The sequence below is a fragment of the Cetorhinus maximus genome, chromosome 10, assembly GCF_964194155.1.
Source record: "Cetorhinus maximus chromosome 10, sCetMax3.hap1.1, whole genome shotgun sequence".
NCBI classification, from domain to species: domain Eukaryota; kingdom Metazoa; phylum Chordata; class Chondrichthyes; order Lamniformes; family Cetorhinidae; genus Cetorhinus; species Cetorhinus maximus.
In genome coordinates, this window is record NC_135888.1 from 122,290,205 (window position 1) to 122,434,383 (window position 144,179).

Genomic DNA, 144,179 nt, shown 5'->3' on the forward strand with positions numbered 1-144,179 from the left:
GTGATATATGTTTAAACTGGCACTGTTGAACTAATTTTGGCTCTGAAATGTTCAAAGTCATAGAACTGCTGAGCTGGCAGGTATATAAGAGGCTTTCAGAAGGGGCATCTGACATGGCATACTGGGATAATTAAAGATAATTGGACATTTCAGCCAGCATTGAGACTGCTGCTGCAAGAATCGTATTAATTTGGATCCAGCAGGCAATATTGGCAAGTTAGGCTAGTAGATTCCATTCAGTGGGGTGATGGGGGAGTATGGAGGAGCTAGTTTTAATTAAAAGCTAACACTGGGAAAAACACAAGCACAGGGTGTTAAACAGGCTGTTAGACAACAACAACAACTTGGATTTATATAGTGTTTTTAATATGATAAAATGTACTTCACTTGAGCGGTGCCAGTCCAAATTTGACACAGATTACACAAAGAGATATTAGGACAGGTGGTCACTCACTTGGTCAAAGAGATAGGTTTTAAGGAGCATCATAAAGGAGGAGAGAGAGTGGGGGAAGCAAGGAGGTTTAGGGAGGGAATTGTAGAACTTAGGAACAAGGCATGAACTGAAAGCATGGTTGCCACTTGTGGAGCAATAAAAATTGGGAATGCTCAAGAGGCCAGAATTGGAGGAATGCAGAGAGTTCAAGGGGTTGTGGGGCTGGAGGATGTTACAGAGATTGAGAAGAGTGAGGTCATGGAGGAATTTAAAACCAAGAGTGAATGTTTTAAATTAAAAGAAGGCTGAGAAAAAAACAGCAGACTGAAAAAAGGAGACTTTCTAGCCTGGGCTGGAGGACAGTCTGTATGGGAGTTATTTTGTTGATGTGAAATAAGGTGGCTGACACAAGTAGGGTAGCATAGTGTGTTCATTATTTTATATTATTACACAAAGGTAAAGTTTGTAAAATTAATAATACCTGATATAAGAGTGGAAACTTTAATCACATGTGGCTCCTTTCAGGCTTAAGTGATGCCAGGTGCCTCTGTCTGTCCAGGAGGCTGGGGTGGGTTGATCTGTCACCGGCTCCAAGATCACCCCCCACCCACTGTACAATCCCTGCTCGACGGTGTCTGTCTTTCAGCCCACCCCTTACTGACTGAATACATTGAATCTGAATTGGTTTCCTGCCTGTTCCCCTTCCTGCGAAATAAGGCAGTTCATCAGTTTGAACCAAGTCCTGCATCATCTAATGTTAATTCTGTTCATCTTTGGAAAGGTTGCAGAAATACATGCAAAGGATCCAGAGATCCTCCTCCAGAGATCCCCAGCATTACAGATGCCAGTCTTCAGCCACGTGATATCAAGAAACGGCTGAAGGCATTGGATATCGCAAAGGCTATGGGCCCTGACAACCTTCCGGCAATAGTACTGAAGATGTGCTCCAGAATTTGCCATGGCACTAGCCAAGCTGCTACAACACTGGCATCTACCTGGCTATGTGGAAAATTGCCCATGCATGCCTTGTACACAAAAAGCAGGACAAAGCCAACTGGGCCAATTACCACCCCATCAGTCTACTCTTCACCGTCAGTAAATGATGGGCAGGGTCATCAACAGTGCTATCAAGTGGCACTTGCTTAGCAATAACCTGCTCACTGGCACTCAGTTTAGGTACTGCCAGTATCATTCCTCAGATACTGAAGCAGTCCATTTCCAAATGCAGCAAGACCTGCACAATATCCAGGCTTGGGCTGACAAGTGGCAAATAACATTCACGCCACACAAGTGTCAGGCAATGATCATGTCCAACAAGACAGAATCTAACTGTCACCCGTTGACATTCAATAGGATTACCATCACTGAATCCCCACTAACAACATTCTGGGGGGTTACCATTGACCAGAAGCTGAACTGGACTAGCCATGCAAATACTGTGGCTACAAGAGTAGGTCAGAGACTAGGAATCCTGTGGTGAGTAACTCCTGACTATCCATCATCCCCAAAGCCTGTCCACCATCCCCAAAGCCTGTCCACCATCTACAAGGCACAGGTCAGGAGCGTGATGGAATACTCCCCACTTGCCTTGATGGGTGCAGCTCCAACAACACTCAAGAAGCTTGACACCATCCAGAACAAAGCAGCCAGCTTGATTGGTACTCCATCCACATTCATTCACTCCCTCCACCACTGGCGCACAGTGGCAGCAGTGTGTACCATCTACAAGATGCACTGCAGTGATTCACCAAGGCTCCTTAGACAGCACCTTCCAAACCCACAACCACTGCCACCTAGAAGGTCAAGGGCAGCAGACACATGGGAACGCCACCACCTGGAAGATACTCTCCAAGCCACTCACCATCCTGACTTGGAAATATATCGCCGTTCCTTCACTGTCACTGGGTCAAAATCCTGGAACTCCTTTCCTAACGGCACTGTGGGTGTACCTACACCACATGGACTGCAGCAGTTCAAGAAGGCAATTCACCACCACCTTCTCAAAGGCAACAGAGATGGGCAATAAATGCTGGCCTAGCCAGCAATGCCCGCATGCCATGAATGAATGAAAAAAAAATCCAGTCCAGATGATGATGCTTTAGTTCCATTTTAACTAGTGGGACCCAGGGTCCCAATATCATACAGATATACCACACAGTACAATGACATGGTAAATATAGGGCAATGTGAGTCAGCTACCATAAAAGTACAAGGTGCTGTCTCAGTACAGGAGCCACCAAACCCAAGAAGAGATCTGCACAGAATATTCAATAATACATTTTGTTTATGTATAGTGAACAATGGATATTTCTGAGTTACAAAGTGTAACCTGATTGTCGAGTTCAGGTAGTTCATACATTGAATATTATATACTTGGGAGTGAAATATACAATGTGACATAATTGAGGAGTCCAAGTAGTTCATCTGTACAATAATAAATGAATGAGTAATGACTTAAAAAGAAAGCATTTTCATTTATGTTGCTCTTTATTGTGTCACCAGCCCAAAGTTGTCTTTATAACCAAAGTATTTCTTTCAAAGTATAGTCACTATATTCACAACCACAAACAGAAATTTAGGCAGAGCAGACCCCCACAAAGAGCAAGAGAATAATTGACCAGATAGCATCTCTTTGGGTGGCGTTGACTAAGGGCTAAATATTGATGAGGACATGGGAGAACTCCCTGCTCTTTGTGCCATAGCATTGTTTATGCCAGCCTGAGAAGGCAAATAGGCCTCAATATCACATAAAGTCACAGAGGTGAGCGACACAAAAGGAGGCTGTCTGGCTTCTTTTCCAAAAGATGAATTACTTAGTTAAAGGAAGATGGATTACTTAGTTAAAGGTTTCAGCCAGTTTTGCAGGAGGAAACAGGCACTTAATAATAAGTTACAAGGTGCAGTATAATCAAGATATACAAAGGATGCCACAAATCATGAGAGCAAAATCCTATAATCTCATTGTAATATAATTTCTCCAGTCGCTATGTGAATCTCTCTTTTCAAAAATGTATTCTAGCATAACCACAGACATTGGTCATCCTAAGTTGCCTTGACAACTAAATAGCTTGCTGAGCAATTTCAGAGCTATTTGGGAGTCAATCAAATAATGTACATTAGAGTTAAGTACAGTTCTCTTAATCAATGCCTTGACACTAGATTCAGTATCCAGCTCCTCTATCACTGACACACTGTGGCTGCACCTACAATCAACTTAATGCACTGTACCAAATTAACAACCTAGCTTTGATAGCATCTCCCTTCCCCTGTAAGCTTGAACACTAAGATGGACAACAGCAGCAATGTAATGGGAACAGCACCATTTCCAAGTTCCCTTCCAAGTCATCCTGGCTTGGAAATATATTGTGTGCTTTCCTTATCATTATGTCAGAATCATAGAATTCCCTACATACAAACCATTGTGGGAGCACTTTCACCATAGAAACTGCAGCAATTCAAGTAGAAGGCTCTCCATCACTTTTTCAAGTCAGCCAACTAGGGATGGAAACTAAGTCCCAAGGACAAATAGTACAATTAGCAGGGTAGTGGCTTCCCTTCTTAGAAGTAAAGTGTTGGAAGGTGTCACCAACAGTGTTATCAAGTGGCACTTACTCAGCAATAACCTGCTCACTGACGCCCAGTTTGGGTTCTGCCAGAGCCACTCAGCTTCTGACCCTGGTCCAAACACGGGCAAAAGCTGAACTCAAGCGGTGAGTTTAGAATAACTGCCCTTGAAATCAAGGCAGCATTTGACCGAATGTGGCATCAAGGAGCCTGAGTAAAACTGAAGTCAATGGGAATCAGGGAAAAAACTTCCCAATGGTTGGAGCCATACCTAGCACAAAGGAAGGTGATTGTGATTGTTGAAGGTCAATCATCTCAGTTCCAGGACATCACCGCAGGAGTTCCTCAGGGTAGTGTCCTCGGCCCAATCATCTTCAGCTGCTTCATCAATTACCTTTCCTCCGTCATAAGGTCAGAAGTGGGGATGTTCACTGATGATTGCACAATGTTCAGCACCATTCATGACTCCTCAGATACTGAAGCAGTCCATGTCCATGTGCAACAAGACCTGGACAATATTCAGGGTTGGGCTGATAACTGGCAAGTAACATTCACACCATACAAGTGCCAGGCAATGACCATCTCCAACAAGAGAGATCCTAACCATCACCCCTTGACATTCAATAGCATTACCATCGCTGAATCCCCCATTATCAACATCCTGGCGGTTACCATTGACTAGAAATTGAACTGGACAAGCCATATAAATACTGTGGCAACAACAGCAGGTCAAAGGCCAGGAATTCTGTTGTGAGTAACTCACTTCCTGACTCCCCAAAGCCTATCCACCATCTACAAGGCTCAAGTCAGGAATGTGATGGAATACTCCCCATTTTCCGGATGAACACAGCTGCAACAACACTCCAGAAGCTGGACACCATCCTGGACAAAGCAGCCCACATGATTGGCACCCCATTCACCACCTTCAACATTCACTCTCTCCAAAGCGGCAGCAGTATGTACCATCTATAAGATGCACTGCTGCAGCTCACCAAGCCTCCTTAGACAGCGCCTTCCAAACCCGCAACCTCAACCACCCAGAAGGGCAAGGGCAGTAGCTGCAAGGCAACACCACCACTCTTCAAGTTCCCTTCCAAGCCACGCACCATCTTGACTTAGAATTATATCACCGTTCATTCACTGTTGCTTGGTCAAAATCTTGGAACACCCTTCCTAACAGCACTGTGGATACACCACATGGCCTGCAGTGGTTTAGGAAGGCAGCTCACCACTATCTTCTCAAGGGCGATGATGGATGGGAAATAAATACTGGCCTAACCAGGGATGCCCACACCCTGTGAATGAATAAATAAACAAAAAGAATACCAGTGAAGCTGTTTGGCATTTGGCCATTTCGCCTGGGTTCAGTCCAAAGATTGTGAAACCTGATGGAATTTGAGTTCAGGGCTTGTGGTTTACTAGTACTAGGGTCACAACTGCACCTTACTTATGTAATGTCGGAAACATATTCTCTTTGATTGTGTTGCTTCACAATTTGACCAGTGCCGTTTTCCTCACCCCACTGTATTTATTATTTTCTACATAAATGATTGGAATGGTTTCTGCTTTTAAATCATTCCCAAGTATTGGCTTATATTCAGTACATAAGTGATCTGGTTGCCATTTATCGAGCTGAATTTTCTGGCAGGCATTGGGGCCCCAGGATCAAGATCATAAACGGGTCCTGACCCAAGGTGTCAAGTCTGACTGCGCAGTTAACAGGTTTCATCCGGAACCCATCTAATTAGGGAAGGCTCATGCGAAAAGCAGGCAGGAAGGCCAATCTGGGCACCCGAGACTGTGGGTGTTCGGCAGACAGACTGGGAGTGATAAGCACTGCCAATATCAGCGGGGACTGCAAGGGCAGCTTAAGACAGCTTGTGGCTGCAGCTATGGCCCATTGATCCAGGCAGATCCAATGGGGGCAGTTTAAATGCGAGCTACCCAATGTTCAGTTCCATTCGCAACTCCTCAGAAACTGAGGTGGCCCAAGCCCGCATCCAGCAAGACCTGGACAACATATCAGGCTTGGACTGATAAGTGGTGGGCAACACTTGAATTTCTGCCCTTTTTCCCCATGTTTGCTCTTCTTCCTGCTCAGAATCTTTTCCGCAATCAGTTCCAGTACCTGCTGCAGATAGAATGGGCCTTTGCTTTCGGAAGCGCTGGCTGGCTTTAGGTGGTGCAGGCTAACTTTAAGCAGTTTTAGCCTTGCACAATCTTGCCCCTCCCCCCCCACCCCAGCTGAGGCACACAACCTCTCAGCAGCACGTTTGGCATTTGGCTGCAGGCTAACATTATTTAAATTTGCAGACAACACAAAATTTGCATGCAGCCTGCCTTGGAACAAATGGGTGCAGATTATTTGTGCATAATGATCCCTCTGCCTGTTTTGAGGCCTTAGTCAATTTTTCCTCTGATTCACATTTCCTCATATTATCTCCATCTGCTGCCACCTTGCCTAATCACTTAATGAGTTCTATATCGCTTTACAGCCTCTTTACACCCTCCTCTCAGCTCACCTTCCCACCTAGCCTGTATCATCAGCAAACTTGGACATATCACACTTGGTCACCTCATTTAAGTCACTGCCGTAGATTGTAAATAGCTGAGAAGAGTCATACGGACTCGAAACGTTAACTGTGTTCCTCTCTGCAGATGCTGTCAGACCTGCTGAGTTTTTCCAGCTATTTTTGTTTTTGTTCCAAACACTGATCCTTGTGGTATTCCATTAGTTATGCCCTGTTATCCTGAAAACAACTCATTTATTTTTACTCTCTGTTTTCTGAGCATTAAGCAATCCTTAACCCATGCTATTATTTTACTCCCAATCCCATGATCCCTAATCTTGTGGAACAATCTACTTTGTGATTGCTTATTGAGTGCCTTCGAAAAATCCATAAATTCACTGGCTCCCCATTATCTGCCAGTTATAGCTTCAAACACAATCTCCCTTCATAAAATCATGCTGACTCTTAAAATCATAGTGTGATTTTTCAATTGTCCTGTTACAATGTCCTTAATAATAGATTCCAGCACTTTTCCCAATATTGATGTCAAGCTAACTGATCTTCAGTTCCTTGGTTTTCTCTCTACTTCCTTTCTTGAACAGCGGGATTATGTCTGCTACCTTCCAATACATAAGGGCCATTCCAGAGCCAGGAAATTCTGGAAGATCAAATCCAATGTATCCACTATCTCCATAGCCACAGCCTTTAAAACCCTAGTATCTAGACCATCAGGTCTAGGGGATTCATTGGCTTTTGCTCTCATTAATTTCTTCAGGACTTGGCCTTTACTAATATTAATTTCTTTAGGTTCCTCACTCTCATTAGATAGTTAGTTTCCCCACAGATAATGATGTGTCCTTTGTGTCTCCTACTGTGAAGATAGGCACAAAATACTTGTTTAGAGTCCCTTATTTCCCATTATCATTTCTCCTGTATCTGCTCCTAATGTTTACTTTTGCTAATCACTTACTTTTTATCTACTGGTAAAAGCTCTTACAATCTCATACCTCCACAATTAACTTTGTTAAACTCAAGACCCTAGTTTCGGACCTAACCACATCAGTTTCAAACTTAATATAAAGTTTTGCCATATTCTGATTCCACCTCTGCAGTGGATCCTTCATTATAAGACTATTAATTAGCCCTGTCTCATTATACAACACTAGGTCTAAAATTTAAAAAAAATAAAGGGGTGTCACCCTTCAACCTTATGTTTATGACATCTTTTGCAATCTCTCCTTTGCCTCCAGCTATCACTGGCCTTCTATCCAGCTTCACCTGTCCTACCCCCCTTAAAGAGTATATATTTCACCATTTTTACTTCTCTTTAATTCTGACGCAGAGTCATACGGACTCGAAACATTTCTCTCCACAGATGTTGTCAGACCTGCTGAGTTTTTCCAGCACTTTTTGTTTCTGTTTCAAATTTCCAGCATCCACAGTATTTTGCCTTTAACTAGGTCTAAAATAGTCTGTTCCTTAATTGGTTTCTCAATATATTGATCAAGAAAGCTGTATTGAATGCATTCCGTGAACTCACCTCCAACGACTTCTGTCAATTTGGTTTGCCCAGTCTACGTGAAGATTAAAGTCCGCCAGGATTATCACATTATCCTTGTTACATGCTCCTCTAACGTCCTGATTTATGCTCTGTCCAACACTATGTTTACTGTTAGGAGGCCTATAAATTACTCCCACTGAACTGCCCATTGTTATTTCTTAGCTCCATTCATACTGATCCTACATCCTGATTTTCTGAGATAAATCTCGTTACTGCCTTTGTCTCATCTTTTATTATAAGGGCTCCCCCTCTTCCTTTTCCAATTTGCCCATCTTTTCTAAAAGTCAAGCGCCCTGAAATATTTGGTTCCCAACTTTGGTCATTCTGCACCGGGTCTCAATAATTGCTACTAGATCAAACCCATTTATCTCCATTTGTGTCATTGATTGACCTGTATTTTTATGAATGTTTTGTGCACTCAGGTATATCACCTTTAAATTGAACTTCTTGTGATTTTTCCCTCATGTGGCCTTAGTCACAAGTGTCTGATTGCCAATGTTAAACTTCCTGTCCCTAAAAGAATCGGTTTGATTTCACCCAAATTACTATATTGCTCGACAGACTTGACTTTTTCTTTCAGACATATAAGGCTGAATTTATGGAGAGGGCAGAGCTCCCACCATAGAAGCCAATCAGAGAGCCGGCAGTTCAGCAGCCTCACCAAGCCACACTTAGCAATGTCATTGTTGATGCTGCAGTTGCAGGGAGAGGGCGCCTCAATGGTCAGGCACCCTCGAAGACAGCAAAGTGGGATTGGGGGAAGTCGGGGCCAAGCAGGCAGGCCTCAGCAATCAGGTGGGGGATGTCGCTTAGCACCAGTGGTGCCGTTGCCGCGAAGGTGGCCAATGCTACTGGGGAGCCCCTCTGTAGACTATGTAGTGCCTAATAAATGTGCACTCACCAAACCTCCCCCCCACCCCCACCCCCACCACCACCTTCCACAACCCCTGGAACCCAGGGAGGACATCTGTTTTCACCCACCAGTTTCATTTCTCCACACAGCACTCCCAATGTGGGCAAAATGCCCATGGAGTTGAGAAGTGGCCCTTAATTGACTACTTAATTGATTCAGTTGGCTTCTAGTGGGCAGCTGATCTGTCACCTTTCCCACCCCCGGCAAAACACAATGGCGACAGGAAGATGTTGGATACAACTCTGATGCCTGCCCGCCTCCTAGCCTGTCCCCAAAGGGCCCATAAAATTCCGACCATTGATTTACCCATTACCAGAATCCTCCCTCTCCTTTAATAGTCTAAATCCCTGTGAATTGAAATGACAATTTTACCTTCCATTTATTCTGGAGAAGGTTCCTTTTAACTTTACTATAATTTTATTTTGTTTTCCAGTCATGTCTTTCTTTCTACATTGAACGTAAGTATATTGTCAAAACAGGTCAATCCCAAAGGATTCTGTTTGGACCACATAAGAAATAGGAGCAGGAGTAGGCCATTCGGCCCCTCAAGCCTGCCCCGCCATTCAATAAGATCATGGCTGATCTGCCCCAGGCCTCAACTCCTCTTTCGTGCCAGCTCCTCATAGCCCTCATCTCCCCAATTTCAAAAATCTATCTACCTCCTCTTTAAATACTTTCAGTGGATCTAGCCTCCATAAGTCCCTGGGGTAGAGAATTCCAGACATTCACTACCCTCTGAGAGAAGAAATTCCTTCACATCTCAGTTTAAATGAGTACCTCCTTATTCTGTAACTATGTCCCCTTGTTCGAGATTCCCCCACAAGTGAAAACATCTTCTCAACATCTACCCTGTCAAGCCCCCTCAGCATCTTGTATATTTCACTAAGATCATCCCTCATTCTTCTAAACTCTAATGAATAAGGGCGTAACCTGTTTAGCTGTTCTTGATAAGTCAACCCCTTCATCCCAGGAATTAGCCTGGTGAATCTCTTTTGAACTGCCTCCAATGCCAGTATATCTTTCCTTAAATATAGGGACCAAAACTATACACAGTACTCCAGGTATGGCCTCACCAACATCCTGTACAGTTGCAACAAGACTTCCCTATCTTTAAACTCCAACCCCCTAGCAATACAGGCCAAAGTTCCATTTGCCTTCTTAATTACTTACTGCACCTGCATGCTAACTTTTTGTGTTTTATGCATGAGAACACCCAGTATTCCTCCCTCTGTGCTGCACTTTTTGGTACCTCTCTCCATTTAAATAATAGTCTGCCTTTTGATTCTTCCTACCAAAGTGCATGACCTCACAATTTCCTCCATTAAACTCCATCTTCCAAATTTTTGCCCACTCATTCAACCTATCTATATCCCCTTGCAGATTCCTTATGTCTTCATCACAGCATGTCCTCCCACCTATTTTAGTATCATCAGCAAATTTGGATACATTACACTCTGCCCCCAAGTCATGAATATAGATAGTAAATAATTGAGGCCCTAGGGCTGATCCTTGTGGCACTCCACCAGTTACGTCTTTCCAACCTGAAAAAGACTCATTAATCCCGACACCCTGTCTTCAATCCATGGCAATACGTTACCCCCAATACCGTAAGCTCTTAGCTTGTGCAATAACCTTTTAGTGGCACCTTATCGAATGCCTTCTGGAAATCCGAATACACTATATCTACTGGTTCCCCTTTATCAACTGTGCTTGTTATATCCTCAAAGAACTCTAGCAAATTTGTCAAACATGATTTCCCTTTCACAAAACCATGTTGACTGTTTGATTACGTTACACTTTTCTAAATGTGCTGCTATTTCTTCCTTAATAATGGACTCTAGCATTTTCCCAATGATAGGTGTTAGGTTGACTGGCCTATAGTTTCCTGATTTTTGTCTCCCTCCCTTCTTGAACAGGGACATCACATTAGTGGTTTTCCAATCCACTGGGACCCTCCCAGAATCTAGTGAGTTCTGGAATATTTCAACCAATGCCATTACTATCTCTGCAGCCACTTCTTTATGTAAATCCAAATGCTTTGATGCTATTTCCTCTAATTAATACCGTTCCACAAATTGCTCATTTCTTGTCCTTCCTAAATATCTTAAATTCAAAAGTTTTATGATAGCTAGCTATGCTGGTATGCAATTATTATTATTATAGCAGGATTTTCAATTTTAATCAATTCACTATCATTGTCCAGGTTTATATGCAAAAAACAAATTCTTGATTGAGGTACTGAAGGACAGATGATGTGTCAGGGTCAGTGCGACCAAGTGAGCAGAGAGAAGATTTATAAGGGTTAAAAAGAAAATAAGATCAATTATAGGACCGATTATTGTCTTTCTTAATCAAATAACTAAATTATGGTGAAGGAGAGCGCTTCACGTTTTGAGTGCTGATGTGAGTTGTTACAATCTCCTTTCCTGAGAGAAATTACTTCAGTGGCACAGCTCATCAGTGTACCAGCACATTGTGCATGTGATTTGTGTCTAATATTAAATCCCTGATCTGAGCCAAACTATAATAGGCAGTTCAAAGCAGCGAGCAGTGGCCAAGAACTTCTCCGGAGAAAGGAGAGAGAAGGTAGGATCATGCTGGGCCAGCCATCATTCTCCATGCAACAGGTCAAAAGGTGACATTGCCATAGGGTGGCAAGAAAATCACCTGCCCACCCACTCAGCTGAAGATCGTGTGACAGGATTGGGAAGGAGGAGAAAATAACAAACCCCAGCTGTGACAACATCGAAAGCATGTTATAAGTGGAAGGCTCAGAAATTGGTAACCTCAGCAGAAAAGGAACCAAAGGGCCTTGGCTTTGTTACTGCAACTGCTTGCGTTATATGGGTTTCTGTGCTACAGGCATGTGTTATTTATGCATTTATTTATTTTTAAGTCTTGGGATTCCGCTGGAATAAACTGTAATTGTCAGCCACCTAGTGGTAACATACATATGATTGAAACAGGATGGTTGATGGTGATAAGAAAACTGCCACTTAATGGGGGATTCATACCATGTAACAAGAATGCTTGTGTGTTAAGTTTGCAAAGCAAGACTTCGGATTAGACTACAAACGTGACATTTTCCTTCCTTTCAGTTGTTATTATTTATTGTTTTAGAGGCTGTGTTCAGTTAAACTGTTCCATTTTTCCACACTAACTTCTTCATTTGTGGAATTGAAGTTTGGAAGTTGTGATGAAATTTCACAACAGAAACTGGCAGCCATTTTTCTCAGGTAATGTCACAGTTTTAATGTTATTAAAGAAAATGTACTACACTCCTTGTAACAGGAATAACTCTATTGCCTGGGTAGCCACATGAAGAATGGTATAGGGCAGCTTCTTAGAAACAGGTAAAAAGAGAAACTCAGGGAATATCTTTCACAAAGGACAGTAATGGTGCAAACTTAAAAAGAAAACACTGACTTACAGACTTGAATTTTAGCAACCTGTACCTGCACCAGAAATACGTGGGGGCTCAATGCAGAGTTGGAAATAGACATTTAAATGAGGTTGGCAGGACCCTCAACTGTATTTTTATTTCAACCCATGCTGCCATCTCTCCTTCCTCAACCTGTCCACAACCCATGGATTGGGAGATGGCTGATTCTAGCAATGTTCTCTTTACTGTAGTCGGAGAAATGTTACAAATAGGTAATTTTCCCCCTCTGGTTTCTTGTGCATTTTGAGCCTTAAAGACTTCTTTTCTTTTGCTTTGTTCTTAGTATGAGGGCCTGGCTGAAAAGGCCAGCATTTATTGCCCATCCCTAATTATCCTTGAGAAGGTGGTGGTGAGCTGCCTTCTTGAACCGCTGCAGTCCATGAGGTGTAGGTACACCCACAGTGCTGTTAGGAAGGGAGTTCCTGGATTTTGACCCAGCGACAGTGAAGGAACAGTGATATATTTCCAAGTCAGGGTGGTGACTGACTTGGAGGGGAACTTGTAGATGGTGGTGTTCCCATGCATCTGCTGCCCTTGTCCTTCTAGGTGATAAAGATCCCAGGTTTGGAAGATGTTTTGCAAGAAGCCTTGGCAAGTTGCTGCAGAGCATCCTGTAGATAGCATTCCATTATTTAATCTTGCTGCTGTGGGAATTTCCCTGCTTTGGAAAACCATTGGCATGCCTCACTCCCAACATTTCCTCCCCTGCTCCTTCGAGGTTGTGCAGCATCCATTGGGATTCCTGTCCACCCAAACAGCAAGTTGCCTGTAAGTGACACGGTTAGTCCTGGCAGCTTGTCTAATGCACTTAAGGGATATCTGACCACTAAAATCGACAGTGTCTCCTGATAAAATCATCGGACTGGACAAGGGACGGTTCTGTTTATTCTTTATCCAATATGTGGCAGAGATGAAAATTGCCCCCAATGAGCAGGATAATTATCACCTGTTACCACTGTTCTATTTAGAAACATGCTACATTGTGGGTGAATCTTATTAGTGATGATTAGTGGGTGAGCCTTAGTAGTGATGAATGCATTAATGCGTCCATATAAAATTCCTATATCCAACTTTTCTAACAAAGAGTTAAGGTGTGAACTAAAATAGTGGGGAAAATAATTTAGCACGAACACTTTATTTATATCACTCAGCACCTGTCATTGAGACTTGATTCCAAGATATACAATCATCATTATTTTGGAGTTTTGGAATTCAAAAATGACGTTTTCCTCTGGGAATTCTTTATATTATAGCACAATAGGAATAGATTTGATTGTCACCAAACACGGGCAAAAAAAAAAATCACAGGTTAATGTTTTAGGCAGAGACCATCGAATTGGAGTTCACTCAGATTTGGGCTAGATTTTTTCTTAACCTACGGGTGTCTCCGGCGGAACCGCCCTCCTGGCGCAAATGAAAATCGGGCGCTTCCTACGGGCAGGAAATCCAACCCAGAGGGTTGAGAGGAAGGGGGTCTCAAGCACAAATGTTAGCACACACCCCACCACACCACCCCCCCCCCCCGAGCTATTACAACATTTTGCTTCCGCCACCCACCACCCAACTCTCACACCAGGTTTTGAGGCCATTTGAAAATAGCAACAGCATCGAGAGCCAGATGAGGGGCTGAATGGCCTACTGCTGTCCTGCTGCTCCTGATTTGCCAACACTGGGAATGTAGCAGGCGTTGAAAGGGTTAACGTAGGCGTGCAAGTCAGTCGGCGAGCGAACGGCAGGATCATGTTTCTTTTTTTGTGTGTGCAATAACATGCTTTGACATATTTTTGATCGGGGAAGTATGTTGACAGGCAATGAGGTAAGAGCGCAGGCAGCCCGCCCCCAGACATCAACCACCTTCTTATTCAGTGTTTTATTGCACTTCCAGCCTCTGACGCTGCGACCACTTTCATCCTTAGATAAGCAGCTCCACATTAAAAAGACGCAGGGTTTTTGTTTTTAAAAGCTTAGGAGCGGAAAGCGCGCTGCCTATTAAATACCGTTTAAAAAAAATATCAAAAAGGACGTTTTGCTGTGTTCAACTATTCTCTTTTTTTTATATTTCAAGAAACAACATTGCAGGCTTTGGAAAGAAAAAGGTTATTTTTTCCGGCTCCCTAAAGATTTTTTGATTGCAGACGTTCGTGCAACTTTAAAAAACGTTATTAGAGAGAAGAGAGAGAAAAAAAAAACCCCAGAAACTATGTACGTTTGCTTAAGCGAGTTGCTTCTTCGGAGCTGTCTGAAGTCTGGACGAGTTTGGAGCGTGTCAGGGCTGCTGGTGTCTCTGTGCTTCACGCAGGTCCTGCTGTGGGGACCCAGCTCTGCCTACGAGTCCAGCCAGGATTACTATGACCAGTATCAGGAGGAAGAGGAAGGCGAGGTAAAGGTGAAACGTCTCACATTTTAACCGTCCATCTTTCCAGCTGGCTAGAAGCGTTTACTCTGTGCTCGTTTTGTATTTGGAATATACTAATGTTTTAATGTATTTATTGAGGACGGTGCCTGTACAAAACGGTTTGATCAGTCCACATTGCTGGTGACACAAAAAATACTTCTTGCATTAGGGCAGGGTTTTAAAGTGCACAAGTAATTGCTGTTGAAGAGTCAATTTCGTTAAAAGATACATCTTGATTCAGAGAGTGTGCGGCTGCTTTCACCGGCACTGTCACCATCTGTGCGTTTGTATTGGAGGACTGACTGTCACAGTTAAATACCTGCGTCACATTCTCCATCCTTTCTCGGACATAGAACCGTACAGCACAGAAGAGACCTTTCAACTCGTTGTGCCTGTGCCTGTGCCCGCTCTTCAATAGACTTATTCAGTTGGTCCCTATTCTTTCCCCAAAATCCTGCAGAGGTTTCCTCTTCAAATATATACCCAATTCCCTCCATGGACAGAGAATTCTCAATAGACCGACCTCAAGAAGGAATTGCTTTCCTTTTTCTCTGACTGCCCTCCTGACGAGTAGCCGAGGGCAAAACTGGCTCCAATTGCTGGATATCTGATTGTGTGGGGGCTGCACTACAGGTTGCATACTTAAAAATCAGAATGATATTTAGGCCAGACTGTGTGGTTGTCTTGGAACAAGTGTCGCATCACTAGCGTGTGTACAGATTCTCGGCTGGCTCATTTCGTGAACTGTCATAATTATCGGTAGTTCCAGACAGAAACTATTACCTCTATTCCACAAACTAGTTAGTAACTTTCCTTTCGATTTGATACTTTTATAGGGCGTATGGGAAATGTGAAAAGTCCGTAATGGCGACACTTATTTTAATAAATTGGGATTGTGATGTCTTAACCAAAAGATTGGAGAAAATCCTAATGTTTTCCATTTGTCATTTGATGGCTGGGGCCTCTGGTTTACAACAACTACTACTTGCATTTATAATGCACCTTTAGTGTTGTAAAATATCCCAAACTGCTTCAGAGAAGGTTTAGGATGAGTCAGTCAAATCCTGTGTTAATGACATGAGATTCCAGGATTTTCGTCAGCGTTATTTAGTTCACATTCAATTGATATTTTTTTGTAAAAACTAAAGGTGCTGCCATTCCCTAATAGTGAGTGAGCAAATTAGATACTTTTTTTTCTGGGATTGTTGTCAGTGGTAGAGTCAATTTACCAAGGTGCCACACAATAGACCATTTAATCAAATTAAAATTCTGTTGGATTAGGGTAAAATTTTAGGTTGGAGTAGGAATTGGTCGCATTCTTTTAGAAGATTGTTATTAATGGCAGTGACTCTGTGGGGTTGAGGGGAGACGGTGGGGACCCATGGACTCTTGCAGGAATCAGTGTTAGGGCTGTAGCTCTTCACAAACTGTTTAATGATCTGGATAAAGGCTTTGGAGGAACTGTCTGCAAAGCTCACGAATGATACAAAGATTTGTGTGGGCGTCAGGACCTGCTGTGAGAAAAATAAATTATAACCAGATCAAGATGAGGAAATCAGGCCGTGTTTAACAGATGTAATTTAATGTAACTAAATGTGGTGTTATGCATGTGAGTAGGACTAATGCCAAGAATGTGTAGAACATGCAGGATTTTGAATTTAAGGTGAAAGAGTGGGATAACAGTTGGGTGTTCATGGATCATGAAGGTTTATGGCCAGTGCCATGAACAAAAGCTAATAGAATATTATTAGGACAATACAATATGAAACAAAATATTGTCCTTGTAGGTACTGATCTTGGTTAGGCCTCAACTAGAATATTGAGCTTAGTTTTGTTCCACTCACGTGATAAGTAGCAGAGTTGATCTGACGAAAGTCATCAACCTGAAATGTTTGCTCTGTTTTTCTCCACAGTTGCTGACAGACCTGCTGAGTATTTCCAGCATTCTTTGCCTTTATTAAGTGATAAAGAGGCCTGGTAAAGGAGGGTACTAGACTGATACCTAATTCAAAAACCCTTAGTTACCTGATTGAGATTAGAGAGCTGGGCGTTTTTACTCTTGGAAAGTTCAGGCATGAAGGAAATTATGTTGAAACTTTTAAAATATTGAACAGATTAACTTCGATCCATATGGCTAGACTGTTTGAATTAGGCAGATTAGGGAGGACCAGGGGGCATTGGTAAAAGTTACCTAAGCCAAAAACTCTGCTTTTCTATTTACAGAAAGCTATTGAATTTTATGACAAGTTTTAAACTTGTCAGTCAATGTAGATTTACTTTAAGCATTCAGAAATTCCTAACAGTGGCTTGAATCATAATGAAGGTGGATATGGTAATGGATGCCTTCCGGTCTCTATGAGGGTCAGAGGGGAATCTTCTAGATTGTCCCTAACTTGGCCAAGGGGTTTTTTTGTCCTCTGTTTTTTGTCTTTCCTAGGAGATTATATGGGAGATTATTAAGATTCATCGTGACAGGTACAAACTCAAGGGACCAATTGGTCTTTTCCTATATATGATCTTTGTACATTTAAAAATTCTTATCACACTCTGCAATTCTGTTAATTTTTTCCATGAAAACCTCAACCAAGCAGCCTTAATGTTCGCACATGTGCTGGACTTTGAGAGATTATCTCTTGCTCAGTGTGAATGAGTGGTCTGATTATGTGCACTTAATGTACAAGGCAGATTTGTGGAGCCTGAATCTGTGTATGAAATTTAATACTTTCACATTGCTATTTTTCTCAAGTAGCATTTTAGTTGGTTTGCAGGAGGCAAGTGCAAGATTTTTTTCTGAACAGGGAAACGTGTTGGCAGAGGTTCAGTGGCATCAGAAGGTTATCAACTTGTTTTGAACAAGAAATAGTGCACAGCATGCAGGGGATAGAGGGCGAGGGTATAGAGGCAGAGACATTTCAAACATATAAAAGTATAATTTGAAACAATTCAAATTCAGATCAATTTGATGTTCCCAACTTTCCCCCAGTTCATTGGCCATTGGACCAAATGAACTGTTATTGTCTCATAACATTTAAGAAGTACTTGGATGTGCACTTGCGATGCCATGACATACAAGGCTATGGGCCTAGTGCTGGAAAATGGGATTAGAATAGTTAGGTACTTGTTTGACTGGCGGAGACCTGATGGGCCGAAGGGTCTTTTTCTGTGCTGTAGACCTCAATGACTCTGTGACTGTATAAGTACAGAGTTAGCAATTTAACTTAACAGCACTTGCAGTTCAAATTGTCTGGATGGACTGAAGGGTTTGGGGCTAAACAAATTGTAGAATGTCTATGTTTGGAATTAGTAAATGTTCTCATTTTATCTAACATCAGCAAGAGAAGTTGATGCTGGAGAATCTCTGCTGAGTAATATCTTTGTTGTCGGCTATTTTTGCCGCTCCCCATTTGAATCTAGTTCTCACTATTTCCTTTGCTCTCTCTATTTCCATTTGAATGAATTTTCATTCTTTTATGAGCTGTAAGTTTTGATGGAGCGGTAAATGAGTCGGATTGCCATTCTGCACAAAAGTACTTACCTGGAAATCCAGGCGATCGTATCTTGCCTGACCTTCCAACTCAGGCCGGGTGAGACCTGTGCCGTGCAGCTCAATCCCGGGGCCTACTGTCAGAGAGTAGCTCAGTCGCAGGTAAGCAAGCCACACCCCCTTTTTTATGGCACTAGCTGCCATAAACCAGGTAACTTTGAAGGTGCAGCCAGGTTTAAAGGTCTTTGACAAGCCAGCGAGAAGGTAAGTGTATAAGGTAGGTGGGTAGGATTTGGTGGGGGTTGCGGTTAGATCAGATTGGGTTGGATCTGGGTAGTGATGGGGAGGGTGGCTGTTGTGCCTTGGTGGGGGCACAGGAGTCAGGTCTGGCCAGGGTTGGGGTGAGAGAGGATTTGAGTCTGGCCGGAGGGAGGGGACAGGCCTGGCCAAGGGGAGGGGACGGGCCTGGCTGGTGGGTGGTGTGGTGGGGTAGGGGGTGGATGTTTCCGAGGCCTGGGGGGTGGGGTGGGAGGGAGTCAAAGGTCCGGGGGTGTTGTGGGGTCAGAGGTCTGTGGGGAGTGGGGAGTGGGGAGGTCCGAGGCCCAAGGGGTTGGGGGGGTGTCAGAGGTCGGGCGTGGGGGGGATTGGAGGTCAAGGGGTGGGGAATCGGGAGTGGGGGTTGTCGGGGGAATGGGGGCATTAGAGGTCGGGTGTGGGGGTTCGGAGATCAGCGGGTAGGGCATGTTGAGGAGGTTGTGGGATCAGAGGTCGGGCCATGGAGTTGTCAGAGGTCGGGTCTTTGGGGGATCGGAGGTAGTGGGGGATGGGGGTTTGGAGGTCGGGGGATGTGGGACTGTGGGTTGGGGGATCAGGGAGTGCTGGGTGGGTGGGTTGGGAGGTGGAGGGGTGGATGGGGTGGGAGTCCCGTGGAGCGGGGTCAGGGGTGTGGGGGGAGGGTGTCGGGAGTGTGGGGGTAATGCCATGGGGTCGGTCTGGGGTCTGGGTATTTACAATAGTTACCCAGAAGTTAGAAGAGGTTTTAATTTTTCTAACTTTTTCTGAGTAACTATTGGTGTAACCCTGGAGGAACCATCCAAGTTTGCGATTTAACTCACATTTTCAGATGGTTCCCAATGCAGTGCAATTGTCCAGAGTAAGTGTGCACTTCTGGGCAATTGCCGTGCAAACCCTTACCTGGGAGCTTTCCAGAGGGATTCCCCAGCTCATCTTTGAGGTGCCCCCAAATCCGACACACGGGAGCACGGAAGTTATGGCCCAATGTTTTCCACATTGCAGCGGTAACTGCATAATAGTACTTCATTGACTGTAAAGCATTTTGGGATATCCTGAGATCATTATTTTTGGGGGGTCATTTTCTCTTACATTGAGTGACATTTTTCTATTTCAGGAGCTATTGTATACTTTTTTATTTGCATTTTCTACTTGGGCTATGTTATTTGGATATTTGATAAAGTGATTCAGCATAGGTTATAGCAAAAAATAAAAGCTCATAGTCGAAGGGGTAACATATTGGTATGGATAGAAGATTGGTTGGCTAACAGGAAGCAGAGAGGAGGCATAAATGGATCTTTTTCAGGTTGTCAAGATGTAACGAGTAGTGTGCCACAGGGATCAGTGCTGAGACCTCAACTGTTTACGATTTATATAAACGACTTAGATGAAGGAATAGATGGGATGGTTGCCAAATTTGTTGATGACATAAAGATAGTTAGGAAGGTAAGTTGTGAAGAGGACATAAGGAGGCTACAAAAAGATATAGATACGTTAAGTGAGTGGACAAAGATCTGGCAAATGGAGTAGAATGTCAGAAAATGTGAAATTATCCATTTTGGCAGGAAGAAAAAAAGATAAACATATTATCTAAATGGTGAGAGTTTGCAGAGCTCTGAGGTGCAGAGGGATCTGGGTGTCCTAGTGCATGAATCACAAAAGGCTAGTATGCAGGCACAGCAAGTAATTCGGAAGGCTAATAGAATGTTATCATTTATTGCAAGGGGAATTGAATACAAAAGTAGGGAGGTTATGCTCCAGTTATACAGGGCACTAGTGAGACCACATTTGGAGTACTGTGTACAGTATTGATCACCTTATTTAAGGAGGGATGTAAACGTATTGGAAGGTTTACCAGACTAACACCTGGAATGGATGGGTTGTCTTATGAGGAAAGGTTGGACAGACTAAGCTTGTATCTGCTGGAGTTTAGAAGGATAAGAGGTGACTTGATTGAAACAAACAACATCCTGACGGGTCTTGACAGGGTGGATGTGGAGAGGATGTTTCCTCTTGTGGGAGAATCTAGAACTGGGGGTCACCCATTTAAAACAGAGATGAGGCGAAATTTTTTCACCCAGAGGGTTTGTGAGTCTTTGGAACTCTCTTCCTGAAAAGGTGGTGGAAGCAGAGGGAAGAATTTTCCCCCCGTTGGGGGGGAAGTTCAGGAGCGGGCGCGTGCGGGCTCGCCTCCAATTGGCGCCCCCAATTGGGGGCGCGGCATCATTATACGTGAGCGGGCCAATTAAGGCGCTTGCTCCCTGTGCGGGTGGGAGGGGATCCCCTAAGCCGAGAGTGCACTCTTTCGCGCATGCGCATGAAAGAGTGCACTCATCTCCCTGAGGCTAAGTGGTGCCTCAGGGAGATCGGTGCCAAATTCAAAAACGTGAAATATAGGAAAGTAAAATTTCCCTGACATGTACACTCTTGCGACACTGTCACATCAGTTGGGACATGTCCATCACTTTTAATTAAACTTTTATTAAATTTTTAAAAACTTACATGAAACCTCATCCCGCCCGTGGATGAGGTTTCATGCTTTTTCTGAAGCCCGCCAGGGCTCCCGGCCTGCCCGCCAACCTTAAGGTTGGACAGGCAGGTCCATTAACTACTTCAATTAGTTTTTAAATGGCCTCAATTGGCCGTTGACAGCTCGGCGGGCGCACAGCTGATTCGGCTGCGCCCCCGCCAACCTGAAAATTTAAATGACGCAGGGCAACGTCGGAAGTTCCACCCGACGTCATCCCGCGTCGGCAAGCGGGCCCCGCCACCCCACCCCCCTCCACTCGCTGAATTCAATATCCTGCCCAGAGTCTTTGAACATTTTTAAGGCAGTGGTGGATAGGTTCTTGGTAAGCAAGGGTTATCGGTGGTAGGTGGGATGCAGATGTCAGGTTACCATCAGATCAGCTGTGATCTTATTAAACAGTGGAGCAGACTCGAGGGGCTGACTGGTCTACTTCTGCTCCTTGTTCGTATGTTCGTATTATTTCTCCTTTATGTACGTGTTCGCAAACATTAGGGCTTTAGACTCTGAAGTGTGATTGAATACAAGATGTTTCTTGTCCATACATGTAGCTTTAGTACAGTGGTGTGTCGTTCTTGTTTGTGGCAAATCTTTCATTCCCTATGTCTGTTGGTTAATTCTGACATTAAATTATTTCTGTCATTCTCCTATTTACAAGGTGCTGGAGTTGATCATGTAAGCAAAAAATTGGAAGAGAATATTTATTCAGGACTTTTTACTGTATCAGAGGTTGGGCCATTTCTTACATGGAAAGAAAGACTTGAACCTATCGAGAACCTTTCACAACCTCAGGATGTCTAAAAGCATTTCACAACTAATGAAGTACTTTTGATGTATAATTACTGATAGGAAATGCAGCAGCCAATTTGCACGCAGCATGGTCCCACAACTAGTAGCACGATAATGACCAGATAATCTGTATTTTATAAGTGATGTTGGTTGAGGGATAACTACTGGCCAGTACTTCAAATTATTACATCCACCTGAGAGGACAGTTGGAGCATCGATTTAATGCCCCATTTGAGAGAGAGCGTTGCAATCCCTCTTACAGCACTGGAGTGTCAGCCTAAATTTCGTGCTCAAATATCTGGAGTGTGATTTGAACCCATAGCCTTCTGGCTCCAAGGCATGAGTGCTACTGAACATTGGCTGACATATGGGTTCCATCCACATCCCTCTTAAAATCTTGGTAAAAGTTTCACTGACACCTGTATGTGGGGTACATGTGCATTTAACATTTGTTTCTTCCTTACCACCACACATCCACTGTGAAACCAGATGTCGAGGTTATGTGCTAGAAATTAATACCTCATTACCCAAGAATGCTACTACAAAAGGAAAGACTGCTAACTGAATAAGTCTGTCTGTCAGTGTCCATAAAAAGCAGAAAGATTCAAGATAGCAAGGGAAATGGCCCACAGCAATGGAAAATTAAGTGGTAAATTATGTGACAAAAATGTCTGTTGGCTATATATTTCTAATATTTAATAAGGTACTAAATATAACTCATATATAGTGTTATTTTCCTGGCCCCTGATCTCCCACAGACAACAAGACAAAGATCAAAAACTCAACATGTAGGGAATTTGTATGAATTGCAGGACAGATGGGTGTTTTATAAGCCAGAAAAGCCATTACTAAAAACTTTAAATTCTAAACTTGCCCTGCATCCAACCAACTATTGCAAGTAGAAGGTGTCGTAGTTAATTGCACTTTGTTGCACATACAAGTGATTATAATGATCTTAGTTGGTGTCTTTTGGTCTCTAATCAATGAAAAAATGAAATTAGTGTGGGAATAAAATACATTGAATCATACTTTAGAATGCAAAGAGGGACCATTATCAAGAAGTCCAATTAGAATGTACACTAACAATTATTTTCATTACAATCTGTCAGTAGCTTCATTAGCATTGAATATGTGTTAAGCAGAAACTCTGCTATCTTTGATACTTTTTTTATTTTCAGTTATCTACTCTATTTTATGCTGATGTTGATGAGTGATGTTTGAATATTCTCTAATTTTTGCATGTACCGTTAGCATCAAGCATAGTTTTATTATGGAGTAAAGATCTCCTTGGAACTTTAATCTTTTCTGAAAAAAAATGTTTGTAAGTCACAGACAATTGTCATGGATAAAGCCTTGTGTTCTAGCAGCTTAATAAATGTTGTAGCATGCTCATGAATTAACCAGAACACTGTCTAAACTTAATTCAGCTATTGGTTTTATCACATCTTACTCTTTGGAAGGCAGCAGCACTGGACTTTGACTCAGATTTTCATTAATGAAAAGTAGATGAAACATAAGATATTTTTACAGTGATTGTGAAGCTTAGCTAGCTTGTGTAGTAGAAAATAATACATAGTACACAACTGCTATGCTGAATTGTAAGTAATATTATCACATAATGGTTCTTTTCCTTTTCTCACAGTCTGTGCAAGCTCCTTGTCCTGACTATATTTCGACAAAGGCTCCAAGCAGACTTATAAATTTGAACAAGACAGATTATCGTTATGTGAATGAAGCTGTATTTCAACTTATGTACAGTGACAAAATGAAAAAGCCATGCTAAATCTGAGAAAATAAATGTTTTATTTTTGTCATAGATTCATCATTTTGTCCCGATCAGTGCAACCCTTCTAATTAATGCATACCCATTTCTCAAATTAACCATTGACTTCCCTGGTTGCTTCTGTGCATTCCGTCACCAAATGGTAGAAAATGGCAATTTTGGTGATTGTTTCTTAAGCTTGTGTTTCAAATTCCTTTCTTTCTTGTCTTATCAGATCCACTAGCCTAATGGTTAACATTGCCTTAAAAATAGTGCAGAGAGGAATTAGATTAAAGTATGTTATGTGTCAATAAAATAATGCCACATGGCAACTTCAAGGCTTATATTCATGTCAATAATTTTAGTGGGAGTAGCTCTGCAGAATTATTCTTGAGGTTGGTTTCCACATTTCTATGAGAGATATCAAATGCCCGGGAATCCATTTTTGAAGGAATACTTATTTTACATTGACATCTTCAAAAAATATATTAATACTACAGACTCTTCGTATGTTCTTGTGTGATTTTTTTTGTCACAGTTGGTAGTATCTCATACCTGGATCAGCAGCTTGTGAGTTTGAGCTCTGGATCTTGGTTCAAGATACTGGGAGAAGCTTCTGGTCACCTGCTCTAAAATATCTTCTTATGCTGCTTGGCACCAAATTTTGCTTGATGGGCTCCCAAAAAACCCCTTCAGATACAGTAGTACTATATGGTGCTATATAAATGCAAGCTGCTGTTGTTGCTGTCTAACTGACTGTTCCCCTGTGTCCCAACATTACTATCATGGTTGTCCTGTGGATTAGATGTTGGATCAAAGCTCTGCCTGCCAAAGAGGAGCAGAAAGCTTCCTACATGTTTTGACTAACTTTCCTCCCTCAATCGGTACCACCAGAAAACAATTAAATTAGGCATTTTACTTTTGAATGGATTGAGGGGGTTGTGAATCATTCTGGAGCTGGAATAAGCCTGCTAGAGTTTAGCATTATCTTTGTCGAAATGTCACACATAAATTTTGCAATAATTGTTTCATAATGATAAGTATGTGATGGAGTGAGATGAAATAATTGCTTTTTGCGTTGACTGGACCATGAGATACATTACTGGTTACATCTGTCCAATGTCATAGCTGTTATTACTGGTCGTTATTCTTTCTTTTCCATTGTGTAATCATAGTTCACTATTAAGTTTACATCTTCATTTTTTACCCTATGGGTTTTTACATTCACCTTATTGCCTTCTCAAGGTGGAGATAGATAACACCCGCTCAATTCTATTGCTTTGTCAAAATATTCTGATCAATTTGTTTGGCATAGCTTGTTTTTCAGGAACCTATAGTGCCTGGGATTTATTGCATGTACTTTCTTTAAATGAACTTGAATTGTTTGCTTCATAACTCCAATGTCAAGTTAACTAACCTATTATTCCTTGGAGCATACTCATGACCTTTCTCTTAAAATAAATTGGAATAACTTTAACTCCTGTCCAATCTTGCAGTGCTATCTCTGGGTTTAACAAGTTAAAAAAATGTTTTTAGCTAAAGATATTTTTCCCTCTCATTTTCTAAAGTATTCTTGGATGTACTTTGCTTGGCCCATTTGCCTGATTGATATTCCAGCACTCTCGTTTTTGAGTGACCATTTCATGACTGCCCTTCATTTTCTACATGAAATCAAAGCATCTGGTTTCCCTCAGTTACCAGAAAGAGCACTGACTGTTTTCTACTATGAAAACTAGAGAAGAAAATCATAACATTTTTAACATATCATTTCCTTTTCTCACTCCTTTAATATTTCATCGACATTAAATTGCCCCAATAACTCTCGATTGTTCCCAATATTCCCTGAATTGTTTTCATCTGTGCTTTCTTTTTCTCATTTCAAATCACCAATTTAGTTTCCAATTGAGTTTGGTTTGCTTTCTAATTTTTTTTTCTGTTACTGATGATTTATATTTTAAAGTTAGCTGTTTGCTTTAATTGCTTCAGATAATTTTAAGTCTATTTTTATTTAATTATTGGAAACGGACCTCCTGTTATAAATTACCCTTTCAACTCAGGTTATTATGATTTTCTTGACCCAACTTCCATTTTCTCTTTTGTGGTTAAGGTATGTTTTTTTGTTCCTTTATAAATCATAACTATATATTTTTTTGGTGGCAAACAACCACAAACTCCTTGGATTCAGTCAGCTTCTTGTTAATTACCCTTGAAATTCAGAACTTAAGAATCTGTAGAACAAAAAGAGGCTGTTCATCTCATCAAGCTGACTCCACCAAAACCTTTTACTTATAATGAACTCTAATCAATCCTTCAGCTGCCTAGGCAATAAGTTCTAGATTTCTCTTCCCAAACCTCTGCCCTTTTAACTAATTCCCCATATCCTTTAAAATACTCCTTAAAAACCAAGCCATATGAGCAACATTCTGGTCACTGGTCTTTATATGTGGCTTGGTGTCACAGTTTGCTTAATAATGCTCCTCTAAAGTCCCTTGGGATGTTTAGCTATGTTAAAGATGCTATGTAAATGCAAGTCATTATTGCTGCTGTCTAACTGCCTGCAGCACATCGTGCTTCTGTTTTTCTCCCAAGCCTGCTGTTAATTTAAATAGCCACCTAAGGGAAAGGTCTTTTTGAAATTTCTTCCTGACCCAAAAGACAGCAAAACAAGGTGTCACCTGCCAGTTTGCTTTCTGTTAATGACATTTTCATGCAACACAGGAATTACGATGTTCCCTAATCATTCCCTCTGCGTGCACTCAACTCCATAGCATTGAATTCCATTTGTAACCCAAATGTTTATCCTGTTCTTTCTGAAGGACCTAAGCTACACAGCAGTAACAGAAAGTTTGTTCCACATATCCACTACCTTAACTTCTAGTCTCAAATCTTGTTTCAGGTTGCTAATGTTGTAGATGTCTCTATCAGCTCCACACTTAATAACACAGGTCAAATAGCCTGCTTTCTTCAGTGTTGCTATGTGTCGTTCTGGATTTCTCAGGTTCCTTCACAATCTTCTTCTCCAATAGAAACAAGTTAAAATCTGCAAACCTTTTTGAATAATATACAGCACTAGGTTTCAAAATCGTGACAATTGCTCTTCTCAGAATCATTTTTTATTGAAGCACAGTCCACAGTGTATTCGAATGTAGCCCCAATAATGATTTTGCTAGTCTTGGCTCAGTGGTAGCCCTCTCACCTGGGTCAGAAAGCTGTGTGCTCAAAATCTACTCTGGAGATTCAAATTCATAATCTGGGCTAACAATTTGTGCAGTCCTGGGGGAGTGCTACATTCTTAGGATTCCTGTCTTTCTGTTAAGATATTAAACCAATGCTTCGTTTGTCCGCTGCGGTGAATGCAAAAGATCCCATTGCACACTTTGAAGTTAGATCAGGGAGTTCTTCCGATGTCTGAGCTAACATTTATCTCTCAACTAACATTGCCAAGAATGGATTTTCTGGTCATTTATCTCATTGATATTTGAAACCCTGCATGTGTATAAAGTACCTGCTGTGATTCCCTACTATAACAATATTTACACTTCAATATTACGTCATTGTGTTTAGGATGTCTTGAGGTTGTGAAAAATGCAAGATCTTTCTTCCATTAGTGACCATTATGTTTGAGCCTGTGTCCCTGTACTTTGTTAATCAAGTTAAAATGTTTTCACAATGACATGAAACTTTCAATGAATGGTTTAGATCCTTAGGTAATGGACATCCAGCCGGTGTGTGGTTATCTCGGACCAAATGTTCCAAATTATTTTATTAGCTTTGACCTTTAAAACAGTTTCAGCAGGTCAGGCTGCCCCTAAAGAAATATTATTGCTGTCCTTTTAAGGGAAGACACTTGCATGAACCCCAGTGGGTTTAGGCTTGCCTGGTTGCCCAGCTCCAGTGGCCTACTTAAAATCATGTTTGCTATTTCAGCATGTTCATTTTCATTCATGTATGTTAAAATCAACCTATCTTTTATAATATTACTGAAAGATTATACCATCATATTTTTAATAATGTGATCAGCAGAAGACTCAGAAAAGCATGAGAAAAGCAGAGCATGACTGGTGGTTTTTTTCATTGACTGTCACCTTTAGCACTCTATTCCCAAATCAGTTTTCAATCCGACTATTTATTCAATGGACTTTGTTTATAAGTCTCGCATGTAGAATGTTATCAAATGTCTTCAGAAAATTATGCCCAATGCACAACACTTGACCACATTTGCATGTTCCAGTAATTCTGGTGGAGTAGTGATCTATGACATGTTGCTACTATATTAAGGCTGATTACTCTTTATGGATTTGACGAGTTTTCTTATAAACAAATGTTGCCATCATCACATTCAATTCTGTTAAGCATCCTCATTATTGTGGTTAGGCTAACCTATCTATAATTCCCTGCTTCATACCTCACTATGCTTTTGAATGTTGGGATATCATTTGCTATCCTCCAGTCTGCAAGAATGGAGCTTCTTAAATGTCATCAATTCACTAATTTCCTTAAGGATTCTTGAATTACTCCCTTCTAGTCCAAATTCCTTCTACACAGCCAATTACTAGAGTTTCCTTATAATCTAAATTTTGCTAATGATAATAAATGTTACAGCTTCCCAGAAATCTGTCTAGACTTCATGAGCTAATCAATTAGTAATGATAGTGTTAATAGAAGAATGCAAAATGCCTTACACCAATAATGACTAAGCTACACATTGCCTTCCTACACTCTTGCACTCCTACATTAACAATGTCACTGTGCTGGGTACTGATGAATCCATCTGGAGAATTGGGTCAATAACTTTCCAATGAGGATAATCTTCCTTTAAACCAAAGATAAGTCACACAAGTCAGAACAAAACACTGGACTACTTTTTTTCCCATTTATAATCAAGGTAGGGAAATCTAGGCCAGTACTACTAAATTAGTCTTCTACTAATTAACTTCTATTAACTAAGAGGCAACTTCCCTGACTTGGGCAGGATGGAAGATGGACAAATACCCAATAATTTTCTGTACGGTGAGGTAGCCAGAGCCAGATGACCAATAGGATGCCCAAAGCTCCGCTTCAAGGATGTTTGCAAGTGTGACATGAAGGACAAAAACATCAATTTTTGCACCTGGGAGACACTAGCCAACTACAAAGGGAAATGACAACATCACCTGCGGGCTGACAATGCACCACCATGATGGTCAATGGCTATGGGAGCTTAGCAACAGGTGCCAACACTGAAAACAACAACCCACATGGTAGCTGATAATCACTTCATATGTGGCACTTGTGGCAGAACCTGCCTCTTACAGGTTGGTCTCTTCAGCCATCAGCAAAAGTGCACCTATATGAAGCTACCCCATCCCCAGTGTATTTGATTTGCTGCATGTCCAGCATCTTATGTAGACGGAAGGATGCTGCCACTGCCAAACTTTACTGCTAATCCTTACCTTTAAATATAATTAATATAGTAAAATAAAAGAAAGAAGAAAACACATTTATCCAGTGCCTTTCACAGCCTCAGTATGTCCCAAAGCACTTTACCACCAATCAATTACTTTTACAGTCACTGTTGTAATGTAGGAATTGACACACAGCAAGGTTCCACAAATAGCAATATGATCTTTGCCATCTTTTTGTTTAGTGATGTTTAATGATCGATATTTGCCAGGGCATCGAGGGAGAACTCCCCTGCCTTTCTTCAAAATCGTGTCATGGAATCTAACATGTCCACATTCGAGGGCAGGGAGAGCCTCAGTTTAATGTCTGTTCGGAATCACACCGCTTCTGTCAGTGCAGAATTAAACTGTTAGCCTAGATTTTGTACACAAACCTCTGGAGTAGGACTGGAACCCGTAATCTTCTGAGTCACAGGCAAGACTGCAATCACTGAGCCAGGACCGACACTTGCATAGATATATATTATGGATTTGGGACTGCCTCTTCACCAGATCAGTGCATAGTATGATAGTGCAAAGATATTATGTGAGATGTACAGCAACATCCTTTGACCTATGACTGTGGAGCAAGGTGCAGGGTCTGGATTTGGGAGGTGGAAACAATCATATAGGAATGCTGAGAGGTTGGATCTTCAGGGAAGTCCTGGCCCTAAGTGGTCTGAAGGCGGGCCTGCTGCCATGGAAACGGAGGCTGGCCTGCGACAGGAGTGGAGATGGGCCAAGTCTTGAGCAGGCAGGTTAAAAGTCTCACCTCCATTCCCAAAAAGCCTCAGCCCTGTGCTCCCAAGGCAATCAGCAGCTCATCTGTATGTAGTTGAACCTTCTGACCACTTTAAGTCCTCTCTTCATCCCATTAACCCCTCACCCTGACACCCCCACACCCTCATCCTGACCCCCACCACTTATCCCCCTCACCCCATCCTCACCGTTAGCTTCTCACTCCCTCACCCTCACCCCCTCATCACCCATGCCCCCCTTACCTCACCCTCATGCCCTCAGCCCCTTACCCTCGCCCCAACACCCTCACACCATCACCCCCCTCACCCTACACCCCCATCCCTTTCACCCATTATCCACCTTATGAACAGAACTCACAAGCCCTATTATAACTACTGGAAGCTGTTAAACAGCCCATAAAACTCTGTGAGAAAACCAACAGGCTCTTCAAAGTAGCTGTAAAAACAATGTTAAGCACTTGTAAAAGGATTAGGTAGTTGGATTGCAGCCAAGAGCCCATAAAACTCCCTGAACAAGCAAACAGACTTCAGAACTGCTATTGCAATGAATGTTTATTCCGAATATGTAAAAGCAATGGGAACAGATTAATAATTTAATCATACTAGGCTACTCTTTTGATATGTGAAATGTATTCTTTTTTTAATCTCTTAGATGAACCTTTTAACTTATTTGAAGGCTTTTCCACATTTACAATGTTGATCCTATACTTGACATCTTGCAATTGACAGAAATAACTGGCAGACACATTAGGCGGAATCGTCCCACAATTGCACTAAGTGCGGCAGCGGGCGGGTAAAGCACGGGTTTTCACACCATATTGTCCCAAACCCACCCCATTAGTTATGCATTCCTGGGAAACACGCTGTTTCAATGGCGGGTGGGCTCTCATTAACCCCACGCCATCACCTCACTGCATCATCAAGCTGGATACCATATTTAAAGTCCAAACACGTGTACATATCTCAGTGCTTCCAGCCCATGACTGTTGCAGGGAAGATGTCCATGAAAGGCAAAAAGACTGCAGCCCCCAAGTTTAGTGACACAACACCTTTGGAACACCTTTTGAACGCCATGGAAGCCCACCGTGATGCTCTCTACCCCCACTCTGGCCGCAGGATGGGCAGCAGCGTGACCAACCAGGCTTGGGAGGCGGTGGCAGTAGTGATCAGTGCCAATGCTGCACAGAAGAGGTTGGCCATCCAATGCAGATAGTGGATGAATGATCTCATCCGTACAGCCAGGGTAAGGCAACCATCTCATCACTCTAAACTCACACACTCAAGCCCATCACACATTCACTGGCATCTCAATCATTGCCAGTTCAAGAGAGATCACCATCCATTCTTTCATACATCACATGTCCATCTGGCCTCATCTCCTCCGGAGACTGTCTCCTCATCCCTCACCCTCTTGAGACCACTTGCACAGATCAACATGTGCCCCCACATACAGCCCTTGTCCAGGAGCCTCTTCTCTTGCCAAGCAAGACCTAGCCCTGCAGCCATTGAGAAGCCACCCACATATGGCTGATCTGGTAGGCAGAGCCCTGCCATGAGCCCCCCTAAAAGTGATGTGGTGCTGTCTGTGAAGCCTGGCGCTGATGATTGCGAGTGCTGACTGAAGCAAGGTAGGCAAACAAACCTTGACGTCCCTTGTGAAGTGCAACCCGCCAGGTTCACGTCACTTATGTGCTGTTGTGAAACACGTCGGTGTGCTTTCCTGCGGACGTGGGCAGACGATCCAGGGGGTTGACAATTCCGGCGGGCAGGCTTAATAATATGCTGATGTATTACGATGAGCTTTCCAGCGTCCGATTGTGGAGAACGCGGCCTGTAATTGGCAGACTGAGCGGATGATCGCGAGCTGGATTCACACCATTGTGTAACTAATTGCGCCATATTGTTCGCTCACATCACCGAACATGCCCGACGCCAGCGGGCATGGAAAATCCCGGCCATTGTTTACTAGGTAGTAACATCTTGCAATCACAGCGCTGTGAAAACTCACCTTGCTGAACATAGATACAACTCATGCTACAGCATTTAATGGTAGACTGTAAAGGAGGCAAAACCATTTTACTTGCGTTCTAAACTCTTTTCGCACCTCCAATCCATGGGTCATACTTCCATACAGCTGGTGTAAACCCCAACATCTGCTAAAGTCACTCGCCTCCTTGAATATTAAAAAACCTACCTGGGGCAGGCTCTCAATGAGCTCACAATGCTGACACTTGCCTCCTTAATAGGAGCGGGCAGGTTCTAGGGCCTCCTCCCTCCCCCACCCTTGTGAAAATGTAAGCACCACAAACTCGCACTATGAAAGCTTGGGATTGGGGTGTAGTGTGGGGATATGGTGGCATGGATGTTGTTGTCGTGACTGACAACCCAGATACTGGCCCAACCAATAATTCCCACTCAAAAGTGCTTACGTTGGTTGACGTGAGAGACCTCCTCACAGCTTGAAATAATCATGTCATGTTCTGGCTGGGTTCAAATTGTCAATCATTTGAGTTACTAGGCAATAAAAAATTAAGCACAAGAAACCAGTGGAATCTGAATGCTGCTCTTTCACATCTGGGTTCAAAGTCAGAACAGACTGACAGCATGCGAATTCCTCCCAAACTGCTGGATATAAGGATCCTATGTTAAATGTATTTCAATTAATCAATTGACAGAACCCAGTGGGAAAGGTTTAAATTTGTACAAGCTCTTCCAAACTTTGAAGAAAGAGATGTTGAAGCATTCTTTATTTCATTTGAGAAGATAACTAAACCGATGAACTAGCTAAAGAAAAACTGGACATTGCCCATGCAGAGCAAATTGACAGGAAAAGCACAGGAAATTTACAGTTCACTGTCAGAGGAGGTTTCTACGGATTATGATGTGGTGAAAAGGGCCATTTTGAGTGCATATGAGCTGGCCCCTGAAGCATACAGACAAAAGTTTCAAAATTTAAGGAAACAGCCTGGACAAACTTACAATGAATTTGAAAGGGTTAAGCAAAGTAGTTTTGACAGGTGGATACGAGCATTGGGAGTTGAAACTAACTATGAAGTTCTCAGAGAGACCATTCTCTTGGAAGAATTTAAAAACTCCCCACCTTCTGTAATAAGAACCCATGTTGAAGACCAAAGGATTGCAACTGCTAGACAGGCAGCAGTAATGGCTGATGATTATGAGCTGACCCATAAAACTAAACCTTTTTTACATCACCCCCATAAATTAGAAAAGGATAGAAAGTGGGAGAGTGAAAGGAAGTCAAGTAGCCAGGGTAAAGAATAAATAGATGGGAATACCTTGAGATCTCCTCCCCAGATCGGGAAGGAAGGTACTGAGGGTGGAGGTGAAACTTGAAGGCCTAAGTGTTTCCATTGTAATAAAGTGGGACACATTTGTCCAGAATGCTGGAAGTTGCAAGGGAAGGCCATAGGACTTATTAGAGTTCTTAACAGTGAGTCCAAAAAGGGAACTCGAAAAGAAAATGCCACGGATCAAATTGTAGCTTTAACTACAAATAAGGGTCTGGAGGTAAACACTGCTGTGAATGCAGGTGAAGTGAATAAGGTAGATGAGAGATATAAAGGGTTTTTGTCTAAAGGAAAGTTAACCCCTTTTTCATCAAATGATGCAGCTAAACCCATAACTATATTAAGGGACACAGGAGCTCCTCAAACTCTTTTGCTGGAGAAGGACCTAGTTTTCCCTCCAGAGAGTTTAATGAAAGCTTAAGTATTGGTAAACGGGTAAGTAGAGAGTATATCCCGGTTCCATTGTACAGAGTGCAATTGGAGTGTGATTTGTTGCCTGGATCGGTTGTAGGAGTGGTTAAGAAATTACCCATGGATGGAGTTGATTTACTCCTGGGGAATGATTTGGCAGGACTGAAGGTTATAGCTTCGCCCATAATCACAGAAAGTCTGAGAGAGGCTAAAGAGATAGAGCAGTTACAAGAACAAGTTCCTGGTATTTTTCCATTGTGTGTGGTGACCAGAGCAATAGCTAAACAAAGTCCATCACCAGAGGTCCAAGTAATACCACAAGCTGATGCAAGAGTAGCCAAAGCTTTCGTTATGGATGAGGATAATTCAAAGGAAGTATTTGGCAGGTCTTCATTAATTAAGGCTCAGGAAGCAGATCCAGAGTTAAACAAGTTAGCACAGTCAGCTCACATTGAAGCTGAGGCTGAAGGAGTTCTGGAGTGCTATTACATTAAAAACGGGGTTCTGATGAGGAAGTGGAGTCACCCTCACAGATCTGCGGATGACAGAGACAGTAAGGGCAAGGTAGAAGGAGAAGTAGACGGTGCCCAAAGCGAACCTCATACAATTCGACTAGCCAATACAACAATACTGGGACAGTTAGACACTGTGTTCTCACATTTAGAGGAAGGAGAATGGAAATAAGTCTCATGTTTTGTTGTTCAAGTGTCACATACCTTGTGATGAAACGCATTTTGAAATGGCGTTTCATCTCTTTTAAGGGTGGAGGCATGTAAGGAACATATCGTTTTATTGATTTTGGACTGTTGTAAAGAACATACCTTTTTATTTTCTTTTGGACTGTGGGTTTGAAAGACATGTCCACTGGAACAGGATGAGATATATATATAATGTTGCAGACCTAGAGCAGAGTGTGCAATGAAAGAGAGTATGGTGCCGGAAAGGAGTCCTGGACCAAGGGAGCTGCCTGGCAACAATGTTTTAATTGGCTCCTGACCAGGTGACCAGGTTTTGTGTGAGAGCAGTGCAGCTGAATAGCTCCTAGGCTGAAAGGAAAAAGACCTAAGACCTTTCTCTCCGGTGTGTGAAAATTCCAGTAATTCCACAATAATAGCAAGCTGGCTTTTTCTCCTCAGATCTCTATAATGTGCTCTCTCTCTGAAAACCCCTATCAAGAGGCAAAGGGGAAAATCACTGTTAGAGACATTGAAAGGCAAGTGCTCAACCAGTGAACTAAATATTGAAAGTGCTGGAAGACCATCTCATGTAATCAACAAAGAACTGAAAGGAATTTGGAAGACATCGATCAAAATCAATCCATCGAAGCCTGTACTCTGGAATTGGTGCTATTGAACTGTTTTATCCCACCCTTAAAATCCATGTTTTTGTGTGTCTTATGTGTCTTGTATGTGTGTATATAGGGATTTAAGAAGGGGTAGAGTTTAGGTTATAGAGTTATAAATTAGCAGTTCATATTTCTTTCTTTTTCCACTGGTTAAAGACAATTTGTTCAATAAACAGCTATTTACTAATTAGGTTTACAAACCTGTGCTCGTATTCTGTTAACCTAAATAAAACAGTTAGGTGGAATTGGGGCAATCTGGTGCTTTGATCAAACTTTTTCACATTTGTTGCGGCTCGGAAGCAGTGGGGCTTGATATTACAGCACATTATCCCCAGTGAGTCATGACAATATGGCTAGTCTGGTAACTTCCACGATGTTGATAGTGGGGGATTCAGTGATGGTAATGCCATTGAACATCAAGGGGTGTTGGTTGGATTCTCTCTTGTTGGAGATGGTCATTGCCTGGCACTTGTGTGGTGTGACTGTTACTTGCCACTTGTCAGCCCAAGCCTGAATATTGGCCAAGCCTTGCTGCATTTGCACATGGACTGCTTCAGTATCTGAGGAGTTGCGAATGGTGCTGAACATTGTATAATCATCAGCGAACATCCTCACTTCTGACCTTATGATGGAAGGGAGGTCAATGATGAAGTAGCTGAAGATGGTTGGGCCGAGGACACTACCCTGAGGAACTCCTGCAGTGATGTCCTGGGGTTGAGATGACTGACCTCCAACGAACACAACCATGTTCCTTTGTGCTAGGTACGACTCCAACCAGCAGAGGGTTTTCCCCCTGATTCCCACTGACTCCAGTTTTGCTAAGGCTCCTTGATGTCACACTCGGTAAAATGTGGCCTTGATGTCAAGGGCAGTCGCTCTCACCTCACCTCGAGATTTCAGCATTTTTGTCCATGTTTGAGCCAAGGCTGTAATGAGGTCAATAGCTGAGTGGCCTGGCGGAACCCAAACTAAGTGTCAGTGAGCAGGTTATTGCTAAGCAAGTGCCGTTTGATAGCACTGTTGGTGTCCCCTTCCATTACTTTACTGTTGATTGAGAGTAGAGTGATGGCGAGTAATTGGCTGGGTTGGAGTTGTCCTGCTTTTTGTGTACAGGACATACCTAGGCAATTTTCCACATAGCCGGGTAGATGCCAACGTTGTAGCTGTACTGGAACAGCTTGGCTAGGGGCACAGCAGGTTCTGGAGCATAAGTGTTCAGTATTATTGCCGGAATATTGTCAGGGCCCATAGCCTTCGCACTATCCAGTGCCTTCACCTGTTTCTTGATGTCACGTGGAGTGAACTGAATTGGCTGATGACTGGCATCTGTGATGCTGGGGACCTGAGATGGATTATCCACTCGGCACTTCAGACTGAAGATTGTATCAAATGCTTCAGCCTTATCTTTTGCGGTGATGTGCTGGGCTCCCCCATAATTGAGGATGGGAATATTTGTGGAACCTCCTCCTCCAGTGAGTTGTTTAATTGTCCACCACCATCCACGACTGGATGTGGCAGGACTGCAGAGCTTAGATCTGATCTGTTGGTTGTGGGATCACTTATGCTTGTTCCTTGGTGGGTGCAATGGGTGCACCTTGCAAAATTAGGTACTCTCAGTCCATTTTTATCTATTACCGTTACTGGGTAGAAAATTGTGTGCTGGGAGTACACAATCAGCCCTTTGACTTTTAAATTGGTTGCTCCACTCAACAGAGAAACAAATGGAAAGACTATTTAAGACATCTGGCTGCTCTGGAGCCATAGAGGGTCCTATTGTAAAGGTGGAGTGGAACAAACTTCATTCTGTATCAAACCTGTGCTGCGTCTGACCTAGATGTACTTGCTGTTAAATTTGTAAAAATATTCAATTTCTCACAGTAATTGCTTCCCTGGAGAAGTATAAAATTCAACCCAAGTTTAAAAGGATTTTTTTTTAAATCACGAAAGGAACAAACTAGATCACCATCTATAACCCAATGGCCAACATCTCAGATTAAATCAAATTACAGTTAAAAAAGAAAAAATCTATGACACAAGTAGCCTGGCGACTGTTAGAGAGCACTGTCTAAACAATTTTCTCTTTAAATAAAATAATCAGCAGGCATCTGTTACTGTAACCTTGAGAGGGAGAGATCGAGAGATCAACTAATCGAGAGATTTGTTTTGCATTTCAGATTTTGAAGCAATCCAAAAAATTCTGCCTCCCATAGAGACCTAAAAGCTTGTGTCTTCAACATTTCTTGGATATTGTGTGATGTTGTATCTGACACTTCCATTTCCCTCTCTGGCTGTGTTTCAAGTAATTTTAGTTTTTCGTGCACTCTTTCGTTTCGTGTGTGCCATATGCCATTTCCTATTTAACAAAGGAGGCAGAGAAGATACTCCTGGATCTTTCTGCCAAAGTTGATCTTGGGAATGCAGTTATGGTGACTTGATCTCCCTTTGCTCCCTTCCACTTCGGAGGGGGGAACACTTGGCTTTCACAGTTACTAAAACTGAAGATTAACTAAATAATCACTAGTGAGCATTTCCTTTGTCTCATTCATCGTCAGACCTTCCCTCAGTATGCTGAGACTGATGGTACTCATTGAGTGGACATCTACTTTGGGTTCAGTCCCTTTGACATACGAATTAGTTCTGGTCAAAAGGACTTACAGGCCATACTCCTTGAAGAATAAATTGTTGCCAAGGAGAGAGACAGAAATCAGTTCAACCCTTGACAGCCTCATCTGCTGCTCTGAACTGTAAGAAAGGCATGAGTTTCAGTTTTCTACTTGGACAGCTGACCTCCAAAGTACAGAACTAACTGCCCTTACTGTTTGTAAATTAACTTCTTGTGATTTTTAGATCAGTTTAAACTTCGACTTAATCCACTACCATTTTGCTAGGATTTTGAATGACAGTAAATGATGGTCATGCTGAAAACATAATGACAGAAATGAAATTTAATTCCATAATTTCACTTAATGCTTTTGATATGGAAACGTTTGAGGACTCTGGGTCTATACTCGATGGAGTTTAGAAGGATGAGGGGGGATCTGATTGAAACTTACAGAATACTGAAAGGCCTGGATAGATTGGACGTGGGGAAGATGTTTCCATTAGTAGGAGAGACTAGGACCCGAGGGCACAGCCTCAGAGTAAAGGGAAGACCTTTTAGAACAGAGATGAGGAGAAACTTCTTTAGCCAGAGAGTGGTGAATCTATGGAATTTATTGCCACAGAAGGCTGTGGAGGCCAGGTCATCGAGTGTATTTAAAACCGAGATAGATAGGGTCTTGATTGGTAAGGGGATAAAAGGTTACGGGGAGAAGGCGGGAGAATGGGGTTGAGAAACTTATCAGCCATGATTGAATGGCGGAGCAGACTCGATGGGCCGAATGGCCTAATTTCTGCTCCTATGTCTTATGGTCTAAACTGGAATCATTACCGATCCTTCTTGCATTGCTGTGCCCAGAGCAGGGATTGTGTTATTTCTTAATAAGAGACAGCTCTTAATTGTTACCAGGCTTGAGTCTGCTCACGACAGGTTAAAGTTCCTAAATGTCATTGGATGATTTTTTCTATAAATGCGCCATGAAAAGTTGGTCCACCAGCTTCATTTGAGCATCACCAGTGATCAGCAGGCACTAGTCACAGCCCCAAGGGAGCTCACTTGTAGGGGGTGGTGAAGGGAGAGGGAACCGGCTGGTTAAACAATTGAAAATTTCAATGTGGACCACCTAGGAGGATTGTCTTTGGTGGCAGATGACCATAGTGTACATGGCACATATTATGGTCAGTTATTGTCCTATTTGGCAAAGGGCCCTGAAAGAGATGCTGGGTCCTAAATTTGCATAGGCAATGGACCAAATGTTTGTTTCAGGTGAATTCCGTATATGACTACAGGGCACCTTCACCAATATGACTTCTACTGCAAGCCATGTTGACTCTTTAGTGCTTATTTTTAACCTGATACGCAGGTTCTGTACAATTAAATTTCTAGGCCATTAATGTCTTTTTTGTATTCATTCAAGGGATGTGGGCTTCGCTGGCTAAGCCAGCATTTATTGTCCATCCCTAGTTGCCCTTGAGAAGGTGGTGGTGAACTGTCTGACTGAACTGCTGCAGTCCACCTGGTGTAGGTACACCCACAGTGATGTTAGGGAGCGAGTTCCAGGGTTTTGACCCAGCGACAGTGAAGGAACGGCAATATATTTCCAAGTCAGGATGGTGATCGGCTTGGAGGGGAACTTCCAGGTGGTGGTGTTTCCATCTGTCTGCTGCCCTTGTCCTCCTAGATGGTAGAGGTCGGGAGTTTGGAGGGTGCTGTCTGAGGAGCCTTGGTGAGTTTCTGCAGTGCATCTTATAGATAGTTTACACACTGCGGCTACTGTGCGTCAGTGGTGAAGGGAGTGAATGTTAGTGGATGTGGTGCCAATCAAGTGGGCTGCTTTGTCCTGGATGGTGTCAAGCTTCTTGAGTGTTGTTGGAGCTGCACTCATCCAGGGAAGTGGAGAGTATTCCATCACCTGACTTGTGTCTTGTAGGTGGTGGACAGGCTATGGGGAGTCAGGAGATGAGTTACTCGCCACGGGGTTCCTAACCTCTGACCTGCCCTTCTAGCCATAGTATTTATATGGCTAGTCCAGTTCAGTTTCTGGTCAATAGTAACCCCCAGGATGTTGAAAGTGGGGAACTCAGCAAAGGTAATGCCATTGAATATCAAGGAACGATGGATAGATTCTCTCTTGTTGGAGATGGCCATTGCCCGGCCTTTGTATGGCATGAATGTTACTTGCTGCTTGTCAGCCCAAGCTTGAATATTGTCCAGGTCTTGCTGCATATGGACATGGACTGCTTCAGTATCTGAAGAGTTGCGAATGGTGCTGAACATTGTGTAATCATCAGTGAACATCCCCACCTTCTGACCTTATGATGGAAGGAAGGTCCTTGATGAAGCTGCTGAAGGTGGTTGGGCATAAGACTTACACAAACAAACTTACAGGAGAAAATAAAATAATTGACCGTTAGTCGGTAGGTTAGGTTAGGGAAATTTGCTTATGCTCAGGTTTCTGATGGCTAAAAAGAAACCCCCTGCTTGCATGTGGATGCCAGGCCTTTGGAGATCAGACGTTCCTTCGCTGTCACTGAGTCAAAATCCTGGAACTCCTTTCCTAACAGCACTGTGGATGTACCTATACCACTTGGACTGCAGCGGTTCAAGAAGGCAGCTCACCACCACCTTCTCAAGAGCAACACCGGGTGGGCAATTAATGCTGGCCTAGCCAACGATGCTCACATCCCATGAATGAATAAAAAAAAACCTTTATATCTCCTCCCACAAGAAAAACACAATTTCTCAAATTTCTTTTTCTCTCTCCAAAAACTATGCCAGACAACCATAATCCTGCCCACATGGTGAATGCCCTGTTTAAATTTGTCAGTCAGAATCTGCCAGCATGTTCTGTATGGACCTGTGACCTGTCAATCATTCACCAGAAGTAATGGGCGCAGATGAACTTTGACCCCTGGGCAAATCAAGTCCTCCCAGCCCTTCCATTGTCATCCAATTTAATAGGCAATGATGATAGATCTGACTTGTCCTTAAGACAATTACCCTTTTCAGTGCTTTCATTATTAGCGGCTGCATTGTCTCTCTGAGGAGATGGGTGGATATGTGGTGATTGACAGCTTTAAGGGCCAATCACAAAGGACCAGGTGGAGCACAGCGCCATGACAAACAGCTAGGCAACCAATGAGATTCAAGAATCAAGGGGCACATTCAACCAATGGTTAATAGGGCTGCTAACTCTGGCTGGACATTTCCAGGAGATGTCATCACTGACCTCCTATCTTAAGTTGCCCCTCCCTCAGACTCCTGCCATTGGTCACCCAACATGTGTGTCATCACAGAGCCCCGCCTTCCCAAAGCGTCCCAGTTTTAACTTATGAAAATCTGGTCACCCTAACCAGGCTAGAATGGAATGAGCTCATCTATAGCGCCCTCCACAAATGGATACCACAGCAACATTCAGTGTTAAGGCTTAAGATTAATGGCCATTTGGGCGAGGAACTGAAGGACAATAACATCCCTGGAACTATACTCCAGGAAGAATTGAATGTGTTCAAGGGAGAACAGCAAAGGAGAGAATAAAAATATCAAAATTTACTGCTCCAGTTGCCACACTGCCATTGCAATTTTCAAGCGTAAAACAAAGGAGTGAGGGAGATGGATCTACATAAATAGCTGCACACATATCTTTGCAACATCCTGATTAGCATTTGTATTGGATACAGTTCACGTTTTAAGAGCCAACATCGACACTTGTATTACAAACAAAACCACATATTTACAAAATGTAAAGATAATGCCAAGTGGCAGGGTGGAGATCTTGCTAATGATTAAGAGCATGCTGGTAACTGCTCCAATGCTGTGCTGAACTTAGTTGTGTTATTCCTAGCAAGACCTTAGAAGGGGCCAATTTATATCTCATTACTACCCTATTTATGCTAAAAAAAAAAATGAGGCAGACATGGGACCAGAATTGCTAAAGAAAATAAGTCACTAACTGTTCCAACTTTCAGACAGGCTTCAATTTAGACAGCCTGACCAGAAACCTACCACCAGAAACTTATCTCATAAATGTATTGAAATCAGGGACAAATTATAATTATTCTTATACCTACCCAAGTTGCTAGCACTACTTCTTCAGTCTGTCACAAACTGATGGTACAAATCAGCAGGCAGCCATTTCCAGTGATATATAACTTGCTACAAAGATTTGTGAGATGATTTTCCTGTAGTAGAGTGTGTTTTTTTCAGATGATTTCAAAATGATGCTCGTGGCTATGCAATGTTCTGAACAATTAAGCTTCTCTGTTAGCACGCTTTTCTTTCTTCATGAGATCCTTCTGGCAGCTCTGCTTTGTCACTATAATAGTAAGGACAGGGAGCATCAATGGGAGAAAGAAGCAAACTAAGGTGTGCTTGCTTAATCCTTATCCTCCCACCAGAGTGTATAGGCCCTGGACAATACCTGCAGTTCTCGGAGAAGTGCTGTGTGAGGAGAATGAGCTTTTCTCTGGAGCTCAACGGAGAATCTTGTCACCTCTCCTACACCAAGATCTGCAATAGTTAGCACTGCATTGACTGTTGCATTTAAGCCCTCCTCCAGGTCGCGAGGGTTTTGGGGATTGCACACTGCAGACCTCCCCAAATCCAGGATCTCATTGGTTGCATGCACATCATACTGAGGCTACTTCATACAGTCTCACTTTTTTTTTTGTAAAAATATACTTTATTCATAAAAAATCTTCAATCACATTCAAAACCATTTCAAAAACAACATTACAAGGGTACAATCCAGGTTAAACTTTTACAAAATGTATCACCAGGTGCATCAGTACAAACAATATTACAATCATTTACAGCCTTTCATTTTGATCTGTACAGCCCGAGGGGCTCTAAACAGTTCCCAGTCTCTCGGTGCGCTGTGGTAGAAAGGTCTTAGACAGCGACCCTTCCCCATTGCGCCTTTGCGGCAGCTGCCCCAAGCTTTAGTGCGTCCCTCAGCACGTAGTCCTGGACTTTGGATTGTGCCAGTCCGCAACAATCGGTCGGGGACAACTCTTTGTGCTGGAAGACCAACAAGTTTCGGGCAGACCAAAGCGCGTCTTTCACCGAGTTGATGATCCTCCAGCTGCAGTTGATGTTTGTCTCGGTGTGTGTCCCTGGGAACAGCCCGTAGAGCACAGAGTCCTGTGTCACAGAACTGCTCGGGATGAACCTCGACAGCAACCACTGCATCTCTCTCCAGACTTTCTTTGCAAAGGCACAATCCACAAGGAGGTGAACAACGGTCTCTTCCCCACCACAGCCACCTCGAGGGCATCGTGCAGAGGGGGTGAGACTCCTGGCGTGTAGGAAGGATCTGACGGGGAGGGCCTTTCTCACCACCAGCCAAGCTACGTCTTGGTGCTTGTTGGAAAGTTCTGGCGATGAGGCATTCTGCCAAATGACTTTGACAGTCTGCTCGGGGAACCATCCCACAGGGTCCACCCTCTCCTTATCCCTCAGGGCCTCTAGGACGTTACGTGCTGACCACTGCCTGATGGACTTGTGGTCAAAGGTGTTTTTCTGCATAAATTTTTCCACCAGGGACAGGTGGTACGGCACGGTCCAACTACTTGGAGCGTTCCGCGGCAGCGTGGCCAGACCCATCCTTCGCAACACCGGGGACAGGTAGAACCTCAGCACGTAGTGACACTTGGTGTTTGCGTACTGAGGGTCTACGCACCGCTTGATGCAGCCACACACAAAGGTGGCCATCAGTATGAGGGCGGTGTTGGGCACGTTTTTTCCCCCTTTATCTAGAGGCTTGTACATCGCGTCCCTGCAGACACGATCCATTTTCGACCTCCAGATAAAGCGGAAGATGGCTCGAGTGATCGCCATCGCGCAGGAGTGTGGAATGGGCCAGACCTGCGCCACGTACAGCAACAGCGAGAGTACCTCACACCTGATGACCAGGTTCTTACCCGCAATGGAGAGGGAGCGTCGCTCCCACATGCCCAGTTTCCTTTTCACCATAGCCACTCGCTCCTTCCAGTTTCTAACGCATGCCCCGGTCCCTCCGAACCATATCCCCAGCACCTTCAGGCCGTCAGCCCTGACAGTGAAGGGGACAAAGGATCGGTCAGCCCAGTTCCCAAAGAACATGGCCTCGCTCTTCCCACGATTTACCTTGGCTCCCGAGGCCAGTTCGAACTGGTCGCAGACGTGCATCAGTCTGCGCACCGACAGCGGATCCGAGCAGAAGACGGCGACGTCGTCCATGTACAGGGAGGCTTTTACCTGAGTGCCTCCACTGCCTGGGATCGTCACTCCTCTTATGCCCGGATCCTTCCTGATGGACTCGGCAAAGGGTTCTATGCAGCACACGAAAAGGACAGGCGAGAGAGGACAGCCCTGCCTGACTCCAGATTTAATCGGAAAGCTATCTGTTTCCCACCCATTGATTGAGACTGCGCTACTGATGTTAGTGTAGAGCAGTTGGATCCAATTTCGAATTCCCTCCCCAAACCCCATTTTGGAGAGCACATCCCCCATGTAGGTGTGCGATATTCTGTCAAAGGCCTTCTCCTGATCCAAGCTGATGAGGCAGGTATCCACACCCCTGTCCTGTACATAGGCAATCGTATCCCTGAGCAGCGCCAGGCTGTCAGAGATCTTCCTGCCTGGCACAGAGCAGGTCTGGTCAGGGTGAATCACCAATTCCAGAGCGGATTTGACCCGGTTGGCGATGACCTTGGACAGAATCTTATAGTCCACATTCAACAGTGAAATGGGTCGCCAATTTCTAATTTCCTCCCTTTCCCCCTTGTGCTTGTAGATGAGGGTGATGATGCCTTTCCTCATGGATTCTGACATGCTGCCGGCCAGGAGCATACTCTCGTACACTTCTAGCAGGTCTGGGCCGATCAAGTCCCACAGAGCCGAATACAACTCCGCCGGCAGGCCGTCGCTTCCGGGGGTTTTACTCTTCTCGAAGGACTCGAGGGCCTTAGTCAGTTCGTCAGGAGTTAGCGGTTTGTCTAGGCTCTCCCGCGTACTGTGGTCTAAGACCTCCGTGATAGAGGACAGGAAGGACTGGGAGGCCGTGCTGTCCGTGGGCTTCACGTCATACAGTCCGGCATAAAAGGATTTGCTGATCCTCAGAATGTCGGACCGTGATGACTTTACTGAGCCGTCTTCTTCCTTCAGGCTGCTGATCACAGAGCGTTCTCTGTGTACCTTTTGGAAGAAGAAACGTGAGCACGTCTCATCCTGCTCCACGGAGCGGACTCTGGAACGGAAGATGATCTTGGAGGCCTCCGAGGCAAAGTGCGAGGCTTGCTGGCCCTTCACCTCTTGGAGCTCCTCCTTGACATTCATACAGTCTCACTGCCTTGATGACACTCCACTTCATTAATATGCAAATGAGGTGAGACTAGTCACTGCATCATGCAGACTGACAGTTGTCATGACACTTTTACATTGCTGCAACTCTCATTTCCCTACTCGTTGACCCTGCACAGCAAGTGAGAGGTTGGTTATTTGGGGCAAGGTCTGCTCCTTGCACACTTGGCTCACGACTCCTCTCAGAAACTCTTGGTTATGCTGAACTGTGCTGCACTGAGATCCACAGTTCAGTTAGAACTTACATTAAGCAGTTCCTCAAGCAACCAGTCCACTTCCTGCAATACAATCACTGAAGTGTGTCCTGTCTGTAGCGGTTTACTGTATGCTGCAAAACTATGGTGTGCAACACATGGAATCACCACTGGATGATAACCTTCAATAGTTAAGGGTGCCAACACCAACAATATAGAAGATGTTGAAGAAGTGGGAGAGCTCCAACACGTGCCTATATTGGAGCACTTGGTAACAGCTCATTAAAGAGCACTTTGGCTCAACATTTCCTATTCCCCTGCAATAACAATCCTATCCATCATCTGTTCCAGTTCTTTCACTCATGAATGAATTATATGCGCCCAAAGACTGACATTATATTCACATTAACTAATGTTGCAGGGTAACCAGCAACTACAGGAATACTTTCTACACACAAAGATTTCAAAAAGGTTTATCCTTTTACTTATTTTCATAAATGTCACCGCACTAATTACCACTCGAATGTGAGCCCATAGTGTCTGCCTTAGGTGCTCATTACCTACTCCATTGCTCTGAGAAGTGCTCCTCAAGTGGCTTCAGTGTGGCAGGTAGATGATTGCTGTAGTCCACTCGGCCCTTGAGATGTAGACTGAAGCAGCTCATTGGTTTCCAGGGCAATCTGGACCAGCTAACTTTCTGGCAATATGAAGAGCATTGGTTTACTGTGGGGTAAGTGTCTAGATATATTGACATTATAGGAAAGGCAATATTGCAATTGCACAATGGTTCCTGATATTGCGCTGTCTCAGCACTCACTCTGATCTGAGGAAAAGCAGACTGTCGCATATCGGTCCCAACCTGTTCAAGCCAAAGGAGAAGGTGATGCAAAGAGTCAGAGGAAAGGAAGATTTATTTCCTGTTCCTCACTTGCTCCATGAACACCCCTATGGTTTTGTGTTGGAGAAGTGGGAAGCCCTAGATGACATCATGGTGTCTAGAGATTTAATAATTTGCTCTCTACTGACAATTTTAAGGAGCTGCAGTCTGCATTTAGGTGGCAACCATTCTACCAGATTTCCTGTGCCCTCAATCGGTAAGCTGCCTATGATGTATGTGACTAGTCCACCCGTTGTTTTTAAATTGGGCCCCAAACACAAAGATTGATTGGGTCTCCCACCGACATCATCGGGCAGCTGGAGTGGACTCTCCACCCACAGACTTCCTGATATATGTTTCACATGAAAATTGACCCCATGGAGAGAGGACTGGTCAAGAGAAGAGTCACACTTACTTACATTTGTGTCTTTTCCACTGCCCGAGCATAGACCAACACAGGCGAAAGTCAGAACCTCCCATTGATTTAGGATAGTACTGGGAGAAATTTAAAAAGAATCATGCTCAAATCACTCTTACATTTATTTTTCTTTAAACAGTTATGTGCTGATGGTATCACTGGGGTAAATTTACTTGGTAACATTCTTGAGGCTGATAACATGAGAAAAAAGTGGAGTTCAAACAGTTTTTAATCCAGATTGTTGCATCAGCTGCATTATACTCAACTCTCACACCTCTGAACTCCTCCGTCCAGTTGCTTCCAGTAATGTTCAGATAATATTCAATTTACCTAATAATGGATATCTAGGAATAATTACAAGACTGTAATCTACTTGAGGCATTCAGATGGTTTAAATATTGGGGAAGGGTTGCTTGGTGGCCATTACAATGTGTAATCCAATTGAGACTTGTTTATAGTTTTAAGAATATAAGAAATGAAATAAAAGCTGTTTAAACAATTAAGGTCTGTCTTTTTAACAGATTGCATGCCACTGATACTATTGTGGATTCAGTATCGAAGAGTTGATTCTGTAATTGTGTTCAAAATGAAAGTCATAGGCTGCTCCTCATCCTCCAATCATAAATTGGTCCCTTAATTTCCTCCTAAGGGAGGAAGCCTCTTAAGAAGTTGAAACACTGACTATCTCCTTGATTCCTGTGAAAGCTGCAGAGTGTCCGTCTAACATTACAATCTACTTTATTCAGCCCCAGTTTATTGCATTCCTCTGTTGGAATTCCCATATTTTCAACAGAATGAGACCATAATATTTCCTGGAAGTATTTGGCCGTATAGATTTGTGCTTTATCACCTTTAATGCCATTCGAAACCAGATACGTTCAATTAACTGCTTTCAAAGAATTTAAATAAATAATTGCATTTGGTGGGTGGCCATTGTATGTAACTAACATTCAGCTGATAGGAATTTATTTGGGGCATTCATCTTGCTGCAGCTTTTGCTAATTGTGTGTTCTTGGCTTCATTCAAAGCCTCACAGTGGCTCTCATGTATATCCTATATGTGTACAAACAGTTTCAATATTATATGCTTTTAATATTCTGTTTGTCCTTTACTTATGCTGGAAATCATTCAGCGTTTACACTGTGGGCCAGATTTTAAAAGGACAATGGGGTTGGGACCCAGTGCGAGCGCGATTTCAAAATTGTGGCCCTGGAGGTCATCTCGGGACCCCTACACCTCTGGGTCAGTTTGAGTTTCAAAGGACCGGCAGATGGGCTGGGAACGGGAAACCCAGTTGTCGCCAACTAAAGGTCAGTTAATCTCCTTAAAGTGCTTGTTAAGGGCCCTGACCCATGGGGAATGGAATTTTAAGCTTTATTTCGGTGAACCCGAACAGTTTGGTGCATGTTAGTGCACAGTTGTTAGGTTTGGCTTGGGACCAATAAGCTTATCTGTCCGTGTTTCTTACCTGTTTTTTCCAGGCCATATCTGTGCCAGTGTTGAGTGCAGGATTTCATTTTTCCTTCGTACCCTGTCAGGGCTGTTGGCCCTCTGAGAAGCTGCCTGCACTTTGGCAAGGCAGCAGCAGCCCCCAATATGGCTGCCGTCTGCCTTTGGTGCTGGTGCCACACAGGCAACTCCTTTTTCCTGGAGGCACGTGGTGCCACGAATTGGATGCCGAGCTCGCTTCCTGCCCAATGAGGGCACTTACATTTCAAAAAAGCTTCACGAGAGCAACACAATTGAGGCGTGGGGTCGGGACCTGAAATTCATTTAGGTGCCGGGTTCCCGACCCTGCTCTGACAATCCGGCCCCACATGCTATTTCAGCAGCCAGTTGTCAGTACAGCTGTTGAGTGTGAGTGCATCCTCTAGCTGGAATTCTCCGCCCCTGTTGGCATGGGTGTCAAGGCAGGTGTGAGTGGGCAATATGGCGAGAAGGCCAAAAATTGGTTTTACGCCATCATGAAACCAGTTTGCAATCATCTGCTCCGCCCATCAGTGGCGAGCCACCTTTCCCACTGTCCAATGTCAGGAACTCAATTTCAATGTATTTGCTTCTCATTATCTTGCCTGCCCACCAGAATCATCCCCCCACGCTGGATCATCTGGCCACGCCGACGTGTTTCACAACTGAACATAAGCGATGTGCACCTGGCGAGCTGCACTTCACTCAAGACTTTGAGGTTTGTTTGCCTACCTTTCTTTGGGCAGCACTCACAGTCCTCAGCACCAGGCTTCACAGGCAGAACCGCATCACCTTTCAGAGGACTCACGGGCAGTTCTCTACCTAACAGACCAGCTGTAAGGTGGGGGTGGCTTTTCAATGGCTCTAGGGCCAGGGCTTGCTTGGGGAAGGGGGAGAAGTGGCCTCAGGTAAGGGAAGAGGTTGCAGGGCTAGTGCAGTACTGGGTAAGGAGGGTATCCCAGTGTGTGTGTGGGGACACATGGTGATCTGTGCAAGTGACCTCAAGAGGTTGAGGGCTGAGGAGGCAGTCTCCAGAGGAGATGAGGCCAGATGGAGATGTGAGGGTGTGTGTGAGAGAGTGAGTGGTGATGTCTCTTGAGCTGGCAGTAAGTGAGATGCCAGTGAATGTGTGATGGCCTTGTGAGTGTGAGAATTTAGAGTGATGAGACGGTTGCCTCACCCTGGCGGCATGGATGAGATCATTCATCCTCTTTTGCACTGGATGGTGAACCTCTTCTGTGCAACATTGGCACAGACTACCATTGCCATCGCCTCCCAAGCTGGAGTGGTGACACTGATGGGCCTCCTGCAGCCAGAGTGGAGGTAGAGGACATCACGGCGGCCCTCCAAGGCATCCAAAAGGCAGTCCAGGGACACATCAGTAAAATGGTGGGCTGCAGTCTTCTTGCCTTTCGGGGCCATGTCTTCTGTGCAGCAGTCCTGGGCTGCAAGCATTGAGAGCTGTGCTCGTGGCTGCAGTTCAAATACGGCGTCCGTGTGAGGAAGCGGTGAGGTGACTGCATGGTGGGCAAATCGGAGGAAGCCGACTAGCGAAACAACATGCTTCCCATGACTGCATAAACAAGGATGCAGAAAGGGGATGAAAACCTGCCATTACGGCCAGTGGGCAAAATGTTGTTGTACACGCCCGCTATCGCATTTAGTGCAATTCTGGGATAATTCCACCCTCTGTCCTTGGTGAGCAATGCTCAGCCAAGATGATTAATGATTGTAATGTTACTAGTGCAGATTACTGACAAATCATGTGCAGCCAGTGACTGGGACATTTGGATATACTGTTTTTCACTGGTGGTCTGGGGAATATTTATCCCTCACTCAACATTACATAAAAAGCTATTTTTGATCATCATCACATTGCTGTTTGTGGGACCATGCTATATGCAAAGTTGGCTGCAGCATTTCTTACATTACAATATTACAGCATGTCAAAAGTAGTTCCTTGACTACAAAGCACTTTGAAACATTTTGAGGTCATGAAAGGTGCACCTTTTTTATTGTAGCTACTGATACATGGTGTCTAGTTTTTAGATCTAATTCATTCTCAGATATTTCGAAAGTCATGTTGCGAGGCATGATCTTAAAGTCTTCGTATCTGAATGTACAGTTAGACTGCTGTATCAGATTAAACCTAGTGTGAAAGGTGACTTGGAAGAGATTCAAAATGTTGAATTCCAAGAGGCAATAGTAAGCTAAAATGGTCTGTTTATCCAGGCATTCCTCTCTGTGGATCCCCTGTCCCTTTTATCCTTCAACAGTAAGCTGTAGTGAATAAGCAGAGCTGTGGTTGTTTCCTCTAATTCAATACAGCAGTGCTTTGTACGGCTAGTCAATACACACATGGCACACCACACTGCACTGGGGGATGCTTCCAATTACACTGCATCCCATTGAAGCATTGATGTCTTATAGTCAAAATATTTGAAGTTGCAGAGATATGAGAAGAAGATTTTATTGTCGATTGTGGCCAATTAAAGGTCACTCAATTAATCATCCTTGATTAAGAGAGCAATGCCAATGCCATGGGAAGTATCTGTTAGGTTTGTAACAGTTTGGGGAACAATACAATGAAAAACCTAGATCAAATGTAGACGGGTCAACAATGTTATGGTTTTTAATATCACTCATATTTCTGAACGATGTTGACACCTCATCAGAAAGAGTGAGACAGATCGCAAACCCATTTAAAGGCACAGATCTGATTTCTTTTAAGAGCGAGATACATCTATGATCATTAGATAAGGCGCAAGAACTGTTCAAGACTGCTCCATCATTCATTAAGATCATGGCTGATGTTCTACCTCAACTCCGCTGTCCCCAATTTCCTTGATTTGCTTAGTATGCAAAAAATCAATCAACCTCTATACGTCACGACTGAGCATCCACAGCTCTCAGGGGTAGTGAATTCCAAAGATTCCTTTGAGGGAAGAAATTTCTACTCTTCTCAGTCCTAAATGGCCAACCCCTTAATTCTGAGACTGTGAATCTCTGGTTCTTGACTTTCCCACCATGGGACACATCCTCTCATCTACCCTGTCAAGTTGTTTAAGAATTTTATATTTTTCAATGAGATCATCTCTTATTCTTTTGCACTGTAGGGATTAAAGGCCAAATCTGCTCTATCTCCTCTCATACGGCAATCCTCTTATTCCAGAGATCAATCTAGTGTACCTCCACTGCACCTTGTCTAAGGCTAAGATTTCATTCCTTTGGCAAGAAAACCAAAACTATACATGCTACTCCAATTGCGGTATCGTAAAGGCCCTATGCACAATTGTAGTCTTTTATTATGATCTGGATGGAGAACGTTAATGTTTAAATAGAAATCCAAACATCTTGATTTAACCAATAGAACTATGCCACAGGGATTCACATTTTTTAAAACAAGACAAACTTTATTGTATATAAAAGACTTTTAACAAAACAAGCATTATTAACTTAACAATATGGTTTATACCAATGCATGTTATGCCTTCAGATTTACTATTTATTTCCCCCAAGTATTCTCTTATAAAACACATCAATCTTTACGTTATGTACGTCTCTTCTCACCATCCATAAGTATGCCACAGTCCTCTGGAGAATTTTCCTCAGCTCCAGCTATCCTCAGAGGTAAACTTTCACTCACCTTCTTGTGACTGTAGAGGCCTCAGGCCCCTGTACTGGTTACTTTTCCAATAACTTCCGAGCTAATCAGCTGGTTACTTTCTTTTGCAATGAGACATGGTGAGGCCTACTGTTGATTCTCCCACTAGCTTCAAACTAGGCAATTTTCAAGCTTCTGTTATTCACCAGGTTCAAACTGAAGTTAACCCTCACCTGCCTTCCATGCTGCCAAGGAAAGTGTTTTACCCTGCTTACAGTGCAAGCCTATCTAACTGTCATTTATTTTGGCTAACTTCCCTCTGTGAGCTGCAAACCACACAAGAACCAAACTGCAACTAAAAACCTCTCCCAGCAAACTCCCAGGTGAATTAAAACTGGAAAGCCTTCCTAAGCTCCACTCATCTCCATGACAACGTAGCCTGCTCTGGGCTATTCTCAAACTGACCTTTACGTTAACTTTCCCTGATCTACGATTTTTTTTTTCTGATGAAGTAAATGGGTTTTTCAACCTTTCAGGGTTTACTGAATATCTTTTAAACTAATTTAGCTCTATCGCCCAAAGCAAAAGCATCTCCCTGGACTGCATTACTGCAACCTTTGCAGGTATCATGTCTCCAGCTCTCCTGCTGTTTTATGATCTTACCTTTCTAGCTGTTAACCTCTTAAAGCAACATGGCCACAAACTTTTAAGTATAATAGACTCCCAGCTGCTTTAATTGTATTTATCCCATTTTCTACAGTTGAACGTTAATTCCTAAAACCATAAGTTACATTCTAAAACTAGAACACATGAATCATGAACTAGATTTTCGCAACACTTTCATAAATCTACATTGACTCTGCCCAGTCATATTATGTTTAAGTGCCCTGTTATCAAACCTCCAGTCATAGATTTTTAGCATTTCCCTACTGCTGATATAACAATAAGTAACCTATAGTTCCCCATTTTCTCCCTCAAGTGATAGGAGCAGGAGTAGGCCAAATGGCCCATTTTATACGATCATTGTGTATCTTGGGTTTCAACTCCACTTTCCCGCCCGTTCCCCCAGACCCTTGATTACCTCAGAATTGCCTATTTCTGTAGCTACCTCTTGTTAAAACCCCAGGATGTAGGCCATGGGGTCAAGGAGGTTTGATGGCTTTTAGTCCCATTAATATTCTGATACTATTTCTTTACTGATACTAATTTATCTAAGTTCCTAGGTTCCTCTAGACCCTTGGTTCTCCACAATTTCTGGCACGTTTTTTGTGTCTTCTGCCATGAAGTCAGATCCAAAGTATTTGTTTAATGTGTATTGATCCCTGACCAGACACCCAAATTTTGTTTGATCCGGTTATGGGCCAGTAACATTTTGTTTAAAGTAGAAAAAGTTTGACATCCAAAGTACTCATGAAGAAAATAAAGTCAAAGATTCCAAGGTTTTAAACAAACCAAAATAAACTTTATTCTATGAAGTCAGAAAAGTAAAACAATTTACAATATCTATCTTATACTCTAACACTCAGAATTAACATGAGGTACATGTGAATTAACAGGAAAACTGTGGTCGAACATGCTGCACTGCACCATTAATGGCAGATGCAACCAAGACAGATCCCAAGGATTCCTCAGTAACCCACTCAGACGTCAGTATCCATTGGGAGTTACACAATCTCATTAAAACTCTGTCTCCCTCATAAGGGATTCCAAACTTTTCACTTTCGAGGATCTGGTCTCTGAATTACCTCAAAAGTCATTCCGAGTCAGACTGCCTCAAAGGTTGCTCACCTCCCAAGGTTTCAATCTCATCTCCCGAGACTACGTTCCCCTGAATTCCCAAGTTTGGACTGATGCACAAATGCACAGGCAAATTCTAGCTCTTCAGACATGCCGAACAGAACATCGCTGCTCCAAAGGGTCACTTTCGCCCCACGGCCCTGCAGCAGAGTCACCGACCTTCTGCTGCCTTTCCAGGTCTCCAGGGTTTCTCAGCAGTCCTCACTGCCTGGATCCTGCCAACAGCAAAACTTTTGCTGCTTGGAGCTGCTTTCTTTGCTTCTCCCCCCAGTGGTTTCTCTCTCTGCTGGTTCCTACTGGTGGTTTCCTCGCAGTGGTCTCCTTCTCCTGGTGGTCTCTTCCCCCGGTGGTCTCCTCCTGGTGGCTTCTTCTCTGGTGGCCTCTCTCTCTCTCTGGGACATCTCCCAGTTCCCTCTCTCTGGATTCCCTCTCTGGGTTCCCTCTATCTTTCTCCAGTGGTTCCTTTCCCAGTGGTTTTCTCAGGATCCACCATACAAACTGCTCTGAGGTAGGTACTTCTTTCTTGGATTCTAGGTGTGGGACTTGCTTATGAAAGAGACTGTAGACATACTCTTGTAGTACTAATAAACAAGCTTTAAGCAGACACATCTAAACAGGTTACAGAGTAGGCATGGCGCTCCTAGGCATAATTCCAACTTCTCTCTCTCTCTCTCTCTCGAGACTAACACATGACTGACAATGTCGTTGGTACATCATCTACATCATACAATAGCATATCAGTTAACCCTTTATATTACACCTCCCCCAAGAACGCTATCCTACTTTTTAACAACAACATGAAACTATGCCTTTAACTATTTACATTACATTTCTGTAACTTTTTTTTACAACTACAGATCCTATCCAACTCCTACTCTTCCCCTCCCCAAGTCACAGTCCTTGAGTATTCAATTTCCCACAGTATTCTTGCTCTAGGGAGACATGAGAACTTTCTTCTGCATCGTGCAGGACATCATCACCTGCAGAATTGGACAACACTTTAGCAGTACCATTGTCAGCATTGCTGGGAATTAAATGAAAGGCTGATCCATAGGAGAACACTGTAGAGAATTGACCTTTGGACCCTCTGGGACTAGAAGGGAAGAACTCAGGACACTCTGAGGAACTTGTAGCTCCCTAGAAGGACTCTGGGAAGAAGCTTCATAAGAGGAATGATCTTCAACTTCAGGGAAGATTGTCACAGCTGTATCCTTCAATGCTGGATCAAAGACTGAAAAGGCATTGAAGATCTGAGATTTCAATGAATTTAGATGTTGAAGGATAAAACAGCCAACTGCAAGACTGTCAGGAAAAGAAGAAGAGATGATTTCCTAATGATATTTTGGGAGGACCATTTACTTTCTGTAGGCAGTGGTAAGACAGCCGCACTTCTCTCTGTACGAGGTTGCTACACTCGGGGCAACAGGAAGAATTGCTGGGGATATGGAGGCAAGACAGCCTCATCTCCTGTAATGAGAGGAATTTCCTGTAGGCAATGAACTCTGGGGCAAGACTTCTGTATAGGATTCTGCGGCTTCAGAAGTGCTGAAGATTCTGCCACAGCTTCTGTGCTGACCTCCACTTTTGAAGAGAAGGAGACTTTCAGCTGGGAATGAAGTATGGGCGCCAATTGACTTTCACCCTGGGAAGGTTCCAGCTCCTGAGCAGTGTGATTCTCTATGGACTCTGACTTGGACTTTGGCAAGGCATTCTCTGTGGAAGACTCTTTGTGAACAAAAGCAGATAAAGTAGGCATTGGTCGGTTCGGTGGAGCTAAGATCTGAATGCTGTTCAGCCACTTAAAGCACAGCTGACTCCTCTGAAAAGACGAAAGAGAATTCGTAGAGTGCATCCATCAACGGGAGAGACGAATCATTCTCTAGGACCTCAACCTCCAAGTGATCACTCAGTACTGCAAGGGATTCTTTCTTGTCACTCTCTAGGAAGATCCAATTTGGGTCCAGCAGGTGTCCATGGAGATGGTCACCATCTGCTGCAGTGCCTTATGTATCCGCTACCTCTGGCCTTGCTTCACGAAGAACTAAGAGATTCATAACGTCCATGTCTGCCCTGGGTCTAGTGGATGGCGTCTCTGTGAAAGAAAGGAACTTATTACTGAGTGTATAAATTTCCTCAGTTTCTGAAGGCTGAGTTTCCACTGCTTCTAAGTGAAAGGTTGAAGTTTGTGGCATGAAAGATAGTGAATCGTTCAAATGATGAGGATCATCTGTTTTTTCTAGGATTGCACAAAGTATGCCAATATTGACACTTAATAGGGATGTACATAGATTGTGAAGAACATAGAGAGAATCAACGATCTATCTCCCCTTGTAGCTAAGAGGAGCAATAATCCTGCCTTTGATTGGAAAGCCTATGCTGCTGGGATCTTGTAACTTGATGTCTGCTAGATAAACGGTCAATCAAGGTAATTTGCTAATATGTTAACAGCTGCTCCAGTGTCAATTTTAAAAGTAGTATCGAAGCCTTGGACTTGGACCGTAACTGACCAATAGTCTGAATTAAGACTATCTACTTCCCCATGGAACTCGGTAATTACATCTTTTCCTTGATTTTCCATTTCTTGAAAGGAATGTGTTTCATAATTACCTTCTGGTCTTCAACTTCAATTAAAATTACTGGATTTGCAGAAACACTTGAAATACCCATTTATGCCACACTGGAAGCATTCTGTGGCCCCTGCTAGGAGGTCTTGGTGTCCATGCTGGGTTTTCACGCCCCAAAGCAAGCATCTTAAAATGGCTGCTAGCGTGGAGTTTCGCACCCTTTTGCTTGCCCCAGGCTTTCTTGGGGTGGGGCCGTTGTGCATGGGCCTAAACAATTTACAGAGTCATGTGAAGCCTCAGAGTCACCCCGAATTATAGCCCGATTATATGCTCTAAGCTAGGCCTGCTTTTCATACAGGATCGCTTGATCCAAAGTAAGATCATCTGTGGTCTGCAGAAAGTCAGAGAGTTTTTCATCCTGGACACCCACGATCATGGAGTAACTCATCCTTCCCAAATCTGGAAGAACTATCTAGGTGGCGTAGGTTGGTTAGAAATTATTCAATCGATTCCCCAGATCATTGTAAGCTTTGGTTAAAATGTGTTCATCCAATTACTAAATTTTGCTTTGGGCTAAAATAGGTGTCAAAGGCTTTAGTAATGGAATCAAAGTCCACGGTAGACTCCTGCACAGCCTGTCTTCGGAGAACGTCGTCTGCTATTGGATCTACTGCATAAAGATAGGAATTATCTTGAAGCTTTTGCTCTTTTTCGTGAAGACCTGATGCTGTTTGGTACCAGAGAAAATGGCGTTTCCATAACTACCACTACGGGCCCTCGAGGCAGTCAAATGGGTGGAGCAAAGGCAGAGACTGTTGACCAGGTGCGGTCATTATTACCTCTCTCCTTCACCTGTTGAAATTCTTTACAAGCTGCTTTCAAAAATTTCTTCACCCTGTGGTTCCTTCGATAAAACCAATGTGTTTTTTACATCGATGTGTCCGCAGCTGCCACCATGTTCTGAGGTGTGTCCTTCCATCTTGGATTCTAGGCCTGGGATTTGGTTTCGAGCTAGACTGCAGACATTCTCTGGTATCTGCTTAACACTTGTTTATTAGATCTATATCTAAACAGGTTACAGTGTAGGCACGTTGCTCCTAGGCATGATTCCAACCTCTCTCTTGAGGGTCTAACACATGGCTGACTGATATTAGTAGTACATCATCATCTACGTCATACATTAGCATATCCCATCTGTTAACCCTTTATACTACACAAAAATGGTGGATATCGACCTCTGGGATACCATGAGGATTATTTCTGGGACATTGAGACCAACACAGCTTGAGTGGCTTCCTGTGCTAGCAGACATTAAACCTTCTAATGTCTGCAGGGAAAACATCCTCCTCAAAGAGGCTGACAGCTAACAAAGCACTGCTATTGACACAGGATCTAAAAAAAAAACCCCACGCACTCGTCTGAAACCCTGTAGTCCCCACGGGAACACACTCCACACCCTACAAACTGACGGCAGCCCCATCTTTTGATGGCGCACCTCCTAGTTGACTGCAAACATCACCAACTGCAAACTGATAACTGACCCGAGTGGTGAAGTCCCAAGTTTCAATCTTCCGCAGAAAATCCGGACAACCCTCAATTGCTTGAGGGCGGCCCAGGGATGATGTGGCCACTTGCTCCACAAGTAGAACATGAGGTTTAGCTCAAACTGCGACTCTGGCCATCCAAGTCAGACCATCGGGCACATAACTGAACTTGTGCCCTGAGAGATCCATTTCTGGTGGTATCACAACCAGTCTCACTGCATCAGCTGAAGCTGTTGAATGGATTGTTAACCTTGATATTGAACTGTAACTCCTTCCCCAGCTATACGAGTAAAAAAAATAGGATTAAAGGGACGCTTGGGCTATGCTTCAGTGCAGTACCAAGGGAATACTGCACTGTTATATGAGAAGTTAAATTGCAGACCATATGCTGTTTTAGGTGGATTTAAAAGATCCCATGAGATTATTCAAAGGACAATAGGGGAGTACTTTGGTGTTGTACCCACAATTTGCCACACTACTGATTCCTAGTTTTCAGCTGCACCATCGGGAGGGAACATGAAGCAGGTGCCGGGAGACTCCCTGAGGGGAAGGAGGGAATGTCAGAAGGGCAGGCACCTAAGTTGCACATTGCACGCTTCTTTTATTTTCTTTTTCTCTTGTAAAATTGAAAAAAAATGCTCTGATGGAAATAAATCGGAAGCAGTTCACGAATGAATAAATCATTAGAACAATACTGCAGATAGAACACTCAAAACAGACATGAAACAAGTGACACACATCAGCCATTGGCATGTTACACATACGTATGTATGAATATATTTAAAAATTTGTTGGTGCTAATTGTGTTCATTGCTATTTGAAGTACAGGGAGGGGTACATTATACAGTGTTACAAATTGTAACATTTATGAAAAAAACTACTGCAAAGAAGTGAGCAGCTTATCCAAGAATGCAACATTCAGCACAGAGGAGGTCTTTCAGTCCATCATTTCTGTTCTGGCTCTTTGAAAGAGCTATCCAATTAGTCCCGCTCCCCTGTTCTTTCCCCATGTAAACTTCCCCTTTTCAAGTATAAATCCATTCTCTATTACTATTGAACTCACTATTGAGTTACTATTGAAACCTGGCTCTACTACCTTTCAGGCAGGACATTCCAGATCATAAAACTCACTATGTAAAATAAAAACTCCTCCGCTCCCCACTGCTTCCTTCGCCAATTATATCAAGAATTTCACTAAAATAAATGGGCTCAGAGTTGGCACCTACAGAGAGAATTAGTTAAATACATTAAACACACAGAGTCACTTAAAACAATTGTTCAACAGATACGAAAGCTGTAACTGTGCAGCCACATATTTACATCAAAATCCTGTTGACTCTATAAAAACAAGTCATTCCCCGTTACCAGGAATGCCTAGTCTTGGCCATATTATCAGGGAGACCAGATGCCAGGCAGTGGTTAAGCACTTCCCCAAAGGGCAGGAGAGACAAAGGGGTGGAACTTAATCTTTTGGAAGCACAACAAAGTGACACAGTGTTACTGCTCTGTGAAGACTGTCAAGGCCAGGAAGCAGCTAACTTGCATGTTCTGACCAAGGAGTGGAAGATCTGATCATGGAAGTTCATGTACAAATGTTTATGAGGCTTATGCTGCACTTCTGTTTAACTCTTGAGTGCATTAACTTTATCTGGATAATTAACAATAGGTTAAATATGCACAAACTAAACTTTGCTGACTGGAAGTTCTTCCCTAGTGTGACACAAGCCAATGTAAAAATCAAAGGAGAGATTATTTTACATTGAAAAGATCAAACATATACCAGACCTAAACAGAGCATCGATCAGTGTAGTGAATTGTAGCAGATTAATCATTTCTCATTCACTTTAACTATACAATGTTCAAATAGACTATACCTCATTCTGTCTCACTCCCTGGAAAGCATAGCCAATAGTAACACTTCGGTGATATTCTGATTTATTTTTGAAATGCTACCCAGAATATTTGCTTTTATTTTTTACTCAGTACGATCAATGCAATGCTATGTTTCCCCAAGGGGTAACCGCACATCTGATCCCTTATTATAAAGTCTGTATTTACCTTTGGATTGAATTGCTGGCTGGCTGGAGAGGTAAAATTCGGTTGTCTGGCTTAAAAATTGGATCATACTGTACCAGTTCTACAGATATGCAATGGACACCCACGGGTCCAATATGATGGACAGCACATGCTCGCCCTCATTCTACATGAAAATTGCGTGCACGCCACATTGGTTTCAAATTAGGTTTTCTTTGGAAAACGTGATGTAGAATTTACAATTGCCCTTCAGCTATCTGAGTGTGTCTGATGCTTCATGCTGCTGTAAAAGGATAATCAGTTCAATATATATGGTTTAAGGGATGATTCAGAGCTTCCCCTCATCAACTACATATGTGATACTCGTAGTGCTTTTTAATTGTATTATTGAACCCTTTGGGACTATACTGCTTAGATTGTGCACGCTGCATTTTACAGAGAAGTGTTCTTCACTTTATAATCAATTAACCATAGGTTTTGTATTCTATGGTTGGGTCAGCTACAACTATTTGCTTTAGGCTTGAGGTGTTTCCTGTGCTATAAATCTACTTAAGTACTCCAGGGTGACTATTCTAGGTTGCTATCACATGGCCTAAAATACTGAGAGTCACCTGGAATGCACACAGACATTTTAATGTGATACTATACTGCATCTTCAATGCACAAAATTAAGACTTTGGTCTATTTGAGTTAACTCAAAAGTCAGCAGACAGCTTCAGAGATCCAGCAACCCTTCAGGCCTGTTAAGCTTCAATAGCTGTTTTGCAATAAAGATTGAAACCAAGACAGACTCCTTCGGATAGAGTTTTATTTCTGGTGCATAAAACTCTCTCTACAGAGAGAACGTGTCTCATTTTTTATGCCTTTTACTCTTTTGAGTAACCAAATAAACTAAATTAAAGAAAACGAGGGATAAAGTAAGAAGCAGCCCCTTAAAGGGGTACTGCAAAAGAAAAAAAAAACTAATCTCAAAGGAAACTTTTAACATCAAATTAAAATGTGATTCGAGGGGTCAATAAAGCACCCCAGTCCCCATGGTGCCCACTGGGCATGGAAGTCCTCGATGGTGCCAACGAACCTTTTATACAGCCAAAATGGGTACTTAGATTGTTAACTAATAATTAGCAATTGAACCCCTTTAACTGTTTCCTTCCCCAACAAGGCCAATTCTGGGACATCCTGCAACTCTCTGAAGCTGTTGTAAGACAATTGGTGACTGTGGAGCTGCTGTGGACAGTCAGTGACTCTGGAGCTGTTGAAGGCCCGTTAGTTACTCTGCAACACTGTCATGAGACTAGTGACTCTGCATCATTGTGAGACTCAGGGTGATATCTAAAGTTCCTTCCTTTGCATTTTCTGCCTTTTCTGTGTTCAACAAGACTAAAGGTGCTGATGCTGGAAATTTTTGCCCTTCATTTTTTTTGGTTCAAACACTCCCAGCTCAGATACACCATAGGTTGAATCCAGAGTAAAGCTCCCTGAAGTCTGACCAAAAATGTCTCGAGTCCGGCTTTAGAAGTGCAATCCACATTGCATCTCAGGTATTTCTGTTGCCTGCATTGGCCATTCGTGTGTGCAAGAATTTTGTTCCTGTATTCTTAACAAAATAAGCTGCATGATGAATCAAAAGTCTGCATCTAGTTAGTGTTACTGGATCTGTTGGCAATTAGAACTGGAAGTGGGGCTGTTCAGCAGTGATTTGTTCCAATAGTGACACAGACAGACCTCCTGCTTTAAATTAAACTGAGGACTAAGTGGCGTGTGCTCATTCTCTCGCATTCTTTATAAGACTCCTGTACAAAGAGGTACAAAGAGAGACCAGATGTTGGTTGCTGTGATATGTTTCCAAAGGTAATTTTTGGTGAAAGATAACCTACTCTCATTAGCTACTGAAAGTCCGCTCATAATCTGTAAAATAAATTGTGGAACACACTTTACTTGATTACAACTGTGGCTACTGGGAATCAATGGAGATTCAGCAAGATGACTAGCACCAGTCTGTGCACTGTGCCATTGAATGATAAGCTACACCTACCAAATACATGATTTTGGCACATGCCGAGCCACTGACATGGGCTCTGCTCAAAAGATTTTGCCGAACAGGAATGAAGTTGCTTTCTGCACAGAATTTCGGCAGGGGAAATCCTCAGACAAGACAGCTCGGGACACACCACCTCACTGTTGAGAGGTGGGGTGAAGCAGCATTGGCAGGAGCTCATTTGATCAGCTCTGCCACTCCATCATTACACTGAGTGGAAATTGGATAGGAGGTGGGGTGTGTTGGGTAGGGGATAGGGTTGCAAAATAGGAGGGAAAACATACTCTGAACAGCTCTACTATGGTGTCCTCTTGTCCAAAACAGTTTATGGAAATTTACAATAGAAACTGCAAATGAAGGTGGCATATGGTGAACAGACATTGGGAGGAGTATGGCTGAGTTTCAACCCATGGGACAGTCCATTCATAGCAAGGGAAAGCAACATAAATTTAACAAGAAAAAGATGAAAGGACATATCTAGGAATTTAAACCCCTGAACATTGGAATTTCACAAAGGAGCCATTACTTAATAAGTTAAAAGCATTTGCTGATAGTGTTTCCTATATTATAGCAGTGACTACACTTTAAAAGTACCTCATTGGCTGTAAAGTGCTTTGGGATGCCCTGAGGTTGTGGACAACTGTACGAATGTAAGTCTAGCTTTTTTTTCGAGATCGATGATATGCAATTTAATTGAAGGCACTATACCAGCATCGGCTCCAAAATAGAGTCTGCAGACAGTTTTTGGATATAATCCTGTTTACAGGTGGGAACTGATTTTTTTTCCCCCTGTGGCAGGTCTAGTGGTTAGAGCCAAGGAGTTGACTGATATCTTGCCGCTGTGAACTCTTTGCTATTCACATTGTTGGTCACCTTGCTCCCTGTTTAAGGTGGAGATACAGTCAATTAAAAAGGAGAGGTGTCATGGCAACCACCAGGCACACAAAATTTAATTTAGCAAAATTAAATTTGGTGATCGCGTTGACAGAGCTAGTTCAGCATTTCATCTGCAACCAACTAAACTTCTCAGTTAAAGCCAAAATTGCCTTGACTGCAGTTTCCCCACTTTAACAAGGCCAGGTTTAATTAAGCAGCAAGTTTGGGCTTGACAGAGAAAGAAAGGAAGAAATTGCATTTATATAGCACCTTAGGACATCTCAAAGTTTCACATCCAATTAGTACATTTGAGGTGTAGTCATTGTTGTAATGTCGGAGGCTCAGCAGCCAATTTGAACACAGCAAGCTTCAACTAACAGGAATGGAATAAATGCCTTTTTTTAAATGATGTTAGTTGATAGGTTGGTTTAACTGTGTGACAGCACATCTGTTAATGCAGCACTCTGGTGTGAGAATCATACCCATTACCTTCTGATTCAGAGCTGAGAGTGCTTAACTGAGTCAAACTGATCCGCAATCTGTGATAATGCGATCCTTTCATGACAGTACCACCTTCTCTTTCAGTTACAGTTTTCAAAAGCATCCTAAACAACATAAAACTGTCATGGAGTCAGTTAGCCAAATAATAATAGGGCTGAAACACACTAGAAAGTATTAGTCACACTGTAATATGCTGCACCATTCTGGTATTAGTTGTCCAACAGAAGTAGGACTGTATCAATCTGGTATTAGTCAGTCACACAGTAATATGACTACACATTCTGCTATCAGTCAGATATGCATTAAAGGATTGCACCATCATATGGTCAATCAGCCACATGGGGAGTGTGCTGCAGCAGTGTAGAGAAAATTAGTCACATACTAAGACGACAACATCACAATTGGATAATCAACTAGTCTTTGGGCACCACTATCATGGGGACAGTCAATCATAATAATAGGGCTGCATTGTCATCGAACAGTCATTCATTAAACAGGAGAGCTGCCCCATCGTGGTGTCTGTCAGCCACACAGCTTTAGAGGTACACCAGTAGGGAGACAGTTAATCACGAAGTAATGTTGTGCCTCCATGGGAGTGGTGTGTCTCACTATAATTGGGCTGCACTCTCATAGGGACTATAAAATCTGAAGGGAAATTTTGTTCCCTGATCTCAGGAAAATAAATGACCATTAAAAATACTGCAGGCGAGCAATCAAAGAATCGTAGAATTTTACAGCAGAGAAGGAGCCCATTTGGCCCATTCTGCCTGTGCCAGCTCTTGAGAAGAATTATCCAATTAGTGCCGCTTCAAGTGCTCTTTCCCCATAGACTCTCATATATCAGCTGCTCGAGGTTTGTCACTGGAGAGCTTTCTGAGACAGAAAAAACAGTGCTATACTTGTTAAAGTTTCTCTTGCTATGGCTCTTATTGTTGCATGCTAATATCCTGCTGCCATGTGCTCTCCACTTAATCATTTTACATTTTATTCTATTCCTCTGAGTGTAATTGTTTTTTTTCCCTTCATCCTTCTCTTAGCTCTGTTCCTTTTTAAATACTGTTCCTCAGTAATATCTGAGGAAGAGTCCATACTCAGATCATCTGGTCTCTTATCCCTATAGATGCTGCCTGACCCTGTTTTTTGTTTGCTTTAAGTAAAATGCTTCTTGTGTAATAAAAGCAAAATACTGCCGATGCTGGAAATCTGAAGTAAAAACAGATTTTTTCATAAATTCATAAACCCAGGGTACAGAAGAAGCAGTTCTGGCAGCACCCGTGGAGAGTGAAACAGAGTTAACGTTTCGAGTCTTTATGACTCTTCTTCAGGTCTCCGAAGACAAGTCATATGGACTTGAAACATTAACTCTGTTTCTCTCTCCACAGATGCTGTCAGACCTGCTTCTTCTGTACCCTGGGTTATGAATTTGTTTGGGTAATCAGCAATGGGAGATTGAAAAGCATGAGCTGAGCAAGAAGGGATAAGCTAACAACAGCAGCTTTATCACAAGCTTAAAAACAAAAAACTACTGCGGATGCTGGAACTCCAAAACAAAAACAGAATTACCTGGAAAAACTCAGCAGGTCTGGCAGCATCGGCGGAGAAGAAAAGAGTTGACGTTTCGAGTCCTCATGACCCTTCAACAGAACTGAGTAAAGTTAGGAGATGGGTGAAATATAAGCTGGTTTAAGGTGGGGGGGGTGGGGGGGAGAGAAGTTGTGGGTGGGGGGGGTGGTTGTAGGGACAAGCAAGCAGTGATAGGAGCAGATAATCAAAAGATGTTACAGACAAATGAACAGGGAGGTGTTAAAGGTGGTGATATTATCTAAGAGAATGTGCTAATTAAGAATGGATGGCAGGACACTCAAAGTACAGCTGTAGTGGGGGTGGGTTAGAAAGACTGACAGGGTATTATAGTTATAGATTTAAAAATAATGGAAATAGGTGGGAAAAGAAAAATCTATATAAATTATTGGAAAAAACAAAAGGGAGGGGGAAGAAACGGAAATGGGGGTGGGGATGGGGGAGGGAGTTTAAGATCTAAAGTTGTTGAATTCAATATCCAGCCCGGAAGGCTGTAAAGTGCCTAGTCGGAAGATGAGGTGCTGTTCCTCCAGTTTGCGTTGGGCTTCACTGGAACAATGCAGCAAGCCAAGGACAGACATGTGGGCAAGAGAGCAGGGTGGAGTGTTAAAATGGAAAGCGACAGGGAGGTTTGGGTCTTTCTTGCGGACAGACCGCAGTTCGGGTCTGTCCGCAAGAAAGACCCAAACCTCCATGTCTCTTGCCATTTTAACACTCCACCCTGCTCTCTTGCCCACATGTCTGTCCTTGGCTTGCTGCATTGTTCCAGTGAAGCCCAACGCAAACTGGAGGAACAGCACCTCATCTTCCGACTAGGCACTTTACAGCCTTCCGGGCTGAATATTGAATTCAACAACTTTAGATCTTAAACTCCCTCCCCCATCCCCACCCCCATTTCTGTTTCTTCCCCCTCCCTTTTGTTTTTTCCAATAATTTATATAGATTTTTCTTTTCCCACCTATTTCCATTATTTCTAAATCTATAACTATAATACCCTGTCAGTCTTTCTAACCCACCCCAACTAGAGCTGTACTTTGAGTGTCCTGCCATCCATTCTTAATTAGCACATTCTCTTAGATAATATCACCACCTTTAACACCTCCCTGTTCCTTTGTCTGTAACATCTTTTGATTATCTGCTCCTATCACTGCTTGCTTGTCCCTACAACCACCCCCCCACCCAACTTCTCTCCCCCCCTCCCCTCCCCCCCCCACCCGACCTTAAACCAGCTTATATTTCACCCCTCTCCTAACTTCACTCAGTTCTGCTGAAGGGTCATGAGGACTCGAAACGTCAACTCTTATCACAAGCTTGTTTAGCTGATCCTTCAGTATGACAGGCTGCTCACTAGGTGCCACCCATTTGCTGCATTAGATTCACTGTATGCTCCTTGTTCCAGATCCAGGCCAGCAGCGAATTGGAAGACCAGCTGAGGTCTGCGTCAAGCGTCACAGAGTTGATGGACATTTTCTATCCAGAATACAGGAGGATCCATGAATGTCTGCAGAAGAAAATCCACATAGTGCAGCGTGCAATGACAGAGGCTGAAGAAAAGGAATGGGAGGAGGCAGCAGCTTTTACATTGTCATGGGAAGACGAAGATATAAAAAGTGAGGAACACTAATGCTTCATTTGTTAGGAAGTGAACAAGAAACCTGAGCAAATTTTTTTTACATATTTTACACATCAGGATCTTCCAACTGAGCTATGCAGACAATGAAATACTTTTGCAGGTGGTCACTGTTGTAGGGAAATGATGCATCCAGTTTGCACACAAGATCCCAGAAACTGCAATGTAATAAGGACCAGATCATTTGATTTTAGGTGTTAGTTGAGGAATAAATATTGGGCAAGACACTGGGGACAATCCCCTGCTCTCCTTCCAAATAGTGCCCCGTGTCCTTCCATGCCACCTAAGAGGAGGTCATAGCCTCATTTTAATGTTTCATCTGAAAGGCGACATGTCCGACAGTGAGATATCATCATTGACCAGTACATTTTTGTGTCCAGAGGCAGAAAAGACTGGCCAAAGGGAAACTGATAGGATAGATGAGAGAAACTATTTCCACCGATTGGGGAAAATCTAGGACCAGGGGACACAGCCTCAAAACTAGAGCCAAGCCTTTCAGAAATGATGTTAGAAAACACTCCACACACTAAAGGTGATAGAAGTTTGAACTTTTCTTCTGCAAAGGGCAATTTATATTAGGTCAATTGTTAATTTTAAATCTGAGATTGATAGATTTTTGTTAACCAAAAGTATTAAATGTTATCAAGCAAACACAGTATATGGAATAAGGCTGCAGATCAATTGTCTCTCATTGTGATCTCATTGAATGGCAAAACAGGCTCAAAAGCTAAGTGGCCAACTCCTGTTCCTGTACTGTACTGGGTAGGTGCTTCTACACAATATGAAATTGAATACTATTACTCAGGCTCATGTCCTTCTGTCTGCTCTCAGTTCCCCGTGGAGTAGGCTACGTAATAGGTTATGCTGGCAGAGGGAGGAGCTCTATAAACACAAGTTGCATTCTCTGAAATCATCAGCTTTGTTATTTTCTAGGACAATTCTAATAGATGAACAAAGATCCAAAGCACGTCCCCATCCTTGAAGATGGGAATGGTGCCTGGTATCAAGATATAAAAATAGAAATAAATGTCAATAGTGAGAAGGCAGTATTTTGGAATCAACAGATATGGAGATAGTGCAGGAATGTGGCATTCAGGTAGATGATCAGCCATGATCTAACTGAATGGCGGAATAGGCTCGATAGGCTGAATGACCTACTCCTGTTTCAATATTCCTCCATGTTTCTGTGTAATGCTGTTGGAGATGAGACCCAAAGAGTTGACTCAATGCGTTAAATTATGTGAGAGTTGATAAATGATCACTGGAAGATTTTTAAACAAAAGCAACAACTTTAAACAACTAGTTTTTTTCCTATTTATTCATTTATGGGATGAGGGCTGGCTAGGCCAGCATTTATTGCCCATCCTTAATTGCCCTTGTTCAGGGGGCATTTTAAGAGTCAACCACATTGCTGTGGGTCTGGAGTCACATGTAGGCCAGACCAGGTAAGGATGGCAGATTAGTGAATCGGATGGGTTTTTACGACAATGGTTCCATGGTCATTATTAGACTTTTAATTCCAGAAGTTTTTATTGAATTCAAATTTCACCATCTGCCCTGATGGGATTCGAACCCAGAATACCAGTCCAGTGACAATATCACTATGCCACTGCCTTCTCCATGAATAGCAGTTTCAAGGTGCATCACAGAGATGTAATGAGATAAAATATGTCATTAAAGTACATCAAATCTGCTGCGAGACTGTCAAGATCAGCCATTTTGGAAGATATTTTAAAACCCAATTGAAGTATAACTTGGCAAGACATTTTTTTTCAATAGCCTTTGCCTTTCTCCATGAAAGATCTAACTCTTGCAAACTATCTGCTGTTGTAAGTATCCTTTATTTAAATGCATGTTTCATAATAAGCAACTAATAACTAAACCAAATCATTTGACAGATGTTGAACTTGAATGGGAAAAGACTCAGTGTAAGCCTAGAGAAGTGTGCTTGGATGTGGGGAAAGAGCTTGGGACTGCAACAAACAAGTTCTACAAACCTCCCTGTGTGTCTATCCACAGATGTGGAGGCTGCTGCAATAGCGAGGGACTACAGTGTGTTAACATCAGTACCTCATATGTGAGTAAGACGGTAAGTAACTCTTCCTATCAATTGACTTTGAAATCTTGTGTAGCTCGAGTTGCCTGTCTAAAATATTTGCTCATTTATTGTTGACCTGCAAGGGACAGTGCAGCCAAATAAGTGATGTAGGCATCATCAGTCATGTGTATGCTTTTTAAAATTTGTTCTTGGAATTTGAGTGTCACTGGTGGGACAAGAGGAGGGACAGAGGATAGAGGAGAAAGATAGAAAAAAAAGACATTGCAGGAGTTGCTGAGCTGAGGAGAAAGGGTTGAGGAGTTCACATCTCTTACATTATTAGTCTGCTTTCTTTTTTCAAGTTTTTGGGGATAATTCTGAGTTTGGGCAACAATGTAAAATGAACTATGTTGGGCAGGATTTTCCTTGCCCACTGGTGTTGGGTGTATTCAGTGGTGTGAGCGGACAATATGGTGAGAAGGCCAAAAATCGGTTTCATGACGTTGTGAAACCAGTTTGCGATTGTCCGCTCAGCCCGTCGATGACAGGCCGTGTTTCCCATCATCGGACATGGGAAACCTCATTGTAATACATCTACATATCATTATAAGGTCAGCCCGCCGGAATCATTCCCCCACACTGGATCGTCCGCCCATGTCGACAGGAAAACACACTGGTGCAGAACACACCTTGGCAAGTGTGACGTGCAGAAGTTGGGACTTACCACCAGGGCCTTGCTCACATCGCAGACATCCGAGGAGCAGAAGATGCTGGAGCCCTACAGCTAACGGACCCTGGAGGAACATCCATGGCATGCTGGGCGGACTCTCATGTACAGAGCTGTGCTGCAAAGCAGCTTATGGAAGCTGAAAAGTCACTGTTGAAGGTCTGCTCACAATGGCTGATGGTCGAGGGGGTGGAGATGAAGGTTCAGCTGTGTTCAGATGTACCTGGGGCTGGGAGAGGGAGGTCTGGGATCAACTAGGAGAGGAAGAGGTGCCAGGGGGAGGTGAGGTTGGGAGGGGGCAACGGGTGAGAAGACAACAACAACTGGGGAGCTAAGTGTAAGGGGGATGGAAGGTGTAAGGGAAGAAGTTTGGAGGGCCGAAGGAGTGCGGAGAGTGGAGGGAGTCCGGGGGGGAAGAAGGAGTCCGGGGGCGAAGAAGGAGTACAGAGAGGGGAGGGAGTCAGTGGGGAAGAAGGAGTGCAGAGAGGGGAGGGAGTAAGACTGGAAGAAGAAGGGTGTCTGAAGGAGTCAGGCAGGGGGAAGAAGTAAGGCTGGAGGAAAGAGTCAGGAAGGACTAAGGGTGGTGGAAGGAGTCAGGAAAGGGGAAGGACTAAGTGGAGGAGTCCTGCTGTGGGGGATGATGAAGGGGGTGGGGAAGGCATCGCGAGGGGGGCTTCCAAGGTGGGGGAAGTTCAGGTGAAGGTGCAAAGGAGTGCATTAATGAGTACATGACTGCCTCCTGGGGAGAGTACTGAGGGTGGGCGTGATATGAGGAAATGGTGAGAATGGCCAAGGGCAGAGTGAGGCGGTAGGGTGGGAGGACGAGGGTTCGACGGTAGCGGTAGAAGAGACAGCGAGGGTGGTTGGTGGGGATTCGGAGGCAGACACAGACCCTGGGGGTGGGAAGGAGGTGGTCAGGGAGGTTAATGTGGATATGGGTGGGATTTTTGGGAAGGAAAGGAATGTGCATGTTCACCTAGACATCCCCGAAAGAAAAGGGTTGTGGCTGATAGGTCATGGAGGGGAGGTGGAAGGTGATGCGGGGGTGTCAACAGTGATGGGGGAAAGGAAATGGGTGACTGGTGGGGGGGGAAGGATGGGAGAATGAATGAAGAACTGAATCACCACCATGCTGTCTAAATTGTAAGTAATGAGAGTCACGGTGGGTGAGATCAGGTGCTGCATGGGACTGTGATCAATGGGTGGGCGGAGATGCAGGTCAGCTCAAATGGGCAACTGAAAGCGAACCCCAGCAGGCAGAATTGAAAATGCTCAGGACATTGAGTTGAGTGTGATATGGGAAGGATCCGCGTGTGTGGGAGAGTGCTTGCACGAGGCTCCAAAAGGCCCTGCCATGCACACACTTCTCCCTTCAGAATCACTCATTGACCAGCTGCTCCCTCTGAGGCGGCAGAGGAAGAAGTTGTGGGGCTCAAAGGAAAAGGGGACTCAGAAGGAGCAGGCAGCCTCTGAGATTACTGAGTGGATGACCCAGGAGTGTTCAGCTGCCTCTTCTCCTCTCTTCGGGGGCCCCAGCCTGACTCCTTGAGGGGAAGGAGTGCCTGGAGCAATGTCAAGGTGCCCCGTTTTCCTCTCACGTTGCCATTGCAGGAACTCACCCATGGCTCCCGCGATGGAGTGCAGGTCTGCACACATCTCCGCGTCCTGCTGGACCAAGGTCTCCATGGCATCAGTCATCCTCCCCATGGAGGCCTCTATACATGCATGTGGGCACCATTTCATCAGAAGACAGGCAGATGCACTCCTCTGACTCGTGAGCCACCCTGTTGAGGGCTTCCAACAGCTCTGCATGATGTTCCCACACTTTCTGCTGACTCTCCAGGATGAGTTGGAAGGACAATTCCAGGGGTTCATCATCTGACTCAGACCTCACAGATGCCTCCTCCCCAGCAGTCCCCCGTGTGCCAGGGAGCTCGGCTAAACTTGCCCCCTCCTGCCACGGACATGAGTCTGTGCGGTGACCACCAGGTTGTGAACCCGAGCCTGCTCTACATCTAGGTCCCATCGAGGTGCAGAGTGTGGGTAAGCGCTTGACAGGTCTTCCAGGCTGTTTATTTTCAGCTCTTCAGTGGAGGAGGAGGAGGAGGAGGTGTCCTCTTGGCTGGAGGTGAGGACCTGGATGGAGTTGGGGGACTGGCTAGCTGAGGGTGTCAGTCACTTGGCAGGGCTCCCTGTGAACCAAAATAGAGATAATTAGTGTGAGGCAGCAGAGTCAAAAGCAGGAGAGAGAGCACTCAGCATTTGCGCTGAGGAAGGGATGATGTGGTGCACGATCCTCGCATGGGTGTTCGCCGCTGACCTCACCATCACCGCTGACACGGTCCATGTCTTCACCAGTTAGCGTGATGGCACACTCCTCAAAGTGAGTGAAGGGCTTAATGTGGGTTCCGGTCTGGGACCTCTCCCTGCTGATGTGAGCCAGCTTCTCCTGCATGAAAACAGATGGAGAGAGTGTGAGCAGTTCACATGGCACTGTGTGGAATGTTTGTGTGGTGAGCGGAGCCATGGGTGGGATGAGGACGTGAGCTCGAGAGGATATGAGCCTGAGGGAGATGTGAGGGTGTGTGTGAGAGTTTGTGGTGTTGTCCCTTGAGGTGTAACGTCCCTGTGGTTGTGTGATGGGTTTGTGAGAGTGATGAGAAGAGTGACCTACCCTTGCGGAATGGATAAGACCATTCATTTTGTGGCGGCACTGGTAGCTGTCCTCTTTTGAAGGGCATTGGCACTGACCACTGTTGCCACCGCCTCCCATGCTGGATAGGTGATGCCGCTGCCCCCCATATGGCCAGAGCGGGGTTAGAGGACATCATGGTGGGCCTCCACGGCATCAAAAAGGCACTTGAGGGACAAGTCACTAAACCGGGGGGGCTGCAGTCTTTTTGCCTTTCAGGAGCCATGCTGTCTTCTGTGCAGCAGTCCTGGGCTGGAAGCACTGAGAGGTGTGCATGAGGCTACAGTTTAAATGTGGTGCCCAGCGTGATGAAGCGGCGAGGTGATGGCGTGGCAGGTAAATATGGCACCCGCCATTGAAACAGCGTGTTTCCTGGGAATGCATAACTAATACGGTGGGTTTAGGACAATATGGCATGAGAAGCCGCCATGGCGGCCAGCGGGGAAAACGTGCTACCGCACTTAGTGCAAATCTGGGACGATTCTACCCATTGATTCAGTAGCTCATTATACATCTCCCTCCATTGAAGTCAATAGAATTTAAAACCGGGAGGGATGAATGACAGATCTAATATCGTCCAGTGAAAATTAGACCTTTTAATGTTTTGTTCTTACATTTTTTTTGGGGGGGTAGGGCAGTGGTTGAGTGGGTTCTTCACCACTCCTCCTTGGCTCCTTGTACCTTGGAGCATCCACAGTGAAAAAGGTGGACCAGCAACTTTCTCACAGGCCTCAATGGTGGCTCCTCAATCTGGAAGGCTAGGTGTGGGTGAGGGTGCCTCTGGCTAAGTTACACTTAATGCCTCCTCACATATTGATTGGAATTTCAGACCCCAGACCCACATAATGTAATTGACTCTTAAGTGCCCTCTGAAAAGGGCAAGTAGGTCACTCAGTTATATCAAACCACTGCATAAAAGTTAAATGGAAATAAAACCAGACAGGCCACACAGCTTTGACCTAGACACCAGAAATGACAAAGGCACACCCTGCCCAGTTGAATCTGCAAAATCCTCCTCACTAACATTTGGGAACTTGTGCCAAAATTGGGAGAGCTGTCTTAGAGGCTAGTCAAGCAACAGCCTAACATTCGCTTAATACTCACCGAATCATACCTTACAGCCAGTGTCCCAGACTCCCCCATTACCATCCCTGGGTTATGTCCTGTTCCACAGGCAGAGCTGACCCAATAGAAGTGGTGACACAATGGTGTACAGTCAGAAGGGAGCCTTCAATACTGACTCCGGACCCTATGGGAGTCTACTGGCATCAGGTCAAAAATGGGAAAGAAAGCTTCCTGTTGATTACCCACCCACATACTGCCCTCCCTCAGCTGGTGAATCAGTGCTCATCCATTATGAACAACACTTGGAAGAAGCACTGAGGGTAGCAAGGGCATAGAACTCTAGGTGGGGACTGCAATGTCCTTCACCTAGAGTAGCTCAGTAGCACCACTATGCTGCTGTGTTGGCCAAGTCCTGAAGGACATACTTGCCAGACTGGCCCTGCAACTGCTAGTGAGGGAACCAATAAGAAGGAAAAACTTACTTGAACTTGTTCTCACAAATCTATCTGTCGTAGATGCATCTGTCTATGACGGTATTGGTAAGAATTACCACCATTCTTGAGGAGACCAAGTTCCATCTTCACACTGAGGACACCCTCCATTGTTTTGTGTGAGACTACCACTATGCTAAATGGGATAGATTCAGAACAGATCTAGCAACTCCAAACTGGGCACCCATGAGGTGCTGTGAGTCAGCCACAATCTGCAACCTCATGGCCTGGCAAATCATTCACTCAACAGTTACCATCAAGCCATGAGACCAAACCTGGTTCAATAAGGGGAGCAGGAGAACATGCCAGGAGGAACATCGGGCATACTTAAAATAGAGGTGCCAACTCAGCAACAACCTGCTCACTGATTCTCAGTTTGGGTTCTGCCTGAGCCACTCAGCTCTAGATTTCATTACATCTTTGCTCCAGACATAATTGAATTCCAGAGGTGAAGTTGACATCAAGGCAACACTTGTCCAGATGTGACATCAAGGAGCCTTAGCAAAATTGAAGTCAATGGGAATCAGAGGAAAACTCTCCATTCGTAGTCATAACTAGCACAAAGAAAGATGGTTGTGGTCATTGGAGGCCAATCATCTCAGTCCTGGGACATCACTGCAGGAGTTCCTACTTGGCCCAACCATCTTCAGCTGCTTCATCAATGACCTTCCCTCCATCATAAGGTCAGAAGTGGGTATCTTCGCTGATGATTACACAATGTTCAGCACCATTTGCGACTCCTCAGATACTGAAAAAGTCCATATGCAGAAAAACCTGGACAACATTCAGGCTTGGGCTTAAAACTGGCAAGTAACATTTGCGCCTCACAAGTGCCAGGCAATGACAATCATCAAGGCGGCAAAATCTAACCATCTCCCCTTGACATGCAATGGCATTACCATCACTGAATCCCCCACCATCAACATCCTGGGGGTTACCATTGGGCAGAAACTGAACTGGACTAGCCATATAAATACTGTGGCTACTAGAGCAGGTCAGTTCAGGGAATTGTATTGAGAAACTCACTTCCTGACTCCCAAAGCCTGTCCGTCATCTACAAGGCACAAATCAGCAGTGTGATGGAATAATTCCTGCTTATCTGTATGAGTGCAGCTCCAAGGACACTCAAGAAGCTCAACACCATTCAAGACAAAGTAGTACGCTTGATTGGCACCCCATCCACCACTGACACACAGTGGCAGCAGTATGTACCATCTACAAGATGCACTACAGCGCCTTCCAAACCTGCGACCTCTACCATCTCGAAGGACAAGGGAAGCAGATGCATGGGAACACCACCACCTGCAAGTTCCCCTCCAAGCCACACACCATCCTGACTTGGAACTATTTTGCCATCCTTCACTATCACTGGATCAAAATCCTAGAATTTCCTTCCTAACAGGTGTACCAACACCACATGGACTGCAGCGGTTCAAAAAGGCGGCTCACCACCACCTTCACAAGTACAGTTAGTGACGGGCAATAAATGCTGGCCTTGCCAATGATGCACACATTCCATGAATGAATAAAGAAAAAAGGCCTTTGCACCTACTCAATGCTGCTATCCTGGATGTACGATTTGTTTTTTAGCCTTTCCAGTGTGCCCAACCTGCACCTGCGGAAAGATTGCACTTGCTGGGAAGAGTTTGAGCGATTTTTTTGTTTTTATTCATGGATGTGCTAGGCCAGCATTTATTGCCCATCGTGATTGCCTTTGTTCATTGCCGTGGGTCTGGAATCACATGTAGGCCAGAGCAGGTAAGGACAGCAGATTTCCTTCCCTAAAGGTCACTAGTGAGTCAGGTGGGTTTTTACAGCAATTGACAATGATTTCATGGTCATCATTAGACTTTTTATTCCAGATTTTTATTGAATTCAAGTTCAGATTCAAACCCAGGCCTCTGGATTGCTAGTTCAGTGACAATACCACTACACCAACACCTCCCCTTTGGAAGGCAGATGACTGAGGAGAGAGATTGGCCTGTGAGGGAGCAGCAGACATGTTTAGCCAGTGGAAGCATTTTATAACCTAACCATTGAGATTGAGATAACGCAAGTGATATAGGTTAAAAACAGGCATGATACAGACAAATGCACATAAAATAGAAGAGCAAGAGAGATTACGAGCCAGATGCTACACAGACTTATTCCAAGTGTTACACATGGTGGTAAAAATGAACATTAAAGGTACAGGACAGCTAGACTGAAGGCAAACACATCAAAGTGGTTGCAGGAATTGAAAGACATGGGATTGAAGCAAACAAAGAGAGATGCAAGAGACAAATATTGTTTTCTACATTACAGCAGTGACTACACTTCAAAAATTTCTTTATTGGCTGTAAACAGCTTTGAAATGTCTGGTGGCCATGAAAAGAGCGATATAAATGCAAGTCTTTTTTAAAGAAAAAAATTGACCCATGTAAATCATGGGACAAAAAGGAAATTTGAGAGCAAAGAAAGACATGTCAGGAGAGTGAGAAAGAAAGGGGGAGAGAGAGAAAACCACAGATCAATACAAAGATCAGGATGTATTCAACTCACCTGGAACAATGCCACAGGAGGCAACTAGCATTTACAGCAAGTGCCTTCACTTTATACCAAAGCAAACACTATTGCTTGCTTATTGTTATTGACTGGCTGTTTTCTGGGTTAATTTTGCTTTCATCATTCTAGAAGGAGTTTCTGTTTTATTCCTCTAGTTGATCGAGATCACGCTACCAAGAGTCGGCTTCTCCAAGCTAGTCATGATCAGTTTCATCAATCATACTGCCTGCACCTGTCAGCCCAAGCGAGATATCTTCGGACGGTCCCACTCGATTATCAGACGTTCTTTTCACATTTCCCAAACAGGGTAAGGATTTGTGTGATCGTATCCTGTCAGGGTCAGGTACCAGTATCTCAGGCTCTCAAGGCGATAACTATATTGGGCTGGAGTGCACTTCAGGTGTAACCACTCAGTTGGTTGCAATAGAATCACAGACAGTGGGAGTGAAACTCAAACCATGTGATGCTCTTCATCGGCATCAACTTGTATACGTGAAAGAAGTCAATTAGTGCTGTGGTTGGGAGAGTTTGTGGAGGTGAAGTTAGGAGGAGGAAGGGAAATGTTAAATCTCATCCTCAGCCATTTTTTGTTTCTGGTGCCAGCTAACATTGGACATAGTAACAAACAGCAGACTCCATCACTAGTGATTCTGCTACAAAAGGCTAGGGAGGGGGAGAAGTTAAACAGTGAGTGGGAGAATTACCCACTGGCCTGCTGTTCCAAATACAGGTGGCAAGGACTCCCACCAGAAACTGGTGGAATTCTTCTTTAAATATGCAGATTCAGACTAAATGACATCATCGGGTAGCCGACTGTCATTTTAACCTGAGTTGGTCCGAGTGGGGACGTGGCTGCAAGCTTTCTCGACAGGCTGAAGCCAGCAGGAGTGCTCCTCCAGGCCCCACATGGAAAGTGCAGGCCACTGCTACCTGGATGTACTAACCATTGCCTCCCCTTCTACAAAAACATTGACCACTCCAGAAAGCCATCCTTACACCTGCCTGTGAAGTAAAGGGTTAACATCAGGAGTACCTAGTACTGATGTAACTGCTGATATAACTATGGTGCAATGTCAGATGATTAAGTAACTGTGATCTAGTGCGAAGCAGAAGTATAACCGCATGTAAAATACTGAGATGTATATAGATCTGTAAATAAACAAGAATACTTTTTTACAAATAACAGTCCATAACAGCTTTCTTAGGGTAACAGGCAAAGTCTAAAGAAACCTCATCTAGACCCCAAACCCAAGACAAAACACTGCCTTTGGCCTGTTTGGTGGCCTTTGAGACACCCGATTTTAGCAGCTGGCCACTTGCTGTCCGTTGTGATCAGGACATCGTGCATGTGTTATGATCCCACCTGATGTTACTACTGGACAAGCCAGAACCCAGGGTGGAACCCGGTTTGATAGATCCTAAGTTTTATCTTTTGTTTAGATACGTGGGGAATAGCTACTGAACAGAGTCACAGGAGTCAGCTGATGAATTTTTAACAAAAGAATAAAACATTTATTAAACAAGGAAAGATGAACTATATTACAATACTCCTTCACCCACAACTACCCCTACAGGTATATACAGATTTGTAAGGATAGCACCAGTTACAAAAGCTATCTTGTAATCTAATGTTCACAGCAAATACACAGTCTATATAAACCAATAGGTGACCTGTGCTCAGGCACACCACACTGAAACCAAGTGACAGATGCCGCCCCAAACAGATGCTATGGATCCCTCATCAACTTCCCGCAGACACTTGTCACACTGTGAGCCAAACAGTCCCACTGAACTCCATTTTTCACACGAGGGTTTCCAATCTGCTTTCTCGAAGAACTCGCTTTGGAATCTTCTCCCAAACCAACGCTTTCTCTCAGATGTTTTCCACAAGGGTCCACTTCTGGGGTTTTGAACTCTCCTTTCGATGTTCCTCTCCCCTGTATTGCTACGTGCATTCAAACTTCCTTCCATGCACTCCCTCTCAAATGCTCAGCCGTGCCAACAGTATACCACTGCTTCACATGTCCAGAGTAAAGGGTTACAGACCTTTGGCTGTCCCCTTGGATCTTCCATTTTCTTGCTTTAAATCTGCTTCCTGCAGGTTTCTTCTCTTTAAACCTGAAGCTTGGAGCCTTCCTCGCTGCTCCTTACATTCACTTCTAGAGAACAGAACCTTTTCCAGATTCCTGTCCTTGTCCTTTTACTAAAACATCCTCTTGGATCTTCCCTGTTCCACTCCCCTTGATTTTGGGGCTTTCTTCTTTAGTTTCTGGAACCTGCTTCTGCAGTTTCCTCTCCTGTCCAGCCTCTCTTGGCAGCTGGCTCCAACTTTAGTTTGAGACTTTCTATCTGTCCCTCTGCTGTCCAGCCTGTCTGGGATTCTGGCTTCAACTGAATTCAAACTGAGCTAAATCAGCTTTTCTACTTTTCTGTGTATATGTGTGTATGTGTGTGTGTGTCTCTGTCTGTTGGGGGTGGGGTTCTCCCTCTCTGAACCCCTGTTGCTAGGCAAAAGCACAGTCTTTTTAAGCCTTGTTTTAAGTTTCCTTTACCACTGCCCTCTCCACTTCAAGGGTCACAAAACTCATTAGAAATGCAGGTATACAAACAGCTTTAGATTTGCTGTCTCCACTCAAAAATGAAACTAGATCCCAGGTTTCACCTTTTAAGCACCAAAAGAAAAAAGTATAAATTAAAGATATACCTTATTCCTAACACATCCAAATATACATATAACTTACTTAAACTATCTCTATTTCCTAACACATTACTGAGGTCCAGCCTCTAAAATTGGCAGGGCCACTTGCTGATGCTCTCAGACAGGCTGGCTGTGTGTTAGGTCGCTTTACTTCCCAGGAGATAAAAGCTCACTAAATATTGAGTTAAGGTGATAATAGGCCGTATTTCACCCTGAATTTTAGGACAATGGCATATGCTGTATGTGTTGCGGGATGTGTTCTTCTATCTTGGACTCTAGGCGTAGGACTTGATTCTTAAACAGGCTGTAGGCATACTCTGGTATCTTCTTAACACTTGTTTATTGGTGCTACACTAAACAGATTAGAGTAGGCACGTTGCACCTCAGCATGATTCCAACCTTTCTCTCTCTCTCTCTCTCTCTCTCTCGAGTTTAACGCATGATTGACGAGTGTTAGTGGTACATCATAATCTATGTTATATATTAGCATATTCCATCTGTTTACCCTTACAATACACATCTCCCCCCAAGTATGTTATCTACATTTTAACATTAACATGGAATTATGTCTTTAAATATTTACATTGCATTTCTGTAACTTCCATTTTTATAATTACAAATTCTAGCCAACTCCAATTCCTACTCTTCCCCTTCCCGAGTCTCAATCCTGGGAGATTCAACCTCCCACGGTATTCTCGTCCCTTAAGGAAGGTGATCTGGAGACATGACAGCTTTCTTCTGGATCTGGTAGGACATCATCATCTGCAGAATAGGACAACACTTTGTCAGCATAGCTGGGAAACAGAGTGTAGGTTTCAGGATGACTGATCTGCAAGGACAACAAAGATTTTTCAATGAAAGATGATCCAAAGGAGAAGACTTGGAAGAGACTTTGGGCCCTCTGGGACTAGAAGAGAGTCCCAGGTGAGTTAAGGTGATTATGGGGCATATTTCACCCTGAATTTTAGGAGGAACTGAGGAACTTGTTGCTCCCTTGAAGGACTCTGGGGAGAAGGTTCATAAGAGGAATGATCTTCAACTTTGGGAAGGCTGTCACAGTTGTATCCTCCGCTGCTGTGTCAAAGATTGTAAAGGCATTGAAGATCTGAGATTTTAATGAACTTAGACGACAAAGGAAAATACAACCAACTTCCTGTAAGACTGTCAGGAAAAAAAGAGATGATTTCCCAATTATATTTCTGGAGGACTGTCTACTTTCTGTAGGCATTGGTAAGAGCACCACACTTCTCTCTGTGTAATGTTGCTCCACTATGGGCAATGGCAAGAATTGCTGAGTATACGGAGACAATCTTCTGTGATGAGACAAATTTCCTGTAGGCAATCAACTCAGGGAAAAGGCTGCTGTAGAGGATTCTGCAGCTTTAGAAGTGCTAAAGATTCTGCCATAGCTTCTGTGCTCACCTCCAGATCTGGAGAGAAGACTTTCAGTTGGGACTGAAGTATGGGTGTCAATTGATTTTCACCCTGGGAAGGTCCCAGCTCTTTAGCAGTGTGATCCTCTGTAGAGTCTGACCTGGATTCAGGCAAAGCATCCTCTGTGGAATATTCTTCACGGACAACAGGAAAAAAACTAGGCAATATATTGGTAGATTCAGCCGAACTAAGATCTGAATGTTGCTCATCCATTGAAAGTAACATTGACTCTTTAAAAAGGATACCAGGGACTTCATGTGATGCATCCATCAACAAGAAAGATGAATCATTCTCTAGGACCTCAACATCCAAGAAATCACACAGTCCTACAAGGGATTCTTCCTCATCACTCTCTGGGAAGAGCAAATTCAGGACCAGCAGGTCTTCATGGGGATGGTCACCATCTGCTGCAGTGCCTTCTCTATCCTCCACCTCTGGCCTTATTTTGCGATTAACTGAGAGATTCATAACTTCAATTTCTGCCCTGGGTGTAATGGATGGTGTGTCTGTGAAAGAGAGGAACTTACTGCTGAGTGTATAAACTTCCTCAGCTTCTGAAGTCTGAATTTCCACTGCTTCTAAAGAAAAGGATAAAGACTATTGCATGAAAGACAATGATTTGTTCGAATGATAAGAATCTCTGCTTTTTCGATGACTGCTACAAGTATGGCAACCTCGCCGCTCAACAGAGATGTACGTTGATTATGAAGAACATAGAGAGAATCAACGATCTGTCACTCCTTGTAGCTGATAGCAGCAACAATCCTGCCTTTGGTTGGAAGGTCTTTGCCACTTGGACCTTGTAACTTGATATCTGGTGGGTCATTGCTGAAGTCAGTTGAGCTCATCTGTTAATACATTAACACCAACTCTGGTATCAATTTTAAAAGAAATAACGAAGCCTTGAATTTGAATTGTAACTGACCAGTAATCTGGATAAAGTTTAACTACTTCCCCAGGACAGATTTGTCTTGTTCTTGACTTTCCATTTCCTGGAAGGAAGAAATATGTTTCATAAATGTTTTCTGGTCTTCAGCTTGGATTAAAACCGTTGGATTTACAGAAATGCTTGAAATGTCCAGTTTTGTCATACTGGAAGCATTACTTGGCAGTCTTGGTGCCAATGCTGGAATTTTGCACCACAACACAAGCATCTCAAAATAGCTGCCGGCGTGGAGCTTTGCGCCCTTTTGGTTTGTTTAATAGGCTTTCATATGGGTGGGGCCACTGCCTGTTGTCCTACCCAATCTACAGAGTCAGGTGAAGTTTCCAGGTCATCACAAATTATAGCCTGATTAAATGCTCAAAGCTTGGCCTGCCTCGCGTAGTAAGATCATCTTTGGTCTCAGAAAGTCGGACACATACAACTATGTGATCACGGATTAGCTCATTCTTCCGCTCCCCATATCCGCAAGAACTAACTAGGGGTAGATTGGTTAGGGAGAAATCAATTAACTCCCCAGGTCACTGCAGTTGCTGGTTAAACCGTACTTGAAATTCATCTGCTATTGGACCTACTGCATAAAGAAAGGAACTAACTTAAGCTTTGGCTCCTTTTCATGAAGACCTGATGCTGCCCAGTACTAGAGAAAATGTCATTTCCATATCTCCCACTGCTGGTCTTACTGCGGGCCATCCAGGCAGTCAAACGGGTGGGGCAAGGGCAAGACTGCTGTCTAGGTACGGTCATCGTTACCTCTCTCCAGTGTACCTCTTTCTGCTGCAACTTTCTTTGAGATACTTTCAAAGATAGTTCCTTCTGTGGTTCCTTCTTTAACACTGATGTGTTATTTTACATCAAGGTCTCCATTGCTACCACCATGTTGCGAGATGGAGATATCTTGGACTCTAGGCGTAGGACTTGGTTCTTCGACAGATTGTAGACATACGTTGGTATCTGCTTAACACTGGTTTATTAGTACTACACTAAACAGGTTACAGAGTAGGCACGTTGCACCTTGGCATGATTCCAACCTCTCTCTCTAGTGTCTAACGCATGACCGACTAGTTTCAGTGATACATCATCATCTGTGTCATAAGTTAGCATATCATCTGTGAATCCTTACACTATAGTATGTATAACACTGCCTCTGCTATACTACATGCTCAGTAACTCCCAGTTACAATAATCACCAGCCTCAACTTTAACTCAACTTTGTGTGGGCAAAGGCCAAGTCAGGGGGGATGAACTGACCCCACCTCAGCATTGAGAGCACCCGGGCCTCATCAGAATACACCGTTAGTCTCCTGTCCGAAACTAGGGGGAAGTTGCTCGGAGGGGCTTCAGGAGGGCCTCCCAATCTGGGGAGGGCCAAGTTAGGTGATTTTTGGGTTGAGGGGACAGCCCAGGGCAGGGAAGGCCTGATCTCATAAGGGAATTTAGAGAAAAGAAGACCGCTTTCCATTCTTTACACTTCTAGCCCTGACCCCTCTTCCTGCTAGGCTGGCCTGTCAGGAGAGCCACAACACTTCCGTGTGGGCCTCTGTTTAAAAGCAGTGGAGTCCCAGTGATGTTACTGGAGTCTAACCTGCATATTTAAAAACTGATTACATCACTTTCTGGCAGGTGAATCTCTCACCTGCACAGACTAGGTTAAAATTGGAACCTTCAAAAAGACCGTGGGACTTTAAGGATTAAATCTTGCATGCGATGCCAAGTGAGCAGAGTTCAAATGGTCCCTTCTCTGTTAAATCCCAATTCTCTATTATGACTCTAACTTCAGTATGACTCTTGGCTGTAGCAATGACTGTCACTTGTTCATTGTCACGGGATTCTATACTTCCTTACTTTTTACATTATTTGATTTTCCTTGGTGGAAAAAAAGACCTGCAGTTCACTTCCCTTAGGGATTATATTAGCTGTAAATATGTTAGAACATTCAGGGGCCAGTGGCTGCTGTGGCTCTGAGCCAACCTGTTATAAATGCCTTCTGCTAAAAGTCTGTTTGCTAGATATACAGATTTTCCAAGTTATTTTAATTGGACCGAATCCCTGATAGGAATGGTCATGAAGTATAACAATGGAAAACAGTAACGTTCTGCTCTGTAAATCCAATAATCTGAATGAACTTTGAGAATTCTGCTCATTCAATGGAGTGTGCCCAAATTTCTAAGCCATAGAATTTTACAGCACGGAAGAAGCTGCTTGGGCTATTGTGTCTCAGCCTGCTTCCTGAAAGAACTATTAATTTCGTCCTTTCCTCCAGCTTTTTCACTCAATTTTCTTTTTTCAAATATTTGTTGACTTTCCTTTAAAAAGCTGTTTTGAATTCTGCTTCCATCAGTGCTTCTGAGAGGCCAGATTTTTTTCTAAATCTCCCTTTGTTCTTTGGTCATGATTTTAATGGTATATTTAGGTACTGGTGCAGAACTGATGGAGTTAGTTTTACCCAATTTAATTCATCAAAACCTCTGGGTTTCCATGCACCCATTAGATCACCTCTAAAACTTATTTATTCCTGTGAAAAGAGCCCCAGTTTCTCCACTGGGGTGTAAAGGATTTAATTATGAGGATAAATTGCATAGGCTAGGCTTCTGTTCTTTTGAATATTGAAGATTAAGGGGTGATTTAATTGAAGTGTTTAAAATGATTAAAGAATTTTATAGGGTGGATAGTGAGAAACCATCTCCCCTGATGGAAGAGCCCAGAACAAGGGTGCATAACCTTACAATTTGAGCTCGGCCATTCAGGGGGATGTCAGAAAGCACTTCTTCACACAAAGAATAGTGGAAATCTGAAATTTTCTGTTTCAAAAAACTGCTGAGATTAGGTGTACTGAAAATTTGTTCACACTGAAATTGATAGATTTTTGTTAGGCAAGTGTCAAGGGGCTGAATGGTCTACTCCCGTTCCTATTTCTAGCCTCTCCTCATAACAAAGCTTCTCATCTTTGGTATGATCTCATTGAACCTATTCTACACCTTCTCTAAACATTAATGTTCTTCCTAAAGTAAAGTTGTTTGACATTAATACAAAATTTTCTCCAACTGAACATCAAGAAGATCTAAACTACTGCTTCCTGCACCTGCCAAAAACTCCATCACACCCTTTATTAAATGCACCGTATCTCTTAATGCTCACTTATATTGAATGAGACTGCATATACCTTTTGTGTTCTGGTAAATGAGTTCCAAATCCCATATCCTACTGATGACCAAAACAGCTTATTTTCCATCACTAGCACACCAAACCTTAAACCACTGCTGCCAAAGCTATTATTCACACCTCCATCGTCTCTAGACTTGATTCCACCAATACCTTCTGTTACGGCCTTCCAATCTCTACTGTTTGAATCCCTTTATTCTGGTTCTTACCTTAGCCACAGCAGTGAAACCATGGCCTGAATTTTTAAGATGGTGGGGGCCGAGCCCCCGCCATCCAAAGAGTTGGCAGGGAACACATCCCCGCCGACAGCGGTTGCCCCGCAGGTATTTACACTCAAACAAGCATTGATTGGCAGTAGGCAGGACATCAATCCTTCACTCAGGAGGAAATACCACCTTGGAGAGCTGCCAGCCAATCTGATTGGCCAGCAGCTCTCCAGCCCCTGCAGCAACAGCGCTGCAGTGGCTAGAAGAGGAACTGCATGGAGCTGCCTGAGACTACGTCCCAGGAACCAGAGACCCAGGTAAGTGTCAGGGGTCCAGGGCGGGGAGGGTAGGGAAGGCCTGGCGGGTTGCGAGGTCTGGAGGTCACTGGGCCTTAAGGGGAGGGGCCCCTTAGTCAGAAGGGGGCTTCTGATAGAGACACACACCCCCTTCCCACCCAAGACCTAACCTTCTTTATTTCCGGGTTTCCCCCACAGATGTTCAATCCGCCTACCTGCCTAAAAATTGAGGCTGGGCAAGAAATGGCCCTTAAGTGGCCATTAGTTGGCCAATTCAGGGCCTCAATTGGGGCAAGGGTGGGTTTCCTGTCCAAGGCGTAAAACTGCTGCAAGGTTGGGGAGGGTGGGAACCCGGTCCCTGTAATTTCACGCTCCACCATGCCTAAAAACTTGCCGGGGAAGGTGGAGTGGGATTGGGAGCATAAAATTCTGACCTATGTTGATCAAAGGCACCAATGGCATCACAAATAATCAAAAACACCACTGCCAATAGCCTGTCCCATTTTCCCATCATTCCCATCCCCCTGGCTACATTGGTTCTTTATGCCCTGATGGATTATCATTGTCCACAAGTTGCTACATAGCCTCACCCTCTGCAGCTTTCTCCATTCTTACATTCTTATTCCATCCTCCGGTCTGGTAAAGGCCTCCTGCACTTCCATCCGCTCTGGTTAGCTCAACCTTATTCAACAAGAACCTGTTACCAAAGAACACCCTCTACATCTCTTAACTTTTATAAACCAGTGCAAAGTACATGACTTTTACTAAGGTTTCAGTCAAGTTTCCATGCCCTTCAGAAAGAACTTGCTACCTGTTCCTTTTCTCCTCTGCAAATCCTCTTGGGATGTTTTTCCCAAGTTCAAAGTTCCATCTAATTGCAAATTGTTGCTGCAAAAGTACATTTGATGACATTTTGCTCCCAGTCAGGAGTCTCTTCTGCCAAGTGTACAAATTGCTAAATATGATGCTTAGAATAGTTTTCACTCTCACCAGGTGAAGCCCCATGTTGTTGAAGTGCAAGCTTCAAATATTACTCTTATTGACCCTACAGTTTCTTTTCAATGAAGATTAGTATTTCTCAACAATTGGCAGAGAGTAACTAATGACAAAAACTTTTAGTTACTCCCAATGGACAGATGTCTATGTACTCCTAACCTAGCAGATTTTGCTGCAGTTTTTACAGCATGACCATGCTGAGCTTTATAGATTTCTTCATTTAAAGGATGTTAACATCAATTCGTAATAGTGGGTCACTGAATGTTTGATTTGATCCATTACTGTATATGTAAAAAAAATTCTTTCCTGAGATACTGAACTTACTCTTTTATTGGGATGATTGGTAGAGTGAATATTAAGTTCAGAACCTTAGATGTGTTCCAAGTTACCAGTTAATGGCTATCATCTTAACAGCTCCTCAAAACCCATTAACTGCAATAAAGTGGGATACATTAAAGTGACGGGAACTGGCTGAGGACATTCCTTTCAAATGAAACCCGAGTATTGCTGAAGAAAGAGCATGCTGTCGAAGCTTTTTGTCTTGCACACATCAGGATTTGCAAGAACACGCAACAACAATCTATACTGCATGAGAAGAGGGTGCTGATTGGTTGGCAAATGGGCTCTGATTGGTTAGAGGTGTTGCGATGGAGAATGCACCAGGAAACAGTTAACTGCCAAACTTTTGTTTAAATTCAAACCAGGCAAAACAAAATCTTGGCAGTTAACTGTTTCCTGGTGCATCCTCCATGGCAAGGACTCGACCAGAGTCCACTTGCCAACCAAATCAGTGCACTCCTTTCAAGCAATATAAATATTTGCTCCCTTTGAGATTTTGTATTCTTATGAAACTGTCCTGATGAATGCAAGACAAAAAGCTTTGGCAGCATGTCCCTTTTTTCAGCAATACTCAAGTTCTGTACTACCAAGCGACTATCAAATGAAACCATATCCAAATCACATTTTTTATTGCGTTGCCCCTGAAGCATGAGTCATTTTAACCTGGCCTGCCCAATGGGAACCTGACAGGATTTGATGGCCACCTGTTTCACAGTCTGTTTGATCCTCTCAGTTTCCCACCAGGTGATCCAGCATAAATAGTAAAGGGTGTATGAAAACTTAAAGAAAGTCACTGGCTGGTGAGTTTTCCAAAAGGCTACTTGTAAGCCCACCACTTAGTGTAGTCCTAAACTATACTGAATGCCTGCACTCCTTGAACTCACTGACCTACATGGGATCCCAGTTAAGCCTCACCTTGATTTTAAAATTCTCATCCTTGTTTTAAATCCCTCCATGGCCTAAATCTGTAATCTCTTCCAGCCAATTACAAGCCTCTTTGATATCTGTGTTCAACAACTACTGACCCCTTGCACATGCAGATTTTAATTGCTTCACCATTGGTAGGCCATGCTTTCAGCTGCCTGGGCCCTAATCTCTAGAATTCCTTCCTTAAATCAGTTTACCTCACTTTTCTCCTTGAAGACACTCTTTAGAATCTACCTCCTTGACCAAGCTTTTGGCCATCTGACCTAATATCTCTATACATGGCTCATTGTCAAACTTTATAATGGTCTTGTGAAATACCTTGGGAAGTTTTATTACATTAAGAATGCTATATAAATACAAGTTATTGTTGTTGAGTTAGCTGATATTATCCAGCATGGAGGTGACGCTGTACAATTTGTTTCTGTCAGGGCTTAATAAAAAAACTTAACCAGGGTTCCAGCTCCTCCCTGTTGTCCAGAGACACCTCTGCAAAAAGTATTTGTGGATTTGGCGAAAGGACAGGATCAGCTTTGGCTGCAATGTATCCAGAGATGAACAGTTAACCAATATTCCTGACCTAGTTCCACTTAGAAAGAATGACCACTTGAGTAAGTTCTGTGCCAGTGCCTGGGGAACTGTTCTCCTGCAGTGGGACAGAATGTAACCTCCCACAGTTGACAAATGTAATCAAGATCAGACACATTACTAGATGGACCTGACAGCTAATTTCCAAATGTTTCTCCCCATAGGTGCGTTATGGAGAACAAAACATGTCCGCATGGTCTCACCTGGAATCCCCATTACTGCAGATGTGTCACTGACCATGAGGTCTTCAACTTAGTTGCTGGCAATTCAGAACCAGGTTATCAATTTGCTTGTCTACACTTGTAATTTTGGTCAGAAAGCATTTCTAAGGACACTTTTGTTAGACCGTAGCCAAGGGAGGAAGACCTGCGCTCATTCTGTAGGCTGTGTTCCACAGTGTAAATAAGCCCAGTCATATTACTGACCCATTAAAATGGGAGACAACAACTTTGCCTTCAGGGAAGGGAACCAGTGTTAGTTATGTAAATATATGAGTGGAGGGAGTCTTTAACCTTCAGCTACAATGGGGTTGCAAAATGGATGTTAGCTGATCGGCCACCTGTACTTCAAGGATCAGAAATGGGTAGCACATGTACGAGTTTACAATTGCTCATTTTGCATACCCTCCGAAGTTGATTATCACCCCATGGAGTCGGGGTATTGTAATGTTAGCTGTCCCGTAGCCAATCTATAAAAGTGGAAACTGAGTTTCTATAAAAGCGGAACCCATTTGCAGACTCCACAATTTGTGCAAAAATAGCAGAGCAACACACTGACATCACTCTTCCAAAACTAAATGAAAATGTACATCAATACATTTGATCAGTGCAGTGTTACCTGGATACTATTCCAGCAGACTTTATAAAAGCGCAGCACTAATTAGAAGAAACTTCATATCAGCAGAATATGGTTTATGATATTAATTACAATTATTATGCTTTAAAACTATAAAAAATTTCCATATTCAAAATAGCTAACAGTTTCAAATATCTTTGCAATTTATACAGTAGCCTCAAAATAACTGCAGTGATAACATTTGAGTGATGTTAAAATTATGGTAGTCTTCTGCTCACGGAGGTGATGAGCTTGGAGGCGGGAAGGGCACTTAATTGGGGGGGGTGGTGGCGGAATTAAGTTCTGGGCGGGAAGGCCCATGATCAACCTTCCTGCCCCGCCATCAGTTAAGATCCTTCAAGTGGCCAATTAATGTCCACTTAAAGACCTCTTTCCTCCGCTGCTGGGATTAACGCAGCTCCAAATGGGCCTGCCAACATTTGGCCTGCACAACCGGTAAAAGAGTGCAGGCCATCTGTCACCTCGTTTAGGGGGGTGGGGGGATGCGGGTTGTCCCTTGATCAAAGATGCTTAGTGCCTGATCGAGGACACGGGCATTGGGTAGAGAGTAGCCGCTGAGAACCACCTCCTGTCTTTGCTCGCGACCATCATCCCCCCCCACCCCTTATTATTTACCTTTCTCTTGGGTCCTCGGACTTCGGGGGCTGCTGTTCCATCGGCAGCCACAGCCTCCTTCGTGGTGCTATCGACCACAGGAGCTGCCGGCCTCCAATTGGGCAGCAGATCTAGGCAGGCGGGACTTCCACCTCAAGGACGAAGGCTCGCTGATGTCCCTGGATCTACCCGATTGACATAAAATCTGGCGGGCCTCCCAAAATAGAGGCAGCACGGGTCTCTTGCCTGCTCTCCAGCTGGCAGGCGAGACCCTCGCTGCCAATGAAGGTTGTGCCCAATGAGCCCAATATCGTAACATCCACACCATATGTTGATGCTGCCTTAAGTGAGGGAAACACTTTGTATGCATGGTGCAGAATTATTGGGAAATGAAAAGATCAGTAGAAGTTATCTAGTAAAATGTCTTTCTACTTGAATCCTGCTTGCTCACTTAAAGCAATGTGTGAGGTGCTATCTAATAGAGTGATATGAGGAGGAGACCTGATTGCATTGTTCTTGTGAGTTGCCAAACTTACACATTCTGCCAGGTAGAATCACTGAAAAGAAGTGAGAGGAGAAAGAGAAAAGGAGCAGAGGCTCTGAGCTCTTCCTGCACACAGACCCATAAAGGAGATGTTTTCAAAAATCTGGGAGCAGACTATTATCTGCCCTCAGATGGATTGTTTGGAAGGGGAAAGTAAAAGAAAGAGTGAAGAAAAGTTAAATTAAAAAAGAAGAAAAAAGAAATAATGGTGGCTGTAATAATATTGGATGTTGCTGACATTTCTTCCACATTCTTGTCAGATGATAGCGAAAGTGAGATGGATGACTTTTGCGGGCCCTACATGATATTCGATGAAGATACGTGCAGCTGCATGTGCATGAACAGACTTTCCATATCAAGCTGTGGCCCCAATAAAGAATTTGATGAGAATACCTGCAAATGTGTTTGTAGCAACATGGAGCATCATGGCTTTTGTGAACCGCAGAAGGAATGGGATGCAGATGCTTGTGAGTGTGTGTGCAGGAAGAACTGCCCAAAGAATCAACCTTTGAACAAAAGTAAATGCACCTGTGAATGCACAGAGTCAGTGTATTCATGCTTTCGCAAAGGGAAGAAATTTGATCCACAGACATGCAGGTGATCAAACTTTTACAAACCATTTGTCAATATCACATCAATTCTAATCTGTACAACTTTCTTTGAAATTATTGAAAGATTTATGGAACAGGGAGGACGGTGGATCTTAGGTCAACTGACACCTTAATACAGGAGCTGAATGGATTTGTTCTAGGAAGGCACTGTTCATTTTAATGTTTTTTTAATTTATCCTTTTACAGGATGTGGGCATCACTGGTAAGTTTGTTGCCATCCTTAATTGCCCTTGAGAAGGTGGTGGTGAGCTGCCTTCTTGAACTGCTGCAGTCCATGTGATGTAGGTACACCCAGAGTGCTGTTAGGGAGAGAGTTCCAGGATTTTGAGCCTGTGACAATGGAGGAATGGTGATTTGGTTCCAAGTCAGGATGGTGTGTGGCTTGGAGGGGAATTTGCGGGTGGGAGTGAAGGAGAAATCAACAGTTAATGGTGTGTGAGAAGTCTCTGAATGGAGCAAACTTAATGGGCTGATTATAACTTATTATTCCACATTCATTAATGAAACAATCATCACTGTCTAAAAATATATTTATATTTTGTTTCCTTACCACGTTCCTTCCCATTCTCTAAGAGAATACATCCTGAGTGTCACTGATTTACAAATTTCAAGTCTGGTGCAGATACCTCCTTGGATTCAGTGGCATCAGTCACTGCTATAAACAAATCTCACATCTTTTATGTTCTAGAGTTGACTGGTACTGCTCAAAATCTAGCTATACAATTGCTTAACCCAGGGGTTGCAAACAATATGTGCCTGTTGACATACAAATTTAACATTTGTGGAACTCTGCTGTGCTTAAAATGGCTGCTACATTTGCCGGCAAACAAGTGACCATTCTCATTGGCTAAGAAATGCTTGGGATGTTTCGAGGATGAGGAATGCACTATATTGATGCACTTTTGATTGTACTTTAAACTCTCATCTTCTCCAAACTTTCAATAGCCAGAATTAATGAACATTCTGATGGTAATGGCTGGATAATAAATCAAGGTTTATTCTGCAGAATTTGCATGACAGAATGTGTGTAATGATTACAGTACTCTATAAAAAAAAACTTCTCCTACAACCCTTCCCACAACATAAAAGACGTTAAACTGCTGCAAATAGCAGATGGAAATTTCATTTATTGTTTTATTTTCCTTTTGCGTGAGCTCTAACTTGGAAAACCAACCTGATACGTGTTAACTCATAATAGACCAGACCCTGCTTTCACAACCTTTGTCAGTCCCAACTGATGCTGAACATAATTTTTCTCTCCTTTGTTTTCTTCTGAACTCAGGAGATGGAATTTTTACCAGACTGTCCTTGCTGTGCTCAAATGGATCAAGTCAACTTGAACAGAGTACAAAAAACTTTAATTTATATAGTGCCTTTCACAATCTCCAAACATTTCAAAGCACTTTACAGCCAGGAAGTGTAATGTAGGAAACTTGGCAGCTAATTTGTGTGTAGCAAGCTCCACAAACAGCAATGTGATGATGACCAGATAGCCTGTTTTTGTAAAATTGAGTGAGAACTTCAGCACAAAAATCAAGGCTGACACCCCAGTGCAGTATTGAGGGAGTGCTGCACTGTTAGAAGTGCATCTTTCAGAAGAGATGTTAAACTTAGGCCCAACTCAGGTGGACGTAAAAGATCCCATGGCACTATTTCAAGGAAGAGGGAGAAATATTGGCCAGGGCACTGCAGGGGGATAACTCCCCTGATCTTCTTTGGAATAGTGCCATGGGATCATTTAAGTCCCTGAGTGAGGCCTCAGTTTAAGGTCTCTTCCGAAAGACGACAGACGAAAGTACTGCACTGGAGTGGAGTGTCAGCCTTGATTTTATGCCCAAGTCATGGAGTGGAACTTGAACCCACAATGTTCTGACTCAAAGACACTAATGCTACCAACTGAGCCACATGTTGTAAGTATGAACACTCAATGAAATGTCCAAACTAACTTAAGTAGCCTGGTTAAGTAAGATATCTCATCCTAATCCACATCTCACAACTCCAGTGTCATATGAAATTAACCCTCAAGAACTAGGTTCAACTCAGTGGTAGCATTTTTAAGGCACATTAATTGCACCTAGTTAACCCCCTTGCCTCCTCCCCCACCGCCACCACTCCCCACCCCAATCCACCATTGCAGCATAGTCAGAAATCTTAAAACATGACTATTATTCATTAAGGGAGATAATGGTGTATGTCACTATTTCTTGCATTGTCTCCCCAGCTTCTCTCAATGTCGACAGTGTACCAAAGACAGTTGCGTCACACATTATATCACTTCCAAGTTTCGCCCGAGTAGTCCTGGGTTTAATTGCCCTCTGGTCTTTGCACATGCCCTCTAGTTGATACCACTGTCCTAGCATAGCCAGCATCTTGAAAAGGTGCCCGAAGTGTTAGACAGCCCTAAATTCTTCCGTAAGATGTACGTGAGTATGTTAATTCCAAAGTCAGATTAAAAATGCAGCACTAGAATGATAGCTGATTTGCAAGGATATATTTGTAGTGTCTCGCATTCACACATCCATCCAGATCTGGATTTTCCAGATCATTTAGCTGCACAGATACAAGACTACTGCAACGCAGGTGGATAAGGTAGTCAGGAACGCATATGGCATGCTTGCCTTCATTAGCAGGGGTATTGAGTATAAAAGCTGGGAAGTCATGCTGCAGCTTTATAGAACCTTGGTTAGGCCACACTTGGAATATTGCATGTAATTCTGGTCACCACATTACCAGAAGGATATGGAGGCGTTGGAGAGGGTGCAGAGGAGGTTTACCAGGATGCTGCCTGGTCTGGAGGTTATTAGCTATGAGGAGAGGTTGGAGAAACTCGGATTTAAGTTCTCACTAGAGCGACGGAGATTGAGGGGTGACTTGATAGAAGTTTACAAAATTATGAGTGGCATGGACAGAGTAGATAGTCAGAAGCTTTTTCCCAGGGTGGAAGAGTCAATTACTAGGGGACATAGATTTAAGGTGAGAGGAGAAAAATATAGAGGAGATGTGCAGGGCAAGTCTTTTACGCAGAGGGTAGTGAGTGTCTGGAATTCGCTGCCAGAGGAGGTGGTGGAAGCAGGTACGTTAGTGGTGTTTAAGAGGCAGCTTGACAAATACATGAATAGGATGGGAATAGAGGGATACGGACCCCGGAAGTGCAAAATGTTTTAGTTGACGGGCAATATGATCGGCGCAGGCTTGGAGGGCCGAAGGGCTTGTTCCTGTGCTGTACTTTTCTTTGTTCTTTGTACTCTTTCATGGAATCTAGTCAATCAGCTGTATTCTTATGAGGTGACTAAGTATAATATTGCACTGTCAAGGCTGAACAATCATGGAATAAGTCAGACAACAGACCATGGGTATGCATACTAATGATGTCAGTTCACAAGTTACCCAAAATATGGCTGCACTCTTGTGCAGAATCTTAAACAAAACAAAATTATAGGCAATAATAATTGAAATGAAATTTAGTTTCCAAATACGAAGGCTAATTGATAAAGACCACAGGTGATGATGAAGATGGCAAAGGCGAATAATCTAGAAACATGACTGAAGCAGGTCACATGTGCGGTCATATATTTTAAAATAAATCTGATGATCAGATTTAACTTGCGACTAAAAAATATTTGATCCCGATAATATTCATCGGGAGAGTGGCCTGAACAACATGATTCCTTCTGTCAATGGCTTGTATAAAACATGTAATTTTTTTCTTTCTTTCCTTCCCTTTTGCAAAAAAAACCCAGGTGCTACAGGTTGCCTTGCAGAATTCAAGTGAAGCAGTGCCAGTCAGGCTTTTACTTCAGTCATTATGTTTGCAGCTGCCTTCCATTATACATGAAGGAATACCAAACTGAAGAGTGATACACAAACTGCTTTCTACTTTGCCTTGCTTCATTAATGAAGAATTTAACTTTTCAGCCTGCAGCACTCACAAAAGAACTTTTCTATTGGGATTCTACACAATCTAGTAGGTACGCTGGGCACTGAAAACATACATGATATACCAATGAGACGTCCCAGAGAAAGTGGTTTATGGTTCATGTCTTACATGTTTCACCTATTTTTTTAAATATAAAAAAAGGATTGAATCCATGATCACAACAGAATATTGTAAACAACTCTCCAAAATCTAATATTACTTCAGAACTGACTCAGCTGTGGGGCGAAAAATTAAATAGTATTGACCAGGTTTTGTGTGGGATGTATTGTTTTGCACAAAGCAATGCTTTTATTGACACAGGAAGACTATGCGACTGGAAATGAGTTCTGATGCTTCAGAATGGATATGTTTGTTTTGTAAATCTTGTACCGCTTTTATGCTGCTAATGTAGCAGTCAAGATGTGCAAAATAGGTTAAGCAATATGAGAATTTACCAGTTGAAAGTCAAAAAAGTTGTAGTAATTTGTCTTTCACCAAACACGTTTATAATCTGAGTTACAACTACTGACTGAGCTTTCTGCTCACAGTAATTAGCACTTATTCAAACAATAATTTACAGCTGATAAACACTTAGCTACTACCAGGTTTCTGTTAAATTGAAGTTTCCTTCACAGCTTTTAAAGTTCTAAGTTAAATTCAAGAAGTTGAACTAAAAACTTATACTAAATTTCAGTTAAATACTACACAACCACTACTTACCAGAGTTCCAGTTGCACCAAATTCCCAACTTCTGTATTCAACGCACTCTGTTCTGCAACCCCTCTGTGCTGACAACTGACTATGTTTGAGATAGCGATGACATCAAGAGACCATATTGGCGTCTGCAATTAGAAGTTATTTATGAACTGATGAATCCATCACCTGGAGTTGAAAATCTTCAGTCATTAAATAATTTCCATGTCACCTTGAAAAATTTGAGTCAATCAATTTCTCAGCATGAAAATAGATAACCCATGCTAACAAATATACTATATGAAACAAAAATAATTAGATATTAGGAAATAAAGTCTATGGCTGTGAATTTCACGTTTAAACTTGCATAATTACTGTAACTGTCAGATTTTTTCTAATCAACTTCTTGAAGGGTGAGACTGCTGTTTTGAAGTGTATTTTTCCCCTATCCATTTTGAGTCACTCTGGGTGAGAGGCAGGCAAGTAGGCTGAAAATCAGCTCTATCTGCTGCATACAAGTTCCCCAGCTCCATCCTGCCTCTAGTCTATTTTTGCAGAGATGAGATTGAGGCTACTATCCACCCACATATGGCAGGTAGATGATCAGGATCATTAAGTGTCTACTTGACACTGTTTAAAAGATGACTGGGTGCAGGAACAGATATAAGCTGCCTTTTAGAGGGGCACTTCCCCTACCTCTACTCTGACCCGCACAGTGGTGGCCCGCCTGCTGAATCTATTTTTTAATTAAAGATTTAAAAAGGTGGAGCTGTTTTGAAGTACCCTCTCTCTTACCTTCCATTACAGCCTGCTGCTCATCTCAAGCTGGAAGACCTCTGATTGGTCCAATGCGTGACTGTTCTCTGCCCCACCCTCCCAGAGTTGGTTTGGGACTTGGAATCCAATCCCACCTTCTGTTTCCTGTCTCCAGGGGGAAAATCCAGCTCCTTATCTCTAACCTGCTTTGAAGTCTCTCCTAATATCTATGAAACAATTGGCGAGGAAATATATAACAGGCAGCCAGTTGCTTCTTCATGATTTTCCCTTTCCCCTGGAGAAGTATTTGGCCTTTGGTCAACAGTTCCGTGCTATGATGATGTCCACGCATGGGAAATCAAGGATGAAAATTCAAATCAGGTGATATTGGAACATAAAGCCTGGAACAGTCAGTCACAATGTCCTCCCATAAAATGCCAATAACCTTTTTTGTCAGGGTAGTCTGGCAATAAACTCCTGAACTTTAACTAAATGGCATATAGTCAGCACACAGGTCATTTACTGTTTCACACACTTCTGATTTGCAAGTTCATCATTTAAATGAATTCCATTTATGCTTTCCTCTTGTGCATTAAAGCCAGTCCTCCCAGCCATGACCAAACTGGGGTATGAATTTGATTTTTTAGCTTATTATTCTTTTTATTATCTCACCAATCTTTCTGGCTGCCCACTTTCTCCAGTACCTTTGCCTTAAGAACAGAAAACGCTGCTAAAGTACACACAACTGAAACATTGTAAGTTGTCTTCCCTTTCAGATGCTGACTCACTGCTGTAGTACATATAGCATAGGTCATTTTCCCATCATGCCTGTGCCAATTCTTTGAAAGAGCCATCTGGTCCACCTTTTTGCTCTTTTCCCACAGCCCTGCAAAATTTTGCCTTTTCAGGTATTAATTGGCAACTTAAAGGCCTCAATAGGCCTAAGGGTGGGCACCTTACCCACTCCTTGTATTATGGGGGTGGGGTCAGGGCTGAGCGGGAAGGCTGTAGGCTACTCATCCATAATATGTAACTTCACCACCCTACTGCCAAAAACATGCGGGGGGTGGGGGGCAGCGCATAAAATCTAGCCCATGGCATTAAACAAAACTCTCTTGGTTCTTTTGCCAATTATCTTAAATCTGTGCCCTCTGATCACAAATCCTCCTGCATTTCCTGTATATTTCCAGCATTTCCCATTTGCATTTTGTATATTCAGCATTTGCAGTTTTTTCTATGCCAGTCAACTTCTTCAGTTAATTTCCCAAGAGAAGTACAAGAGATACCCATATAGAAGGCGGCTATTCATCTCACTTTTCACATCTGGGCTGAACCATTCAAGTAAGAGCTGTTGTTCTGGATTGCCATGCTATGGTGGAGCATTGTGTTGAAAACATTAGGGTGAATCTGGATAAGAAAAAGAATGATATTGGCCATAATATTTTCAGTGATGTTTGCGACCAGCAGTAATTTGATTTTGCTACTGACAATAATATAAAGAGCTTAATTAATTTAACTCATTTACAAACTTCTGGTAACATTATTGTTCATATGTCAATGGATGGGTAGGTACGACTACTTAGGGGAGGCTGAATAACATTAAAATTATGCATTTTCTGATGCTGGGGTCCCATTCAACTTAGGAGTCAATATTTTATATTGTTTGAAAAATTAGTGTACTTGTTGATTATATCCTTCAACTAAATTTTTGCTCACTTTTAAAACAAAATTTTGAAAATAAGAACATTGCCTCCTTTGATAATTCATTTTACAGTGAGTGGCTGTACCCTACAGATCAAGATGGACCCAAGTTCAATTTCCGATCTATGCAGTTAGCTAATCTTAGCTTGGGCAGTGATGGGTCTGCCACCAAAGGACTCAGCCCTTCTAGGTTATGAAGAGGGTGCGGGATCTGGCTAGGTTTGCTATTCCCCAATTCAGCCAACCTTGTTGCAAGGACATAAATCCGGACTTTGAGTGATGATAATACTGATCTTGGTCATTGTCAGATCACTTTAGGAGTTCAATCATGTGCCAACACATCATCAAAGTTTGTGCATCAATAATAATTACTTGCGGAAGGTACAGGAGGGCAACCAATGCCAGGGGGACTGTAACTCAGCAAAGTCAAATTAGGAAAGATGGGGGAAAATGTTGTCCAGGGGAGAAAGAAAATCTTTTTATCCATTTTACAAATAGTGTGCCATGATGGTCAGTGGTTATTACTCTCCATTATTTTACCTTCTGGCATCGTTCTAGGAACTAATAAGCAACAGTGGAAACTATTTTCTAATGCATCTATTCAGCCAATTCCTTGGTATCTCAATCCAGGGATATGTAATAATTAACAATGAATGTGGTTAGGTTGGTGTTATTAATGCCACATTAAAAGCGAGCACAAATTATTAGCTGTTTCACTCCATACATAGTCACACAGGAAAAATACTTTCTGTGAAATGTTTTTGGTTACACTATGGGTAATTTTCTATACAGAAGCTGTGAACATATGTATTAAACACAAATTTACTTTATCAAAGACAAATTAATTGTATATTTATTGCTGGCTCAATGTAATACTGTGTTTTAAGATGTGTACTAGATTTTTTTAACCACGGAACTTTTTTAAAATAAAAAAATTATATTTGTAAACTAGTTTGTATGTGTTCAGCATCTCTCATGGGTTTGGGAGGGGCGAGGGACGGGGTGTGGCAGGGACATTTCACCTTTAAAACACTTCTCACTTGCAAAATATAAAAAGTGTTTTGCATCTCTAGATCAGTGATGTAATATTCCTCATTGATTTCGCCTGTGCTGTTGGGAGCATCAGTTAGAAGAAAGAGAAGTGTAACTATGATTGAAATGATTTGTGGAAGGTGCTAACTTGATAGGCTGACTGGCCTGGTGTTCTAAGCTTTATGTTCCCTAGCCAGATGACACTACTTCATGGGCAAGTCTGGGGATCCATTAGAGAGCATTAGGCATTTTGTTGAGCAGATTCTAATCCTCAATATTGACTCAAAGTAATTAGGTACATTCAGTGCTGTCTGGGCTACATACTTATACAGACACATGCAAAAAGATATGATATTAAAGAGTAATATACAAAAAGAATTTTCCCCCCGTTGGGGGGGGAAGTTCAGGAATGGGCACAGGCAGCTGCCATTTTACGTGGGCAGGCCAATTATGGCCTGCCCAGCGTGACGTCCGCCAGGAAGCGCTATGCGCTCCCTGTGTGGGCAGGGGGAGGGCGGGGGATTTCCCTCAGCCGTGCCTCAGGGAGATTGGTGCCAAATTTAAAAATGGTAAAAATGCAGAAACAAAACTTCCTTGAGATGTCCCCTCAGGTGACACTGTCACGAGTTGGGACATGTTTATCACTTTAAATCAAACATTACATTTTTAAAAACCCTCATGAAACCTCATCCCGCCCGTGGATGAGGTTTCATGCTTTTTCTGAAGCCCGCCAGGGCTCCCAGCCTGCCCGCCAACCTTAAGGTTGGGCGGGCAGGTCCATTAATTATGTCAATTACTTTTTAAATGGCCTGAATAGGCCATTGACGGGAGCACAGCTGATTTAGCTGCGCCCCCATCGACCTGAAAATTGAAATGACGCGGGGTGACGTCGGGAGTTCCGCCCAGTGTCATCCTGCGTTATTTTACACTTCGGTGAGCGGGCCCCGCCCCCCCCTCGACCTAAAGATCCTGGCCAATGTACCATCAATATCTAGACCAGCAACTGATGATGCAACACTATAAGCTACCAAAAATAAAACCTACAGTCCTCCAATCAACATGATGAATACTTCAGACTCTTGCCATAAGTGTCGCACATTTCAGCAACTAATTGTAGCATTACCTATCTTTTTTGGCCTTTACTATTTTCGGAGGAGTACAACTGATATGCTGAAGATAAAGACTGGCTAACATTTCATTATGCATGAGAACATGTCATGCAGGTATCCCCAATGAGATTCCGTACATCCTAAATTGAGTTTGCACATACAACATAAAGATAACTGTAATGCTATATAACCCACACTGTGATCAAACAGCATAAGCTTGGCTGGGAAGAGGAAGTGCTATTAAAACTTCTTTTGGTCAGATGACTCCAAAAACCTAGATACTTAATGTAAGGATCAATATTCTTTCCAGTGTGTATATTAACTTACAGGTCAGGCTTTGCATTTACAGAGGGAAATGCAATCTAACTCAACTTGCTACTTTTTGCAATTCAAACCACCGGTAATGCTTAATCAACAAAAATCCTAAGAGCAAAATTACCAAAACATTTAAAATTAACAGTCTTTTAAGGATTTCCATAACTCACTGAATAAATCATCCTTCACAGATCATAGAAGTCCATTTTACTATGTGGAAAATCACCAAGAGCAGTCATTTAAAGATTTGGACACTGTCGTCAGGACATGGGACAGCACTCCTGTGGATCTCCTGTCCGTTCCTGTTGCAAAGGCATGTCACCTGAACCCAGGCTTCAGTTCTTTCCAGAGGCAGTTACGTAGAATAAAATACATATATTTATGAACAATGAATCTTTAGAGGGGCTATATAGCTGAATCTTGACACATGAAAGATGCTATATTCCAAAATTGAAGAGGAAGGTCATCTTATTATTCTGAAAGCAGGATGCTGAGTTAGACAGAGTCTGACCTACTAATAAGAAGCTCAAAATCATTCAAAGCATTTTAAACGAGCAAAATAACTGTGGTGAGAAACTGTCAAAGTATAAATCAATATTTACCATCTTTAAGCAGTATTTTCTAAAAGTGAGAGGACTGGTCTTAGTAGTTGTGCGGACATCAAAGTGGTTGAAAGAAATAGTTCAGAATATAATTTACAGACATAAAGAAATAAGTTACATTTATATTGGACTTTTTAAGACCTCAGTATGTCCCAAATTCCTTCACAGGCAATGAAGTAGTTTTGAACTGTTGTTGTTAAGGAATAGAAGAAAATGTCACACTGATATGTCTGGAGTGCTTTTCTGATGTTTGGGCTGAGATGCGAGGGCTCTTTACTCTGCATCAGGTTGTTCTATTACCTGAGAGCACTTGATGCTCACACTAGATACACAAAAAGGAAATACTTCCATTCACCAGCATTATCAACGCTCATCTTGATGAGCATTAAAACAATAACAAATATAAACAGCCACTTGGTATTTCAGGACTTGAATACTGCTGAAAAGGGAGACATAGTACAAGATGAAAAGCTTTGGCAATATCAGGACAAATGCAAGAATGCTAAATTTCAAATGATCAAGACAGTTTATACCCCCGGAGAAAGGGATGTTGGTTGATTGGCAACTAGACTCTGACTGGCTGAGGCGTTGCCATGGAGAAAGCAACAGGGAACTATAGGCTCTCCATGCTTCCAAGTAATTCAAAAAATGTACAAGGCTTGAACATATTCTTTTTGTTTGCAGAGAACGGAACCCATGTATGAATGTATGTTGCTCCTAGCAAGCCTAAATGAGCCATTTTACAAGCTTGAATATTATCTCAAATTGGTTGCTAGTGTAGCTATTAGTGCACTGAGGATTGTTCAGCAAGTGCTTCCTAATCACAGAATCACATCTAACAGTAGACATTTGGTTTTGGGTTTTGCAAACACGGACTGGTTGAGTACAGTAGGTACTCTGCCTATTACAAACTGCCGGAGGAACATGTTGTTTGATTCGGTCAGCCAGTTGTTGGGGTAATACGGTCCAGGCACCTGGCATCACACCAGCACTGAAATTCGTACATGACGTTGCTCAACTGTGTAGTCAGCAGAACATCTTTTTGGACATTCTATTAGTGAAAAATACTTTTTGTGTCGCCACTGCATAGTAGCAGCATGAAATGGCTTGCTTAACCTGTTCAAATTTTTGAGATACCTTGCCTTTCCAGGTAGACCGGGCACTTTACAGATCTGAAAATGTGGCCTTTGGCCCATTTGTGAGTTTGCGTGACACACAGCGAACAATGATCTGATCAGGGTAGTCATTGCCTGCAGGATGGCTTTTATGCGCTCTATTTCTGCATTGAGCTTGAAAGGTGAGTAAATGACAAGGGTCCTATTCACACGATGGCTGGTAAGGCCAATCTTATAGCATGTGGAGCTATGCAAACCGAAAACATATATTGACCGGTGAATGCAGCTTTGTGGTGGACAATAGTTAAGAAACCATTAGTGGATTTCTCAACTAACACATTGAAGAAAGGGAATGAGTTACACTGCTGCATCTCAAAAGGGAACTGGAGCACAGGATGGAGCGTATTAAGGTGTGTAAGATAATCTTTATATACAGCTGCAGATTCAAAGATTGTGAATATATCACTTTTTTTTAATCAGAAATATGCATGGGGTAGGAGGTTAGGGCTTGTCCATCAAAAACACGTTTCTCATGGAAATTTATGAAAATGTTCAGCAAATCTTCAGAGAAAGCTTTGGCAAGATAGCTCTCTTTTCACCAGTAACAAATATTGACTGCCAAAGTGTTCTCTGTGGTAGTATAATTTCAGGTAGAACCCACATCAAAGCTTCTTCAGCCCATGACCACTATTAGGTTTTTTAAAAATGAGGATAAGAAATCACAAACACACAATATTTTTAATTAAATAGAAGTTGTGAATAAATACATTACTTGACAAATCATTTTCCTTAACTAATATTAAGGATCAGTAATGTTATGCCAGCTCCTCAGTTTCACTCTCTGTGTTAAGGTGTGCTATCCCCAGTCTGTACAAACTATCCCGTATCACCACCTCTCCAGGTTGACAGCTCTGCAAGACTTCATTGATTTGTTGGTTTACAATGTCTCTGCTGCTGAGGAAGTCAACCAAACGATTGTATAAAAAATAGTAAGTAGCATTTTCAAAAGTGATGGACTTTTGCCGCACATCATGCACTTTGCTGTCTGGAATAGCTTTGAGGAGATTGCTGTATGGTTCAAGTTCACTGCAAAGACTGGTAGAATGGTGTCTTGCTGTTGTGTTATTTTCTGCACTCTGGTCTGTATCATGGTATACAATTCTGCGGGCATTAGACTTGGTTATAGGATGTTGAATGTTGCTCTCCGTTACAGCCACATCCATAGTGTAATGTTGATCAAGTAGCTCTGGACAGGATACATGCTGAAAGAAGAATCCAATTTTAAATCCACCAGCAAAATATCCACCATTGGGCTCTGAAATGCCTACTTTATTACCTATTATTGTACAAAACCAGAAACTCAGATATGTAGCTTGTTAATGGAACATATCTAGTGACATATTTGTTTCCACTGAAAGGTTTCAGGACTCCTTGAGATTCTCACAGACAAAAAGGTGGGGGGGGGGAGGCACGGAGGAGGGTGCTGTTGATTGTGCATAATATAGCGCATGGAACCATTCATGGGGTTATTCAGGAAATATTCCCATTTCCCATTTGTTCAGTTCAATCCCTGGGCACATGCAAGATTAGCAGCTTTAATTTTCAATACTGCTTTGGTGTTCCAAGTTGTGTCCTTGCAAAGGATAGAAAGAGAGAGAAAAGCAATGGTGCTGCAATCTGCTCAATGTCTATGGCAATCAGGACCAAAAATGGAATAAAGAGAGAAAAAAGCCTATATTTACATAGTAATTCTCACATCCTCAGGAGATCCCAAAGCAAATAGGCTTTGAAAATATAGTCACTGTTGCGTAGGCAAATGTGTCAATCAATTAAAGTGTCAGCCTTGGTTAAGTGGTACTACTCTTGCATCCGAGTCAAAGGTTCAACTCACACTCGAGACTTGAGCACAAAATCTAGACTGACAACATCAATGTAGGACTGAGGGAGCGCTGCACTGTCGGAGAGGGTGTCTTTCAAATGAGACATTAAACCAAAGCCCCATCTGCCCTTTAGTAAAAAGATCTCACTGCACAAAGGAGTAATTAGAAGGGATGACCAAAAGTTTCATCGAGGACGCGAGTTTTATGAGGGATTAGAGGAGAGAAAAGTGTAAAGCTGGAGGGGTTTTGTGTGAAAATTCCAGAGTATCCAGCTCAAGTGGGGTTGCTAATAGCGGGGCAAAGAAAGGACTCATTCACAAGAGGCCAGATGGAGAGTGGGTTGGAGTTGTGAAGAGAAATTAAACAGATGGAATAGATTAGAGATGGAAAGGAAATCCATGGAAAAATTTAAAGCCATGACAATATATATGAAAAGTTGAAAAATCATAGTTCATACAAATAGTTAACAGGCTAATGAACGTGAAGCAGAAACCATGTCACACTCCCAGGTTAGAAGCTGCTTAAACATAGATAAGGATTATATTTAAACAAACATAATTCACTGGTTCTCAGGCCATGTGTTATAAAATGCATTAACTTTCAGCTAACTACAGTAAAAAGCAGATGCAGTACAAACCTTTGGTGGCTCCAGCGGATCTGAAAAACAGCCTTGTTTATGTCCCCATATTTGTCCAGCAATTTCAGGGTACCGCACATCTGCATTTAATGCAACATGTGGAGCCATGTCAACCACATATACAGGGGGCCAGTAGCGTGAAGATACCAGGAGGTCAACATGATCACGTGCAGATTCTCTTCTCACAAGATACTTTGATCCACAAACAACCTGGTCACAAAATTTGGGAACTTTATTTTGCAGCAAATGATAATCAGCAATGCTAAATTCACCAATTTGAAAAATGGAATGAAAAGAACTTGCAGTGACAGCACCTTTCACAACCTTAAGATATCCCAAAGCACTTCACAATGAAGTTCTATTGAATTGCAGTCACTGATGCAGAGAAATGCAGCAGCCTATTTTCAAACGGTAATAAGATAAATGGTCACATAATCTGTTTTAGTAATATTGGTTGAGGGGTAAATGTTGGCCAGTATACCAGGAAACTAAAATCATAAGATCATGAGTTCTAAGCTCCACTGCAGGTCAATCCAAATTGACCCCTTACAGCAATAGTGAGTTGAAAGCACGTTCTTTATACGAGGTGTTAAACCAAGCCCTATTGGCCTAAGCAAATGGACGTTAATAAAAAGCCCTTGGCTCTACTTGCAGAACAGCAAGGAGTTCTCCCAGTGCCCTGGTCAACATTTATCCTTCAATGCACACCATCAAAGTACTGACTCTAACGTCACTATTTTTGAGAGCTAGCTGTGTGCAAATTAACTGTCATGTTAGTCTACAAGTAATTATAAGGTGCTGGCTGTGAAGAGTTTGAAGGCATCCTATGGATGTGAAAGGCACTTTATAAACACAAATTTGTTATTTTTTAAGTTTTCCAATCAATTTAGGTTAAAAGTTACAGGTATTCCATTAAAAGAAAGGAATTCTACACAAGTATTCTGACAATTAGCTTTGTATTTGAACAAAGGGCCTTGATGGGAACATAAGGCTTATGAGGGGTCGGCCATATAGCCCTTTAAGCCTACTCTACCATTTGATAAGATCACAGCTGATCTGATTGTGGTCTCAACTCCACTTTCCTGTCTGCATCCCCATAACCCTTGGCTCACCTATCTATCAAAAAATCTATCTAACTGAGCCTCCACTGCTTTCTGGGGAAAATAATTCTATAAATTAATGGCCGTCTGAGAAAAAAAAAAATCTCTTCATCTCTGTCACAAAAGGGAGACTTTAATTGTAAACTGTGTCCCCTAGCTCTAGTCTCCCTTACAAGATGAAACTTCCACCCAGTATCCACCCTATCAAGTCCCCTCAGGATTTTATATGGTTCAATAAGATCATCTCTCATTCTTCTAAATTCCAGTGGTTATAAGTCCAACTTGTTCACCCTTTCTTCATAAGATAAGCCCTTCATCCCAGAAATGAGTCGAGTAAACCTTCTCTGAACTGCTACTAACACATTTATATCCTTTTTCAAATAAGTCTACCAAAAGTGTACACAGTACTCCAGATGTGGTCTCATCTAGACCCTGTACAGCTGCAATAAAACTTCCCTACTTTTATATTCCATTCCCCTTGCAATAAACATCAACATTCCATTTGCCTTCCTAGGCACTTGCTGTATCTGCGTACTAACTTTTTGTGATTCATGTACCAGGACACCTAAATCCCTCTGTACCACCGAGTTCTGCAATCTGTTTCCATTTAAATAGTATACTGCTTTTTTATACTTTCTGCCAAAATGGACAAGTTCCCATTTTCCCACATTATACTCCATCTGCCAAATTTTTGCCCACTCGCTTCACCTGTCTATATCCCTTTGTAGGCTCTCTACCTCCTTTTGACAACTTACTTTCTTACCTACCTTGGGTGTCATTGGCAAATTTATACATTCCGTCTCCTCATCCAAGTCATTGATATAGGTTGTAAATAGCCGAGGCCCCAACACTAATCCCTGTGGCATTCCATTAGCTACAGCTAAACCCAAAAATGACACTATTACTCTGACTCGTTGCTTCCTGTTAGCTAACCAATCCCTATCCATACTAATATGTTACTTTCTACGCCATGAGCTCTTAATTTGTGTAGCAACCTACGATGTGACACCTTATCAAATGCCTTTTGGAAATTCAAATATACCACATCTACAGGTTCCCTATTATGCTTGTTACTTCCTCAAAGAACTCTAATAAATTAGTTAAACACTATTTCCCTTTTGTAAAACCATGTTGATTCTGCCTGATCCCACTAAGTATCCTGCTATAACCTTCTTAATAATGGATTCAAGCAATTTCCCTATGACAGGTGTTAGGCTAAGTGGTCTATAGTTTCCTGCTTTCGGTCTTCCTCCTTTCCTGAATAAAGAAATACATTTGCTATTTTCCAATCCACTGGGGCCCTCCCAGAATCTAAGTAATTTTGGAAGTTTAGAACCAAATGCCTCTACCATCTCTGTAGCCAGTTATTTTAATACCCTAGGATGCAGGCCATCAGGTCCTGGGGACCTGTCAGGCTTTAGGTGTAATAGTTTTGCAAGTACTTTTTCCCTGGTGATTGTAATTATTTTAAGTTCCTCTCTCCCCTTCACCTCTTGGTTTTCAAGTAAATTTGGGAAGTTTTCCAAGTCCCTTAACATTCCCTTATTGTAAATGCTTGAACCCAATTCCATTTCTATGGTATAAACTGGATAGGATGTCCACTGTGTTTTAAAAGGGAACTTACTACCAGAACTCACTAAAATCACCAAAAACAAGAGAACTGTTAATTAATCCCTTTGTAATTACAGGACTGAAATGTGGATCCCCATGGCACTTATTCCAAAGAAGTTAATATGGTGGAAAATGTTCTAAACAAAGTGGCCCAGGTCTCAAGAAAGTGAGTTTACTGAGTCATTCTTCCACCTGTAAGGGCTTTTTAAAATTCAGATTCTGGGAGCTCAGCATCCAAAAAGTGACTCCTGATGCATAATCTACTCAAATTGATTTCTATAGGGTGTCAGCAGACTTGTAGAATTGGTTTTACTAACTCCAGTAAGGCAAGAACACACCAGGGGGGGCTTAGTGAAAAATAGGTCTTCCTCACTGCTGGTTTATATTGATGCAACCTCTGTTGCCTTGATAGGAACAGGAGCAGGCCATTCAGCTCCTCAACTTGACCTGTCATTCAGATGATGGCTGTCTGTACCTCAAATCCAGTTACCGGTCCCTGCCTTTTCTCCATATCTCTTGATACCCTTACCCAACAAAATCTGTCTGTCTTAGTGTAAAAGGCTGTGTCAATTGAAATTTCTACCATTTGTACAACTGAACCAATCATCTTCACTTTTGAATTCCAACTTCCAAGAGTTAACAGTCAACAGTCCATTAAAATTTGCTTTATTATTGTGCAATAGGTTTTAATAATTTGTATAAATAAAACCTAAATCCCTTTGCTCCTCCGCAGCTGAGTCTCCCAACATTAAGAAAATATTCTAACTTTTCTAAAGAATATGAAAGCACCAAAGTGACGTACAACAAGGAGATCCCCTTATAGTGCACTCACTCCTTAAGACTGCTGATCAATGGGACTGGTCTGTTTAAAGACTGAGAACCTTTCCTCTGTTCCATTCCCCAAAGAACTCTTCCAGGGCTTTGTCATGTTTTTAGCAAATTCTAAAAGACAGAAAAGAGCCTACAATAATCCTCTGCTGCCCATTCATAATTTCTAAACATATTTCTGTAAAAGTGGACAAGGTTATGTTCTCATTGATCATTACTGTGAAACAGGGTAACATTCAACTTCATTAACCATGCATTTCCTTTGACCTAAATGGTGTGCACTACTGTCAAAGAAACCATTGTGATTTCGCTTAAATTCAACAGTACTATGCACATTTTTTGCATTTGTATTTTAAATGCTAAAATTATAATCCTAGAAGAAAACAAGTGAAGGTCTTTTCATAAAAGCAAATTCCCACAGAATGCAGAGTCACATGGCTTTCTGTTAATTTCCGACAGCATTCATTTTAAATGGAGCAGACATGAAATGTTGGGTCAAAATAAAAGCAAAAAAACTGCGGATGCTGGAAATCCAAAACAAAAATAAAAATACCTGAAAAAATTTTCTATTTTTACTTAGTTCTGTTGAAGAGTCATACGGACTCGAAACGTTAACTGTGTTCCTCTCCACAGATGCTGCCAGACCTTCTGAGTTTTTCCAGGTATTTTTATTTTTGTTTTGAAATGTTGGGTCCCTCAACTAAAGGTGGCGTGAAATTTAGATTACAACTCAACTACTGTTTCACCACTGCAGTGCACATACTTAGATGATGCTGATGCACCAAGGCAAAGAGCAACGCAACATTCTGAGAATGAATGCAAATGATTTTTCGAATCTCAGTTGTGCCATACTCTTTAGTAACCAAGTGCTTCACTAAGGAAAAAGTGAAGGAGAGGAAATAGAGTGATGGCTATTCAATGCCACTCTCATTGACCTTAACAAAGCAACTCAAGTACTGCGTCTAGGCAAGGGAATGATATTTGGGCTAAGTGAAACCAAATACGTGACATACTTTGCAAAAGCAAAATACTGTAAATGCTGGAAATCTGAAATAAAAACTGAAAATACTGGAAAAATTCAGGCCTGGCAGCGTCTGTGGAAAGAGAAACAGAGTTAATATTTCAGGTCTGATTCTCTCTCTTCACAGGTGCTCCCAGACCTGCCGAGTATTTCCAGCACATACTATTTTTATGCCATACTTTGTCATGGATATGGGCCAATTTCTGTAATTTCCCCAAAGTTAATTCCAGATCTTGATGCAACTAGGTAAAGACTCACTTCTCCGGCTGGGGCAGAGGGGTATAATGAAAATAAAATTCAATCTTATCTGCTCAGACACACCTTTGGGAATAAATCCAAGGCCACCACTGGTACACACATGAAAGCAGGTTATTTGGAGTGCTGTATGTTTCAGCAAAGGAGAACTAAGCAAAACTTTAAAATAGAGCAAAGAAAATCCTGCACCAAAACCCCACCCTCAAAGTATGGCTAGTCTCTATAGAGCTAAAGAACATTCTGCAAATACAGCTGCTTATGATTCAGAGCTGCAATGTTTCCAGATTAAAGCCATTTGAGGCAAACCAAATTACATGGACATAACATAAGAAATATGAGCATGAGTAGAACATATGAGTCCTCGAGCCTGTTCAACTATTAAGTAGGATCATGGCTAATCTTCAACCATTTTCTCCACCAATTCCAATATCTTATTATATCAGTCTTGCATATACTCAACAACTGAGCATCCTAAGTCCTCTGGGGTAGAGAACTCCAAAAATTAACAACTCTGAGTGAAGTAATCTCTCCTCATCTCAATCCAAAATGCTCAACAGCTTATTCTGAGGTTGCCCTCCCTCCCACCACTAGCTCTAGCCTCTCCAGCCAGGGGAAACAGCCTCTCAACATCTACCTTGTTACACTCTCTCGGAATTTTGTATGTTTCAGTACAATCATCTCTCATTCTAAATTCTAGAAACGAATCTAGTGAACCTATGTTTTTTTAATTCATTCACGGGACGTGGGTATTGCCAGCATTTATTGCCCATTACCAATTGCCCTTGAGAAGATGGCGGTGAGCCCCTCTTTAAAGTAGGCATATCATTCCTTAGGGGCAGAGACCAAATCTGTACAGTGATCCTGGTGTGATCTCACCAAAGCAGTGTACAACTGTGGCAAGACTTCCCTTACTTTTATACTCCAAACACCTTGTAATATAGGCCAACGTACCACTTGCCTTCCTAGCTGCTTGCTGTACCTGCATGTTTACTTTCTGTGCTTGTGTACAAGGACATCCAAATCCCTCTGAACACAAACATTTAATAGTTCATCACTATTTAAAAACGTTTTGTTTCTCACCATTTAAAAATATAGTTTTTCCATTCTTCCTAGCAAAGTGAATAACCTCACACTGCTCCACGTTATACTCCATTTGCCCCCTAAATTACCACTCACGCAACTGTCTATATCACTTTGCAGATTAGTGTCTTCCTCACAGCTTTGTACTGTTGCCACACTTGGATACATTATTGGTCTCTTCAACTAATTTATTAATATAGATTGTAAATAGCTGAGGCTCTACCACTGATCTTTTGGCACACTACCAGTAACAGCCTGCCAAACTAAAAATTATTATTCATTTTGTTTTCTGTCTTTTAACCAATCCTCTATTCATGCTTCCCCAACCCCAGGTGAGCTTATCTTGTGTAGCAATCTTTTGTATGACACCTTATCAAATGTCTTTTGAAAATCCAAATATACAACACCACTGTCCTGATCAAAGGTTACAGGCCTGAAATGTTAACTGTTTCTCACGTCACAGGTGTTGCCAAACCTGCTGAGTATTAACAGCATTTGCTGTTTTTATGCCATCCACTGGTTCCCCTAGCTACATCCTCAAAAAACTAAGAAAATTGTTAAACGTGATTTGCCTCGCCTAAAAACGATGTTGATTCTGCCTAATCACATTATGATTATGATATGCCCTTTTACCATGTTTCTAATAATATATTCTAGCATTTTCCCAACTAGTGATACCAAGCTAACTGCCTTGTAGTTCCCTGTTTTCTTTCCCTTCTTTTTTGAATAGCAATGTTATTTGTTCATTCCATTCTACTAGGACTGATCTAAAATCCAGGGAAGTTTGGAAGGTTAAAGCCAAAGCATTCACTATCTCTGCAGCCACCTCACATAGAACTCCAGGATGCAGGTCATCAGACCCAGGGAATTTGTTGGCTATAAGTCCCAATATGTTCTCCAGTACATTTTCTATTCTAATATTTCTCAGCCATATTAGATTCCTGGCTCTCTACTATTTCTGGTATGATTTTGTATCTTGTGTTCAACACCATCCAGGACAAAGCAGCCCTCTTGAACAGCACTCCATCCACCAATTTAAACATTCACTTCCTCCACCATTGACGCACAGGGGCAGCAGTTTGTACCCTATACAAGATGCAGTGCAGCAACTCTCCTTCGACAGCACCTTCCAAACTTGCAACCCCTACCACCTAGAAGGGCAAGGGCAGCAGATACATGGAACACCACCACCTGCAAATTCCCCTCCAAGCTACACACCATTCTGACTTGGAACTATATTGCCATTCCTGCACTGTCACTGTCTCAATATCTAGAACTTCCTCCCTAACAGCACTGAGGGTGTACCTACACCATAGGTTGTAGTGGTTCAAGAAGGGCGCTCACCACTACCTTCTCAAGGACAATTAGGGATGGGAAATAAAAGCTCTCTTTGCCGGTGACACCCACATCCCATGAATGACTTAAAAAAGAAACTATGAAGGCAGATACAAAATATTTGTTTAACATCTATGTCATTTCCTTATTCTTATTTTATTTCTCCTGTCTCAGCCTCTGAACCCCAAGTTTATTTTTGCTACTTTCTTTTTACAAACTTGTAGAAGCTCTTAGGATCTGTTTTTATATTTCTTGCTAGTTTACTACTACTACTACTCTTATATTTTCTTTCTCTATTAACTATTTGATATTCTTTGCTGGATTCTAAAACTCTCCCAACCCTCAGACTTACTAACTTTCTCAGCAATATTCGAAGTGTCTTCTTTTAATCTCTTTAACCTCGTTAGTTAGCCACACATAGATCAAATCTTCCCTGGAGTTTTTATTTCAAAATTGAATGTATATTTGTTCAGAATTATGAAATATTTCTTCACCTGTTTTTCATTGCTCATTTACCATCATATCTTTACATCTGATTTTCCAATCTACCTTACCCAATTTGACCCTCATACCTATGTAATTAGCTTCATTTAAGTTTAAGACTTTAGTTTCGGACCTAAGTATGTCACTTTTGAATTTAATGTGAAACTCTGCCATAATAAGATTGCTCTTTCCCAGAGGATCCTTTTCTAATTAACTCTATCTCATTCAAGACAAAACCTAAAATAGCCTGTTCCTTGGTGGGTTCCACAACGTATTGCCACTAGGAAACAAAGTGTGAGTGCAAGACCTCACACAATATTCCAACTATGTGTTTATTAAAATTTTATATACACATTAGCTCTTGGCTTGTACATTCTATACCTTGTTATAAAATCTAGAATTCCTTCCTTTTTTTTTACAAAAAAAGAGCAAGCCCAAGCAACAAGAGATACTGGCTTTATTGTCCTGTGGAACTGTAATCACAAAAGCCTCTGATTTTCCACAGTACCTAGTATTAGTAATGAATCTAAAGCATATGATTCATCACCAAACGGTTTAAGTTCCTATCACAAGCCCAACTGCACTTGTGTCTCCTCTCCACAACAAAGGGGATCATCCTCCATTCTACATAAAGGTAATTCAGCAACTGGGGATTAGACAGGCACAAGTGTCAATGGAACATTCCCAATTGGGGGGATACTGGTTGGAATGTCTGAAACCAACTTAGGTTTAAGATGGAAGATTGCGAGTTAAATAAAAGTTAATATTTAAATTTATTTTAATAGCTATATTTCAATGACAAACAGGAATGTTTGCTTTCTAATACACCTTACCTGATGTAGACACAATTTATATACTTTTCCTCCTGTCACATCACATGGAGGTTGAATCTGTGAAGTTGATCCATCCAGCACGTAGGAATATAAAGCGAATAATGAAGATGACAGATGTTCCTGCAAAATATGTACCAGGGAAACATGACAAAGGGAAGTCAAAGCATATTTATCAGCTGTTTGGCACAGACAAGCTACATTCTGAAAACATTCAGGCAAAGAGTCAAAGAACATCAATTTTTAGGCTCAACTCTGGTGTGCTTTTAAATCAAGGCTGTTTCTCTCCCCAACCCGCTCAATTTTCTCCATCCTCTCCTGACCAGGTCGTCTCTTGCTGGGATTTGGGTCCATAGGTACTAGATACAGCTTTCAACCATGGAAATCACCAGAATTAGAACCAATCCAGTGCTCTCCTTATATCCCCATTGATGCACCATCCAGCTGATATCACAGGATAGCAAGGATCTTGACTGTTACTGCCTTAGCCAGCAAACAATGTGACTAATTGTAGTGCCCAGCCAAGACAAGCTTAATAAGTATAGAAAAGCCATCAACCTTGCAGCACTTCATATCTGTATGGCTTTGTTTTTACAAAGGGCAGAACTTTTGCCCATCAGGTCATGGGGAGCTGTGAATGAAGTTACAGAACTGATACTGATGTTAATGTTAAAATGTTTTTCAAAAATCTAAAAAGAAATTGCCAAAATCAGAGAACATTCAAATTCCAGTGCAATGCACCAATTATACAAATGTAGGGTTCGGGTGAGATATAACATGCTTACAATCATGTTTTACTGATAGTCCTAATAACCGAAAACATGTAATATCACACCAAAATCTACACAGCATCCTCTATATAACATACTCTGTCTTCAAATCTCCATCACTCCATTGTTGTGTAATTTAGAACAACAATAACTTATATTTATATAACACTTATAATGTAATGAATAGTCCAAGGTGCTTCACAGAAGCGTTGTAAGACAAAATATGAAGCCAAGCCACAAAGGGGGATATTAGGTCAGATGACCAAAAGCTTTGTCAAAGTGGTAGGTTTTAAGGAGTGTCTTAAAGGAGGAAAGTGACGGTAAAAGGCAGGGAGGTGTAGGGAAGGAATTCCAGAGCTTGTAGCATAGGCGACTGAAGGCACAGCTTCAGTGCTGCAGCAATTAAAATTGCGGTTCCATAAGAGGCCCAAATTCAAGAAGGACAGCTATATCAGAGAGTTGTTGAGCTGGAGGAGATTAAAGAATTTAAGGAGGGACGAAGCCATGGAGGGATTTGTAAACAAGGATGAGAATTTTAAAATCAAGACACTGCTTTACTGGGAACCAATCTAAGTCAGTAAGCTCAGGGGTGATAGGGAGACGGGACTTGGTGCAAGTTAAGACATAGGCAGCAGAGTTTTGGGCGACCTTAAGTTTATGGAGGGTAGAAAGTGGAAGACCAGCAAGGAGAGTATTGGGACAGTGCAGTCTAGGTGTAACAAAGGCATCAATGAGGGTTTCAGCAGCAGATAAGCTGAGAAAGGGGCAGAGTTACAGTGGTGGAAGTAGATGGTCTTAATGATGGTAGGAATTTGAGGTCAGAAGCTTATTTCTGGAAAAAATGTGAACAGACTGGCTTAATCGCAGACTGTTGCCAGGGGGAGGGAGGAAGTTAGTAGCTATGGCGCTGAATTTGGAGAGTGGACCAGAAATAAAGGCTTCAGTCATCCCAATATCTAATTAGAGGAAGTTTCTGGTCATCCAGTCTCGGATGTTGGAATAACAGTCTGATAATTTAGCAACAGTAGCGTCATCAAGAAAGGTGAGATAGAGCTGGGTGCAGTCAGCATACATGTAAAAACTAACTGTGCCTTCAGATGATGTCACTGAGGGGCAGCATGTAGATGAGAAATAGGAGGGGGTCAAGGATAGATCCTTGGGGAACAACAAAGGTAACAGCACGGAAGCATGAAGAGAAAAAATTGCAAGTGATGCTCTAGCTGTGATTAGGTAGATAAGAACGAAACCAGGTGAGAGTAGTCCCACCAACTGAATGACCTTGTTGGAGGATAGTGTGGTCGACTGTGTCAAAGGCTAGAGACAGGTTGAAAAGGACAAGGAGGGAAAGTTTACCTTTATCACAGTAACACTTTGTTAAGTAACTCTCAAGGACAATTAGGGATGGGCAATAAATGCTGGCCCAGCCAGCAAAGTCCACATCCCGTGAACAAATAAAAAAATACTATTTGTGACTTTGATAAGAGCTATTTTGGTACTGTTACAGGTGCGGAAACCTGATTGGAGGGATTCAAACATTGAAGTCTGGGAAAAGACAGTAATGGATTTGGGAAGCGATAATACACTTAGGGATTTTGGAAAGGAAAGAGAGGTTGGAGATGGTGCAGCAGTTTGCATGGACAGTGGGGTCAAGGGTTGGTTTTTTTGATGGGGTGATGATGACAGATTTAAAGGAGAGAGGTACAATGCCTGAAGAGAGAGAGAAACATTTACAATATCAGCTAACATGGGAGTTAGGAGAAGAAGCTGGGTGATTAGCAGTTTAGTGAGAGCAGGATTGACGGATCAGGAGGTGGGTCTCATGGAGAAGATGAGTTCAGAGAGGGCATGAGGCAAAGTAGAGAAGAACTAGAGAAAGACGCGAGTTCAGGGCTAAGGCAGTGGAATGCATTACAGAAAATTTGACCGGATGGGCAGGTGGAAGGGAGGGGCGTGGCAGAATTAGCTGACTGGGTTATCTTGATCTTAGCGACAAAAATGTCCATGAGCTCCTCATGCTTACTGTTGAAGGTAAGAATGGAGGGGACATGGAAGAGGATTTGCAGAGAACAGAAGGGGGCTGTGTTTGCATTCCAGGATGGTCCAGAAATAGTGAGTAGTTTTAGCAGATGAGGGCAGAACCAGATAGTGTTTTAACTGATCTAGCCAGATCAAGCATGCATCATTAAACCAGTCATCTGCCTATGCTTTCAAGGCTGCATCCCTTGGACTTAAGGGAGCAGCGATGAGGGCCGTACCAGGGAAACAGCCAGGGTAACAAAGAGTAATGGTTTTATTAGGGTAAACAGGAAATAGGAAAGAGATGGTGATAATGGAACATATGTTAACTCCCAACAATACAACTGAAGCTATAGTGGCCTTTTGGTAGATAGCTGTTGGACAAGCAGACAGGAGTTCTGCAAATATCACTGCTTTTTTGAGAATGACATATTCCCAGCTGATTGCATTGTAGATAGCTTAATGTAAAATCTAACATTGGTTAACAACTGAAATTTTTTGGCAACCTTCATCATACAGATGTGAAGTACTAGCTGGATTACAAGGATCAGAGTTGAAGTTCACAATGCACTGGAACAGACTGTGGGAGACAACAGTCCAGCTTAAATATCCCCTTCACAACTGGCAAAGCCATGTAAAACTCTCTTGAGCTGTTTGGAAGCCAGATGGTACAAGTTTGAAAAGGACACGAGGAAGGAAGTCTTCACAGTCTGATAGTTAGACTGATAGTTAATTTCAATGTCATAAAATACAAAATACTCAGCAATTACTCTACCCACCCTATGACTACAGAAACAGTATTGGAATCAGTCAGAAAATTATCCTGGTTAACTGTTTGGGTTATTACCACAGTGTGCAACAAAATCAATATTTTTGGATAGAAATATTAGGCTATTTCAATCGATTACTTCCTTCAATCCTTAAAAGAGAAACCTCAGCAATTTTAGCAAATTATCTTATAGAACTGAATATCAGGAAACAGTAAACCTCACAGATAGTGATTTTGAAATGAAAAAGTTAAAACTTGGGTTATGATTAAATGATACAAGAGAAATTGTTCATTGTGGTCAATGAAACTTCTTTTTTTATAATAGGAACAGGATCTTATCCAATTTTTATTTTACATATGAAGATTTACGAAGTCATTGGGCAGAATGTGCTGCCTACCGGGCGGGCGAGCCCGGCCCAATCTCCGGCGGGCGGGGAGCTGATCCCCGGTGGAAAAGTGGGCCCCGCCACCATTTTATGTGGGCGGGCCAATTAAGGTCCGCCCAGTGTGACATCCGGTGGGAGGTGCTATGTGCTTCCTGTGCGGGCGGTGGGGGGGGATTCCCCAAAATTCCCCTTAAGGTTGGACGGGCAGGTCCTTTAATTGTTTCAACGATCCTGTCAATGGCCTCAATTGGCCATTGACAGGTCGGCGGGCCCGCAGCTGATTTTGCTGTGCCCCCGCCTTCCTGAAAACTTAAATATGGCGGGATGACATTGGGGGTTGTGCCCGATGTCATCCCACGTCATTTTACGCGTCGGCGAGCGGGCCCCGCCCCCTGCTCGCTGACGGCAAAGTTCTGCCCATTAATTCTCACAAGGATTATCAGAATACAGCAACCTATAAAGCATGTTCTGTGGAGAAATTAAGGTGAAATTACATTGATCAAAAGAGAGCCTTTTTTTAATGTTATGAATACTTGAGGACCAGAAATGTACGTATGTCTCAAATGTGAAAGTGCCATGAAATGTCACTTGGTCAGGCAAGCATGTAATGCTTCAGAAGAAGAAAATGTTGAACAATGCCAAACACTAGTTAGGCCACAGCTGGAGTAGTGTGTGCAGTTTTGGTCGCCACACTATAGTAAGGATGTGATTGCACTCGAGAGCTTGCCGAGGAGATTCACCAGGATGTTGCCTGGGCTGGAGTGTTTCAGCTATGAAGAGAGACTGGATAGGCTAGGGTTGTTTTCCTTAGAACAGAGAAGGTTGAGGGGGTACTTGATAGAGGTATTCAAAATTATGAGAGGCATAGATGGGGTAGATAGGAAGAAACTTTTCCCCTTAGCAGAGGTGTCAATAACCAAGGGGCATAGATTTAAGGTAAGGGGCAGGAGATTTAGAGGGGATTTGAGGAAAAATATTTTCACCCAGAGGGTGGTTGGAATCTGGGACACTGCCTGACGGGGTGATAGAGGCAGGAACCCTCACAATATTTAAAAAGTATTTAGGTGAGCATTTGAAACACCATAGCATACAGGTCTATGGGCCAAGTGCTGGAAAATGGGATTAGAATGGCTGGCACGGACATGATGGGCTGAAGAACCTGTTTCTGTGCTGTATAACAATAAGACTCTAAGGATTGGCTTATTAAGCTTCTCCCTCCATCTGCTCTTACAGGGAGTATGTTTACTAGAATGATACCTGAAATCCAAAGGTTGAATTATGAGGAGATTTTACACAAGCAAACGTTGTACACCCTGCAATTTAGAAGATTAGTGGGTGATTTGATTGGGGTTTTCAAGATATTAAGAGGGACGGATAAGATAGATAGCCAAAACTATTTCTGTTGGTTAAAAATAGGGACTGAAAAAAAAATCCCTTAACAAAATCTGAGATTTTAACCAGCAATAAACCTGCCTTAAAGATCCGTACATTATGATTACATCAAGGCTTGCAGCATTAATTATTCCAACACAGAAATATTCTCCTCCCAAAACCTACTAACATTATTAAATGTGGCCAGAATGATATGTCGCTCCAACCCTGAAGTTTAAAGAATTAGAGTCAGGGAATTAGAGTCAAAATATGTCATGCTCTCAATGATTAATCTTCTGATATAGCACAAAGTCAGCGAAGGCAATTTACAGAATCACAGAGTGCAGAAGAGGCTCTTCGGCCCATCGAGTCTGCACCGACACATGAGAAACACCTGACCTCCCTACCTAATCCCATTTACCAGCACTTGGCCCATTGCCTTGAATGTTATGACGTGCCAAGTGCTCATCCAGGTACTTTTTAAAGGATATGAGGCAACCCGCCTCTACCACCCTCCCAGGCAGCGTCACCATCCTCTGGGCAAAAAAGTTTTTCCTCCTGCCCCTCATCTTGAACTTGTGTCCCCTCATGACTGACCCTTCAACTAAGGGGAACAGCTGCTCCCTATCCACCCTGTCCATGCCCCTCATAATCTTGTACACCTTGCAGGGCTTGATCCTACTTCAGGGATTCAACTTGAATGCACTAAATAGTACTTCATTTGAAGTATTTAAAATGAAACTGCACAAATTCCCTACTCTGCATGGAGCAGCAAGGTACTAGTTTAAGGTCAAAACTATTTAGGCTGGAATGCATTCTGAAGCAGGATACGAATGGAGGGGAAGGGTGGTGGATGGAGGTGAGCTGTATAGGCTGAATCTTTGTTTCACGTTCTTTGTTTTGTACAGACGACTTACCTTGGAGTCACTGGGATGAAATGGAATATCACAAGACACTAGCAAGTTTTTTAGTTCAGCTTCACTGTAGGAGTTGAGCTCCTCTGGTTTGAAAACCTCATCGTGTAACAGTCTCACCAGCATTCTTGGATTTCCTGTTGAAAGCAGGAATGGCATGTAATTCATTCTGGGTCAATCACACAAATAAGTCTCTATGATCTGTAAGATGATGTGAAATATCTATATTTCAAAGGATTTTTCTACCTTTAATTCTTTTCTTTTAAAAAAGATAAATTAAATTATGATTAGCATCTTTATTTAAACCATACTAGTGCTGCAGATATTGTAGAAGTGATAATCTTTTTGACAAGTGGTGCAGGTCATGGTTGACAACAAGAAGAATTGGTATTTATATAGCTCCTATAACGTAGCAAAATATTCAATGAAGATCGAGACCCTGTGAACTCCATGGGATGAATTTTATGGGCCTCCAGCAGGTGTGCTTCCAGTGGGAAGGCGCGCAAAATGGGATGGGTGCCCATCCCACCACCTTCCCACCCACCTCCGAGCTCACTCCTATAATACAGCGGCTAGGCAGGCGCCATAATAAAATGGCAAATTAAGGGTTAATTAGGCTTGTTATCATGAACATTGACCTTAATAATATGTTGCCCGTGCCAATTGTGTTATGGCCCACACAATAATACATTTGGCCTGGGCAGCCCCCCTTAGATTGAACAACCCCCTTCCTTCCTACCAGCTCCCTCTCTTAAACCAACCCTCTCCCCTCCACTGCCCTTTCCTTAATGCACCCAAACCCTCCCGGCCCAAGGCCTCGTGCTTACTTGCTCCGGGGACCCGAGGCCTTGGGCTCTTCTCTTCAACTGCTGTCCCAACAGCTGCCACTGATGCCTTCCTGGCGCTGCTGGGACTAATGAAGCTGCATCTCCAGAGAGCGGGACTTGCACCTCAGTGAGGGGCGGAAGTCCTACTTAGCCCTTGTTAATGAGCCCTGCAGCGCTTTATTGCTGTGGGGCTGTTTGGTATAGAGTTGGTTGGCTTCACACCGACGTGGTTTCCAGAGGGGATGGGGGGGCCCGTGTCCCCAAACCCCCCACCACATCCACCCCTGGAATTATTCCACCCCATATAGCTAATATATATTAAAATGAGAGATTAATGCTTGTATCATAATCAAAAAATGATTATCTAGCAATGATCCATGGTTAAGTTACTTTGGATTAATAACTGTATGCTGATTATTAGCAAAAATCAATTGCTGGTGGCTGCTAGGAATATATTATGACTCTTCCTCTAATTTTTGCTCTACCCAATGTAGGAAGGAAATCAGGAAATCCTGAGCCTCTGGTCAGTGCTTCCTTGTTGTCCATGCATCAAGATCAGGGACTCGTGTAGAAACACTACATTTAAACACACAAAAATTGTGTCTTACCAGCAACTGGCTGTGGCTGAGGGTTTTTATCTTTCTCACTATTAACCACAACAGATGCCCTCAGGAGTGGCGGAATGAATGGAGCAATTATGGAGGCATCAAATTTTGTGATGGGGATACTGGATGGAAATACTGCTTGTTCTATGGCTTCATTCTCCATTGTGGACCAAAAATCCTCCACGTTTACTTCATCTGAGGTAGGAAAATCAGGCCATGTAAACTGGAAAAGAATGTCAGAAAAGGATAAAGGTACACATGAAAAGGCAATGCAGTAGTGTACTTGGTTAATGCTACATGCTGTGCGTTCCCAACATGTTGAATTCATTTGCTGCATCAGCGAAAAAAAATAACATTAAAGTTAACTGAGAGCCATATGAGGGATTACGCCATAATTCAGAGCATAAATGCACACCTACTGCTACTGAGGTGTACAAGATCAGGAAGATATTCGGTTTAATCCCCAATGTGTGCTATTTTGGCTGATATCAGGCTAGAGTAAGGTAATTGGTCTCAGTTCCTAAGCAATTAGGTCGGGGAAAATGAGATAGCAGCTAGCGTCGCCACTCCAGAGCATCACCAAAAAGTGTCTGTGACCATCAGATGAATACCGGATTTCTCTCAGTTGTGATGTGATCTACGTTAAGACAGTAGGTTACCTGCCTGCACATTAAGCTGGATTTGTATAAAGCAAAACTATGTTAACAGTAAGGCAAAATATGTATATAAGGAAGGCACTCAGTAGAGCCCACACCTCCGCCACACTGTGTTGACTCAAAATTGTTACAATTACACAGTTCTTTCTTGAGGCTTTTCCCTGCCTGGTTGATGCTCTGTAACTACAAAATTGAAAAAAGAAATCTTTGAGGTGGCTTCAGGCCGCATCCAACAACCTGCTCTGAAAATTCTGCTCATATTTTGATAGCTTGAGAGAAATTCCACCCTAACAGATGTGACAATCGACAACATTCTAAATAAAACAACCCACACCATTCTAAAACAAAATATCTCCCAAAGTTAATGGCTCCTTTAAAGAATTCCAGGATGCAGATCCGCTTCTTTGGCATAAAACTAATCAGTTCTTCCTTGGGCCGTACCCTATCTGTGTACCAAGTTTTGTTAAAATCCATCCATTGGTTTTTGTTTACAAACAGACTAACAGGGGTGAAAACGTTATCTCTGTCCACCTTCAGTGGCTGGTAAAAATGAGAATTTGAGATATTATGTATCGCGAAGAGGGCATAAATTAATAACAATCACAGGACCAATGCTCCTACTATAATTAACTGGTCCCTGATGAAATTAATAGCATTTTCCTCCTGCATTGATACCCAATCATTTTGTCACTGCAGCTGATATGCTTTCCTCTAGCTTCTGGAACTTGCGAATTTGGACTGTGACAGAGTGAAAGACCGGAATTTCGAAAGTTAAGGTACTTCTGACTTGGCAGGTTCATATTGCTTCTGCAAAAAGAAGTGTTTTATAGTCAAATCTGGAGGCATCAAAAAAAAATTCAGTTGATCAATCGGTCAATAAAATCTCATGCAAATCATATCATTTAGATAAGATACCCAGGAATAATTGCTTGACAATAATCTGGGTATGGGCTTTAGATGACTGTAGACCAAGCAGAGGCAGTTAATCATTTAAGTGGAACACAAAGACAAGCTGGCTCATCCAATTGAGCAGGCTACGCAGGTAATCAAAAACTTGTAAAGTCTGATTGATCAAGTCACTAATTTTAAAACATACCTCAACATTTTTCAGTGCAAGAATATTTTCAGGGCTTCTCTGTGCTACCTCCAGCTTAGGTGCTACTCCACAGATCCCACAAATCATGTCATTGTAGTCACGGATGGTGAGGGACTCGAATGCCCAATAACCATTCCACAGAAGCTCTTGAAGCTGATTTAGCTGCTCATCAGACAAGATCTTCTCTGGAAAATAAATCAGTCCACATATTAGACAACAGCACGAAGTTTCAGTTGGGGGGGGCAAAAGGTCAGCGTGGGGCTGGTGGGGTGAACCTACTGCTTATTCCGAATCATCGATGTAGGGCCCAAGCCATTTTAACTCCCAAGCCTCATCAACGTCGCAAGTTTCAACTCCTGCCCAAACCTGGCAGGAATGACCTGGACGTTAGCAGCATAAGAAAGTGAGCAAGGCAGGAGGCCACCATCATGGATCTGCAGAAGTATTTCCTAAATGTTAGGTAAGTTTTGGGGTGGGGAGAGGGCGGCAAAGGGGGAAGACAAGACAGGTAAGTTTTTTTTTATTAACATGAGCCTCGGCTATAATATCCTCAGTGATTGGAAAGCTCAACGGAGTATATCAATGACTAGAATGCAGCAATCCAATGATTTTCTCCTAGATTCTTCCATCTCCTATATGTTTGTCTATAACCTACAGTGAAACATGAGAACTTTTTATAATTTAAAAAATAATTAAAATCACTCCATTTTAGGTTTTGACTAAATGAAGGTTTTCCATTGCTCAAATCTTTGCAAATGTTGACTGGAATTCTCTTACTCTTTCCAGAATTAAATCTTAAACTGTTAACTGCGACTCTATAACTAAGCACATTTTTCGAAGTTTCCTTTTCAGTGCTGGAAGGTGCATTTACCCCATGTTAAAACAGCTGTCTCTTAGTTAAAAGCAGCTAATCTATCAATACCACGTGTTAAATTGAGGTTGGAGAAAAATACCAAAGTCTTAACACCAGGCATGCAAGCTCATGTCTTTTTACTGTTAGATTGTCTTGCTTCTGTTAGATCATGCATATAACACTTAGCCACGCTGAATTCCTATTCTGCAACCTCATCCCATGGTTAACCCAAATATAAGTGGGGGATTGAATCAAATCACAACTTTTTTAAAAAACATTTTTTTAAAACCCTTCAAAATACTGAGTTGACTGTGATGTGTTTGGTGGGATGTCATGAGATTGTGAAAGGCTATATAACTACAAAACTCAGGGCCATAAGGATAAGATAAGTCACTGAAAATCCAATAGCAAATGCAGGAGAAACCTCTTTACTCAGAGAGTGGTTAGAATATGGAACTTGGAGACACTGAGGCAAATGGCATTGATGCATTTAAGGGAAGCTAGGTAAGCCCATGAGGGAGAAAGGAATAAAAGGGCATGTTGATAGGGAATGAGGCCCATGTGGGCATAAACACTGGCAGAGATCATTTGGGCCCAATGGCTTTCTGTGCTGTAGACCCAATGCAACACACAGCAGTTATGTGTTAAATGTAGCTCAAAAGTTTTCCATTCGGCTGTTAGCTGGAAACATTGCTTATGAACTAGTTATGAAGGAAATTTAATTTAAATGCATCAATTGATAATATCTGTCTTGGTCAAATACAGGATAGTATTAGACTTTTAAATATGGGATGAAAAATTCAACATTATTTTAAGCAAATACATTGTTTTAAAAGAAATGGCTTTAAATAGCGATCAGAAGTACTTCCGTGCTTTTTAAAAATACTGTATCGGTGTTCTGCTTATGAGTGATGTCAATGCCGAAGAATAGAATGCTTCTCTATACACTTTGTTTCGATATCAATATGCCCAATTCACAAGGTTCAGATCCAGAACAAAACTCCCTCAGTTCTAACAATTTGCCCAAAACTCAGACTAACACAACCTAAATGCAGCCAGGCCTTTCCATTTCCAAATCAGTTATCTTTGTAATCCATCTATAAGAGATTTCAAATTTACTGTTAACTTAAGGATGGTCGATCATTATATCCCTTTACCAATTATGAAATGGATTGATTTAAAAGCAGAGAAGGAAAAGGGGATGAGGGAAAAAAGAATAAATTCAATGCAATAATTTACACAATTTGTAAAAATGGATGCAGAGAGAACCAACGATTTGATCAGGAATAAAATCAAACAGTTATTATGGCTAGGAAGAAAACAGCTCAGCTTGTTGGACTGCTACTACAGATTTCTCCTCATCTTCTAGTCACACACGAGAAACATTCACTTTGGCTAGACTAAAAGTGCAACTACACTTGTGGCAGTTACAGCTCTCTTATTTCAACTTGAGTCCATTAGCCCAGCGATTCTCAAACTCTGCAGTTTCAGGGGTTCCGCAATGCAGTGCTGGTCTTACAAGTAGGCAATTTCTCAGGATACCGTGGTCAGGCATAAACAAGTGAGTGGCGTCAGAAAGTGTACTCTGCTCCGCCACCCCATGTTCCTGTTCTTGTTCTATTCCTCCATCATTGCTCTGCTCCCTCCATGCACCCTTACTGCTTTCTCAGTCCTCTCCTCTCCATTCTTCTGCCAATAGACAGACTATGACGTGTGAAACAGGCACATCCACACCACCTGATTCCTGTAAGCAAATATGTTTTCTTAAAAAACATTATCAAAATATGCTATGCAGCACTTTCTTATGATTAATATATAGTGTTGTGATTTAGATGAGGGATCCCATCATTACTAATCAATTTGAAAAGGGGGTCCTTCAACCAAAAAAATTTGAGAACCATTGCATTAGCCTTTACATTTATATAACCTCACAACATTGAAGTTACATGTAAAGCCATCATTTTATTTACAAAAATAAATTTATTTTCATTGTTCATCAACATTGTTCTGACCTGCAAATTATCTGCACATCCCCATCAGTTTACAAAGAACAAAGAAAAGTACAGCACAGGAACAGGCCCTTCGGCCCTCCAAGCCTGCGCCGATCATATTGCCCCTCAAGTAAAACATTTTGCACTTCCGGGGTCCATATCCCTCTATTCCCATCCTATTCATGCATTTGTCAAGCTGCCTCTTAAACACCACTAACGTACCTGCTTCCACCACCTCCTCTGGCAGTGAATTCCAGACACTCACTACCCTCTGCGTAAAAAACTTGCCCCGCACATCTCCTCTATAGTTTTCTCCTCTCACCTTAAATCTATGTCCCCTAGTAATTGACTCCTCCACCCTGGGAAAAAGCTTCTGACTATCTACTCTGTCCATGCCACTCATAATGTTGTAAACTTCTATCAAGTCGCCCCTCAATCTCCGTCGCTCTAGTGAGAACAATCCAAGTTTCTCCAACCTCTCCTCATAGCTAATAACCTCCAGACCAGGCAGCATCCTGGTAAACCTCCTCTGCACCCTCTCCAACGCCTCCATATCCTTCTGGTAATGTGGTGACCAGAATTACACGCAATATTCCAAGTGTGGCCTAACCAAGGTTCTATACAGCTGCAGCATGACTTCCCAACTTTTATACTCAATACCCCTGCTAATGAAGGCAAGCATGCCATATGCGTTCCTGACTACCTTATCCAGCCGTGTTGCCACTTTCAGTGACCTGTGGACCTGTACACCCAGATCCCTCTGCCCGTCGATGCACTTAAGGGTTCTGCCATTTACTGTATAATTCCTGCCTGTATTAAACCTTCCAAAATGCATTGCCTCGCATTTGTCCGGATTAACCTCCATCTGCCATTTCTCCGCCCAAGTCTCCAACTGATCTATATCCCGTTGTATCCTTTAACAATTCTCTTCACTATCTGCAACCTCCAACCTTAAGTGTCGTCTGCAAACTTACTAATTAGCCCAGTTACATTTTCCTCCAAATCATTTATGTATACAACAAACAGCAAAGGTCCCAGCACCGATCCCTGTGGAACTCCATTAGTCACAGATCTCCATTCAGAAAAGCACCCTTCCACTGCTACCCTTTGTCTTCTATGACCAAGCCAATTCTGTATCCATCTTGCCAGCTCACCTCTGATCACCGTGTGACTTTACCTTCTGTACCAGTCTGCCATGAGGGACCTTGTCAAAGGTCTTACTGAAATCCATGTATATAACATCCACTGCCCTTCCATCGTCGATTATCTTTGTCACTTCCTCGAAAAACTCGATCAAGTTAGTGAGACACGACCTCCCCTTCACAAAAGCATGCTGCCCCTCACTAATATGCCCATTTGCTTCCAACATTGAACATACAAGCATTAGAACTACTATCATGCTTTCAATTTAACTGTTCAAAAAGATTTCACAACAAATCTTATCCAGGAACTCCAAACAAAAATAGTACACAGCCCAAGTGTTCTGAAAATTAAAGTGAAAGTAACTACATAAAATAAAGGGATATATCTCACAAGACATCTCAAAGCAGAAAAATAGTACCACAGGATTGCAATGCTGCAACTTAAAATAAGGTAATAAATCAGATTATCCAGAGTCTCCTGGCTACCTTTCAATAATAGAATCAAGGCCACCTGAAGCCAAACCGCACAAAAACTATTAAACCTACCTGTGAATTTTTGAACAGAGTTCAGTATGGGAGTGGTCACATCCCTTGGATCTTCCCCAAGCTTGATGTGGTTTCTTATTTTGAACAGCAAGTCCAAACTGACCAAAAGCTTGTTTCCGATATTAAATAAACCTAGAAAAGCAAGTATTAATTACTAGAATTCTTGAATTCTCTAAAATTTATTGAAAAACAGCAGACATTTGCCTCTGAAAATTGCTAGATTTTAAGAATTATAGCAATGAGAAATTGTGCATGACTAGTCTAGAAGTACAAACTAAAAAGGTTTTTTTATTCACTCATAGTTTAAAGGCCTGTCCACCGCGCTAGTTATTCGTTTTTAAAAAATTCATTCATGGGATGTGGGCATCGCTGGCTAGGCCAGCATTTATTACCCATCCCTAATTACTTTTGAAAAGGTGCTGGTGACCACCTTTCTTGAACCGCTGCAGTCCACGTGCTGTAGGTACACCCACAGTGCTGTTAGGGAAGAAGTTCCAGGATTTTGACACAGCGACAGTAAAGGAACAGCAATATAGTTCCAAGTCAGGATGGTGCGTGCCTTGGAGGGGAACTTCCAGTGAGTACATCAAAAGTAATGAAATATAGATTGAGTGATAATGACATTGAACTGTCTATGTTGCTGTTCACTGACTCCAGGTGCAGCATTAAGCTCTTACCTGAGCTGATGTCCGTGAAGTTATGAAGCGCGAGACAGTGGGGATTCAAGCAGATTTTCGCCTGAACTATAACCACCTGGAACTGGCTTTCTGTCAACAGCCAGCATTCCTCAGGGCCAGCTACTGAGCTAGAACAAAAAGAAAAATGCATCATCAGCAATGTGATGTTCCATTCTAATTGTATTTGTAAGGTTAAGCAACAAAATTAAGATTTAGGAAATCACAGCACAGGAATGATCAATGAGCCATCAGGATTGAAAATATCTGTTGGGTGAGGAATGTTGGGAATTCTGTTTCTTTTCCCAGTATTCCCTACAGCTCAAACCACTTACTAATGTTTTGGCACAACAAGGCTGTATGCAACAGGCTCCTATATTAACTGTACATGAAATAAATTCATTTCAAAGGGACACTGTTTTATTTACTTCTGCGGCATATAAATTGATGGCCATTAATTAAAATAATTGCTTTGTGTGTTTTTGGAGCACAGGAGAGGTTTATTACTCTGCACTTAACTCTTCAGTTTAATTATGAGTTGTTAACTTACTATAAGCCCATTAATGCCTGCACATTTCTCAACTGGTTGCTAAATCCAGGCAACTATCCCATTGATTTCCTCCTCTCCATTAGAAGGATCTTGCCATTTCCTCATTGTGTCCCCAACAACATGGCTGAAGTTATGGTGAAGAACCTCAGATACAAAGCTGCCTTAGGACTCTAACAAGGCGGGATTGACATTCCAGTGCACTACACTGGCAAAATGTAATGTGATTTTAAACACAGGTACCACTGAGATAGCAAAAATGATCTTGAGTTTGACAATTTGCCACCCCAAAAATTTGTGTCAACTTATGTAGAAAATTGTACTGTCACTTGTAGACCTGGCCTCTCTAGCTCAGATCTCAACTGCTCAGTATTATGTATGGACTCCAGGTCAGAAGCCATTTACCCCTCTGCATATACATACCACGGGAGCACTGACTAATGTAAAGAGGACATTAATCTCTCTTTGCTCCCCACCCCCACCATCATCAAGGGAAAATTTTCAAAAGAGGCCCCTGGGACATTCTTTCTCATCCATCCCAGCCACTTGCTGATTCAGTGATTGGAAAGCAAGGAAACCTGAAGAAAATATTTTTAAATGAAAAGCAAGGGTGGATAGAGAGAAATTGATGTACATTTTGTGGGAAGTGACAGGGGAACATAACCTTATGTATTTCGTACACGACACACAAATCTGTGCTCTTGATGAGCCCCAAATTAACTTCCTGCATTCTTTTTGAATCACATTATAGGGTCTGAGTACAGTTAAATGAAAAATGCAGTACAAACTAGCAGCTGAACACTAAGGACTGCATCCAAAAGTGCTCAGCAAAAGTAAAACGCTCCCACAGGACAGGGTTCAACAAAAGTGCATATAAATATACAATATGGTAGGCATCCAGACACATCACAAAGCTGAAACCGAAGTAGAGAAATGAACCTGAATAGCCTCAACACTGCCCTAAACACTGAATAGAAAGGATACTGCCATCTATTGGTGTATGTTTGAAATATCAGAAAAATGTTGAATGATCTCTAAATGCCAGACATTTCTGGCATTTTTTAATTCAAACTATTTAAAATAAATAGTGTAAAGTAATTTTGACAGTTTATAAACAAAATGTAAAAATAAAGTCTATTTTACATGCAATTTATAATTCAAGCAGATTATTACTATGACTGTACAGTCTTTAGAACATAGTAAGACAGCTCTGAGCAGACAATGCAACTTTAGAGAAGGGTTCACATAGCGAATACAGAATCACAGAATTGTTACAGCGCAGGAGGTGGCCATTCCGCCCATCCTGTCTGCACCGACTCTCCAAATGTGCATTTCACCTAGTGCCACTCTCCTGCCTTTTCCATGTAACCCTGCGGATTGTTTCTTTTCAAATAATCATCTGATTCCCCCTTGAATGCCTCGATTGAATCCTGACTCCACCACACTCTCAGGCAGTGCATTCCAGGTTTTAGCCACTTGCTGTGTGAAAAAGTTTTCCCTCATATCGCTTTTGTTTCTTTTGCCAATTACTTTAAATCTGTGTCCCAAGTTCTCAATCCTTTCACGAGTTTCTCCCTATCTACTCTGTCCAGTCCCCTTACAAATTCAAAATGAGGTTCCTTTCACTTTGGTTCCTGTGGAGACAGTTTTAGGCTTACAGCTGTTTTGATCTTACACTGCCTCTGCCCTGCACACGCAAAACTGCTGTCCGTTATACCCAGCACATCTCACTGAATGTAAATTCTCATTGTATCACCAGCCCCTTTGAACTCCACCTCTTCTAACAATAAGGCCCCTTTCATGGTACCTATTTTATTAGAAATATAAACAAATTGCTTGGTCTCTGCTAGCTAGGTGCCAGAATTCACTCCCCTTCTTGAATGCACTATTCCAAAAAATGCAAATGCATTCTACCTCTCTTACATCTCAAAACTAGTACATATCAAAGCACCCAGACTAGCTGGCTTTAATCCAATTAAGACATACCCACAGACTAAACCTCTATTTTAAAAGAACAATATTTCCCAATAATATTATATACATTAATAGCTTCATGACACTAACCAAGAGGCTATCAAGGTCATTTTGGCGAGGCCTCTATCAATGTCACTCTGAAACAGACTAATATGACTGTTTCTCAAGCTATCTCTTCCTTATGCAGAAGTGCTTGGTCTTCCAATGTTGAATCAACAGGTTAATGTTGTGCATTTGCAAAGTACTCCCCATTCCAAATTTACAGATAATAAACATTGTAGGTTGCAAAGTAGCAGAAAGGCACATGCTTTGAAAATTAAGCTTTATCTGTATTTCAAAGATTAATACTCATGAACGCTCACAGTTGGTCACTCTTTGGTTGAGATGCCTCTCCATATCGAATAGCATAGTCTAGACTTGACCATGACAGTGATATGGCCAGGTACCAAAAGGAAACGGCATCTGCACAACCGCAAGGACAAGGGAAAAAAATTGTTGGAGAAAGCAACAGAAATCCATCTCTGTGCACACACGGACTGGCAACAAGCATAACAGCGAGATAAAAAATCATCTTGCAGGACAGAATGACCTCTCACTGAAAGAAGTACCAGATCAGAAGAACATAAGAAATGAGTAGGAGTAGGCCATTTGGCCTCTTGAGCCTGCTCTGCCATTCAATTAAGAATATGATTGATCTGATTTGGCCTCAGCTCCACTTTCCTGCCTGTTCCCCATAACCCTCGACTCTCCTCTAGTTCAAGAATCTGTCCCTCTCAGCCCCGAACATATGTAATGACTCAGCCTTCACAGTTCTCTGGGGCAGAGAATTCCAGATATTAACATCCCTTTGAGAGAAGAACTTCCTACTCATCTCCAGCTTAAATGGGCGAGCCCTATTTGTAAACTATGCCCCCAGTTCTAGATTCCCCCATGAGGGGAAACATCCTCCCACCACCTGTCAAGTCCCCTAATAATCTTACATGGTTCAGTAAGATTGTCTCTCATTCTTCTGAACTCCGCTGAGTACAGGCCTAACCTACTTAACCTTTCCTCATAAGGTAACCTCTTTATCCCAGGAATCAATCTCACAAACCTTCTCTGAACTGCCTGTGTGATGACCGTTTTGCTTTGGGAAAAGTCAATGTGTGTGGTGTACCTTTACGATCAAAGTGAAACTAAGAAAATTCTAGCAATGTGTACTTAAACTTCTGGGAAGTGCTCGTGATCTAGGTTGCTATGGAGCTGAAGCAAAATGCAAACAGGGAACTAAGTGATTATCAAATTACAACTGGTCTCAAGACCCAGAAAGACAGTTATCTGTGTGCAGAACAGAACCTGCAGTTCAGAAAAGATCCTGGTGAAAAAGCAGGGAGAAGACTCTGAGACTAGAGCAGGGAATGTGTTATTGTGTATGTTATACAATTGGAAAAGACAGAGAACTGAAGACAGAGGAATCAGGGGAAGTGGATTCGGCAAGACCTCTACTGCTGCTGTTTCAGATTCACCTGAGCCAATCAGACTGCTCAAAGGGTTCTGAGAAGGGAGCTTCTAGGCATTTTGTGCCATCAAGACTGTTGTGAGACAAGCTGGGAAGGTTCTTCAAGGGTGTGTTTTTCGGGTATCAGACTTCAGATGGAATACAGCTGCCAATGAAATTGATTTGAGGGTCAAATCTATTGAGTGAGAAGTGAGAGATCCTACGTACCGGAGTCCAAGTTGAAAAGACTGAGAGGTTGCACGTTCCATTTTTGTGCCAGAGGATGCGAGTACTTGTAACTATCTAACAGGAAACAGAGGGTAACGGTTGGCCGGATGTGACTAGTAGTGAGCCACAAGGATCAGTGCTGGGCCCTCAGCTTTTTACAATTTATATAAATGACTTGGATGAAGGAATTGAAGGTATGATGGCTAAATTTGCTGATGATACAAAGATAGGTAGGAAAGTAAGTTGTGAAGAGGACATAAGATGCTACAAGCAGACATAGATAGGTTAAGTGAGTGTGCAAAGATCTGGCAAATGGAGTATAATGTGGAAAAATGTGAAATTGTCCATTTTGGAGGAAGAATATAAAAGCTAGTTATCTAAATGGTGAGAGATTGCAGAGCTCTGAGATGCAGAGGGATCTGGATGTCCTAGTCCATGAATCACAAAAGACTAGTATGCAGATACAGCAAGTAATTAGGAAAGCTAATAGAATTTAATTGTTTATTGCGAGAGGAATTGAATATAGAAGTAGGGAGGTTATGTTTCAGTAGTACAGGGCAATGATGAGACCACATCTGGAACACTGCATACAATATTGGTCTCCTTATTTAAGGATTTAAACGCATTTGAAGCAGTTCAGAGAAGGTTTACTAAACTAATACCAGGAATGGCTAGGTTGTCTTATAAGGAAAGATTGGGCAGGCTAAGCTTGCATCTACTGGAGTTTAGAAGAGTAAGAGGCAACTTGATTGAAACGTAAGATCCTGAGGGGTCTTGACAGTGTGGATATGGTGAGGATGTTTCCCCTTGTGAGAGAATTTAGAACTAGGGGCCACTGTTTAAAAATAAGAGGTTGCCCATTTAAGACAGAGATCAGAAGAAATATTTTCTCTCAAAGGGTAGAGTGTCTTTGGAACTCCCTTCCTCAGAAGGCAATGGAAGCAGTCTTTGAATATTTTTAAGGCAGAGGTAGGCGGATTCTCGATAAACAATGGAGTGAAATGTTACTGGGGGAGGCAAGAGATTACAGTCAGATCAGCCATGATCTCATTGAATGGCAGGGCAGGCTCGAAGGGCTGAAAGGCCTACTCTGCTCCTTGCTCGTATGTTCATATGTAACAATGAGACACATATATTTATAAAAGCAAAATACTGCGGATGCTGGAAATATGAAACAAAAACAGAAAATGTTGGAATAATTCAGCAGGTCTAGCAGCATCTGTGGAGAGAGAAACAGAGTCAACGTTTCGAGTCCGTATGACCCTTCTTCAGAGCTCTGAAGAAGGGTAATACGGACTTGAAATGTTAACTCTGCTTCTCTCCCCACAGATGCTGCTAGACCTGCTGAGTTTTTCCAGCATTTTCTGTTTTTGTTTGAGACATATCTTTGTTGTATCAACTATTTAAAGTGAAATCTATCTTTTTATTTGAAATATCTCTCACCTGTCAATTAATGCTTGAATTATGTTTGATTTTAATTGGTTTGTTAAAGTAAAAGTTTTAAAAAGTGAAATCTCGTCCATCAGTTTTCTTTCCATTGGTGTCACAAGAATTCCTTTCTTTTAAATCTCTAGAAGGATTGTAACACCTCTAATTATCTCTCCTTAAATAAGGAGAACAAAACTGTACGCAGTACTCTAGGTGTGGTCTCAACAACGTCCACTTCAGTTATGGTAAGACTTCTCTACTCTTTTATTTCATCCACCTTGCAATAAAGGCCAACCAACATTCTATCTGCTTTCCTAATTACTTGCTGTACCTGCATGCTAACTTTTTGTGTTTCAGGTACAGGACACCCATGTCGCCATGTACCGCAATATACTGTAGTCTCATTTTAAAAATAATACTTTGCTTTCCTATTCTTCCTACCGAAGTAAGTGACCTCACATTTTCCCACATTATAACTCTTCCGTTTCGCCTCAGGCACAAAATAAGTTATTATTAATTTGTATATGAACAGTTCGTTTTTGTTTTTAAACATCATATCTCCCTGTGAACAAATGGAGATGCTCTTTGTTTATAATTACTGCACTGCCCAGTTTTCCTGAGATCATAGAAGGAGTTGGCTTCTTGGTCCAGCACAGTTCAGTAATTGGTTAGTGTTTAATTACAGTACACTTGTGCATACATGCACAGTGCATGTTCAGTGGCCAAAACCTTAAAGGTCGACGAGTGCTCCAGTACATGCTGTTCTACCAGCATCACATGCTATATTTTGATTTCCATTGTCCTCAATGGTCAAGGATCAATTTTGTTGGTCACCAGCCATTTACAAGCTAGTTTTATTTTCTTTTCCTGCTTTTAAGATGTTCTGAGCAACTTGGGTGGTGCAACATGTAGCAGTGTGCTATGGACTGGTAGGACATGGGTTTGTGTTCCAGACTCATTATGCACCAAGCTCTCAAAATTAGTCGGTCTGTCTGCAGAAGCAACTGAGTAGATATGAAAAGGTGTTTAGATATTAGAAGACAAATAAATAAAACTTGAGCATGAAACCTCCCGCCTCCCATGCAGTGATGATCAATCACAGAAACGCATTAATGGAAACCTGTCTGCGACCCTTAAGCAAAATAAGGCTTTAAGAGGAGAATTGAATTATTACATTTTTTAGGGTCCTGTATGGGCGCCCAAACAACATTTATCAATGAGATGTGTGCCTGAGACAAGTGGACACCTTAACCAATTGCTGTTAAAACAAATGTGGAGCACCATCTCAGTGGCAAAAAAGCTTTCAATCCCATTTCACCCACATTCTGCCAGTGTCCTATTTTTAATGTTGAAATGTAGCAAGCTGAACATTGGCTCCCTACAGCTCATTTTTAGTATATATATTTTAAAACTATAATTTCAGTTTTTATTTAGCATTGTAAATATATCTTCCTGGTATTGCTCAAGGTGACTCACAAGGAAGACTAAAAAAATGACCCCTAAGTATGGTGGCTAAAGCATGATCTGAAATAAGTGTGATGCTTTCATGAAGTGCATGCTTGTGTGCATGATTTTCAATGTATTGTAGATAACTGGTTGGCAGAAGACTACAAATGGAAGGTGTGCTTTTTAGCAAACACATTGCAATCTGGCATGCAGCTTCTGAAAAACTTAAAATCTAAAGTATTTTACACAATTTCACAGGAGTGATTGTTGATCCTTGTGGGGAAGCAACTGGTTTCTGCTCAATTCCCGCAGTAGTATGGCAAGAGAGCATTAGCAGATACAAACATTTGCTTCACAATTCCAAGGCATGCCAGTTGCTGCTCTGTTTAACAACACTTAAAACTAATAAATAACAACATTGAAGTAGTAAAAAGATCCTTACTTGTGGCCACCCTTGAACAACTGGCTGTCACACAGGCCACAGATGGTAGCTGAAGATTCAAAGTAATTAGGCCATGAATTTTGTTCAAGTGTTATGGTCTCGTTTACTGTCGACAATATCAACCGTGAGCTGTTCATTTCCTGAATTAGACTAAAAATTTCATGAAGTTCAGCCTCATTCTCAGGGATCTGAACTGTCCTCCTGAGCAGCAGTAATGTAGTTTGGCGCTGTAAATCTTTCGAGGCTTGAGTTAGCCCTTCCTCTGGATTCAGCAGACCCAACGAAAGTGCACTATTTATCTGAAATCAAAATGTAAAACTATATATCTTTAAAAATATATAAACCAAACAAAGAGCAAACAGAAGCTGTGTGCAATATCTTGAACATCTTTCAATTTTATTTTCTAGCTCTATCTTCATCTCAATGGACACATCATCCTACAAATCAGTGTCATTTCAAGCTGCAAGAAGTTTGATACTTTTCAATTAACTGTGAATACACGCTCTTTCTCATCTTCCCCGTGGCCTTTTAAAGTGGGGGAAAAAACCCAACCTTTTATGGCCTTTTCTGTCCCAGGCTGGCTTGGCAGGAGAGCACCATGGGGCTTTCTGTTTCAAGTCAAGACAAAACTGCAGTCGTGTCCTAATTATATGAATGGGACAAGACATGTAAAGGACCCCACTGGCTTTGGGCAGGTGAACTTGCCACCTGCTCAGGACAGGTCAACTTTGTGGATGGTAGGATCCTGCTAACTTTTAGGTGGGTAAGTAACCTAGGCAATTTTCAATGATTACCCGCTTGGGTTTTGCCAGACGGGTGGAGTTAAAATTGTACCCAAGATGACAGAAACAGGTACACTACCATAATAATCCAGAACAAAGCAACCCAAATGAGACCTCACCTACCCCACCTTAAGCATTCACTCCCTCCACCACTGATGCGCCACAGCTGCAATGTGTACCATCTACATACCGCATTGCAGCAACTTGCCAGGGTTTCTTCAACAGCACCTCCTGAACCTGTGGCCTCAAAGAACAAGGGCAGCAGGCACATGGAAACAGCATCAAGTTCGCCTTCAAGTAACACACCACTCAAGTTCAGAACAATACCATCAACAATGGTATTGTGACAATGTGGTTTGAGGCATAATAAAGAACAATTAATGTGTGCTCATTAGTCACACCAGATCACCAATTTAAAAAAAATTCAATCAATGTCTTAAAGGCAGCTAGCAATTGCATAAGTGGTAGTTATTGATCTTAATCAATAGTGAGGACAGATTTAGGATACAAGGGCTAGTAATTCAGAGGTTTGAATGAATAATCTGTGCCAAAATACTTCTCTTTTGTTGTGCATTTTCCCCCCCACCCCGTTCAGTCATGGGATGTAGGTGTCGCTAGCAAGGCCAACATTTAATAACAATCCCTGATTGCCCTTCAGAAGTGCCTCAAACTGCTGCAGTCCATGCAAAATTAGATTTTGGTAACAGTTCAAATCGCACTATGGTAGCTGGGAAATTTAAATTCAAATTAAATAAATCTGGAATTCAAAAGCTAGTATCAGTAATGATAACCATGAAACTACCAGTTTGTTGGGAAAAACCCATCTGGTTCACGAATGTCCTTTAGAGAAGGAAATCTGCCATCCTTACCTGGTCTGTCCTATTTGTGACTCCAGAGCCACAGCAATATGGAGGATTTTTAAGTGTTTCTGAGATGGCCCAGCAACGAAGCTGTATCAAAGCTGTTACCAAAAGCTGGTTGTTACTGGTCATGGCTGGGAACTAAAAGTGCCAGTTTTTAAGGAAAATGGCAGAGGGGGAAAAGTAGCCTTAAAGATGAAATCACTTAATGGTACGAGCAGATATAATGAGAGATAAGCCAGCAGTGAAAACTTTATGGGTAAAATTAAGAAATAGAAACGATTTGGGACTGTAATGGGAGATATGTATAGGCCCTTTGGGGAGCAGCTGTGAAGTGATATATTACATAAATGTTGAGATTACACAAACATGTAGCAGAGTGGCTTTAATGGGGGATTTTAACTTTCATATAGATTGGGCCAAGCGTATGTCAGAACGGTAATGAATTTCTTGAATGCATCTGGGATAGTTTACTGCAGCATTATATTTTAAAACCAACAAGAGGGCATGCTTTATTAGATTTAGTAATACTCACAACAGGTTTTGATGGCTTTATATCCTGTTTGTCTCTTGTGAAGTCATAGCCACACTTTGGACAGATTCCTGGTTTGTACCGGTTCATGTAGACATAAGAACATTTGGGATTTTTACATCGTCCTTTACCTCTGCAAGTTGCCAAACCTAGGTCCTTAAGAACACATCAAAACTTACATTAAGCAGACTATAGGTGCAACATGCCACAACTAGAAATTTAAATACAGAAGGCTTCATAAGGAGTCATATAGTATACTCAGAATTACTTTTAGGGAAGAGAATCCACAAGCTCATTGGTCATAAAATAAGCGCAGTACAAGGTATGAAGAAGCATGCCACCGTTGGAACCCTAGGTACTCCGCCATGTACAGTAGGTACTTGGTTTCTTTTACATGGTGTACTACTGATGCCAGCTGTGCCATCAAGTAGAGTTGCTGAATAGATGGGTACTTTCCCACAGGGAGGAGCAAAGTTCACCTTTTGATTACTCACCTCACCACTGACTTTCCTTTAGCACCATCACAATAAAGAAAATTACTATTATTCTACTCAGCAGAGACAGAGAAATGAATTTAAACCCATCAAAAATAGTGGCCAGAATTTTCGGCTTGGTAAGTGGGGGCAGGGCCCACTTGCCGAGGCGTAAAATGACGCAGGGTGACGTCAGGCATGCGTCCTGACATCACTGCGCGTCATTTAGATTTTTCAGTTCAGCGGGCAGGCAGCCGAGTCGGCTGCACGCCCGTTGAACTGTCAAAGGCCTATTAAGGCCATTTAAATATCAATTGAAGTAATAAACTGAGCTGTCCGTCCAACCTTAAGGTTGGCGGGCAGGCGAAGAGCCCAGGCAGCCTTTGAATTTTTCATGGAACCTCACCTACGGGTGGGATGAGGTTTCATGAAGGGTTTATAAATTAAAGAAATTTTTTATGAATGTTTCTTGATATGTTCCAGCTCATGTGATGCCTTCACATGAGGGGGCATGTCTTACAATATTTTCTTTCCTTTATTTAAATTTTTAAACCTTAAACTAATCTCCGAGGCACCTCTGTGCCTCAGGGAGATTTCTGCGCTCTTTCGCACACATGCGCGAAAGAGCGCAGGCCCCAACTCTGGGAATCCACCCCCCACCCCCCAAACACCGCACAGCGAGTGCACAGCGCTTCTGGGCGCATGTCACGCTGGGCGGGCCTTAATTGGCCTGCCCACATTAAATGGCGGGGTGGACCCGATCGGGGGCACGGGGTGTTAAAATTTTAAAATGTCAATTCCAACCCGCCCATTTCCAGGTTTAACGTAGGTGGGACAGAGGGAAGGGCAACCAACCCACTCCTTGAAGACTGGTTGGAAATTTTAATATTTATATTAATATTTTTGAAGCTGGTAGCCTCAGATTTAACTTGCTTTGCAAATTTAACCCTGGCCAGCCAACCTTTCTAGGAAATTCCTCAGTTTAAGGGGGGCTAAGAGAGATTTGGGAAGAAGGAAAGTGTATTTGCTTGTGGAGCAGGAGTGCTTTCCCGATAAGCTGAAGTCCTTCCCTGGGATCAGACAAATCCGCCTCAGGTCAGAGATTGACCCTAACATTCCTCCTAGCCTCAGCTTCTGGCTCTTTATCTGGGGCTCAACTGGAAGTCAAATCTGTAAAATGGGTGGGGATCCCTTTTTTAAAATAAGGCTGCAAAATAACAAATGATGAAAAAACCATACTTTGGAGGATGATGGATGCTCTTATTAAGGAAACAGTGACACTAGTTAAAAAGCTAAAACAAAATTCTAATCTTCTTTCATTGTCCATAAGGTACTTACAAAGGCACTTGCTTTGTTTGTTTTCGGAAGAGTCAGGCACACAGATTTGACCGGAGCTGCACTGGTTTGAGGTGACCCATTCTCCGTGGCAACATTTAATCCTGTCTATAACAAAAATGAAAAACACAGCTATCCTTTATCATGGCAAAGTTCCAAACAGGTTACTTTAAGCTCTTGCAGCAGGATGCTGAACCCCAAATTGAAAGTGCCTTGTCTCACATTTTAAGTCAGCTGTTCTCACTGTTCGTAATTTCTTAGGCAACCTGCCAGTATTGCTGCTATGATAATGAAACATTCAAATTTTTTTGGTGGACTTACAGCTCCACAGTGCTGCACCACCTGTCTAATAATCAGGACAAGAATTTAATTCTGAACATAGGAACAGCAATAGCCCCTTAAAATGACAGAACAGGCTCAATCAAATCAAGATTGATCTTCATTTCTCTTGGTTACATTTACCTGCCTTCATTCCAATTCTTTAATACCCTTGTGAGGGAAGCATGCATCAGATTTTTCTGAAGTTTACTAATGCTAGATGATTATTAATTTATCTTTATATTGTAGTAATGATAATCCTTAGCCTTTGCTTGTTAAGCAGGAGAGTTTAATTCCATTAAGTATCAGTGGGCTATTGAATCAGAGATGATCTGTAATAATAATTTCAGGATGAAGCAATAAAAACTTAAAAAATAAAAACTTGACATTGAATCATTTGATAACAGTGGGAAGAACAATTTTGCAAAGGAAAACATCGGGGTATACATCATACTTTTTAATTGGGGGTCTCTGTAAAAACAGAGCACTGACTGGTATGAAATGATTCCTGAAAGCTTCACTTATATAGCAATTATGTGCAAAAAGAGTGAGACACTGAATAGAATCATAGAATGATTATAGCACAGAAGGAGGTCATTTGGTTTACCTGTCCATTCCTGCCCTCTGTAAGAGTTACTCAGATGGTGTCACTCCCCTGCCTCTTCCCTGTTGCTCTACAAATTATCTATCTTCAGATAATTATCCAATACCATTTTGAAAGCTATGATTGATTCTGCCTCCATCACACCCTCAGGCAGTGCATTCTAAATCCAAACCACTCGTTGTGTAAAATGGGTTTTCCTTGTGTCACCAATGTTGATGAAGTAATAAATTAAGGAAGTTTATGGACAAAAAAGCTAGTCAAGTAAGGAAAATTAAGAAATAGGTTAATTAAATTATCCTTATATGGGGTTGTGCTTTAATGTTAGATAATGATGAAATACAGAATTGTGGGGATTGTCATGTGGAGGGACTACGATAATTGGATAAAATTGATGTTTGCAGTGACTTTAGATTGGTAAAGGTCCAAAGTACTGGGGCTCATAACTGTCACATGGTTTGAATCTCTCAGCTAAACAGCAAGGTTCAGTTTTAAATATTGCCATTAAATATACATTTAAGTACAATTTCTGTGCGATTTGATATTCAATGCTTATGAAACTTATTGATTTCAGAGTAAACTATAAAAAAGAACCCCTCCACACACACACTTACCTAACAAAAATCTATGAATCTAAACTTAATTTTAAAGCCTTTGAAATAGATTATCCCTCAACAGTACAAACAAAGTACAGAAAAGCTTATGGTCTTGACCCTCAGTGAAATCAGTGCAGGACACGAAGCATCAGTCTGCCAGCAAAACCAAAGGATGAAGAAGCGACAGGTTGAAACTCTATTTTGAAGTCAGCAATGAACTGACAGGCACGGATAAACAAGGGCCTATAATCAGTTAGAAGCTAAAAATAATATTAATTAAGTGTGGTATTAAACCTTAGCTTAGATATTACTTCTAGTGTTCATTTTGAATTGAAGTAACATTTTCAATCATGTGCCTAGTGTATAGTTGCGATAATATCCTGATTTTAACTTGGGTTGTGTTCAGGTTGCATAGGGTCAAAGACAGGAGAATCCTGCAAGGCCCACACTACTTTAACATGGGGTCTTACCTAAATAGTGGCACACTGTCTGCTCTCTGAAGCCAGTTGGAATTATGTCATAGCTCAGGATGGGAGTGGAAAATTGGTCCTTAGGAAAATGCTGCCATTAGCATATAGTTGGTAGGCAATGGGAGGTGGTGAGGGGGGGGTGGGAAATGCCAGGACCAGAAACACCTAAGGATTCCTGGTGGAGTCCGGAAAACCATTCCTACTTTTCTGAACCCATTAAGAATCCTTACAAAGAAAGCTTACCAAAGAGTCTTCTAGCTATTCTGCTACCAGGTTTGGTGACTTGTTAGGATTTCTGCAGTTAAAATCTGGAGTGAAGAAGTCGAAATTGAGAAAGTATGACTACTGGAATAATTGGGGTGAGAATTTGGCGTTGGCGACAATAGAAGGTGAAACCTTCTATCAGGAAAGAACAGGCCAGATCAGAGATAGACTGGATGGGTGAACATCAGAAACTGAACAGACAGTGGCACACAGACCTGCAGCGAACAAAAAGAGCTGCCTACGGCCCATCGTGAACTATGGCTAATTGTGGATGGATGACAGTTAAAATTGCATTGTAACACTGAAGACATTATTCTGCCCGAACATTTGAAACCGAAGTAGGCTCTGCCTTCCTGAGGCAGGCTGCCCTCCCAAACAAGTTTCCTGATAAGTAAAACTGCCATTCACTGGAATCGCATCAGGAATGCGGTACATCCACACACTCTTTCCACCTCCATCCCGACTGTCATTTTAATTGAGTTGAATTAAAATCAGCAATCTTTCACGAGTTTTTAATTAAAATGATAAATTTCCTTAACTGACATGCTTATCCAAGTCACTTTGATATCATAAAAATTAAAATCACCCATTTAGGCAAATGTGCAAACTTGCCTGCTCTTCTCCATCTTCATAATTCGGGTGTAAAACAGAATGCCCCAGTTGCTTTAAGGTGCTAGGTTTCAGACCTGATGGAGGAGGGGAACTCATCAAGCTCTTTGCAGAGGAACCTCTAGCTAAAAAGGAACAACAGTTTTTAGCATCCTCCTATCAGAGTCAGTAAGATTTTTTTTTATATAAGGTTATCTTTTGATGGTTCCCAAGCATACAACCATTTTTCATGGCACAACATGTAGACAACAAACTCCAAGGTCTCTGCATAACTGGCACGTAGGAGGCACTTGACAGTTGGTTTAAATTTAATTTTTCATCCCAATCCTATGGCATATAGACAGAATTTGTGTGGTCCCTTCCAGTCTGTGATCAGGATGTTTGTATGTAAGGTGTGTGCATTTCCTTAACCTCAGAGCGATTTTTCCTAATTTAGAATAAATTTCAGCAGCAGGCCTTTTGGCGATTTTAAAAATAAAGAAGGTTATTTAATATTACGTACTTGCCCCAGATATTTGAAATGCAACGTCTCAATCACTCATCTCATTCACACTATCACACACAAAGATTACATACAGATGAAGTATAAAAATGGAATTTATAATTCAGTTTCTATGTCTACGCAGGCCTGGTGTCTTCTTAGTTGAGTTGATTCTTAGTTGGAGTGAAGGTCTTTTAGAAACAAAGGTTACTCGTGAGCTGCAAAGTATCTTGTAGACAAATGGCCAGGAGATTGGTTCTCAGGTGGACTTGGAAACTGGAACAAGTACAGTACTTGGGCTGCATTAGAAGACTTCGGCTTTGATGGTTCTGTTGTGTTTTTCCCCTAGATTTGCTTAGTTCAGGATATTTTAAACTGCAGTCCCTGAAAGTTAGTTTCAGTCACAGTTCTGCGTGGTTAACACTTTTGGGGTCCAGACCACCACGATACAATAGCAGTTAACAATGCTCATTCACTCTCATCTCTGCTTCAACTTGAGCTCAAATATTCTCCTTGGTTTAATACGGCAATCAGAGATCAACTGTCTAGAGATCCCATATTCCTCAAACACTGGTTAAGCCTTAAATGATGAGATGTTCAAACTTTGCAGGTGGCTGCGAAGTACCCTTGTTCAGGTCCACGTTTAACTAAATATTGGCCTCAAAATCGAATACTGTCCACAGTTTGAATGCCTATAGTCACATGTAAAGTTGCAGCCACCTTAACAGGTCTTGTGGCCACTTTCACAAAGTATGATCTTACAGTCCGTAATAGCCAATGGCTGTATGTTTCAGCTGAGCATGACACATGTTATACTCTATGGCCTGAATGTTTAGCTCGGTGGGTGGGTGCGATTGGCAGGTCTGGGATCGGCTAGGAAACGGACTGCCGACCGTGATCAGCCCCCAACTGCGGTTTCACGCTGGCTGGCCAATTAACGGCCAGCCAAAGTGAAGCATGCACTGAAAAGCTCAGCGCTGACGGGATGGGGATGGGAGGAGGGTGGGCGATGATGTCAATGCGGGTGTGAGCGGGTGCTGAGAGAAAGCTCCATGAAGACAGAGAGCTGCCTCATGGAGCTGCAGACCTGAAAATGTTCCAGCAAAGTTTAAAAAAAAAAGTCCGGTCATCACAATCAGGCAGCTGAAAATAGAGATGATAAAAATGCTGTCCACAGATTTTTATTTTATTACGGAAACCTCATCCCGCCCTTGGATAAGGTTTCATGAAAAATGTAAAGGATGCCTGGCCGATTCGCCCCGTAAAGTTGGATGGGCGACGACAAATAGCAGGCAATTGTGCTGTTAGCGTGCTTAATTGCCCTCTTGTCAGCGGGCGCACTTTCAACTTTTGTGTGCGCCTGAGCGAAATATCACGTGAGTGCACGATGACATCGGGATGTTCGCCCGACGTCATCTTGCGCAATTTCACACCCGATCAAGTTGGGCGCACGTCCACCCGATCAACATAAAACTCAGCCCTATGATACAATGTGCTGCTGACTTAGTCTTTACCACTTTACTACCCCAACAATGTAATAATCTTCAAAAGAATTCTTGGAAAAAGTTCAAAAGTTACCCAAATTTTAAATGGATATTATTTTGTCTTCCTGTTCAATTACTTAGGTTCCACTTACAAAGATTATAGCAAATTTAAGCATTAAACAATACAGATTTTCATCCTTCCCATTTTACGTGTCAATCAGCAACAAACAAAATAGTAACCTCGCAGAAAAATTTATACATGGCAATAAATGAGTTTTGGGACTACAATTTGATGAATGGATTCCAGTAATATGAAAACATTCAGAGTTTGACCTGCCGTCTCAAACCTAATGGGTGGAAATATGTTCTAATGCTTAAAAAACAAGAAATGCAATGAATACAAGTAGAACAGAGCAGGCAATGTAACGTGTAAAAAAATGTGTAGCACTCAACCTTGAGACACAAGGGGCCAGATTTTTGCAGCCTGATTTAGGCTGGAGTGGAGGCTGGCAGCTGGAAAAGATGGCACCGACGTCATGTGGCTGTACATCCCACCGCTGTTTCCAGCTTCAGCAATATTCGTGAGGGTGGAGGGATCATGAGCCTCCGAACTTGCCTGCACTTCTTAACAGGCCAGTTTAGGCCTTGTTAAAAGCCTGTCACTGCAAACTCTTTGGGCAGAATTTTCTGCCTGTCGGGTGGGTGGGCCCGACCCAATCTCCAGCGGGTAGGGAGCCGATCCCCGCCAGCAAAGAGGGCTGCACCGCCATTTTACGTGGGCGGGTCAATTAAGGCTCGCCCAGCGTGACATCCGGTGAGAAGTGCTATGCGCTTCCTGTGTGGGCGGGGGGGATTCCCTAAAAGCGAGAGTGCGCTCTTTCGCGCATGCGCACAAAAGAGCGCACATCTCCCTGAGGCTAAAAGCAGCCTCAGGGAGATCGTTGACACTTTGAACAATATTAAAAATAGAGAAAAAAAAATCCCTAACGTGTCCCCCTCATGTGACAATGTCACATGACAATGTCACATGAGATGGGACATGTTCATAATTTACTGATTAACTTTATCAAAATTTTTAACACCCTGCATGAAACCTCATCCCGCCTGTGGATGAGCTTTCATGTTTTCTCTATTTGCCGTCGGGGCTTCTGGCCTGCCCGCCAACCTTAAGGTTGGACGTTGGACGGGCAGG

General features: G+C 42.4%; 2 protein-coding genes across 8 annotated transcripts in view; one reads left to right on the forward strand and one right to left on the reverse strand.

The window, feature by feature from the left end:
• The first annotated feature begins 14,135 nt into the window (after nt 1-14,135).
• Nucleotides 14,136-97,741, forward strand: LOC144685975 (vascular endothelial growth factor C-like). Of its 3 annotated transcripts, XR_013577826.1 has the most exons (9): nt 14,136-14,239; nt 14,489-14,803; nt 65,748-65,958; nt 67,877-68,067; nt 75,691-75,842; nt 87,286-87,398; nt 89,375-89,711; nt 93,466-93,693; nt 95,142-97,741. XR_013577826.1 is itself a non-coding variant. In XM_078551060.1 (8 exons), the coding sequence occupies exons 1-8, from the start codon at nt 14,222-14,224 to the stop codon at nt 93,581-93,583; spliced, it is 1,455 nt and encodes a 484-aa protein (XP_078407186.1). In that variant the 5' UTR covers nt 14,136-14,221; the 3' UTR covers nt 93,584-97,741. The 3 variants fall into 3 exon arrangements, 2 of the variants coding, with proteins under 2 accessions (XP_078407186.1, XP_078407187.1); XM_078551060.1 differs by having other exon boundaries at nt 93,466-97,741; XM_078551061.1 differs by having other exon boundaries at nt 14,230-14,369; nt 93,466-97,741.
• A 3,942-nt stretch (nt 97,742-101,683) lies between these two features.
• hmgxb3 (HMG box domain containing 3) overlaps nt 101,684-144,179 on the reverse strand; it is a 77,034-nt gene continuing 34,538 nt past the window's right edge. For 2 of the 5 annotated variants that reach the window (XM_078551066.1, XM_078551063.1), the window contains exons 11-22: nt 141,026-141,147; nt 138,168-138,272; nt 136,360-136,512; nt 134,183-134,481; nt 126,644-126,771; nt 125,967-126,098; nt 121,435-121,619; nt 119,686-119,905; nt 118,254-118,387; nt 112,028-112,147; nt 103,482-103,691; nt 101,684-102,226 (exon numbers count right to left, since the gene is read on the reverse strand). In XM_078551066.1, the coding sequence (XP_078407192.1) occupies nt 101,780-102,226; nt 103,482-103,691; nt 112,028-112,147; nt 118,254-118,387; nt 119,686-119,905; nt 121,435-121,619; nt 125,967-126,098; nt 126,644-126,771; nt 134,183-134,481; nt 136,360-136,512; nt 138,168-138,272; nt 141,026-141,147 (2,255 nt within the window). In that variant the 3' untranslated portion in view covers nt 101,684-101,779. Of the gene's footprint in view, nt 102,227-103,481; nt 103,692-107,022; nt 107,135-112,027; nt 112,148-118,253; nt 118,388-119,685; nt 119,906-121,434; nt 121,620-125,966; nt 126,099-126,643; nt 126,772-134,182; nt 134,482-136,359; nt 136,513-138,167; nt 138,273-141,021; nt 141,148-144,179 lie in introns of those variants that run through there. The other 3 variants (XM_078551064.1, XM_078551062.1, XM_078551065.1) reach the window with 2 other exon arrangements.

Coding starts and splice junctions, on each gene's coding strand:
- LOC144685975 (XM_078551060.1), top strand. Junction 68,068..75,690: donor CCTCATATGTGAGTAAGACG/GTAAGTAACTCT, acceptor TTATTCCTCTAG/TTGATCGAGATCACGCTACC. Junction 89,712..93,465: donor TTTGATCCACAGACATGCAG/GTGATCAAACTT, acceptor AAAAAAACCCAG/GTGCTACAGGTTGCCTTGCA.